Source organism: Passer montanus, unplaced genomic scaffold, assembly GCF_014805655.1.
Source record: "Passer montanus isolate IOZ18808 unplaced genomic scaffold, ASM1480565v1 scaffold66, whole genome shotgun sequence".
Classification (NCBI taxonomy): domain Eukaryota; kingdom Metazoa; phylum Chordata; class Aves; order Passeriformes; family Passeridae; genus Passer; species Passer montanus.
The window spans coordinates 3,142,691-3,254,582 of record NW_024371704.1 but is presented as its reverse complement, the minus strand read 5'-3'; the positions used below and the strand labels follow the sequence as shown (position 1 = coordinate 3,254,582).

At 43.6% G+C, this 111,892-nt stretch overlaps 4 protein-coding genes across 17 annotated transcripts; 2 read left to right on the top strand and 2 right to left on the bottom strand.

Annotated features, from left to right (window-relative positions):
• The first annotated feature begins 3,797 nt into the window (after positions 1-3,797).
• Positions 3,798-15,470, top strand: ITGB2 (integrin subunit beta 2). The gene is made up of 16 exons (XM_039728802.1): positions 3,798-3,913; positions 8,396-8,462; positions 8,762-8,850; positions 9,152-9,335; positions 9,529-9,699; positions 9,902-10,143; positions 10,478-10,633; positions 10,839-10,934; positions 11,074-11,163; positions 11,341-11,481; positions 11,734-11,918; positions 12,671-12,915; positions 13,151-13,370; positions 13,527-13,741; positions 13,861-14,027; positions 14,316-15,470. Exons 2-16 carry the CDS (start codon positions 8,399-8,401, stop codon positions 14,376-14,378), a joined length of 2,328 nt encoding a protein of 775 aa, XP_039584736.1. The 5' UTR covers positions 3,798-3,913; positions 8,396-8,398; the 3' UTR covers positions 14,379-15,470.
• Positions 15,471-16,227: 757 nt separating this feature from the next.
• On the bottom strand, positions 16,228-25,860 carry KMO (kynurenine 3-monooxygenase). Its single transcript, XM_039728817.1, has 15 exons — positions 25,709-25,860; positions 24,558-24,627; positions 23,378-23,475; positions 22,502-22,591; positions 22,303-22,351; positions 21,646-21,733; positions 20,653-20,818; positions 20,076-20,147; positions 18,819-18,940; positions 18,194-18,341; positions 17,733-17,790; positions 17,547-17,629; positions 16,751-16,852; positions 16,605-16,664; positions 16,228-16,439 (listed from the first exon to the last, which is right to left on the bottom strand). Exons 1-15 carry the CDS (start codon positions 25,760-25,762, stop codon positions 16,272-16,274), a joined length of 1,428 nt encoding a protein of 475 aa, XP_039584751.1. The 5' UTR covers positions 25,763-25,860; the 3' UTR covers positions 16,228-16,271.
• Positions 25,861-26,530: 670 nt separating this feature from the next.
• Positions 26,531-35,159, bottom strand: CUNH21orf58 (chromosome unknown C21orf58 homolog). 2 transcript variants are annotated; one of them, XM_039728559.1, is made up of 8 exons: positions 35,111-35,159; positions 34,808-34,873; positions 34,123-34,180; positions 33,131-33,198; positions 32,423-32,566; positions 31,499-31,613; positions 28,443-28,603; positions 26,531-27,368 (listed from the first exon to the last, which is right to left on the bottom strand). In XM_039728559.1, exons 2-8 carry the CDS (start codon positions 34,865-34,867, stop codon positions 27,276-27,278), a joined length of 699 nt encoding a protein of 232 aa, XP_039584493.1. In that variant the 5' UTR covers positions 34,868-34,873; positions 35,111-35,159; the 3' UTR covers positions 26,531-27,275. The 2 variants fall into 2 exon arrangements, with proteins under 2 accessions (XP_039584493.1, XP_039584494.1); XM_039728560.1 differs by lacking the exon at positions 35,111-35,159 and having other exon boundaries at positions 34,123-34,247; positions 34,808-35,064.
• Positions 35,160-38,509: 3,350 nt separating this feature from the next.
• PCNT (pericentrin) lies at positions 38,510-110,513 on the top strand. 13 transcript variants are annotated; one of them, XM_039728547.1, is made up of 55 exons: positions 38,510-38,622; positions 43,549-43,746; positions 45,254-45,304; positions 46,256-46,432; positions 47,168-47,311; positions 49,610-49,774; positions 50,065-52,518; positions 52,604-52,696; positions 52,908-53,084; positions 54,057-54,312; positions 56,112-56,170; positions 56,347-56,521; positions 57,104-57,240; positions 57,776-57,887; positions 58,799-58,831; positions 60,450-60,714; positions 60,954-61,041; positions 61,586-61,802; positions 62,654-62,892; positions 63,762-64,228; positions 65,410-65,986; positions 66,625-66,858; positions 67,822-67,986; positions 69,624-69,758; positions 70,341-70,492; positions 71,765-71,979; positions 72,423-72,649; positions 74,022-74,184; positions 74,647-74,790; positions 75,134-75,172; positions 78,878-79,107; positions 79,542-79,661; positions 80,198-80,218; positions 82,306-82,533; positions 85,555-85,725; positions 86,879-87,031; positions 87,423-87,593; positions 87,855-88,826; positions 90,785-91,315; positions 92,013-92,109; positions 92,493-92,647; positions 95,435-95,632; positions 95,970-96,143; positions 96,741-96,936; positions 97,982-98,195; positions 98,675-98,825; positions 100,603-101,319; positions 101,966-102,246; positions 102,509-102,605; positions 104,760-104,924; positions 105,689-105,924; positions 107,263-107,342; positions 108,040-108,202; positions 108,712-108,839; positions 110,129-110,513. In XM_039728547.1, exons 1-55 carry the CDS (start codon positions 38,569-38,571, stop codon positions 110,170-110,172), a joined length of 13,305 nt encoding a protein of 4,434 aa, XP_039584481.1. In that variant the 5' UTR covers positions 38,510-38,568; the 3' UTR covers positions 110,173-110,513. The 13 variants fall into 13 exon arrangements, with proteins under 13 accessions (XP_039584481.1, XP_039584489.1, XP_039584484.1 ...); XM_039728555.1 differs by having other exon boundaries at positions 46,253-46,432; positions 49,688-49,774; XM_039728550.1 differs by having other exon boundaries at positions 46,253-46,432; positions 50,065-52,494.
• Positions 110,514-111,892: the final 1,379 nt, after the last annotated feature.

The following is a 111,892-nucleotide window of genomic DNA, read 5'->3' as shown; positions in this document are numbered from 1 at the left end:
GAACCGCCTCTGCGGCGGCCCGGGCCGGCCCGCCCCGCTGCTCGCTCTGGGGCGGAATGGTGGCGGGTGCTGTGGCGGCCTCTGTGAGGGCCGCCTCTGTGAGGGCGGCCTGCGGATAATCGCCCTCTGGTCAATCGCCCTCTTGTCAATTTTCCTCTTGTCCATTTTCCTCTGGTTAATTGCAGCCTGCCCGCGGTGGTTCCCGTGAGCAGCCTGAGGGTGTTCAGCGTGCCCGGGTTAAGCCCAGACGCCCTGCAACAAGGTTTTGTACCCCTCTGTAAGAGCTGAGAGCTCTTGGTAGTGTTGGAAATGATGCAACTAAATGAATTTTATTTAGTTGGTCAGTTGCTTGTAAGCAGCGCCCACTTTTTAAGTTTCTTCATGTTCTTAATGTTACTTCGATAATTAAAGCACCGAAAACTTTAGTTGGTTAACCCTGACAAGCATCAATAAGCGGAGCCAAAGTGAGTTCAAGATTGGACATCTGGGATCTTAAATTTATGGCCATTCAAGGGCATTAGTAACCAGAAGATAGCAGAGGAGATGGAAGCCTGGAAAGTTGAAGACTCTCTGTGCAAGAAACAGATGATAAAGAGGACTAAAAGTTGTGGACCAAATAAGCATGAAGGGCAAGAAACCACTAAGCAATATAGGATAGAATATTAATTAATGAAGACAATTATGTAATTTACAGTAATTTCTATAATATTTTATCTATAACATTTATATATATATATATCTGTATATGTATGTAATGTATAAATAAGTGAAAAAAGTTTTGTACAGGCGTCAGTATGAAACGTTTTAGCCACACACACACCTCCTCCTGGTGAGGAATAAGCCTTACTCACCAACACTGAAACAACAGTTTCAGAGCGAGTCTTATTTATCTTATTTATCTCAACTATTTTGGAGGTTTCTTGGTAACAGTAGCACCAGCCAGCGACCAGGCTCCCACAGTAGGACAAAAAATGACTCTCAAACTTCCTGCCACAAAATACTTACACAGTTAAAACAGAAGAAAATACCCAGCAAGCCCCTAGGGAGGGCCAGCACCTGCCAGACTGCAGTCACGGGCCCAGGTGAGCACCACAACAAAGCAACCCAAGCCTCCTCTGCATGTTTCCACACACAGGAGGGGGTGACATGCAAAGCTGCTTCTTCCTGCTCCAAGATGAATAAAAAGCTCCAAGCCTGGAGCCTCAGTGTGTTTGATCTTAACAAGCCCTGACAAGTGCTCCCTGGTTAATGCATTTTCGTTTTCCACATCCTCTGCCCTCCCCATTTCCCCCGGGCTGTGTATCCCAGGGCCTGCTGTTGGGCCACAGAAGGGCACAGCTCTAAGTGCACTCCTTGTAGGGATCAGGGAAATGCAGGGAGAGGTTCCTAGGAAGGTACTTGGAGAGATCATAGAACCATGGAGTATGCTGAGCTGGAAGGAACACATCAGCATCATTGAGTCCAACTCCTGGCCTTGCACAGGACACCCCAAGAACCTCACCCTGTGACCCAGAGCAGTGTTCAAACACTCCTGGAGCTCTGGCAGCCTGGGGGCTGTGACCATTCCCTGGGGAGCCTGTCCAGTGCCCGACCACCCTCTGGGAGAAGAACCTTGGGAGATCCAACCTAAATCTCCCCTGACCTCTGTCATTTCCTCAAGTCCTGTCACTGGTCACGAGAGTGAAGAGATCAGTGTCTGGCCCTCTGCTTCCCCTTGAGAGGATGCTGAAGACATGGAATCACATAATGGTTTTGGGTTGAAAGGAACCTTAAAGATCATCTTGTCCCACTCCCCTGCCTCTAGATCAGGTTGTTCCAAGTCTAGTCCAGCCTGACGTGGAGCACTTCCAGAGATGGCACATCCACAAGATTTACTGTTCATCAGGGATAGAAACATTTAATGTCCATGGGGAATAGAAAATAACAACAGGAAAACTTCCCTTACCCTGCTGTAGGGTGGGTGAGCGTCATTTAGGAGCAAAGGCCCAAAATGGCAACTCTGATCTTCAAAATCCATAACTTTGGATAAAAAGCACTCTGGCAGTGCCCAGGTGGATGCCCAGCTCCCCACCCCAGCTGCTCAAGTGCATCCTGCATAAACCATGACAGTCCTGCAGTTAGTGGTGGGGGGAAACACAATCCATGCTAGTAAAAATAAAAAGATGAACCAATAAAAATAAACGCAGTTAAAATAGGAAAGGGAATGTTTAGCAGCTTAAAATGCTTACAAATCAGGCTGGGGAGCATATGTGCTGTGACCAAGCATATCCCCAAAGGTTGCCCATGCCCTTTACCTGCAGCACTGAAGGCCAAAGCTGCAGCAGAGCCTGAGGAGCAGCTGGAAGGGACTGGGATATGCCAGCAAGCTTCAGCGTTGGCTGCAAGGATCCATGGTACACCCTGTGAGCTCCCACTGTTCCATCTCGAGGGCTCACAGCTCTCCCACCCCCTTCCTGCCACCTTGAGTGAGTTGAAGTGGTTGGACAAACCCCATGAAACAACTGAGGAGAAAAGACCCACACATTAAAGGCCTCATGCAACACAAAAGGAAAATTACGGCAGCTCATCTCATGCAACCACACTTCCTTCCCCCAGATCTGCAACCCCCATCGCTGGCAGGAAGCTCCACCAGCTTTCCCAGCTTCATCTAGCACAGCTCACCCACTCCAGGCCTGGGGAGTGCTCTGCAGCATCCAGCTGTGGCCATCCAGGCTGGGTGACATCCCAGCTCCAGCTGGCTCACTCTCAGGGTCCATCCCCACCATATCCTGCGTCAGATGCTCCCATGCTGCTGTCCCACTGCCAGGACTGCTGTGATGCTTTCCTGCTGCACCTGGCTGTGATGAAACCAAGCCAGGACCATGATGGCTTCTTTAATAAAAGCACCAATCCACAGAGCATCCATCCGGGCTTGGAAATTTTCTGCTGGCACTGCAATCTCTCTTCTTGCTGCAAAAATAAACCCATAACTGCAACACAGCAGCAGGCAAACAGCATCAGGGTCTTATAATGCCTCAGGCTGCCCTGACCATGGCAGAGAATTGGAACAACATGGTCTGTAATGTCCTTTCCAACACAAACTCTTCTGGGATTCCACGATAATGCAAAACAGTGACTCAACATCAGCTTGCTTGGAAGAAGAACCTACAAAGCAATTAATAAAGATTTACATTAATTAGTTTTTTAAAACCCTACAATCTTTTTCTTTTTTTCCTGCATTGCCCTGTAGAGGTTAAAAGACAATTACCAGGAGCTGGCTCCTCTGCTCAGGGAAATGCTGCTGCTGGGAGGAGTTATTGAAGCCAGCACAAAAACTCTGACAGTCTGCTTAAAAAAAATCCCCCACACAGCCCTGAGCTTTGCCAGAGGACGGTGCCTGCATCCTCTTGTCATGTACGGAGGCCTGGCTACACAAACATTTCAGAGCCCATCCCACAGTCTCAGAGGAGCTCCCCATCTTCTCCACACCCTGCCAAAAGCTCCCACATGAACTTGCTGCCCCACTCCCACCTTTGTTTGCCCGCTGAGGTCAGCGCTGGTCCCCAGCAGGGCTGTGAAAGGTGAAAAGTTCTCATAAAGCGTGAGGTTTTGGGTGGGTCCCTTTCTACGTGCAGTGAGAGGGCTGCAAGCCCCTGGGTATCCCAGGGAGACCAGTTCCAGTCTCACAGGGCTGGATGCTGTGGGTTTGGCCAGGTTGAGTGGGGCTGGCTGCGGTTTTTTGGGAAACACCCTCTCACAGGCACCACTCTTGACTTCCTCTTCCCCTGCAACTGCAAGACAGAAATAGGAAGGAAAGATTGGCGTACGTCACAGAGCTCCTGATGCCCAGCTGCTCTTCCCAGCCAAACCTGAGAAGCTGAGACCATCCTCATCCCAGCCCAAGTACGGAACAGAGACGAGGGCTGGAGGCCAGGCGAGTACAACATCTCAATTTTTATGCTTCCGTTCCTCCTTTCTTAGGGGGACGCAGGCAGGCAACAAAGGGGTTTTGTAGTTCTGGTGTTTCAATGGCATAGTTTTATTATTCCTGATCTAACCTTTGGCCACTTGAGTTCAGAGAGCTTGGCATGGCATCCCTGCCTCAGGCGGGCCAGTCTGTGCAGCCTTTGCAAAGGCAGCTCGCCTGGTCTGTAACAATTTTGCCTTTGGAGGTAGCACTGAGCCTGGAAATGCAGGTGGTTGTGGTGGGGAGGATGCCAGACCTCCAAAACTCCCTTTCCTCAGCAGCCTGTGGGCTCGGAAAGCAGAGCAGAGAGGGTGCAGTGTGCTCTCCCCACGGCCTGACACAAGGCACTGGGCAGGGTGGCACGGGCTGGGTGCTCACCTGCAGCACCAGGGCTGGGGGCTGTCACCTTCCTGTCACCCTCTGTCTTCCTAAGGGGATCTCCACCACAGCCAGCTGCTGGTTGCAGTGGGAAAGAGGCAAGTGGCATGGAGCGTAGCATGAGGATGGCAGGGATGGCTGCCTGGAGGGCTCAGCACAGTGTCACCGCCTGGAATGCTTGTGCACTGACCTTCCCAGCTGTCTCTGCACCCCTGTGAGCCTGGGCAAGTAGCTGGGACAGGGAGTGAGACCCTCGCTCTTCTCCTCCATCTCTCTGTGTGCTGCACACATCAAATACTCTGCAGGAATGTGAGCAGGTCCTTCCCACACCTCCGTGGCTCCTGGATGCAGATGGAATGCGGGGCACACGCCAGGTGTCAGGGAAAGCAGCCTGGTCCCTGTTTGTGATGCTTTTCCCAATGTCACAGCTACAATTCCCAGCCTCCTGGCAGGTGAGAAGCAAAGAGGTGAACACATGAGGTGACATCATGTCCTGTGGCCAGCACGGCGCTGCAACGGGACGGCTGCAAAGTTGTGGGAAATCTCTAAATGGTTCATTTTGCTATCCTAGCTGTCGCAGCTGCTACATCCTGCTTCACAGTGGTTTTGCGCTTTTTTGGTGCTGTTCCGAGTGATCTCAGCAGGTTGGAGGGTGTGGTGTCCCCAGGGCAGGGCAGCCAGAGGGCACCCCCTTCCCACCCAAGCAGGACTCTGGCCCTGGCAGACCCAGCAGCACAAATCCCCTCCTTCCCTTCCTCCGAGGGACCTTGGTGCTCAGAGCCAGGAGATGCCACAGACTAGGCAGGGATTTGGTGCACGTGGGAGAGAGCTCACCCCACAGATCTGTCCTCTGCAGGCACTGGAGGCTGCTGGATGCAAATGTATATAAAATATATTAGTATTTCCTATAACAGGATAGGGAAATAGATATAGATATAGATATCAATATATGTATGCATATATATACTTTTTATTTCATTATATTTATTCTTTATCTATTAAAAATAAGTTTATATATTTTTATATTTTCCCTGTAACTTACCTATACAAAATATATATAAAAGAACATATACACACACACTGAGTGTGACATTCTGCATGGACTGGGAAAGACCTGTCTGTGACCACATGGGTGGGATCTATGTGCATCACACAACTGAGTGTCAGAAAAATCAGCCCCAAGTCAAGTGACATCTGCTCTCCCATCCTCACCATACCCCACTCTGCTCATTTCCCTTCTGTGCTTGGGGTGTGGAGCTGCCCAGATTGCAGGGGTGGGAAGGAGCAGCTCTGCTGGGTGCAATGCTTGGCATTTCTGTCACAGCACAATGGTGACCCGGCACCAGGGGTGCTTGGTAGAGTGCAGGAAGCACCCATGGGCTCTGGCACTAGTGGAACTTCCCTATTGCAGGTGGATGGTGCAAACACCACAGGAATCCCCACAGAACACTGGGCATAAGTGCATATCCTCCCTTTTCGTGGGAAAACAGATGCTTAGCCAAGCCCTGATGGGAACTTGTGGCTAACAGACTTCAAGACTCGTCTCTGCTGCTGAACACTTGTTTTATTTATGGCAACAAGATCACTGCTGGCATCAACACTTCCCCTTCAGCCTTATTTATAACTCCCAGCTTGTTCCTCCATGCAGCACAGCAGCCAGCTCCATCCCAACACAGCAGCCCCCAGCACATCCTGAGTGCCAGAGTGCCCCAGCTCTGCACCCTGCCCACAGGCAGAACTGCAAGGACAGCACCCAGCATTTAACTTATGCACCTTCCCTGAGGCCAGCTTCACATCTTCTGCCACGCAGACCCCTGGGGTCATCTTGCCCCAAGGCGGATGTTCCACTGGTGGAATATCCTGGTGGCTTCTGCAAAAGGCTCTTGCTGAAGAAAAGGCTTGATCCCGAGCCACCCAAGGCATGTGGTGAGAAGATCAGAGCACAGGGCCAAGCAGGACCCTGGTCCTGAGGTGCAGCTTTCTCCCCCTGCTGCCACCATGCAGCCCTGGCCAGGAAGCAGAGCCTGGTGGCAATGGTGTCCTGCCCTTAGCTGTGTCGCTCCATCTTGGCACCCTACTCCCCACACAGGATGAAGGTGGTTGTGAAGTTCTGCGGTTCTGCTCCTTCACACCAGGGCAGGAGGATGGGCTATGTGCACCCCTCTGCTTGCCTGAATTTATGGGAAAGAAGGAGAAAAAAACAACTTCACAGGCAGAGCACATGCAGGAGACAAGACCTGGGGTTGGTAGTGACTGCAAGTCTGGGACGAGCTGAAGGGATCATCAAGGGAGTTGGAGGAAATGCTGCTGAGGCCCATGTCAGCACCCTGCTCATGCAGAGTCAGGCTTAAAACCTGCTTTTGCCCTCCTCTGAAGGCTGTAAGGAGGCAGACAAAGGCTGAAGCCCCATTAGTTCTGTTTGAAAGCCCTGCGCTCACCCGCCCACACAGCACAGCGTAATTGCCCTCCATGGCAGAAGAGAAGAACTATTGAACTTCCTGTTGTTGTTCTCTCCCATTATAAGGATGTGCTTCACACTCTTGTGACAAGAGCAAGAAGCCACCGTGGGGGTGAAAAAGGCATCAAAATGCAGCTCACAACATGAACCCTACTTTACAATACTTGATAGCAGCTAGCACTGGGGGTGTGTTGAGACTATTTCTGGAGTTTGGGAGCTTTTTTTAACCCAGTTTTAGGGTTGCTCTATTTTACAAGATGAGCCTGTAAGCAGGAAACTCCAACCTCCAGCAAGAGCAAGGAGCTCACAGAGCTCTATCCCATCACCACTACACACTTTGGCATGGCAGCAGGAATTAAGTGCTTGGAAACACTGAGCAAGTGGAAAAGCAGGAACTCATTGACCATGGGTTTCATCCTCCCTTCACAGTGAGGGAGCTTCTGGTTTGTAGCAGAACTGGAGCTTAATTAAGCACGTTTGGGATGTCAGTCACTCTGTTCTACAGGAAACAAAGGCAGGACCCCCTTTTCTTTCCTGCAAGCTCAGACTCTGCTGGCAGAATCTGTAGGTGACAGGAATGTGTTTGGCCAGCTAAGCACAGGGCATGCATGACACACAGACAGGGACATTGCAGCTGTGACAATAAATTATGCCCTTAAAATCTTACCATGGGGGTCTGTGGTGGTGGAGAGGAGCTTGCAGAGCTCTTTGTCCAGAAGGGCTCTGGCCACCCCTCATAGGATGGTCTTGTGCAGATGTGGCAGGGTGAGCTCCCAGGCCACATCACCCCGAGGGTTTGGCTGGGTGACCTCAGCAGTGCCTCTTGTTGGCTGTGCAGCAGTGTGGTGCTGGATTTGGAGCTCTGCCAGGGGGACTGGATCTAGGGCAGGGTGGGCTTCCAGATGGCCCCAGCCGTAATCAGTGATGGCCACCACCCTTAGAGTCCTGCCACACCTCAAAATCTATAGCACAGCTGGGCACCAAACCTCACTGTGCCAGCATTACCCACTGACCTACCTAGACCTTCTCTCTGCCCTTGGGAGGAGACCAGACATCTTTCAAGGCTGACCAGTGTCATCCTCAGCTGGGGTGGTGTCCTACAGAGCCTGATGAGCTAAGACAGCACACCCTGATGCCTCAGAAGGGGATCTGAGCAGCCCGAATGTATAACCTGCCTCAGTGTCTTTTGACAGTTTCTCTTGTTTTCTCATTTCCAATCATTCTGAGCTGTTTATGTGGTGAGTTCACAGGAAGGGGTGATGGCAGGAGCCAAGGAGTGGTTCTTTTCTTACTCAGGGCAACTATCAGAGCTATTTTGAAACTGATGACCTGGTTTTCAGACACTGTGTCTAATGTTGCTATAATGGGAAACGCCTGTTGTTCCTTTTATTTTCTTATTCCTTTTTCTTCTTCTAACAAATTCCTCTTTTCAACTTCCCCATGTTCCATGTTGCAAGGCCATTATATGGTCAGGGTTTGCTTTGCTGGGGAAAGGTGTGACACATGACAGTGTTAATGAACGTGATCTCAGCACAGGTTGCTCAGAGAAACTGTGGCTGCCCCATCCCTGGGGCATGTCCCAGGTGATCACAAGAATACTTTTTATTCTGCAGAAAATGCCTCGTGACTGCTGCCTCCAGCTGCCAGCAGTGATCTGGGTGCTGCTGCTGGTGACGACAGGTGAGCCCAACCTGCCTTCCTCCCAGCACCTTTCGTGGGCAGTGAAAGAGTGGGGGGATCCAAAATGCTGCCCAACAGCAGCAGGAACACAGCATTCAGAGGTGTGCAAAGGCCACGTCCTTCCACTTCCTGGGATCTGGAGTTAACGTGAGCCTGAAGGACAGCAAAGCAGCTGAGGGCCCTTCCAGAGCCCCCAGCATTGGTTTGAGAGGCAGGGCAGGCTCAGGCCAGCATGGGTGCCTGGTGTTGGTGCACGCCCAGCTGTCCCCCACACCAACTCTGTCTTCTTGCCTTTCCAGCCTTTGCCATGGAGTGCCCCAAGATCAAGGTGGGGACGTGCAAGGACTGCATTCAGTCTGGTCCTGGCTGTGCCTGGTGCAAGAAGCTGGTAGGTCCATGTAGCCTGTCTAGCTGTCACCCCCAGCAGTCAGCTAACAGGCATCAGGATAGTCACCCTCCCTGCCTGGCTCTGCCTGACTTCAGTGTGGGAGGGTTTCATGTCCTGCGTGGAGGATGGGGCCAGGAGGGATCCAACAGCCATGACCTTTCTCCATCAATACCCATCAAAGGTTTTGTTTTCTCCATCAATGCCCTGGAGATGTGGTTTGGGGGCCAGGTAATCTTGAAAGGTGCCTGTTCACCCCCTGCTCCTCTGATTTTTGTTTTCCTGCTGGTGTTGTCATACACAGAATTTCACCAAAGAGGGCGAGCCTGACTCCATCCGCTGTGACACCATTGAGCAGCTGAAGCAGAGGGGGTGCCCAGACAGTGAGATTGAGTTTCCAGGCAATGAGATCAAGAGAACACAGAACAAGCCCTTAAGCAGTGAAACACAGCTGACTCCACAGGAGGTGCAACTGAAGCTGAGGATAGGTATGCTCTCCCTGGTGTTCCCAACTCCCTTCTTCTTGTGGCCTGCCCTTCCACTCATCCCCAGACTCACCTGAGGCACAGCAACTCATTGCAGCCTGCATTTCCACCCCTTTTCTTCCAAGAGAGAGGAGGGGTGGGTGATGGCACAAGCTGGCACAACATGGCAGCTGATCCCGCCGTCCCTGTCCCTCAGGCCAGCCTGCTGAGTTTGAGGTGAAGTTTCGCCGTGCCATGGGGTATCCCATTGATCTCTACTACCTCATGGACCTCTCCTACTCCATGCTGGATGACCTGGAGAACGTGAAGAAGCTGGGAGGGGAGCTGCTCAGGGCTCTGGAGAGCACCACCCCTTCTCGGCGCATTGGTGAGCCTGTTTTCCGCCTGGCACATCTGTTTGCTGCTGGGAAGTGCTGCAAGGCTGGAGGGGGATGTGGGAAGTGTTCAGCAGGTGTCCTCTGCCAGGCTGAAGACTGTGGCAGGGCAAGGGACATGGGCATGTACGCTGGGGACAGCAGATTGTCTATGCCCTGTGCCCTGTCCCTAAAAATGTAGTCTGGCTGCCCTAGGGTTTGGCTCCTTCGTGGACAAGACAGTGCTGCCATTCGTGAACACGCACCCCGAGAAGCTGCAGAACCCCTGCCCCAATAAGGACACGAAGTGCCAGCCTCCCTTCGCCTTCAAGCACATCCTGTCGCTGACGGACAACGCCCAGCAGTTTGAGAGTGAAGTGGGGAAGCAGTTCATCTCAGGGAACCTGGATGCCCCAGAGGGAGGGCTGGATGCCATGATGCAGGCAGCAGTGTGTGGGGTGAGTCCTGCACCTGCCCCGCTGCCAGCAACTGTGCTCAGGCAGGAGGGCTGCTGCCCATGCACACCCTGGAGAGGGCTGCTTTTCCCCCTCTCCAGCTGGGCTCTGGAAGCCCATCCTAAGTTCTGATCTGGCAGCAGGGCAGGTCACTCTGGAGAGTACAAGAGAGCATCTTACCCCAGAGCCGCCTAACCCTGATCTCCCTTTACCCACCTTCCTCATGCCCCCTGCCCCATGCTGTGGCTGGCACAAGACTTTGGAAAGGGCCACACCCAGTGGCACTGTCCTGACAGCCTTGCTCAAGGACAGGGGCCACTCTCTGTGCCGCTTGCAGGACCGGATTGGCTGGCGCAATGTGACCCGCTTGCTGGTGTTTGCTACCGATGACGGCTTCCACTTTGCCGGGGATGGCAAGCTCGCGGGCATCCTCACCCCCAACGATGGCCAGTGCCACTTGGAGGACAACATGTACAAAAGGAGCAATGAGTTTGTAAGTACATGGGGGCTGTTCAGCATCTCCAGCACCCCCCACTTCCCTCCCCTGGGCAGAAAAGATAATGTCATGTAAAACAGCCTGTTGCAGAGACCAAAACATCACCTTAATCACCATAAGATGTGCTGCCACACCAGAAGTGTCTTCTCTTCTGCTGGTGGGGGAGGTTGTGTTGAGTGTGATATCCCTCTTCCCCATCTAGGACTACCCTTCTGTTGGCCAGTTGGTCCAGAAACTTGCCGAAAACAACATTCAGCCCATTTTTGCTGTCACCAGTAGGGTGGTGGATGTTTACAAGGTGAGACTATGTAAGATGGTCCAGGTGCCTCCATCCCCTTCCCAGGAGGACAGACACAGCTGTGTGTGTCTCCTGGTGCTGTCTCCTGCTCTGCTGTCGCGTGGTAGGAAGTGCTCACCTCTTTGCTCTCCACTGTCAGAAACTCAGTGAGATGATCCCAAAGTCAGCAGTGGGGGAGCTGAACGAGGACTCCAGCAACATCATTGAACTCATCCAAGTGGCCTACAATGTAAGTGCTGGAGTTATCACCTCTCCAGTGACATCACCACATTTCCAGAACCACCCCAGGCAGCTGAGATGCTGACCTGTGGTGCTCTCTGGCTCTTCTTCCTGACCTGCAACCCCATACCCTCTTGGTTCGGTCTACTCTTGGACTGATGGCACTTTCTCCACCATTTTTCCAAAGAACCTCTCCTCGCGGATCATCCTGGACCATTCCACCTTGCTGGACACTCTGGATGTCAAATATGACTCCAAATGCAAAAATGACAAGGACTCTGTGAATGAAGCCAGAGGCCAGTGTGACAATGTCAAGATCAATGAAGAGGTATGCTCTCCTGTACCAGGAGCACCCCACAGCTTGCACAGCTTCTGTTGCTCATTCTGTTTAATGGCAGGAACCCTGGTTGCTCTTCCAGGCTTTCTGTTTATATTAATTTAATGCCAAGACTGTCCAAAATGCTATGGGATGCAGGACATCCTCCATTGTTCTGGAGGTGCATATCCTCAGCCTAGGGCCAATACCACACTCTGACAGCTGGACATCTGGCCCTCCCCTGTCCTACTCTGCACTTTCTAGGTCATCTTCAAAGTGAAGGTCACAGCCAAGGTGTGCATTCCAAACTATTCCTTCACCATCCGGCCACTGGGCTTCACAGACACCCTCACTGTCCATGTGGCCAGCAACTGCGACTGCCACTGCAACGACAAGCCTGACCCAACTGCTTGCAATGGGCAAGGCACCATCGAATGTGGGACCTGCAGGTAGGTGCTGTCCACCCAAAACATGATTTCAAATGCTGCCAGAGCTGGGGAATTGCTGGGAGAGGGATGTTGGGCCAAGCCAGGGCTGGGCTCTGTAGCTTTGCGCACATTTTTTTGCTCAGAGAGGTGGATTTGTGCATGCCCCTTGGAACTGTCCCCTGTGTATATGAAGGCAGAGGATACAATGAGCTTGCTCTTCTGTTGGTGGAGGTTATGCTGTTTTCCTAAGGGCCTCAGTCCATCCCATCCAAGGGTCTCAGTCCATCCCATCCATCCATCCATCCATCCATCCATCCATCCATCCATCCATCCATCCATCCATCCCAGTATCAAATCATCCACCAATCTACCCACTGAGCAGACACAGATTTCTGTAGAAATCTCTCAAAATCCCATTTCTTGGTTGCAGCTCACACAGGTCTTTAAGTTTAATTATTGCTTCATGACCTCTCAGTGACAAGGAGAGGAAAAGACTGGGTTTCCTCAGGAAATACTCACATCTTTTTGGCAAGGGCTGGGAAATTATAAATATAACAATAATTTCTGGGCATTTATTTGGTGGTGTGAATATGACTGCTGGAAAAGCAGCATTTCTGAGGTTTGCTCCCTGCTCCAGCACGGAGTTCGCACCAACATGCTGTCACTGTTTTTTGGTGAGGCTGTCCCAGATTTGCTCCGCTTTTGCAGAGGTCTGGGCCCTGTGCACGCCGCATGGCCACTGACCCAGGCTTGCTCCTCTCCCCTGGCTGCAGCTGCAATTCAAGGTACACAGGGAAGAACTGCGAGTGCGACACCAAAGGAAAGAGCAGCAAGGAGCTGGAGCGCAGCTGCCGGCGGGACAACAGCTCGGTGCTCTGCTCGGGGCAGGGGGACTGCGTGTGCGGGCAGTGCGTGTGCCACACCAGTGACGTGCCTGGCAAGTACATCTACGGCACCTACTGCCAGTGTGACAACATGAACTGCGAGTTCTTCAACGGCTCCCTCTGCGGCGGCCCAGGTGATGCACCCGGGACAGCTTCTCCACTGCTTAGAAGAATTAAATGCCCTGGGAGATGTGGATTTTTTGTGCCACAACCCCAGTAGGAGGGTTTTATGGGGAGTTTGGGGTTTCTGGGTCCCACCACACCAGCCTGTAGGACCTCCTTGAGGACAGTGTGGGTGATGCTCCCCAAGCATGGGCAGAGGGAGGGTGGCCTGGCTGTCTGCAGGACCTGAAGGATCTTCCTCTGCAGCACGCGGGCAATGCGACTGCGGGGCGTGCAAGTGCCTGCCTGGATATGAGGGCAGCGCCTGCCAGTGCCAGCAATCCACAGAGAGCTGCCTCAACACCCGCAGGCACGTGTGCAGCCTCCGTGGGACCTGCCACTGCAACCGCTGCCAGTGCACGGGAGGGTACCAGCCCCCCTTCTGCCAGGAATGCCCAGGCTGCCCTTCTCCCTGTGGCAGATACATGTGAGTGATGGGCACAGAGAGGGCAGCGGGGACCCCCAGTATCCCAGGGATGCACAGGAAGGTCTTGCCTGTGCTTGGGCAGAGCCCAAAATGCCCAAATCCAGGTGGGAGGGTTTCTGCCCCTGCAGATATGAGCTGTGGCTGCTTGTTTTGCAGCTCCTGTGTGGAGTGCAAGTTCTTCAGCAGCGGCCCCTTTGAGAAGAACTGCTCCCAGGCCTGCGCCAACATCCACCTGGCCACAAACTCAACAGAGTTGAGCACAAATGATAGGAAATGCAGGGAAAAGGATTCCCAGAACTGCTGGATGTCCTTCCGTATGGTCCAGGAGGATGGCGAGGAGATATATACTATCATCGTTGATCCTGATAGAGGTATCCATCCCCGCTCCTCCTGCCCTGCCACAGGCAGGCTGCCAGCCTTGCCACAGCAGCCTCACTGCTTCACCAGGGGCGACACCCCAACACCGTCTGTCTGTCTGTCTGTCCCACAGAGTGCCCACAGCCTCCCAACGTCCCACTGATCGTGGGCAGCACCATCGCTGGCGTGTTCCTCATTGGCGTTCTGGTCCTGGTCATCTGGCGGCTCTTGATGGAGCTGATTGACCGTCGGGAATACCGCCGGTTTGAGAAGGAGAAGACCAAAGCCAAGTGGAATGATGTAAGGGAGCCAGTGGGGCATTCTGGGGTGCTCAGATCCACTGGGGAGGGGACTGTAGGAGGGAGCATCCTTTCCAGAGGCAGCCGTGTAGACCTGAGCCCTCCCCACTGCTCATTTTTCAGCCCAGCTGGATTTTGCCATTTAGGGGCCTAAATATCCTATGATAAATATCCTACAGCCTAAATATCCTTCTTCCAGTGCTCTCTGCGCTGTTGGCATTGGGATGGGTGGGAAGGATAATGATCTGCTGGAAAGCCCAACACAAGCCTCTCTCTTCTCTCCCTCCAGGCTGATAATCCCCTCTTCAAGAGTGCCACCACCACTGTCATCAACCCCAGGTTTAATGAATGAGGCAGTACCTGGCAGCACTGGGATACACTGTTAAATAAGGAAATGCCAAGCTAAGGAAAGGTCAAACTAAGGAAATCTTAAACTAAGGCTCCCACCCCTTCTTCTTTATCCTCATGGTTTCATTCCTTCTTCCAAGAGGCCCCCATCATGTCAGGTGCTGGCTGAGGGACTGCACCCATGCCAGTCTCCTGGCCTACTACTTGATGACTGTATTAGTGGAGCTGGTAGAGGGGAACACCATTGGAACATGCAGTGGCTCCTGTCCCATCTCCTGATGCTAACTTTGCTTTCTGGCAGCAGTCTTGGACACTGAGCCCCAAAGCCAGCTGAGAGCGCAGAGCGCTTCCAGCTTTGGTTTAGAACTGGAATTTCAAAGCTGCCATCTCTCTTCTGCTGCAGCAGGATCTGCCTCCAGGCTACCCCATGCCTTCCCCTGATGCACTGGTCCCCACCACTGCGTAATGTTTTCCAGAGAACTCACTGCTGAGTAGGACATAAAGGGTGCAAGCAGCTGTTCTAGAGGCTGCAATGATATGATTGGCCCTAAGGACTAGTGGGCACCTGTACTTTGTGATGAAGAGCAGCTGGAGAAAATGCACTGGATCTTTTTCCCAAATCACTAACTGCCCCCTGACATCACTCAAATCTACCTCAGGCAAGGTTCTGCCTGGGCTTCTGCGTGCTTGGCGTACCTTCTTTAGCCTTGAAGTCCTCTGCACAGTAAGGAGCCACTGTTTGATCTATGAAACTTGATCTCTGATCTATGAGCACCTGGAAAATGAAGGTAGGAGGTCAGCCATACTTCTTCCACCCCCCTGGGGCATGATCTACTCCCTGCTTTGCCAGCATGTCAGACATACCAGGAGCCAGCTCTGCAAAACACCTGGCAGTACCCAGAGCATCTCCAGCTCAGCGCTTATCCCAACCACACATAGCAGCCAGTTGCTCTTACATTGTGGATGATTCCTGTGAAATGGTGGTACAATTCCTTATTTGTTTTAAGTTTGGGACTGATTTGCATAGTGTTGTAATTGTGTTGCGTCTTTATTTGCTCTGTGAAAAAGTTCAGTGTGAATAAAGATTAATATATAAGGTAAATACATCTGTCCTGCTAAGAATTAGGTGCAACGGCAGCAGCTAAAGCATTCATTGGAGAAACTACAATCGCTGTGTTTTCCACAGGTACAGTGCCTGGGAAAGACCCCAGCTAGAGAAGCAGACTGTTTTCTACACTATTTGCCATCTATGCCCTGAATGATGCTCCCTTGCAAGCCAAAACTGACTCACTGAATAGTGCAGAGCAGTCCCTGCCCATGTGCTGGCAGCTGTACATAAACCACCTCAAATGAGACTGGCAGTGCCACATCACATCAGGGGTCAGTTTGGGCCATTTTATTGTTCTTAAGCAGTGACTGTGAGGGTCTAGGGCAAGGCAAGAAGACTGAAAGTGTGTCTGATAATCCTCCTAGTACTAGCTATTTTTGGCTTCAGAACCCTCAAAATGTTCTCTTGTTTTTGCTAAGAGCAGCAGTTTGCAGGCTGGGACACATTGGTCAGGTCACAGAATCACGAGATCATTAAGGCTGGGAAAAAACTCTAAGATGATTGACCATCTAATCACTAACCCAGCACTGCCAGGTCCAACACTAAACCATAATCTGTAAGTGCCACATCTACACACCAGGCTGCCAAGGTTACACACCTGAGTCCCTGGAGGGGCTTTCTGGGCACTGTGCCTGATGGGCTCCTCTCAGCTGGGAAAGGGAGAAAGGCCAAACTGCTTTCAAGGGGCTGCAGGAGCTGCCAAACCACATCCCAAGAGAAACAAAATCACCCAGCTGAGCCAACAGTCCGTGCCTTCGTTTTTATTACAGCAACGAGCTCCTCATACATTTAATCCACTCGTGTGCCAAGGGGAAGAGTTCCAATATTCTTCAGATAATGGGGCCAGCCCCACAGGTCTTCCAAGCAGAAGTTCAGGTTCCGTGCCAGGCGCTTTATCAGCAGGTAGGTGCCCCCCAGTCCTGCTGCCCCCACAACAAAGAGCCCTCGATTAATTACCTGCAAGTGCAAAGAGAAACCCCAACATGGTCAGAGGCTACCCTGCAGCACCAAGCAAAGTCATCACACCTGGCAACATCCCACCACCAAAGCTGGGCAGCGCTGGTGAGCAGGATGCTCCCAAGGCTCATGGCATGGGGAGGATGGGCACCACCCCTGACCAACCTTTGTCTGCCATTTCCAGCGTTGAAGGGCCTCATGGTAGCGAATTCTGGTGAAGGTCACCTGGGAGGGGGTTGCAGGAGAGTGTCACCACCCCCAAAGGCAGGCAGGAGGAGCTCACAGAAGCGGGGAGTGACACGCTGGCTTACCATGGTGTACAGTGGGACAATGGTGGAGGGCATGAGGGCGTGAAGAAAGTTGTCTACGCGCTTGCGGAAGATGAACCACGTTGAATTGACGTGCTCACGCATCTGCAACAGAGCAACACTCATCCCTGTGCTCTGGATTCTGTCAGAGCTCCCCTGTGCTTTGCCAGCTCCCCCACTGTCCTGGAGGTGATGCAGGGATCAGTGCCTCCTCAGCCCCAGTGACATTCCCAAGGAGCTCTGAGGCTAAACCTGCCAGGGTGAGAGCCCAGCCAGAGGCCCTGCCTGCTGCACGCATCCTGGGAGCTCTGCTGTGTGCATGGCCCCTGGGACCACGGGTCTGTGTGGGGCTCACCCACCTCTACATAATTGTACATGGCTAAATCCGAGATGGCGTGGTCATCTGGCACCCTCAGCCTGGAGAACTCAGGGAGGCAGGCAGCTGGGAGAGGAAAGAAACATTCACAGGCAGCAGGATATCCAGCTGCTCTCAGGTGAAGAGGGATGTTCCTCTGCTCCTTCACGTCCCCAGCCACCTCACTTACCAAGGTCATTGTGGAACTGGTCCATTAATTCGTCAAAGACCAGACAATCTTCAAAGCCCTGGGAGGAATATTAGGGGGTTAATAGGCATAAGGGACCCATACATTCAGGAGAAGTGTTCTCATGGATGCTTGGCTAGTGGAGCTCTTTGGTCCCACTGACCACAGCTTCAGAGCAGGATCCTGCTGCACGCATCCTGGGAGCTCTGCTGTGTGCATGGCCCCTGGGACCACGGGTCTGTGTGGGGCTCACCCACCTCTACATAATTGTACATGGCTAAATCCGAGATGGCGTGGTCATCTGGCACCCTCAGCCTGGAGAACTCAGGGAGGCAGGCAGCTGGGAGAGGAAAGAAACATTCACAGGCAGCAGGATATCCAGCTGCTCTCAGGTGAAGAGGGATGTTCCTCTGCTCCTTCACGTCCCCAGCCACCTCACTTACCAAGGTCATTGTGGAACTGGTCCATTAATTCGTCAAAGACCAGACAATCTTCAAAGCCCTGGGAGGAATATTAGGGGGTTAATAGGCATAAGGGACCCATACATTCAGGAAAAGTGCTCTCATGGATACTTGGCTAGTGTAGCTCTTTGGTCCCACAGCTTCAGAGCAGGAGTCTTACTCCAGGCCCCTCTGACAGGGGTCTTGAGAGAAATAGAGGGGATTGCCTTTCCCAGCTGCCTGGACCCCCTCCCATATAGTCCTCTGCTCCATGGGAAGGTGGCATCACCACCCTGTCCCCTGTCCTTCCCAGGAGGACATCCTGACGGGAGCTCAACCCCTGCCAATGCAGAGGACATGAGGCTGTGGGACAGGCCAGCCCATGAGCCCTGTGGAGTTAAACACTAAAACCAGGCATTTGTGGGTTAAAGGAGCCCCACCAAGGGGGACAGCTATGAACTTACTGCATTCATGCCCTGTCCGTAGAAGGGCACAACAGCATGAGCAGCATCTCCCATCAGCACGCACCGCGAGGAGAGGTTGTAGGAAGAGCACTTCACAGAAATCATGGCCTGGGCTGGCAGCAAAAAGTAATCGTGCTTCAGCTCTTGCCTTCAGGTGAAACAACAGATTTTGTTGGGTGGGACCACAAGAGAGAAGAGCTCAAGCCACAGCCAAGCTGAGGAAGCCAGGCCACAGACACTGTCAGCTCTGGTATGCAATCCCCCAACTTGTGCACTAGGCTGTTTGTGCTGGGAAAATGTGGAAATCAACTTCCCCCCTGTGGACCAGACGTTTTGCCTGCAGCTTTTAAGTTCTGCACACAACTTAATTAATATTAAATCAATAACTTGATTATTGACATCTTGGTGCTCTTACTGTGAGCAGTGGTAGATGTTGGTCAATGTAGGAAGAACATACCAGAGAATATCTGAGCTTCTCAGTTAATATGAAGTCCTGGGATAATTCATTTTAAGAGGAAAGCAAACTGCCTAGCACAGCTGAGACTGTTGATGTCGTCCAAGAAAAAGCCCATCCCATAACAGATACCTGTGTTGATGAGTGAAAAGGGGAGATGGGAACACTTACTCTCCGATGAGGGGAATGGCATCTGGGAAGTAGGTCTGGAAAAACCCCAGCACTTGCTCGCCTGTTGTGAGCTTCTCAAACTCCTCAAAGGGCATGAAGAGCGTGCAGGTGAAGGACTTGTCCTGCCAGCCAGGAAGGAGGGTCAATAAGAAACCCAGAGAGTGGAGAGAACACGTAGCACCCGAAACAGCAGCTCAGTGCCCAGCCTGCCACCTGGCAATCACAGTGACCCACTGGCACAGCAAGGGACAAATGTCTGGCCACCCCCTTTCTCACGGTGAGCAGGCACAGGGGAGGCAGAAGCAGTGTGTGACTGGGCCTGGCACAGTGTCCTGGTGCTCCTGGTGTGTAGTTTACAGCATCCAGCTGCAGAGTGCTGGTTTGTGGGCTCTGCTTGGGCTCAGGTGTGTGGGCAGAGAGAGGTGCCACAGGTACCTGCTCAGCACTGCGAGGTAGGGCTGGCTCTGAGCACCCTGTCCTGCACGCCCTTAGGCTGTGGTCAGCCTGGCACAGGCTGGGTGTCCCTCCTGGCTCTTCTCTGGACATGTGCCAGGGTGACCAAGAAGGCCAATGGCACCTGGCTTGTATGGAAAACTGTGGCCAGCAGGAGCAGGGAAGTGATTCTTGCTCTGTACTCAGCACTGGGGAGGCCACACCTCGAGTGCTGTGTCCAGTTCTGGGCCCCTCAGTTTAGGAAGGACATTGGAGTGCCGTAGCATGTCCAGAGAAGGACAACAGAGCTGGTGAAGGATCTGGAGCACAAATCCTATGAGGAGCAGCTGAGGGAGCTGAGGGTACTTAGCCTGGAGAAAAGGAGGCTCAGTGGAGACCTCATCACTCTCTACAACACCCAGACAGGGGGATGTTACCTTGTCCCAGGTAACAAGGGACAAGATGAGAGGACACAGTGTTAAACTGCACAAGGGGATGTTTAGACTGGGCATTAGGAAGAATTTCTTCACAGAACGGGTGATCAGACATTGGAATGGGCTACCCAATGGATGGGAGCTGATGGAGTCACCATCCCTGCAGGTTTTTAAGGAAAGACTGGATGTGGCACTCAGTGCCATGGTCTGGCTGACGACATGGTATTGTGTCATGGTTGGACTCTATGATCTCAGAGGTCTTTTCCAATCTAATTGATCCTGTATTTTGGTTATCCAGTGACTCCTGACCCTCCCAATCCCTGCCACCACAGCCGTTCATCCCCACCAGCCCCATCCTGTGCCCCAGGAGAACATGGCACTGGGTTGTCACCATGTTGGGCAGTGCAATCATCATGAAGGTGTTCCTCGGCCAGATGTGGAGGTAGTTTGGTTCCATGGCAAACTGAAAGAGAAAGAAAATTGCCTTGTATCCTTGACCTGCCCTGCTCAGCTTCCCCAGCCCAGGCTCTGGCTCCCCTATACACCAGCACAACAGTTCCCATGGGAAGACACAAAAACTACAGGGCCCCTTTCTGGTCCCTGATGCTTCAGGGAGACACGGAGCAAGGGAAAGAGGAAAGGGTGAGAAATAGGACAAAAATCTGATGCTTTGCAATTGCTGGTGTCCTCACAGACATGCTCCCATACCTCCAGGACCTCTCAGAGCCAGAGTTAATCCCACCACTCCAGGACAGGCTCTCTAGGATTTTTGCATGCAGGTACCAACATTGGCCCCACGTTTGGAAGAGGAAGAGATCCATGCCTTATCTTAGGAAAGGTTTAATCCCCTGCCTGAACCCCAGGTGAGAAATCAATTCTCCAAAGCTGTTGCAGCAGAGCCACAGTGAGAAGGGGTGGGATATCCAGCCCGTGAAGGTTGTAGCAGCCCTTGGGACAGGCACACTCACATCTCCATCCTTGGGAGGGATGGTCAGCTCCATGTAGCCATGAGGAATGTACTCGTGGCTGTAGTTGAAGCGTGTTTGCCTCATGAACTGCTTCCTGACTGTTGAGAAGGCTCCGTCACACCCCACGATGAGATCGTAGGTCACTTCCAAGGTCTGCTGGTCAGATCTGAAAGCAGGACAGTACCTTGGATCAATCTGCTCTCTAAGGCCCCTTCCCACCCTAACCATTCCAAGATTCCATGGTTAATCCTCCTGTAAATCCAGGCCAGCTCAGCACCACTGTGGCCAGAGGATCTGCCTTTTGCAAAATGTGATAATAATAATAATCTTCTAGGGTGGGGGATGATCAGCTCACTGCCTGGGAAGCACGGCATTAGGATGAATAATTATCCTGTAGTTTATCAAAAGCACAACTCTGCCAGGTCTACTCAGCAATGCAGCAGGCACTTTTGGGATAACACTGCTGTTTTGCAGAGCCTGCAGCACTCACCAGGAGGATGGGGGGCAGGACCAGAGCTTGTGTGAAAGACTGTGGAACAAGGTCATGGAACCTCAGAATGGTTTGGGTTTGAAGGGACTCTAAAGCTCAGCCCATTTCACCCCCTGCATGGGCAGAGACACAACACCAGGGTGCTCAGAGCTTCATCCAGCCTGGCCTGGCACACTCCCAGGGATGGGGCATCAGCAGTTATCCACCCTCCCTGGTGAGCAATCTGTCCCTGAACCCAGTGCCATGCATACTGGTAGTTTATCCCCTGCACAGGTCAGGAAGTGTGTGCCTGCTGCCAGCCTGGGGGCTTGGGGAGTTGCTTAAACCATTCTCAGTCTCCCCATGAGCACTGCCTTGATGCCTCTCCTTTCCAAAGCTGGAACAAGGTTTTGCCTGCACAATAGTTTCAAAACTGAGATTGCTCAATTGTTTGAGGTTTTGTGAATGATTAAGCAGAAACTAACTGACCACAGTGCTTGATCTCATGCTTGTCCAGGGATTACCTTTTTATGGATAATGTCCCCAGCTCTGCATTGCACCCGAGGAGCTTGTGTCCAAAGAACAGCTTAGTGTTGGAGTACTTCTCAGCAGCTGTGAAAAAAAAAAAAAGACAACTAAATGTAGAGCGGTCTACTGTGACTGCAAAAAAAATTTCCAAGAGATCCCTAAATTATAGGGATTTTTGCCACTACAGCAAATAATTTGCTGTGTTGCATGAGGGCCAGCAGACAGGGCACACTGGGACTGGTCAGCTATGGTATAAACTACTTGAAAAATGCAAGGAATTCTGCAGGGATTTTTTTATTCTCCAGAGTGACATGAGTCATTGGCTGCTTTCCACCATCACTCCACTGAAGCTCAGGATAGGATGAGGTGGCTGCAGTCAGCAGGGAATTTGCATTAATTTGGTCTGATTTGCCATAGAGCTCCGATTTCTATTTGTCTCTGTACAATCAGGGGTTATGGAAAATGCCACAAACCATGACAAGGCTGAGCAGGTGTCTCCTGCTTCGGAGGTTTTCCTCTGCTCTTCCAGGTTTGCACTTTGTGAGATCTGGCTAAGGGAGCTCGGGGCTCAAAGTCTTCTAGTCACGGGGCAAACCCTAAATCCCCAGCTAAAAGTGTGTTGGAAGAATTTGCAAACAGAAGTGACAACCTACCTGTCAGCAGCTCTTTGTTTAAGTTTGCTCTGTCCACAGAGAGAATGTACTGCAAGGCAAACAAACAGAAAGCTTTGCTGAAGGACACACAGACAGGAAACACCCCCCCTTCCCTCATTCTCCCACATCCATGAGCCCCACACTATCCAGGACACAGAGACACAAAGACCTCTTGTGCTCTGCAAAGCACCTCCAGTACCTGGTCCTTCTTCCCATAAGGGATGGAGTATTTTTTCCCCGAAGGTGTGTGTATCCTCCTTGCCCGCATGGGAATGCCCTTGGCCACAATCTGAAAGAGAAGGGAACACAACCAACACTTCTGGCCAAAACTGTGGGTTTTTAGTACGAGTTACCAAGCATCATCCCCTCCCCCAAGCACTGCACTCGAGGGAGAATGGGGGGGCTCTTTCCTCACACATTTCCAAATCTCCAGGGAGAACTTGAACAGGGCTGTCATGTCAATTTACTACAGTTTACTGAGATTACTTACAAGCTCATGCTCATAGAAATCAGAGGGAAATTGTTTTTGGATAGAAGGGACGTGAAAAATCCCAGAGTGCTGGACAGGGCAGGGGATGAAAGCCAAATTACACCCTGGGACTGGGATTTGTGTTGTCAAAGTCTGGGCTCCTCTGCAGGGATCCAGGGAGCAGGAGATCCCACCACTGCCAGCAGCTGGATGTTAAATGGTAGCCAGTGCCCTGCAGAAGAATGCTGGGCTCCCAGCCAGGCGTGCTGGGCAGACAGCAGTGTGGATGGATTTCAGGGGTCAGCCCAAAGATCAAGGTTTTCTGGGAAAATACAAACCCGGACGTGTCAGTGGGGAAAACAGCTGCCTTTATTGCATCCTGCTGTATTGCATCAGCTCTTTTGGGAGTCCAGCTACTCCTGCCCTGCTTGCCCTCTGCTCCAGGAGGCAGGGGAGGTAAACACTGGAAGGTGCTTGGTGTCCCAGGGAAGGAACAGACCCAGCTGCCTGGCGGAGTGCAGCGAAGCAGGGGACAGCCAGACTGCAGGCAAGCAGTGGAAGAGGTCTGGCTGGGACAAGAAAGGGCACAGAGGTGTGCCAGGGTACCTGCTCCTCCATGCCCACAGCTCGCAGGGCTTGGCGTCCCCGGTGAGACAGGGCCAGGTTGATGCTCCTGCCACGGGCGAAGCTGGCCACTCGGATATCTGCATGGGAGAGCAGCGGGCCATGGAGGCAATCACAGCTCAGCCTGGTGAGGGGAACACCTCCCAGCCCCCTGCAGAACAGCCTGGACCCTCCGTGCCTCCTCTAGCCTGGGAGAAGCAGCTGCAGCCAAGCCAGGAAAGGGAGTGCTGGATTCTGACAGCACCCCACGTGCCAGAGGGTGCAGTAACAGAAAGAGCCATTTCCCCTCTAAATGGGAATGAGCAGTGAATGCCTGCCAGGCTCTGCTGAGGCCCACAGAGTGATGCTTTTTGGGACATTGGCAGGTCACCTCCTTCATGGCTGATCAGATGGAAGTGTCTGGGCATTGGCCTGTTCCTCCTCCAAGCTACCTCATTTAAACTCCCTGGGTTGTCTGGCCAGTGCATGGGGCACAGCCTCCTCATCCCAACACGTGCACCAGTGTAGGCAATGGGCCAAAACCAGCAGGATCCATCCAACTCAGAAGGCAGGTAAGAGCAATCAGAGGCTTTTTGAAGCTGTGGAACTTGTGGCAGTGTTGAGCTGTGCAGCAGAACTGCCTGTTCTGATGTCTATCAGGGCAGGAAGAGTCACCACAGAGTGCCAGCCATGGCTCCTCCCTCCCTTCACTGCACACTTGAGCCCTTTCCATGGTACCATTCCCACCTGCCACTGGGCTTGCCACCTCTGCCCAGGTCTTTTTTGTCTGCCAGCTGACAGATACTGAAGATGAACAATTTATCTGCCTTTGAGCTAGTGTCTTGGCTCTAAATCTTAATTTCTCTTTTGTTGGCACCTTGTGGACCTGGAAGCTCCATCTCTTCTTCTGACCCAGCACTGTACTATAATGATTTCTGCAGAGACCAGGCTTCAGAGGTGGGGATTTGAATCAGTGTTTAAGCCAAGAACATAAAAAGAGCATCATTTTAGCAGCTAAAGAGTGGGTTCCCTCCACACGAGATGAACTTCAAATAAATGCTCCTTCCCACCACAGGAGCTAAAGGTGAGAGAGAAAAGAATATCCCCAAACTGCCACCCTCAGCTTTCATTATTTTCTTACAGTTTCAGTGAGCTCACACAGTAATGATCAGGCTGCCCTTACCTTCTCTGGCTTCGTAAACGTCAACATGGAAACCTCGTCTAGCAAAGAAACAGGCATTTAATGCACCCACCTGCAAGACAAAGATCAGGAAGGGTGGATGTAGCACCTCAGAGGTCACTGCTGAGATGCATCAAAGGAAAGAAGTGATCAGGGGATGCAGCTCAGCATGAACAGAGAGGTGCTTTGACCAAGAACCTCAGAAGATTTTTTACTGAAGAGCAGTCCTGTGTGTTTGCAGAGTCTCCAAGACAAAAGCCACCCATCAAAACTCTTTTTATGAAGTCCTACCAAGCTCAGGCTTGTTTACACACAGCAACTGAATGCAGCAGAGCTCATCTCTTCAGCCAGAGACAGCAGGAGCTGGTGTAGGCAAGCTCCAGCTCTGCTCTGGCCTGTGTTTACCTTCCTCACTAGTATTCAGGGCATAGCAGCATTCCCTTGGGAACACAGTGAGGGAGAACACTACAAATGTGTCCTGTTTGTAATTTAAATAACTTTTAAAAATTTAATTTCCATTATAGATTGTTGTCAGAACTACAGACTCTTCTGTCATCACTCTTTTCCAAGGAGATAATGTCCAAAAAGTCAAGAGAGAGATGTAGGTGAATCAGAGACTCATGGAAGGGTTTGGGTTGGAAAGGATGCTAAAGAGCATCTTGTTACAAACCCCTGCCATGGGCAGGGACACCTTCCACTAGACCAGGTTACTCAGAGCCCCGTCCTGCCTGGCCTTTAGTGTCACACCTCTCTGCAGTGGATGAAAAATGAAAGCCATCCCCAAACAAAAGCGGGCAGAGGAAGGCATTTCCTCTCAGCCTGACTTTTACTGGTTCCAGTTCGTGCAAAGCATTTCACATTAGAGCTTTGCTTACAGCCAAAATCAGCCAAGAGACAGGGGAACCTGGCAGCCCAAACAAGGATTGGTGTTTAGTGTGCCTGGGCACCACTGCTCACCCACCCCCCAAACCCCTTCACCCAAGAAACGAGCAGGAGCCTCCCACAGCAGGAGCTCAATCACCCCCTTCGCAGCACCCCGTCATCTGACAGAGGAATGGCTTTAGCAAAAACATTCACCCCCACATTCAAGCAGTGTTTTTACAGCCCCAGCTCCCCAGCAAACAATCAAGCAGCAGCTAAATGGCATTTCCTACCAGACCACCACCAACAATAGCAACTCTTTTCCCTCGCAGGTCGCAGGGGTCCATGCTGGGTCAGCCCCTGGGTCTCAGATCCCTGCTCTGTCTCTGATCCCTCTGCTTCTCTGCCCTTGCCAGTGGGGAGGGGAAGGGCAGGAATGTGGGTGGCTGACTCATGCCTGGGTTCTTCTCCCCCGAGCCACATTAAAGTTTAACTCCCAGCCCAGAGACCGTCAGGGAGTCAGCCAGGCTGAGCCTGAGGTGTTGAGGTGGCAGCGTGGTGTTATTCAGCCAGGCTCCTCTGGAAATTGTAGAGCAATCCTGCAGTCTCCAAGGAATGCACACGGAGCAGGAGGAGAACTTGCACTGGCCAGGCTTTTGCCGATGCTTCACTGGGATGCAGCTGCAGAGGCAGTGGTGGGACAGTGTGGAGTGACTTCTGGAACCTCTCCTGAGGGTGAGTTGTGAGCTACACTACTTACCAGGAGCATCATCCCATCTTTGAGGATATCCTGCATCCAAGGAAGCTGTGTGTGTGTGTGGTGGAGGGTTTTGGGATGTGATGCTTAGGAGAGGGTCCATTTCCAGGACTTGGACAAGGCTGTGAGGAGACATCTCTGCAGGCATTATTTCACATGCCCATCCTTGGGAGGAAATGCTCTGCTGAGCCAACACTGCCCACAGTAAGCATTGAAAAGAGAGGAGCCAATGAGAGCCAACACATAATAATCAAACAGCAGACAGTGAAACTGCAGATATTTGTATCACCAAGCACAATTTATTGCTAAACCTGCCAGGCCCCAGCAGATCTGGCTCAGAGAATCATTAAGGTAGAAAAAGCCCTCTAAGGACATCGAGTCCCAGCTGCTAACCCAGCACTGCCAAGCACACCACTAAGCTGTGACCCTAAATGCCACATAAACACCTACAGGGATGGGACAGGACTCAAGTGCTTCCCTGGGCAGCCTCTTCCAATGTCTGACAATGTTTTCAGTCAAGAGTTTCTTCCTAATATTCAATCCAATGGCACAACCTGAGGCCATTTCCTCTCTCAGGTAGTTGTAGAAAGTGAGAAGTTGCAGGGAGCAATAAGAATCTCAAAGACAACAGAGCAGAGAGGGCAAAGGGCAAGGTAGGTTTTACACAGTAAATAAATTATTCATTAATTGGTTTTGGAACACAGCACACAATTAGTTTCCAGCAGTGATAGTTACTATGTTTTCTTCATTCCAAACAAAATTTAGGTCCCTGGGTTTTCTTAATCAGACTCACAGACTGCATGAGGCAAACCCAGTGTACAAATGTTCTCCACTCTAAAAACAGAAGGTTTTATATATAAACAGAAGGGAATATATTGAGAAACAGCTATAAAATCATCGTTCATCTTTCTATGTCAAGCAAAACCAGGCTGCTGAGAGCATGAAAAAGTGTTGCCTGATAAAAACTCTGAGGGAGCCTTTTAAGAAGTCGTAAATAAAACTTAAAAGGACAGGATAACATGGGCATGGATGAAAGCTTGTCCTCTGGGGAAAAGTAAAGGAGGGGAAAGTGACTGATTTATGGTGCTGAAGAAAAAGACATGTCAATGGCTGAGGAAGAGCAGCAGGATTTTATTGGTTTTAGAAAGGCTATGGTCCACTTGCAGAGGGTCCTGTACTGTCAGTATGTGGGCCACCTGCAACAAGAAAAACAGGGTTATTGTGTTTAGTGACAGCCTGTAGTGCTGCAACTGCAAAAAGAAGAGTTTGGTCTCACACCTTGTGGTGGGAGGCAGCTGAAGAAGAGGAAGAACAAAGTTTGAAGGCCATGACAAGACCTACTGATTTCTGCAGTGAATTGCACTGATCCTGACAGGAGCCAGGAGTTCTTTACTGGTTCAGATTACAAACCCGTGTCAAGGGGAAATAGGTAGAAATGTTCATCCCTTGTAATCCCATTAGGAAAATAATCTGTTCAGGAATTCAAATCCTCTGCTAAGGAGAGCTGTACAGATACCCCTGCCAGCAGGTCACCCGTGCCCAAGGCTGCAGCTGCCTCCCTCCTGTTCTCCTGGTCACTAAGGCTCTGAAAGAGCCATGGACAGAAATAAAAGTGTGTCCCCATGTCACTCCTGCTTCCATGCTCTAGCAAGGGGCATTTCTTCACCATCCTTGGCATGTAAGAACTCCCTAGCACCTAGGAAGGCAAGCAGGGCAAGCTCAGAGGAAGGCACAGAGCAAGTGAGCCCCTGGAGGAGCTGGCTGTGTCCTCTGCACGGAGCTGAAGGGCTCTATGGATTTGGGAGCATCCTGGGGAGAAGTTCAGCCATTTCTGCTGAACTTCTTGAGAAGTTCAAGCCAGTTCTGCACTTGAAACCCACCCCCTCCAGCTGCAAGCACAAGCTTATGGCAAAGGCTCAGCATTATTTCTGATACTCCCCTCTCTTTGTACCATTTTTCTTAGCTGGTGGTTTGGGTTTTTATTTTCCCAGGAATTTCTGATTAGCAAATGTCCCAGCAGTGCTTTAAGAACATAAACCCTGCTGGGAACCTTATCCTGAGTGTAAAGCACTTCCCCATCCCCTCCCCACCCCTGATTTATTTGGCAGGTGGCTGCTGGGTTCACAGGGAGACCCAAAAGGCAGGGTGGGGGACCAGTGTGATCCTCACCCTTTTCAGATGCCCACATTTACCCCACAATCTGCCCTGCCACCCCATCGGGGCAGGGAGAAAGGGCTGCAAGGGCACGTCACAGCTGCCTGCTCACTTACATAGGCTGGGCAGGGCTGCTGCTCCAGGGCTGCTCCGTGGGCAGGAAGCTCCTGGGGGGCACTGGGAGCACCCCCGTGGGAGGGTAATGGTGGTGGTGGTGCACCACGGGTGCCTTGGGCCTCTCTGCCTTCACGGCCAGGGGAGCAGCGAGCTGCAGGCCCTTGGTGGAGACAGACAAAGGGTGGCTGCAGAAACCTGTGCCCCCCACGGGAAGTAAGGGGTCCGGGTTCCACTCAGCCACCCCCTGGGAAAGGAAGACTTTTGGAGAAGAGCCTGCAGGTTCCAGTACAGAAGGTCCTAGGTGTTACCATCTTGCTGCAAAGGTTTCATACCTTCTTGGAGATTTCTCAGGGGCAGCTCCTCACAGCACTGACTCCTTCTCCTCAGCACAACCAACAGACTCCATCTCACATCTCAACCAACCAACCTGCTCTTTTATAATACCCCTCTTAATTGGATCCAGCTGTGGCCTATTAAGGGCAGGCTCGTTCTTAATGCTTGATAATTAGCACAGCTGTAACTCTTTAGGGGTGAGATTACTGTCACCACTATCTCTAGTCTCCTGCCTTCTGTCTATCCACACCTAGGAGTGCTCTGGCTCTCCCAGCTCTCTGTGTGTTGTGTTTTGCCCAGGCCTGGTGCCCTCCCAGGGAGATGATGATGGTAAAGGCCTTTTCCAACCTTTTCCATTCTAAGAGTCAGCGGACTCTCACTGAAGGTGGCACTGCAGTATAAATGTGAGGAAAGCTCTCCCAGGAAAGCAGTGATCTGGGCTGAAGCAATGCCAGGCTCTCAGAGCAGCCCTCCAGGCTGGCTGGTGTTACCTGCTGCGCGTGCTGGAGCGGGGCAGAGCCGGCTCCCCCAGGCTGGGTGAGCAGGGCTGGTGGCAGAGCCTTCAGCATCATGTTCTGCATCATGATCTGGTGCATCTGAGCGTTCTGCATCAGCATCATCTCCACCATATCTGGGAAGGGAAGAAAAGGAGAAGAGTTTTATCCAAAACTGACAGGCAGCAGAGGCGTCGTGGTAAGGAGTGTCCTCCAGCACACAGAGTGGTCACTGCAACAAAGGCAAGGCAGCTGAAAGGGGGCACATTGTCCTGCCTTGTAAGATATGTGTGTATTCTATTTACCATCTGTTAGGAGCAGGGCAGTTATCTTCTGTTCATTGGGCAGTTTTCTTTATCTCTCCCACAACCAATTGTCCCTCCAGAGAGATACCTTCTATTAAAGGGCCAATGAGTGTCACTGCATGGCTGATAAAAATTACATCATCCCATTGTAAGATGCTCCACCCAGAAAGAAGAGCCAAACATTGCTACCTAAATATAATCTGAGACTTAAAACAACAGAGACACCCTTTCCCCACTAAATTCCCAAAAGAACAACTATCTTCTCCACTAGATTCCCAGAAAAAGACCAAACCCATCTACACCACCTCCAGACCTTCGAAATAAAACCTACACCCTTCTACAAAATCACTGCTTCAACAAAACCACATCTGTCACTCCAAGAAAACTAGAGCCACTGTTTAATCAAAACTGCTGCCAACACCCTAACCAACAGAGTGTCAAGTCGTATTCTAACTCTGTCAGTAGTTTATTTTCTAAGTTTTTCGTACTATTGCATTTGTATTTTTTGAAATTTTACTCATAAAAAACTGGTATTCCTATTTCCATATCTTTACATGAAAACCCCTTAATTAAAAAATTATAATAATTCAGAGAGAAAGAGTTTATATTTTGCATTTCAAGGAAGGCCTTCCTTGACAGACACCTGTCCTTTCAAACCAAGACACACGTGAAGAATATTGGCATTACTTCCCCAGACAGTGCAAAGTTAATGCCTGTGAATGGGGTTGTTCTCCCCAGCTTTCCTGTTTCTCCTCCCTCCTACAAGAAAGCTGCTGCTGAGTATTTTGTGTTGCCCTGCCAGCCCACAGCCCTGCCTGTGCTGAATGGCAGGGTGGAGAAGAGCTGAGCTGCAGCTTTCCCTCGCTCCAGCAAGGACAGGCTCCTGGCTGTGCTCTCCATTGCTTCAGCCCCAGATCACTGCTTTCCTGGGAGAGCTTTCCTCACATTTATGTGATATTGCAGTGCCACCTTCAGTGAGAGTCCGCTGACTCTTAGAATGGAAAAGGTTGGAAAAGACCTTTAACATCATAACCTCAGTCTGTCATTTCAGGCACATCAAATCTCCTTACATGATCTCTGGGATCCAAAGGACTTGTGCAGTGTAACAAATTCACTTGGGGAGAAGCGAAGAGGGAGAGGGGAGAAAAAAAGAAGGGAAAAAATAATGAAGGCAACCCTCATTTTCCTTTTTACTGATCATACAAAAAGTAGTTTACATGTAGCAGCTTCAGAGAAGTCATGAGTGGATTGGGACTATTTTGGTTATGGAAATAAAGTCTGATTCAAAAATCCAGACACTTAGATGAAGTATGAGCTGAGAAATATTGCAGTTCCATGACTGAGGATTCCTGGGTGGGATGAACCTTTGGCTGAAGGCTGAGCCAGGGAAATTGTCCCAGGTTTTAGTTCATGTATTATTTCCCAGTAGCACCCACCTATGTTTAGAAACAAACTCTTTTATTGGAATTGCACTATATTTAGAACAACACTTTCAGATGTTCTGTCTTGTTTCTTGTACAAACAAAAGCCTGAGGAGATTGAACAGCAGGTTAGGAAGGAGCAAAAGAATAAAACCAGAATTTAGAGGTCTGTTTGCCAGTTCTGGAATCATCCATGTGCATGACTTTGTTAATATTACTCAGTGCCACGAGTTGGGCTGTTTTGCTTTCCCAATCTTCCCTTGAGTTTGTAGTTCCTTTTTCTTTAGTTTTAGTGATAAGAGTTTCACAACAGAATGCCTTTCACAACTGGTACCCATCCCATTTATGAAGCACAACTCCCAGAGCTCCACCAGCTCATTAAACAGCGTGTCACTAACGAGCTTGGACACCGTCCCATGTCCCCTTCCAGTTGCCACAACACCTGCCCTGCCCTCTCCAGGCCTGGTGGCAGGAGCTGGCTGCCCCGTGGAGGGGTTGTTACCTTCCTTAATGCTCCCAGAGCGGGGGGCAGCCAAGGGCTGGGCTGGGGGAATCTGTGTGATCACAGGCGAGGGCTGAGGCAGCTGCTGGATGATGGTGGCAGGCTGAGCTGGCACCTGGAACAGGAAGGAAAAATGGAGAAGGCAGGGTTGGTTTTGGCCAGCTCCCCCAGCTGTGGGAACAGCTGTATCTGCCTAGGCTTCAGGAAAACTCTGGGATTCTCGTGGAGAAGCTGTTGAGGCTGTGGACTGCCTGAGCAGACAGTGAGGTGCATTAGAAAGTGGCTGAATGGCCAGGCTGGAGTGTGAGCAGCCCTGCCATTCTATGGTTGTGTTCAAGGATCCAGGATGAGGGAAGAGATGAGAATCTTGACTCCATGTTTCAGAAGGCTGGTTTATTATATTATGATATTATATTATATTAAAATGCTATACTAAAACTATACTAAAAAAGTAGAGAGAAAGGATCCATCAGAAGGTTAAAAAGAAAAACAAAAGAATAATAACAAAAGCTCGTGACTCTCAGAGAGTCTGAGCCAGCTAACTGTGATTGGTCATTAATTAAAAACAACCAACATAGACCAATCACAAATATACCTGTTGCATTCCACAACAGCAAACAGTTGTTATTTCTTCCCTGAGATTCCTCAACTTCTCAGGAGAAAATCCCATCAAAAGGATTTTCATAAAATATGTCATGGTGGCAGCACTCCTTTTGCCATTTTGCTCCAAGAGTAAACCATTCCCGTTGTTAATTTTGGGCCTTATTTACAAGATGATTTCCCCTTAGGTTTTGCTGCAGGCAGCAAGGATCCCATAAAAGAGCAAGAGGCATATCTTCTCTTTTTGTGGGATGAACAAAAATGAATGATTGTCAGCTCAGACTGGCACAGTGCTGCTGGTGTTTTCTGGGAGACAATCCTTACTGTCTGCTGGATAATCCTTGGTGGCTCCACTGGGGAAGCTGGAAAAGGGATCTGGTAGATTTGTGGGAGGGCAGCTCTGTGGTCATGGCAGTGTCCCCCGTCTGGTGCAGGTGGCTGTGAAAGCTCTTCCAGAAGGTGCTGTTCCTGCAAAGTCAAGTATTTTCTTAAAGAAAACCTGGTCACAGCAAGGCAGACAGTGTGGTTATGCTCCCTGGACTAATTTGGATTAGCCCCTGGGAACCTGCAGCAAGGGCACTGCCAGTATATTCCTTCCCACAGATCTTGAAGCATAAGCAAAAAGGATTGGGGAAAACAAAATGTGCAGAACAAGCTGGCAAAAGTCTGGGAAAACATTTCAATAATAGTTGGTATCCTCCACAAACTAGGAATAAATAACAATTACTACTGTCTCTGCTTTGGCATCGCTAGAAATCCCTTCTTTGCATTTTGGCACAGAAAGTTTATGATACAGCAGCTCGGGAGAAGCAGAACCATCCCACCTTAGTGCCTGAAGCAGGTGCAAGCTCCCTCAGCTGCAGTGAGAGAAGCCAGGCTGCTCTCCAGGCTCTTTCCCTGATTAGCTGGCCCAGCCTTTATATTCCAAAGCGGCAGAGCACTAAATCCTGCCCAGCCCCAGAATGAAGGGACAGGAAAACACTGAACCCACACCAGCAGTGTCTGCTCCTCCTGGCCAGAGAGGGCTCTTACCCTGAGCTCCTGCAGCAGATCTTTCCTTTGCCTCAGGGCACTTTGGAGCATGTCCTGAGGTCTGTTCCCTGGAAGAGGAAGAGTCTCCATTATCTCCTCAAAGGATCACAAAGACAGAGCTACTACAGCACCTGTGTTATGATGTGAATGTGGAAAATGTGTTATTGGACAGCTTGATGTTGCATATGGGTAAAAACTTATAAAATAAGGCCTTGTTACCTTTGTAAAATCATGGCTCATGCCTGCTACTTTGGCCAAGAAGTTTGTTTGTAGTAACAGCTCCATCAAACTCTGGTTTGAGTGTCAACTTTTCTGTTTCCCTTTTGTTCTGAATTAACCTCCTTTTCAGTTCATCCCACACATGGTTGATTTTGAAATGAAGAAAAGCAAGAATGTTTTCATGCACTTTGGAGCCATGCCTGGCGTCTGCTCTGGAAAGCACCATTTTGTATTTTGAAACTGCAAGTTGTTATAGGGGATTTTTTAAAATGCTTGGCCACAGCATTAGAAGATTCCAACTATCTGTGCACCAGATCAATGAATAAGAGCCCACAGTACAGTCTAGAAAGATCACTGAGGTTCTATGAGGTTCTACTGGTGGCCTTGGATCCTTAAATAATATAAACAGTGCATGTGCTGTGCAAAGAATTGAAGTGTTCCTCCTGCCTTCTCAGGATCACCAAAGCCAAGCAAACAGCAGGGTGTACTCCTAGGTGCAAGAGCCAGGACAAACTGGATCAGCACAGTTTGCTGCAGCTGAGAGGCTGCAGAGGATGCCTGGGCAGGAATCCATCTTGTGTTAGTGCTCAGCTGGTTGTTCACTTCCCTTGGTCAGGAAAAAAAAAATACAGCTGAAGAAATTCAAAAGACAAAAGCAGTTCACTCACAGATGAAGGGAGGAGAGGGGATCATCTCCTGAGGAACTCATGCCTGAGAACATAAGCAAGCCCTTTCCAAAATATGACTAAAATTAGGACAAAAGCTTCTCTTACTTGCAGCTGGGAGAGACAATCCCATCTTCTCTAAGTTCTCCTGTTCATTTTCTAGTCTCTGTTGGCAGAACCATAACCAGAACTGGTTATAAGTCAGGCAGAAAAGCTCATAAAGATTTCCAAGCCTATGGCAGGTGTTTGGGATAGAGGAAACAGAGAAGTATGAAATGTCTCATTACAAATGTAGTTACAGTAAAGAATAGTGATGCTTCCAACTGTGCAAGCTATTCCAGACCTTAAAATTGATAGCATGGTGAGTCAGGAGACATAATTTATTTTGCAGGGCAGAGAGCTGCATCATATGAAGAACTTGATAATGTTGAGTTTGGACTCTTGATTCAGCAAAGGTCTGGCCAGGCAGCACATCTTATGTGAAGGCAGACATGAAATTACATTAAAACAATCTGAGATTCTCTTTACCCAAGATTTACTCCTAAACCTTGTCTGTTCCAGCTCAGACTGGCTTTTAGCTAACTGGTGACATCTGCCATAAAATGAAAGTCAATTTAATTTACTGCAGGTCCAGGTAAACTTGTAGAATGTTATTTAAGAAAGTGACAGCAAGTAGTAGCACTCCTCAGTGTATCTCAGTAGAGTTATACTGTTTTAAAATACAGTGTTAATGCTTCAACATGCAAGAGCAAAAAGCAGAGCAGAGGTGACCACTGCAGAATGATTCCCTTACCTTTTCTAGGAGTTTGAGTTTCAGTCGTGTCAGGTGATCCACCACTGAAGAATCTGCCATTATCTCCTGGAAGAGCAGGCAGGCAAAAGCAGGTTAAAAAGCTAAACAGAGGCAGATAGGTTTCCAGGGCTCATTTTTTCCACAATCTTCACAGAATAATTCCATTATTAAAAAACAATAATGCAAGATGAGCAGGAATTGAGAGAAGCAGATAAAAGCTTCAGTTTCACTCCCAGCTCAGAATGAGCACAGGCACTCCCAAGCTCACAGACACAGCTTTTCCTGCCATTTCTCTCAACATACTTTTGTGCTTCAGGTTGTGATGCTCACAGGAAGGCAACTGAGACCGAATATTTATTTGTCTGTTCCTAATGGTTGCTATCCTTCCCCTGGCAGCATCACAAAGCCCGGCCACTGTGTTGTTAGAGACTTTTAATTAGCTCAGAGGTTTGTGCCTGGTTGCTAAGTTTATAGTGTCAATAGGTAACAGAAACAATTTCATCTCCAGGCACAGAAGCTTGTGTACCTTTGGCAAAGCAAATGCCTGGCACATTAGTGGGCAAGAAAAAAAAACAAATAAAAGCCAATGGTTTTCTTCAAAACAAGCCCAGTGCCAGCAGTCAGATTATGATCTTGCTGAGTGGCACCTGTTTATTCCACTAGGAGGGGTCTGCACACTTTTAACATAGCCTTTTACATGATTTATTACCTCACAGTGACTAAAAAAATGAAGGAGCATAGCTGGAATCCACCCTGGGTAAGTTCAAGAGTCAGGAGGCTATGTTGTAACATCCTTTTGGTTGCCGTCTCCCAAGAAACCTGCAGAAAATGTCTCCTTTTCCCAGCAAAGCCCTACCAGCATCAAAACAGGGCCACATTTATCAGCGGCATCCATGAAATGAACACCAAGGCAGGAGAAAAAAAGCCAAGTGGCAGACACTCCTTCTCAGTATGAGATTTTAAGCCCAGGAGAGACAAGTTAAAACCAAGTCAGAATCCTCTGCTCCCAGGAGAGAGAAGTTAGAACCCCTCAACAGCAAAACTGCAGCAGAGCCACTGCTGGCAGCTGGAGCAGCTCAGGGATGCTCCTGAGAGAGCAGCACAGACCCCACAGCCCATCCCTAAAAACACCCAGGCTGGAAGGCACTGCAGAACCTGGGGAAACCAAGGTGCAGGGATCCCTAAAGAGCTGTGCTGGGTCAGAGCTGGGCTCCAGCTCCCTCTGGGGTGAGCAGCAGGAGGAGAAAATCCTCTCACCTGCCAGCAGCTCTCCTGGGAAACAACTCTGAGTCCATTTCTGTACCTGAAAACCCCAGCAAAAAAATGTTTTTGACATCTTTGAGCCCTTTGTGTGAGCAGCTGCAGCAGCCTCTGACAAGGAGTTTCTTGTGCCTGTAAAGTGAAGAAGTGAGGTTTGCTCCTGTGCTGGGAAAGAAACCCACCCCTTTTTGATTGCTGGTGAATATTCAGCTGATTATTTTACCATCAACTGGTTTAGTTCAGGGCCCCTAAAAGCTGAATTTCGAGAGCCTTCATTGCAGTATGAATAGAGAGATTTTGACAAAAAGAACCAGGTGTAAGTGTTGCATTAAAAGTACAGCACCACTGTGAATTCACTAAAGAGGAAACAAAGAGAATTTTTTTTTCTTGATGTGACAAGTATCCCAGAGGAAATCCAGGGATTTTTTTTTTTTTTTTTAAATCCAGGGATTTTTTTTTTCAAAGGCACTTTTCAGCAAACCTGCTAAAGGATCTCTCTTTTCCCACACTTAAGGATGCCTTGGTCACAGTGTGATCCTTACTCTTGGGACATCTTACAACCTGCTAAATACTGGGGTGCCAGGAATGTGTTTTCCAGACACAAAATCTGGCTGGAAGGGATCTGTAGCTGCACTGAATCCCAAGCAAGAGATCACACTTGAGGATGAAAATTCAAAAGAGCAAAATCAGAAAAAAATGTAATGCCACAAAGGAATAGCAGGTGTGTTGCATGCACCTCACAGGACATCATTATTCTGCTCTATTTAGCAGGGCTGAAGTCAGAGTTTGGGCACTGTGCTTATTTTTAGACATGGTGGTTCAAGAGGGAAAGAAAGTCCAGGGGAAAAAAAAATGAAAAGGGTGCATTTACAAAATGTAGGTTTTAAGGAAGACTTGAAAGGACTGGCTTTGTTTAATTAGTAAGTAAGTGGTGAAAAGAGGACAGGCCAGCAGTTTTTAAATAAATGAGAGGATACAATCAAAGAACGGGGTGGAGTGGGGGGTTTGTCTGGAAAAACATTTCACTTAATGAGGAAGAGAAAATCTGATAAAAATTCTTCAAGAAATGAAAGAAATGAGAGAAATCTTCATTAGCCACTAAGGGAAATGATGGAGCAGCTATCAAAACAAAAAAGACTTTCACGCAAGTTGTTTAGGAGTAATTAAAACCCCAAATGTGTTGAACACTGCAGGACTCCTCAGATGTAAGAATGGATTAGAAAACCTGGTGAGGTCCATACCAGTATTGCATTTCTTTGATGTCTTTTATTGATTTTGATATTTTATACCCTTAATTTTAATTTCTATGAGTTATAAAAGACAATTTTAAAATATATTATGGTAATGACCAGGATGATTAGAGGGGTGGAGGAGCTCTGCTGTGAGGAAAGGCTGAGAGAATTGGGACTGAAAAAGAGGAACTTTGGGGTGACCCAAGTGTGGCCTTCCTGGGTCTGAAGGGAGCCCACAAGAAAGGTGGAGAGAGACAATTTACAGGGGCCTGGAGTGGCAGGACAAGGGGAAATGACTTCCCACTGACACAGAGTAGGTTTAGATGGGATATTAGGGAAAAATCATTCTCTGTGGAGCCCTGGAACAGGTTGTCCAGGGAAGTAGTGGCTGCCTGATCCTTGGAGGTGTTCACTAAGACATTTCATCGTTCAGACTTTGTCTTTTGGTATTGCCCTCGAGGCAGATGGGCTTTTTAATGTTTGCCAATCCAGCACGCTGCTCTGAGTAACACATTTGACTAAAGCCTGTATTTTTATAATTCAGTGACTTCTAAATACAAAGAAGCCACCAGTTTTGTAGCTTCAATCAGCAGAGCAAAAGGGAATTGAAGGTGGGACATCTGGGATCTTAAATTTATGGCTCTTCAAGGACGTTGGAGTAACCAGAAGACTCCAGAGGAGACAGAAGCCTGGAAAGTTGGAGACAACTCCATGTGTAACAAAATGACGTTTGAGGGATTAAAAAATGGCGACCAAATTAGCATGAAGAGCGATAAGTCAATAAACAATACAGGACAGAATACTGATAACTAAAGCAACTTAGGACCAGTGAGCATTAATTTATTTCTTGGCTAAAAATTTACAAATAAACAAAAAGGCGGGAAAGCAGCCACCAACCCTCCTCGCACCCTATTGGCTGCCGCTAGCCCCGCCTCCATTGTCCTCCTCCCAGTACTCGTTTCCCATTGGCTGCCTCCCGCGGTGGGCGGGGACGGCGGCCCTTTTGAAAAGGCGCGGGACGCTCCCATTGGTGGCTGCCGCGGAGGGGGCGTGGCCGGCCTTTCGCGCCGGCCCGCCCGGGCTATCCCAGCAGCCACTTAGCGCGAGTGGGCGGAGCCCGGCTGAGGAAAGCCGTCGCCATTGGCCGGCGGCCGCGGCGCGTCAGGAGCCGCGGCCAATGGGCGCGGAGCTCCGCCCCGCGCGGCGCGGCTNCGCTGCCGCCGCCGGCGCCGTGAGGGCGCGGGGGGCACGGAGCCGCCCGGCCGCCGCATGGAGGCGCCGGAGGAGGCGCGGAGGCGCAAGCTGGAGGCGGGCAGGGCCAAGGTGAGGGGAAGCGGTCCCGGTTAGGCGCGGGCTGCGCCCGCCGCGGTGCCGGAGCGCTGCCAGGCCCTGCCTGCTTCGCCTCAGCCCGGCCCGGGTCGCTCCCCTCTGTGGCGGAGCTGGGTGCGGGGTGTCCCCGGAGCCCGGTGAGGTTCCGCAGGAAAAGTGCCCAGCGGTGGTTGTGCCCGCTGCACAGGCATGGAAACATTGCCCGGGGTGAGCACGGAGCTGTGCGTGTGCCGCCCGGCAGGCTCTGCCCTCCTCGGCTTCTGGGTTATATCCTCCCAGCTGTCCCGTTTGAGCCCAGCACTCAGTGTGTGTGGGAATGCTGCCCCAGGGATGGAGGATCCCGAAGAACAGGTGGTGGTTTGTGGCTCGCCTGGGTGTGCGCAGGGAGAGCAGAGCTGGGCTGGGTTTGGTGGTTTCCAAGCAAACACTTCATAAGCTCTGAACCCTCCTGTGTCTTCACTTGGTGTAGTTTAGAGACTTGTGTGGAGCTCGCGGGATGAGGCTAATTCATAAAGATAACATCCTCTGAGTAATTATTACCTGCAGCCATGTGTTTAACGCCGGTTGTGTGCTAACCCCGTTAGCTAAATGCTTCTGCTTTGTTTTGGTAACGATGTTCAAAGAGCTCGTTGGAAATGCTTGGTTACTTTCCTGCTAATTCAGCATTTCTGCTGGGTTTTGGGCTGGTTTTGTCATATTTCTCTTCTGGCTGTCCCTGCTAAATTAAGCCTTTAGTTCTCACCATTCCAGTAGGACTGGAGGGGGCTATAGCTGGACAGGCTCTGGGGAAGTTTGGACCATCAGATCTTTCCAGATCCTGCCCTTCCTGCAGGGAACCAGCCTGGCTAGTGGGGTCAGAGGTGCCTTGGAGCTGTCCTGTGTGTCTGCTGTGTTTCTGTTTCAGCTGCTTCCCACCAGTGCTGTGCACAGGAAAATCCAAGAGAGCTTTTGTGGACGGGAGCAGGGTTGTAGCTGGAGCTGTGCTGCAGCCTGCTGATGGGCAGTGCAGCTCCTCCATGCCTGGCCTCCATCAGTCTCCCTGATGCTGCCATGGATTCCTGCTCAGCAGTTTGCCATCTGCCTGCCTTGCCAGCCTTGTGATGTGCTGTGAGAACACAATCCTCTGCTGGAGAAGAGCTGCTCAAGAGAGAGCTCTGAGAGCAGCAGTTCTTCAGGTTGAAGGGTTACCTTAGTGAGGCACAACCTGTGTTAACATTTCTCTTAACATACATTAACTCCAGGTGCAGGACCTGTTCATGATTAGAAAAATGTGACAGACTTAGCCTGAGTAAGTTCTTAGTTCCTACCTGTTGGAAAACTTGTTTGCCATTAAAAGATAAAAAGCAGGGACTTGCCTTATGTTTCAAGTTATACCTGCAGAACCAGGGTTGCATTTACTCTTATTTATACTGTGTGCTATATCTTCCTCTTCCTATTAAAAAAACTAAACATCATTAGCAGCCTCATCAATGTGGCTGCTGCACAGAATGCTGAGAGGAGAGTTTTAGAGAGGCAGAGATGGATGTAGTGCTTCCTCTGCTGATGAAAATGTCACAGAGATCTATTCCCTGACTGGCAGATTGTGGGCACCAGACAGCTTCCAAAAAACACCCAGGTGACATTTCCTCCTTTTTATTCTTCTGCTTTTCTTTTTTTTTTTTCTACTTTTCTCTGTGCTCCCCTCCTCATGGATACAGCAGTTTTGAAAGGGAGGAAGACCCATGAGCAAGTGCAGCTTCTCCTTGCTGTGGTGCAGCTGGGAGCAGCTTAAGGTGCTCCCACCTCTGGTGTGACACAGGAGAGTGTTCAGTGTCCATCAGAGGAGTTTTCTGGACCATCTCCAGAGGAGCTGCTGGCAGCAGGGGACAGGAGGGAGGCTGGCTTGTGTGTGAGAGCCTCTGCTGTAGCAGCCCGTGCACTGATGTCACTGCAGTGTGATGCTGCTTCACTCTGGAGGTGTGAGCTCTTGGGGGCGGTTTGCCTCACCCCCACCCTCCAAGGAATTAATTTCCCTCCAGGAAATGAATTATTTCATCTTTGGCATCCTCAGATCTTAGTCTGCTAAGCAATGACTTGGCAAAGAAATATGATCTAAATGTTGTCCTTTTCAGAGCAGTACTTGTGTTATACTTTTTCATATAGGAATTTAAAATTCCATTCCTGAGGTGCATTTATCACCATAATAATAATCACCTAATAATAATGCCAACTGTTGTATTTATTGGGGACTGTAATTGGCAGCTAAGTACTGACTGTATCAGGTACCTCAGATTCCTGTTTCTAACAAAAGCAATGCTGATAGCCAGGGTAGTAGTTGAGAAACAGAACAAGCCTAATTATTCAGTGCTGCTTTTTTTCTCCTTGTTTGTTTCTACTCACATTAATTAGTCTGCATGTTGACCAGCTGTGCCTCCAGTTACAGAGCTCTCTGTGCCCTGCCTCAGGTGTGGGAAGTTTTGCTCTGCCTCTCCTTTACAGTTAGGACCTGAAAAATGAGTTGAGGTTTTCCAGGAAGTTTTCTCACCTCATCATTTTGAGGAAGGTCTAGAAAATATTTCTTGGTTTTGTCTAAGATTGCTTGTTGCTTATGTTTGCTGTATCCAAGAGCTGGACTAATGTTTATTTGGACAACCTGTTTCTGTTTGGTGCTGATGTGGCTTTTCTGCTCTGTTTGGTTTTCTCTGGGTGTTGGTTTTGGTACTAATTTCTGAAGCACATAAAGTAATACATGAACTTTGAACCCACTGGTCCTGGTGCAATGAAGTTGCAGTGCTTTGGTACCTGTAGAGAGGTGTTCTTGTGTTACAGCAGCTGCGTGGGATGCTGTGGAGGACAGTGCTCTCAGGGTTCCTGTGGCAATGCTACATCTTGGCTAAAAGTCAGGCTTTCACCTTTGCATTGCTTCTAGAAAGAAAAAGGAGCGCTAAATCATTCAAAACAGGCGTGGTGGCATCTCACTGTGATGAGGCAGAGGCACTTGTGTCTTGCTTTCTTCACATTCACACTCACTGCTTCGTGTTGGATGGCTGGCTGTGAATTTGAGATTCTCTTAATACAACTTTATACTTTATGTAACTGATGAAAGGTTTTGGAAACCTGATATTGCTCTAAATAGAACTTTTCCCATAAATCCGGAGCATGTTTGAATCCAGCTACTCCACCAACTCCAGTAGTTCCATAAAATTTTGGTGTGGTTAGATATTTTTGCATGGCCTGTATTATGATTTTATATGTTCAGTGCATGTGAATGGGACAAAATAAGTTTTGTTTTCTTTGACCTGTGCATTTAAAAATGTATAGTGTTTAGGTGTTCAGTCATGCCAGGTCTTGGTATTTTAATGTGGGATTCTTGGTCTCCCTTGGTGAATCAGTAACTGTTCTCTGCAATGCCCACTCTCTCTGTCTTTCATCTTTTCTGCTTGTTTTACTCCTGTTTTCCCTTTTTCCCTGCTTCAGCAGTTTCCTCTACTCTCCATTTTTCTGCAGGTTTCCTCCTGCCCCGTTTCCCCACGTTATCAGGTTAATTAGTGCTGTGGCTATTTTTGACACACATTGCCATCAGTGAGTGCTGGAGCTGACACCTGGTTTCAGAGGATAGCACTTGTGTCTCACTGCAGCTTTGTGGTCTGCTCATTCTGCTTGTTGTGAAAGGCACAGGTCTGGCAACCTTCATTTCATCTGCATTTCAGTATTAGTAACTGTAGAAATTACAGAAGGTAATCTTAAAAATTAAGTTTTTTGTGCATAAGAATTTGATCAGCTGGTAAGAAATTGATGTTTTTCTAAAAGCAAATGTACCTTTTAAACAGGCTGCTGGGTGTGGCAGATGTGGAACTGTGCACCTGTTGAGTAGCTAAGCTGTCAGGCAGAAGTTCCTGAGCTTTTCACAAACTGAATGAGAAGAATGGGACAAGATTTTTCTGCAAGGTGGCTGTTTGGCAGGAAAACCAAGCTGCCAAGCAGTGGATTTTCACATGTATTGCAGGTAGAACTTGGCAGTGGTGTTTACATCCAGTCATCAGTTAACTATCTGTTTTGTCTCATCACAAGGATATAACACTGCACTTGATAACCTGTGGTTTTAACCTTGAAGTCTTTTTCCTTATCAGAAGGATGTCTGGATTTCTGCTGTGTGGGAGAGGTTACTTGGAAATGCTGCCTAAACACAATACTAGAGTTGAAAATAACAATAATCCTTTTTAAGCTGTTTAGGGTGTTAGGGAGAGTTGGGTAATAAATTGTCAGTGACATTCTTTACAAGTCTCTGGGGCTTTGTAGAGCTGTGATAGCCTGATAAAGTAGAGCATCTGATTCTTCAACAGAAGAAATTAAAATGACCTGGCTTAATTGATTTTCTATTTATGTACTGGAGGCTGCTTTCTGGCGAAGAAGTTTTGCTGTGTTCTCTTAAGGGGGTGGCAGGGAAGGAGCATTAAAATTGACGGAAGTGAATCCTCATCTCAAAGCTTACGCTGGCTAAGACCTGTTTAGATGTATTTGTAGGGGCGTGCTGGTGCTGCCACCATGACAAGGGGGTTCTTGTTTTTGCTGCTCTTGCAGGAAGACTGCTCAATTGTTATTTTTTCCTAATGCTTCTAGTATATTGGCAACTCGTTCCTTTACTAATTTGCCTTGCTGCAATTCTGGATTATTGTTGGCACGCAAAGTTTCACTGAGTAAAACTTTGGTTCTTGTGTGGAAATGAGCCTTTAGTGCTGGTGTGAGCTTTGCTGCTTGATGGCACAGTTGTCCAGTATGTTGTGAATGTGTGGCAAGCAGACAGATCAAGCAGTTTTTCTGCAGATGTATATGTTTTATCAAGACAGGAGCTCTGTCACCCATGACTGTGTTAATCTTGTGGTCCTGCTACTTTTTCCTTGCTTACCTCTCCCTGTACCTCTTGCAATCTTTCCTGAACAGTTTGCTTACTTCAGACAGCGAAAAGCAAAGGGCGACGTCGCGCAGCCGCAGAAAAAGGCGGCGAAGAGGAAGGGCTCGGCTGTCCACACGCATGACCTCCCGAAGGAAGAGCACCCAGTAGCAGCCACAGGGGCTGGGAAGGGCCTGGAGGCTCAGGCTGAAGACACCATCCTGCCAGAGGCAGCAGCAGAAGCACAGGTAAATGTTAGTCTTTCTTCCCTTGGCTCCACTCCATCTGCAGGTAACGAGTGTTGCAGGTGGGTGTTTGGCTGAATTGAATGTTAGGTGCCCCTGGGAGGTGAGTGAACTGCTTTATTGTCACATGGAATAATTCATTCTCTAACAAAGTCATCTCATTTACTAAGACATCTCCACAGTATGGCCTGGGCACCTGTTATTGCCAGGTAGCTGTTAGCCTCCTAAATTCAAGTCTTTCACTGCCATGGACTTCTCTTTGGACTTCTCTACGGTTATGTGGCTGTGAGTTCATGAAATGGCAAATCTGCAGTGGGAGATCAACAGATTAAAAACTGGACCTTATAATTCACAGCATTAATTTGGTTTTGTATCACTTGGCTGGCTCAAATATGTTTAAATGTTTTCTGAAAAACTATAATTTATTCCAGCAAGCTCTCAATAGCCATTGTAAAGCCAGCGTAGATGTTATTTCCACAGATTTGTTTGAGGTCTGACTCTGCTTGTGTCTGATGTATTTTGGTATTTATGCTCTAATGCCTCTCTAAAGGTAGTCACATTCTCTGTGGAAAGAATTTTGGGGAGCTGGTGCCTTCTGCACCCAAAGCATCTCTCCAGATGTTGATGTGTTTTCACAACATACCACAATAGCATCACACTAATGTGTTTGCAAACCTGCAGTGATGGGGGATAAAATTTACATGTGTTATCCTGCTTTCTGTTGTGAGGGTATCCCTGATGCTTTCAGAATATCTTCAACAAAATGTTAGTGTTGCAAAGGCTTTTATGAAGCTACACACTGAGGAAAAACAAAGTTTTGTCACTCAGCTACAGCAGTGTCCTTGCTACATTCATGTGAGCTTAAATTTAAAAAACAAACAAAAATCACTTACTGCTGCTAAGCAACTTTTTTCAAAATAGCTGGTTTGTAAAGCAGCTGGAATTCTAGGTTACCTGGAGAGGGTGCCTCTAGGGAGACAGTAATCATGGGGAACTACTTCAAGCAGACTCAAAATGCAGGGAGAGCTATGGATTGCCTTTTCCAAATAGTGCAATAGTCATCTTGGTCTTGTGAATTTAGAGAGGGAAATCTCTTTCAAGATATCAAGCTATGATAAATGTGTGTGTCAGAAAAAGGTCTTACTTTTTTGGTTGCCTGAATGGTTTTAGCATGTTTGTTAAATAATCTCCTGTCAGTTTACTGATTTTTAGTGGTAGAATAAAGATTGCTCAAGTGTTTGCCAGCTACAACAGCAGAGGATCAAGCATTGAATCAGTGTTGAGGATTAGCCCTAAGTTTAAGTGGCCATTATAATTCTTTTGTTTGTTTGTTTTTGCAGTTTAGTTCATTTCACCATGAAAGACCAGCTGGATTTAGCATAAAGTCAGTTTCTCACAACACAGACCTTTCTGGCTCATGTTTAAGATGCTTCCAAAATCATTCTGTTTTTCCTTGTTTTTATTTAAAATAGCTATGATTTAGTGTTTGTTTTGTTTGTTTATTTACCAGGGCAGCACTGATTTGTCTAGCTGGGAGCCACTGGATGATCATGCAACTGAAGTAAGTGTGAGAAGGTGTATCTATAGTAAAAGATGCTGGGTAGAGCTGAAAAAAGACTGATAATTGGTTGCAAAAATGATTAATTGAACATTGTTATCAAATGTGATGAAACTGATGAGATTTCACTATTTTATGGTATAAAACAGGCGTTTCTCTGTATGTACATCTACTGGCTGTGAAAATTGGTTGCTGAGAAAATTGGGTTTTATAAAATCATTGACTTTGCTCAGGGAAATGTGAATGTTTATAATGTTTCCAATTGATACACGGCTTCTGAGATTTCACTATTTTATGGTATAAAACAGGCGTTTCTCTGTATGTACATCTACTGGCTGTGAAAATTGGTTGCTGAGAAAATTGGGTTTTGTAAACTCATAGACTTTGCCCAGAGAAATTTGGAAGTTTTAATGCTTCAAATTAATTTTTCATTGTTTTATACAATACAATCAAAAAGTATTCAAAATAAAATCCAAGAGACTGTATCCTCTATGATGATGGTAACAATGTTGCTCCTAAGAAACCGCAGAATTTTAATTGAAGAGTTTTACATTGTTGTTTCTTCATTTGGGTGGACTGTTCTCCAGTCAGATGGATGTAAAGGCTTTGTTTAAAGTGGTAATACTCTGCTTCCTTCCTCACAACTGGAGGTATTTAAACCCCAATACATGCCAAAATGGCATGTTGCCACCATTTGGTGCTACAGAATCACAACACTTTTACTTTACTTTTGTGCTTTAAACTATAATGAAAATATATTATCCATGATCATTTTTAATTTGAAGTTTTTAAACCTTAAGGATTTTATGTATGTAATGTTTCTATTAGGTACAAAGTCCCAGCATTGGGTTACTTGATCTTGGGACTTAACCTTGAAGCTGAGTTTGTTTTCAGACGAATCACAAAATGGTATTTTTAGTGAATAAATGCATTTCTGTTTCCTTCATGAAGAAGGATAGGATAAATTCTGCTGCAGAATACAGCGAGGCTGATGCTCAGGTGTGTCAGGAGAGGATAGCTGAGCTGGAGAGCAGGCTGCTGGAAAAACAGGAAGCAGTGGAAAGGCTCACTGCACAGATGGATGAGCTGCAGGACCAACTCACCCAGCACAACGATTCCATGCAGCTTCAGGTATGTTTCACAGAACTGGGTGATGGCATAATAACACCTTATTTTAATCCTAAAAATACTTAGGTCTCAAGACTCAAAAACCTGTTGTGTTTTTTAGTGAGAAGTACTCCACTCCACCTTGCTAACATGTACTGCAAAAAGCAGTGTCCTCTTCGAGAATATTAAAAAAATATTTTGCATTCCCTTTCTCTAGCAGTTCTATGTAAAGGTAAATTATTACCAGGTGCTTTCTAAGACTAGTTATTTTCCCCTTTACATGTTGTTTTTCTCATTCTAGGATTGGGGAAATAAAGATATTTCCTGTTGGTGAGAAATAAATTGACAAGATAAATGTGTTAACATCTCATTAGCTTCGTCTCATGTGATTGAAGGGAATTTCAGGCAGATATGAAAAAATTTAGGGGGTACTAAATATTCATTATATCCTTTTTGAAAATTTGATTGCTTTTTACATCAATGACAGCTACAAATTTAGAAGTAAAAATATAATTTCATTCCTGGTGTCCCATAATTTGTTTTTAAAATCACTTTTGATTTGGTTTGTCACCTCTGAGATCAGTTTAAGACTCCTCTTCCTTCATGCCTGCCATCATTTTTGGACACAGATTTCTTTGGTGCAAGTTGGTTAAAACTGAAATGTAACTAAGGACTCTGGCTTTGCTTCAAGAAAACCTGCCTGGTTCCAAATATGTTAAGAATATCTTAATGTTAAAAGTGCACTTCTGACCCTTGTAGGAAACAACAGTTCAGGAGCAGAATGAAATCATCATGAAGTTAACAACCTGCCTTCAACAGGCCAAGAAAGACCGGGATGAGCTGCAGGAGGAGGCTTCACGTGTGGCTGGTCAGATCCACGACTTACAGCTCCAGTTACATCAGGTGTGCCTCTCCTCCAGTTTGCATGTCCTTACAGAGACTGCAGGAACAACTTCAGGCTGTGAATGTAAAAACATTGAGCTGATCATGTAGCTCCTCATAGTTCAGTTTGCAGCACAGCAGTGAAAATGATTTCAGGGCAGGGCAGGGTTTTTTTCCTGGTTGCTGTGGAGAAGTCCTGGAAATATCCTCAGATTTTCCACTTGCTTGCATAATGTTTTGAAGGTCATTGCACCACTATGTTCATCACTTAAGCCCTTGTTAGGGAATTTTACACAATGTGTTTGGTGGTGTTATGGGCTGAGTGAAAGCATTAGACAAGCCCTGCCTTAGGTTCAGATTTTTGGCAGCAGCTTGAATTCAGGTGAGGCACACCTAAACCTCTCTGGCTCATGAGCTCTTAAGAATTTCAGATCAGGTCTATCATAAATTGAGTTATTTACTGAATAGGCAGAAGATTAACAGACAAATGGCCTTAAACAGGTTAAAACAACTACTAGAAGATTACATAAAACAGTGCACAACATAAAGGTACCTATATTATAACCAGCAAAGAAATAGTATAGGTTAGGAGTCAATGTAACTTGCACAGAACTGATGAGGGGGTACACAGATTGCTTTCACTCAACCCCTGAGAGAGTGACCACAAAGTGACATCCCAGCTTTGGGGAAGGGCCCCACACATTTCTACAGAGCGTGCAGAAGACTTCTGCCTTGTGAAAATTTGGTGTTGCTTTTACAGTTTGTGAAGTTAAGTGTCTGTCAGGAATTCTGTCAAGCTTTTCTTCCTTCAATCTCTCTCCCAAGGCAAGATGTTTGTCAGCTGGGAATGCCACCTCCATGGTGCCAGAAATATCTCCCTACCAGGCAGATGTCTGGCCTGAGCTATTTCACCAATTAGCAAATTCTTGAGAGGGGGGAGTTGCCCTGAGCTATTGCACCAGCTGATAGGCAGAACAGATAAGCCCTTCTGTGGTGGGGGAATGTCCTGCCACAAGTGGTCTGTGGCCTGTGCACAACTGTTGCTATATCGTTTGGGCTTGCATGTGATCATGTGTCCTTTGCCAGAGAAATCTGTGAGTTTCTGCTTGGGCAACTGGAACATCTCAGCTGTTGGACAGAAACTTGCTGTGCTGAGGTCATGTGACTTGGCTCAAAGAAAGAAATTTAAAATTACACAGTTCAGGCAGCCTCCTTGACACACAGGAACCTGCTTCACAACAGGTTAATCATGGATCTAATCCCTGGATAATGACATATACTGCAGCCTTTCTCTGCTTTAAAATGTATTTTTAAATGTGCTTTATTCTTTCATGGTGATACTCAGTGTTCCAGTGGCTGTTCTCTCTGAACCTATGTGTTTGTTGTCCTTGGCGCTTTGTAGTACATGCCAGAGAGAAATGTTTCTGTATAGTAACTGTTCCAGCTTTGCAGGATATGGGATTACAAATCTTAAAGTCTGGATAGGAAGGGAAAAGGGTTAAAATTTTTTAAAAATGAAATCTGAGACTTTTTAGTCCAGGAATTATCTTAAAGGGAATTGCTTATACCCTAAAAAAATGACTGCTAAATGAAATTTTGTAAAATAACAAAAAATACTGCTTTCTATCTACAGTTTTGGTTGCAACAGCAAAATGTGGTAAAAGTGAAGGCTACTCAACAGGTGTTTGGGATTTGCACCATAAGCCATTGGCAGACAAGGATCAAGCCTCAATAGCATTTCAGGCATGTTCTAAATAAGTCTAGTGAGTTGATGCACATTGTGGAAGGATGTCAGCTTTGATACCAGATGAAAGCACTAATACTGTCTTACATATTCTTCCTTGGTTTTAGCAACATACGAGAAAAATATATTAAAACATATTTTATGTTACCCCAATAGGAGAAAAGTTTTCCTTTTGTTTGAAGGGATGTGGAGAGGAAAAAACCAACCTTTAGTAATGAGCTGTAAATCCTTTGCAGAGAAGACTGGTTTTGTTCGCTGTCCTCTTAATGGTATGTCCAGTCCATTGGGAGTTTTCTTCATATTGGAGGAATTCAGTGTGATTTATTTTGTTAGATTTATAGGTTCATGTTAGAAAAGTCACCACAGGGATGAATTATCTAACATTTGCATCTTTTCAGTAAGTAATAGTATCTAAAACATGACAAGTGTTGTCTGCCTTTTTAGGATGATTTTTATTCCTTGAGAATGAAAGATTTTGGGTAAATTTGTGAATACACTTGCTTACAGTGAATCTTGTGTACGAGTTGTTTGGATACAAACTTTCTCCTGACTGTGAGTGCCTTTTATGTGTCCAGGTTACTGAGCTACTGAGGAGTAAAAGTCTCAGGAAAGATGAAGGATTAGAAGCTCAGCAGCAAATGTCCTTGTTTCAGGATCGTCTCAGAGAGCAAAATGCACACTTGGAGATTCTGCGTGGGAAAGCACACGACCTGGAAGTTCAGCTGGAGTCTTCTCAAAAGGTAAAAACAGCTTTTTTAAAAAATTATTTCAAATTTGGTGGTAACTTGAATTTGCTGTAGTGACATATTCTTGAAAAATTCTTTTTATATAGAAATAAATTCATTGGAGTTGTGATGACTAACATACATTAATGAAACTGCTTAATGTCTGGTTTCCTTTAAGAGTGTAACTAGTACTGCCATAAATAGATACCTTAAACTTAAATGTTATTTCTGAATGCAAATTAAAAACTTGAGGCTTAAGGAAAAGAAACCATGGTATATTTTATATGTAATGTTTTCTTTTTAAGAATACCAAAGATAAAGAAAATCTGCTTGCCCAAATGGAAGAGGATATGAAAGATACAATGCAAAAGCTACACAAAAGCATAGATGAAAAAGAACAGTTTATTAAAAGTCTTCAAGATCTCCTGACATCAGAAAGATCTGGCTTGTCTGTACTACAGCACACACTTTCCCTCCGGGACTCAGAAATAACAGAATTAAAAAAAGAAATTGCTTTATCCAAAGTGAAAGAACAGCAACATATTGAAGAACTGAAAGTCAGTCATGAGAAGGATATTTGCAGACAGTTGGATAACTTGAGGAATGAGCTGGAGAAGTGCCACAGAAGAGAGATTGCAGAAGCCAAGCAGATCTATGAAAAGGAAATTATTTTAAAATATAAAAATGAACTTGAACAGTTAAAGAAGGAACTCTGTGCTTTGAATTCCGAAGAAAACATTCAGAATTTGAATGGCATAATAATTGACTTAAATGTAAAGCTTCGAGAATCTGAAATTAGTAAAGAAAATTTGAGGAAGAAACTTGAAAACCAACGGGAAGACTTTCAGAGGGAAAAATCTGATATAGAGACTAAATACAAGGATGTAATTGATGGCCTTAAGTATCAACTTTCTTATGCAGAAGAGCAAGTGAAGGAAGCCCAGCAATACAAAAAAGAAAAACAGGCCTTGAATGAAGAGATTCAGAAGCTGAATTCCTACATCCAGGAATTAAACGAAAAGCAACTTTATGAGGCTAAAAACCATATAGATGTAATGCAAAAGCATGATGGAGAGATGGTCTCCAATAAAAAGTTACTGGAATTCAGGGAGAACCAGATTTTATCAGGGCAGTGTCAGCTGCAGGGAGTGGATCTTGAGGAGATGTGGGACAGAGCATGCCAGTCAGAGGACAGCAGTGAGCCAGTGCATCAGCTAGAAGTGGAGTTCCAGTATGACTCCTCAAGGGATCAGCTAGAAGAAACAAGGAATTTAGAGATCATGAAGGATAATGGAAGTGGGGAAGAGGAGAACCTGTCTGAAGAACCCTTGTCAGAGCTTGGGCTTTTCAGTGGTGATGAAGGTATATTGGCTAAATACCTCATTGCCACAGAAACTCCAGAAGAGTCCTATGGCTCCTGCTCTTTGGAGAGCCATGCCATTGAAGAGGGCAGATGCAATATGCAGGGGTTAGACAGCAGTGTGCTCCTAGAACAACCCAGCAGAGATTTTATATCTTCTCCATTAAACTCTAGCCTCGAGGAGGGGACATGTCTTAGTGGCTTGGCTCAAGACCTTTCTGAAGAGGCAAAGGTGAGAGCAGAGGCCTTTATTTCATATGTGTCAGATGGCTCCCTGCAGCAAAACAAAACTGGGGACCACGGTGACATAGAGGATGATGAGATGATGGGTTTGGCAGAGAGACATCTGAAGCCAGCTGAGCTGCTCCATCAGGAGTCAGTCTTGGAAATGCCTTATCAGGACTCCCAAGGAGCTGTTGGAAATTGGGAGAAAGCCATGTCTGAGCTCTCTCATAGGCATGCAAAACTGGAGGAAGAAGATGAAGCACAGATCTATTGTGAAAAAGAACTTGTTCAGAAAATGGAGAAGGAAAAAGAACTTGAAAATAAACACATGCTTCTACTAAAGCAGCAGGGTGAGGATGGAGGGCAGCCATCTCTAACACAAGTACCAAACCTCTCTACCTGGCTAGAAATGGTGAAAGACCTCCAGGAGGAAAGAGACAAGTTGATGATGCAGCAGTTAGTGAGAGATGCTCAGGAGCAGAAACCAGCCTCTGATTCCGTGACAAGCGAAGGGCAGGCTCTTTTTGGCCATCAGCTGACAGCTTTGCAAAGTCAAAGGGATGGGATGCAAAGCCAGCTTAATGCTCAGAAGGCTAAAAACCAGAGAACAGCAGAGCTGTTGAGTCAGAAAACCATATCTGAAGAGACATTGCTAAAAGAACTGGAGTTGCTCAAAGCTGAAATCAGTAAGAAAGAGCAAAATTTAGTACTTTTGTTGAAGGAAAAAACAGCCTTAAGAGAGAGACTATCAAATGTGGAGGAGGATCTGTTGAAAGCAGAAAAAGCACTAGCAGAGAATGCTAGCATCATTGAGGACCTTGAGAAAAACATCCATGAGCTTAATGCTGAAATTCAAAACATCAAAGAAATACAGGAGTGTGAAAGACTGGACTACGAGGACAGGTTAAACCTCAGCAACCAAGAAATTAATAAACTAATTGCTGAAATAAAGGAAAAGACTACCAAATACAGTGAGGAAAAAAACCAGTTGACTGAAGAAATTGCCCAATTGAAAAAGGCTCATTTGGAGCTTGAGGCTCACTTGCAGGAGTCCTGTCAGGCTGCCCAGGAGGCTCAGTCCAAGATGGAGAAGCATTACAAAGAAGAAATGGAGAAGATGGAGACTCAGCACCTTGCTGAATTAACTGAAGTGAGTTTGGCACACGAGAAAGAGGTAGGAAACCCTGATAACTGCAGGAGTCGTGGGATTTTGGAATTCATAAGGTAACCATTGCAAATGTTTGTATGCCTGTTTTCAGATAAAAGAGTTAAATGCTGAAATAAAAGACAAAGTGGAAGAACAACAGAAGTTGGAAGAAAAAAGAAAGGAAGAGATTGCTGTAATAAAAAAGGTACATTCTGTAATTTGGTTCATTCTGGACAAATAAGGTGATTTTGCATTGTCATGTGAGCAGTGTAAACATTTCAGAGATACTAAATTCTATTGGTTTTTTCCATGATGTTTTTGGTTTGGGGTCAGGAGGAGTGGAGGATTCTTGTTCCATAATTAGGGCTAAACAAGCATATTTTGAAGAAAGCTTTTCATCAGAGTTTTCTCTGCAGGTCCATGAACGGGAGCACGAGCGGGAAATCTCTGAGCTGGCTGCTAAGCACTCAGAGGAAATGGAGAAGCTCCGTGCTGAGCTAAAGGAGGAACAGAGGCACCTTTTAGATGAACTCCAGCAGCAAATGGCAGCCACACACCGAGCAGAGCAGGAGCAAGCCCAGCTCCAATCCCAGGTAAAAACAGGAAATCACAGTGATTAACATAGTTCTTAGCTGACTTGATGATCTCCAGCATAGACAGAAATCAAGGAGCCTTCTCCTTAATTTTTGTGGGTATTACACCTGCTCTTTCACATGGTGCTGCAACCAAAGGAAAAGGAATGTTCTCTTGGTGGATAGTAGTAGATCTATTTTAGAGGAGTTCTCCAGAATCCTCACTTTATATTATATTTTATATATTTTTAATATGTATTTTAACATTAATTATATTTTGACATTCATTCTGAAGAAAACTTTAAATTGATGATTTTAAGGGGGAAAAAACAGCTTTGTAATTTTTTGTCTTCACAAGTTTAACCAGTAAATTTTATAAAGTATATAAACCCCTCCCACCTTTTAATAATTCACTATTAATAATTAGGAATGCTTTCTTGTTAAGCTGAAGTGTGAAAACCTGGCTGTTACTTCTTTATAATTCCTGGGTTTTTGAACATTTCTGCTAAATGTGAAGTGGAAATGGAAAGAATATCTAGTGTTAGGTCTAATTACAACCTGTTGGGACAGTGGTTAATTCACTTAAGAATTGAGAAGTGAATTTTATTTCTGCTTTTCCAGTATCACTTAGAACTTTACTTTGTTAACAAATTATAAACAACAGCAAACACAAGGAATTGTTTCAATAGACAGTGAAGGGCTGGGGAGAGCTTGTGTTCTGCTTTGATGTGAGGAAGTGGAAGATACTGTATATCTTGTAGGAAATTAAGAGGCAGGTAAGGAAAGCCTTTTACATTGCACTGAAAACATTCAAATATCATTATAGCAGCTTATTTTAAGGGTTCCTTTAAGGGTCCTTGCACAAAGAAATTGTCTCCAAGTACAAAAAGGCAAAACTTCGATGTGTTTAACAGTGAAAACTGAAACTGGTCATGAAAAAGCAAGCACATTTCATTAGAGGGGAGGGAGAAACCCTTTTTTACTCCACTGCAGACACTGCACAGCCTTGAACTGGAAGCTTTGCGCCTGACCTTAAACAATATGCACACCTCTCAGCTGGAGCTTACACAGTCCAACTTGAGGAAGGAGAAGGAGACTGCCCTGGTGGAGCTGCGGGAGATGCTCAATGACAAGCGTGCTCAGGAGGTGGCCATTCTGCAAAGCCGCCACCAGCTGGAGTGGGAGAGGATCAAAGAACAGTGCCTGAAGGAAAAAGAAGACCTTAAGTCCAAGTATCAGCAAGAGCTAGGTATTGAAACTGGGGAATAAATATTCTTTTCCTGCTCAGGTTCCTGTCTTGTAGATCTGGGCTGTAAATAACAGCTGGTGTTACCTCTAATATGGGCAGGACTGCCATGTGCAAGAGTGCCTGTTTTATATATGAAAATGAAGCTGTGCAGACCTAAGTTTAGTTGTTCTTCATCTGTAAATTAGTGCTAAACTTACCTACTTTCTGTCAGGAGGCTTTAGACCACGTTCTCATAAAGAACTTGATCAGTGCGAAGAGTAGAGCTCTTATCCCTTATGTTTTGTGGGTTTTTCTTGCCCTAAGTGAGCACTCTGTTATCTTTCTGAGAAGGTATATGAATGTTTCCTGGCTTACCCCCTCAGTGCTAGGAAGGAGTTGGCAAAGAGCTGAAAGGCTCAGTGAGAACCTGTAGCTGGGTGTCCTTTGAGCTGCACTTCATGTAGGACTGTATTTTGGCATAAGCAAGAAGGCAATTGCACCTCACAGTACTGAAGGCCTGCTGATGATGCTCTTGGCATTGTTTGGGAAGTTTCCCTCTTTGAGGTCAGACCATTTTTGACCTGTATGGCAGAGCTTGATGAATTTCTGGAGAAAGGTGAATCTTGCAGCATTTCACTGAAGAAGTTGACAGAATCACAGGCTGGTCGGGGTGGAAGGGCTCTCTGGAGATCATCAAAGCCCTGCTAGAGCAGCTTCACCCAGAGCAATTTGCACAGGATTGTGTCCAGGCATGTTTTGAATATCTGCAGATTAAAAGGCTCCACAGCTTCTCTGGGCAGCCTGTTACAGGCTGTGTCACCCTCACAGTAAAGAAGTTTTCCTTGTATTCAGATGGATCCATGGGGAACACTGCTAGTTGCAGGCCACCAGCTAGACTGCACTGTTCATCACACCTTTCTGAGCTCTGAAATAAGGTTTAGAAATCATTCCTTTAGTTGTCCTTCCCTAAGAGAAAGAAGGCATTCATTTAAGGGTGTCTCTTTTTGACCTAAAAGTAGGAAGCCATTTTTCCACCAGTAGTGCAGTAAACTGACAGCAGAGTGGGATTTGGGAGCCAGGAGGAGGTCGAGATGCAGTTCTTAATGTCAGTGCTGTTAAATTGTGTTTTACCAAGGTAACTTAATACCAGTTTAATCTCTACATTTTGCTTTCCCATGGAGAGACTTGAAATAGTGGTTGCATATTATAAACTATTAAATATTATAAATTAGCCTAGGCAGCATGGCTGATAGGCTTTTTCAGGGTTATTGCAAATCAAAAAAGGGGTTGAACAAGAAGCTGGAATTAATCAGGGGGGGAACTGGAAAGGAAGAATCTGTTGGTGTCAGTGATAACTGAGCAGATAGTGGCATCTGTCTTGCATTCCTAGACATTTGTAGAAGAAATTTGAAGTTTCCTACCTGTTACTGCTGCATGCTACTCCTGTCTTTCTGGAGATTCTGTGCTCGTAGTGGTGTGCAGTGAAATGTTAAAATGACATCAATATTCATTTGTGTCTTTAGGGTTATTCTTCTTTTTAGTATCATGTTCTCTTTAGACTTAAGCAGGCTTTGCTAGTTAAATTGAACTTTACTTTGAGTTGTCTTTGCAGCTGTAAATTCTAGAATGTTTTTTTTCTAAAGTGAACTAGTGGGATATAACATAACAGCAGGTGTGGCTAGAACCCAGCATCTTACTCTGCTCTATGCCTGCACATTTAACTCATGAGTTTGATGTTGAAAATTGTAATCTCATCCATACTTTTACTTACATTTAATACTATTTTATGTAAATTTATTAATAAGTATTTTATTTCACAGTTGACCAGAGAAAGAAAATAGAATTGGAAATGGAAGAGGCACATGTCCAGGCATTAGAGGTACAAATTCTGTTCTTTATACAAGAAAAAAAGAAAGGTCCTTTCAGAAAACAAGAGCTGGTATAAGTACCAGATCTGCTACACATTTATTGTAAAGGACAAATAAATGGAGAAAAAAAATTCATTAATTTACTAAATGTGTTTGCTTTAATATAATGCATGTTTTACTCTCTCAGACCCTCAAAAGAGACTGGGAATTAGAGTCTGATAGACGTTTACAAAACGTGTGTGAGGAGCTGTGTGAAAAGCATCAGACTGAGATGATTGCACTGCAGAAATCTCTGGAAATGGATTTGGAAAAAGTCAGAGCAGAGCTGGGGCTTCTTTCTGTTGAGAATGTACAATCTAAAAGTAAGTGTCATGCTGTTTTATTGAACAGAGACATAGCTAAGTGATTTTACAATATGTATAAAAGCAAATACAAGCTGTAGTTATGTAGCCTTATTTAAAAACTGGGTTGATGGCGTGAGACTGTCTAGACAAGGTTGTAAATGAAAAGTGGTTTAAAACCTGGCTAGCATTGTTGCATTTCAACTTCCACAGAGTATGAGATGCAAGGTGAATATTAAAAGGAAATGCTGTTCTGCTCCCATCTGAAAATCTGTTTTGACAGTTGCTGAGTTAATCAAAACTGTGGTTAATATTAATAGAAGCTTTTTCTAACAAAAAATTGCATTTGGATTGTGGACAGTTAAGGGTTAATGGAACAAATTATTGTCTCTTGGCTAACTAACAGTGTGGGATGCAGAGAACAACTAAGCAGTGCATGGAAGTGTTTGACTTGCAAATACTTTACTGTTCAAGCATTTCTGTGATTCCTGAAAGCTAGTGCTTAAGCTAGAGACAATACATTTCTAGTTTTGTTGCACAGAAGTTGTATAGGTTATTCATTAACTGGGATGAAGGAGTAACAGAACTAATTTTGAATTTTAGTGAAATGTATAGAATTGGAGAAGCAACACCAGATAGCCATCACAAAATTACAAGAGCAGCTGCAGGCTGAACATTACCAAATCCTGGAAGACATAAAGATGAAAAGCCAAGAAAAAGAACAGGATCTTCAGAAGGAGGTAAATTACATTTCTTTAGTAGTTTAGAGTAGTTGGTTTCTCTTTATGTAACTAGACCATATAAATATGATTTGGGTGACCTGTTTGTATTTAGGGATGTTACTTAAAAAGCAAAATGCATCATGAAGCAGGTAAATACTCTGGGAGTTTCCATAGGAGTTCAAAACCTTTGGGATGCAGTTGCTTTTGTGCCATTCAGTGCTCTCTCTTCATCCATATTTATATTTCTAATTTTCTGGTTCTCAGTTTTTTTTTTAAATCTGGCTAATGCCTTACTTTTTTTGCCAGTGAATACACTTACAGCATCAGGAACAAATTCTTGCCTCTCGGGGAAGTGGGTGTAAGAGTCAAGAGATGCTGCTACTCAGTATCTCTGATACTGTCAGGAGCTGAGAGTGGTGTTGTCACTGTTTCCACCTCCTTCTGACAGAAGTGTCTCTTGCGTGTAAAATAAGCCCTGAGAACAAAATTGTTTAGCAAGTTGTGGTGGGGTGTTTTTTTTTGGTTTTAACTTTTTTTTTTTTTTTTTTTGTAGCTGGACCAGCTTCAGGTCAAGCATGAGCAACTCAAGGTTGAGTCACAAGAAGAAATCAGGCAGCTTTGGTCTCAGCTTGACAGTACCCGAGCAAATCGACAGGAGCTGAGTGGTATGTTCATAACTGACACATTTTATTTTTTGCCTCTCCTTCATACAGAAGGGCACATCATTGACACGAAATGCTTTTAGCTGTTTTACCAGAAACACACAGGAAGGCCACAGTGTCAGTGGGTTGTAGCCCAGTGATGTGTCTCTAGGCTGAGGTGAGTTAGGGTCAGATGACAGGTTCTGCAGTGTCAAAAAGCATGGTGTGACTGTGGGGAAAAGCTTACTCCTGTGGTTTTGCTTTCCTTCCCACTCCATTCCTGCACACTATAAAAATATTTAGTGAAAACGAAAGGTTTTTTGTTGAAATGTCAAATTAAGTATCATGTAATTAAAAACTGGAGAAAATGCTGATCAGTGCAATAACATGCTCCTATTTGTATTTCTGTTTCAAGACCCAGGTATATTAAATAAAACAGCCAGTTTTGCAGTGTGGTGGTTGGAGATGACTTACACTTTTAAAATAAAATATAACACGTCTTAGATATGTGTGCACATGTATAACACATTAAAGAACTTCTGGGGAAAAGTAAAACCTAGAGACCATGACCCTGCCAGTGTTCTTGTGTTGGGACTCTTAAAATGAGATTCTTGAGTTCTGCTGGGGTAGTTAGAAACATACTTCAAATACTCTTTCACATTTTCTGAATAATATAACTCCAGGTAGCATTTGAATTGTATTTGGACTTTGTTTGGTCATACATTAAGTAATTTTTTTTTCTGTTAGGCAGACTTTACCTTGACTATTTCATCTTTTTGTTTTGGTAATACAGAATTATGGTACATAGCACTTCATTGTATTTGCTGGAATTCTTCTCTGTACCCCTAATCTTTAATAATTCACGTTTTTCTGTGTTTCTAACCACTCACAATCCCATTCTTTGGACACTTTCTGTTTCTTCATCTTTCATGAAGGTGGTGAGACGAGAATGCAGGCCCATGGTCCAGGTGAGGATCTCTTTTGGTGTGTGAGATCTTAAAGGTGTTTAGTTTTACTCTGCTGCTCTTCATTTGAGTGCTGATTTGACCATGCGTTTGGGTTGATGGTAGGGTTCAAATCATGACAGCTGCATGATGGCATTGCTGCTGTGGTGTGAGAATGACATGCTAGTTCAAAACAATGAAACATTTTTGGGTTAATTTTGTGCTAGTAGACTTTGGTGGTAGGCAAAACCCACCCACGTAGGTAGATTGGACTTCCCCTGCCTACCTCACTGATGGTGTTACTTCTTGTCACTTGATTCCTCTGGTCTCTGTGCCTGGCAGCTTCTCCCTTTGGAAGCAGGCTTGAACCATGGACTTATTTCACAGAATCATGGAGTGGTTTGGGTTGGAAGGGACCTTAAAGATCATCTCATTCCAACCCCAGCCATGGGCAGGGACACCTTCCACTATCCAAGCCCCATCCAACCTGGCCTTGAACACCTATTTCTTCTCTTACTCGTTCTGTTTGCATTTGCATTGTGAGCATTTTTTCATGCCACGAGTGCATTTTCTGGTTTGCTACACAAAACCACATTGTGACAATGAGTTGTGTTGCTCCTGGATGGCATCCTCTGTTTCCATCAACTTTTCTTAAGTTTCTCTTGCGTAACATAAGCAACTGCTTTTCTCCAGGCAAGTTGTTTCTTTTTCAGATACTTCTCCAAGTTCCTTCTTCTTGAAATGTAATTCCCTCTTCAGTTGGTTCTTTTGGAATTTAACTAACTTGAATTATTTGGAAAGTTGAGCTATTGGGAAAGCTTATCTCTCTTGAGATTTTTTTTTTCCTACCTTTTAACTTTCCTAAATGTTACTGCTGCTTTAATACAGAAGGTGGGGAAGAAAGCTCCCAGAGGGCTAATGAGAAGGTTGCAGTGCTGGTCGTTGTTCTCACTCTCTGGAAGGAGGGGAACTTGCTGAACCAGCTTTGGTAGCTGCTTTTTACTGCATTCCTGTTTTATTGATTGATTCTTTTAATCCAGCCACTTCAGCCTCTGAGCACACAATGGGTGGCAAGCTATCATTAAGTATAATTTTATTTTCTTCCCTGTGACTTTTGGTTTTCTGCACAGTTTATGCACAATTAGGTTTTGTTTGGATAGTTTTGCCTGGAGCAGATTAAATCTTGAATAATTTATTGCTTTTGGGTGCTACAGCAGCAAGGAGGTGTGAAGATTAAGCAACAGTGCAGGACTCTTCTTGTTACCAGCCTAGTCCAGAACTGCAAGAAAACGAGGAGAGCTAGCAGTGGGCTGGTGATTCTGATTCTTGGTATGAGAGTGGTTTCTCTGAATGCAGTGTAACTGAGAATGTCTTCTGAAGAAGGAATTTTTGACTATCAGAAGTTCATTTTTCCTATCTCATTGCTATTTCCAGTAAATGGTTCTTACCTCAGCCTGTGATCTCTGCCTTTTGTGTTTCCCATTGAGAAGGGAGTGGCTTGTGGTGTTTTTAGTGGAAGTGTTAATGGGACAATGCCATTCCTAAACCATTGACACTTGGCAACTAAATCTGATCTTCACAGAACGGCTTAGCCTAAGGAGATGTCTTCTTAGTGCTTGTGTTGGTTTTGCCTCTGTTCCAGAGCTAAAAGAGCAGCTCCTGGCTCGAGCATCACAGGTAAAAGAAATAGAATGTTTAAAGCAGGAGTTTGAACAGCAGCGTCAGCAGAGGAACAGGGAGCACCAAGCTGAATTGGAACAACTGAGACTTGATTTTGAAAACAAGTTAATTGCTGCTGAAGAAAACTACAAAAAAGAATTGACTTTGTTGCATCAGAGACCACAAGAGCTGACAGACTATTCACTGCCAGTGTTGGAAATGAGTCAAGATCAAGCAGGGGACATCAGGTGATTTGTTCTTTTTCTTTTCATTTTGTGACAGCATGCTTCCATTTTATTTTTCTTTAGCATAAAAGATGATGTTAGCATCTAAACCAGTTGGGGTTGAGCATTGGGTCATGGCCCAGTCCTGAGCAGTTGTTGTAGTTGCTCTTTGCCTACTTTCAGAACTACACCATTAGTCATCAAGTATATTTAACCTGATTCATGACATATCACAGGCTTAAACATTAAAACCCTTTTCTTAGGTCTTCTGTCACACTTTTTGAAGAGACTGCTAAAAAAGAGAGAAGTGTTGCACTTGATCAGCTAAACCAACAACTTGAACAACAACAGGTAGGATTTTTGATATGTTAAAAGTTCTACTGTTCTTTACATGACCTGTATGAAAATTGATATCTGATTCCTAGCTCTTGCAAAGAGAAAAATTAATTGTGGGTGTTTAGTAGGGATTATTTTTGACAAGAATGTTGTGAATTGCCAATTTTAAATAGCTCTCAGCCTTAGAGAGGCTGTAGAGTAGAACAGCTGAAACAATGCTCTGTAATTTTATGTGCTGTTTGGGTTATCCTGTGCTGGGTAAGGAACTTATCAGTTCTTCTTCACCAGTGCAGAATTTGTGGTGTTTCTCCTTTTTATCAAGCTGTTCGTAATTGTTCCTGTCCTTGTTTTCTTCAAGCCAAGATGCTAGTTGGCCCCTCTTACATTTAGGCTTCTATTTTCATGCACCTTGCTGTAACTGAAGATCTCAACATTTTTGCTCAACTTGTTTCAAGTTGACTAAGAGTTTGGAAAGGAAATTTTCCTTTGTCTCATTGAAAGATTCTCACCATGGTTTCTTAGAAGCTAAAGCTCTCTTCCTGACCCTTTCTTTCTGCAGGAAGAACTTGCCTGTTTGCAGCTACAACTTACAGAACAACACAAGCATGAACTGGATTCCTTGAGATCCTCCCTTGCACTTCAGTATAAAGAGGACCTGATGAAAATGAAGATGGATCTGTCAGACAAATATGCAACAGAAATTGAGGCCTTGAAAAGAAAGCATGGTTTAGAACTTGAGCAGCTCCATGCCCAACTTTCAGAAGAACAGTCTAAAGGTAGGATGGCCTGACAGACTGGGAAGGGAAACAATAAGCTGCTTGTGTGGCTTATATTTTTCTTTAAACAGGCCTATCTGAGGAAGTTTTCAGCTGATTAGTTTACCCTAAACTATGGGGAGCATTTAACAGATGTTAATCCCTTTCACTGAGCACTTATGGGCACATTGAGCTGCACCTCTGAAGATGTGGTGACCTGAAGTTGTTTATTCTGTAGTAAAAACTACTAGAACTGTGGAGCAGTTCCTGCAAGGAGTTGATCAGGTTTCCATTTTTGATGACTAGAAGGGCACAGTCATACAAACATTTGGGCCAACAATAGATAACCTAGTTAGCTAATTTAACACACATGGGTATAACTGTACTCCACTGTATGGTGGCTAAAAGGATTAGTAGAGCTTTTTTAATTTGCACTTCTATTTCTTATCTTCAATTATTTATTTTTAATACTAGAGAGGATATCAAAACTGCTTAAATTAGAATGTTTAGAGATTGCTTTGTGTAAATATGATGTGCAGAAGAAGAGATAAAACTTCCCTAAATTTGCCATTACATTGCCCAGAAAGAAAGTCTGCTCCTCTGGCTGTTGCAGATAAGGAGGGAGGTCCTACCACAGGTTTTATGATTATTCTTGTGTTAATACTCATAAATTCCCAAGGTGGTGATAAAATGGAACAGACTATAAAATCATCCAGCTGAGGGGTTCTCCTTGTCCTGTATTTAGCTTGGCTACTGATAAATTGCACAGCCAAAAACATTCAGCTTTATTTCTATGCATCAATAGGAGCTGTTAAAATAAATTCCAGAATGTCATTTTATTGTGTGGCTTGGATTTTTTTTTTTCTTTCCAGAAATCACCAAACTTTGTCCCCAGAGTGTTCAAGAGGTAGCATGTCAGGTTGAGGTGGAGGTGGCCGAGCGAGGGTCTGTGCTGGAGGAAGAGCACAAAGCCAAGCTTGCCCTCTCCAACTCTGAGAAACAGCATATTGCAGAGCTCTCAGAGGAAATAAGGCATTTAAAGGAAGAGCTTGTAAAACAAAAGGATTTTTCTGAGCAAAATGAAAAGCATCTGAAAGAAGAAATGGAAAAGGTAATTTGCGCTACAGAACTGTTTGGTGTAGAGTTGGGTCAACTCCAGCCTGGTGGGAAGGCCGAGGGAGAGGCAGTACTTGAATTTAAGTCCCTGGTCTAGGGGTAGCAGCTAAAGCTTTAAATGGAGTTGTTGGATAGGCACAAATGTTGGAATACACTTCTCTTTTGGTGTAACTCTTGTACCTCAAAGTTCTTAGATGTGAGACAATTATACATGGTATTGTCGCTCTTACATGTGAAATCAGCTGTTCCATCTGAGGATAAACTTGGAATAAATGCTAATTCATTGCTTAAATTGTTGCATATTTGAATGCTTATGAGAATTAGATAGGTGAAGCTCTCATCTATCAAGCCCTCCTTTCCACCCTTTTTAAAGAGCCATGGATATGTGTATCCTTTTCCAAGCTTAGAAACTGATGGAGAAAGCCAGAGATAAGTCTTTTTTTGTCATGGAGCAATCATTTGCTGCTTTGGCTTTTGTTTTTGTGCTACATGCTTTTTATGTGGCTTTTAAAAGAAGTTTAAGAGGGATTTTTATTTATGCCTAATATGCACCTAAGATACCCATAGCTGTATAAGTTGAACTCCTGAAAAGTGACCTCAAGAGAAATCAACATAGAATACCATATTCATTTTAGAATTCTGCCTTAATTTTTTTCTTATTTTCATAACCCGCATTAATTCTTAATAGTGCATTGAATTTAATTCATGTCAGTTTATAAATGGTCATTTCACACTTAAGTTTCATTAGGAAGGGTTGCTAATGAATTTAATATTTTGAAGACCTTAAATGCCTGAGTGTGTTCACGCACTTCAACTTTGTTTTGGTGGTTTATTCTTTTTTCTTTTAAATAATTGTCTTCACAGGTAAAATATAAAATTGCTGAGGATCATAAAAAGGAATTAAGAGAAGAAGTCCAGAAAGTAGAGAATATGTACAAAGAAAAAGAGAAGAAATGGCAATGTGAAAGCGAGGCCCAGAGAATCTTAGCAGAAGAGAAGTTATCACAATTGCACATAGAACTGCAAACCAGAGCAGAATCTGAGAAGCAGAACTTACAAAAACAATTTGAACTCCGTGAAGCTGAGATGATTCAACTTCAAGATCACCAAGCTGCCAAAATTCTGGAGCTGGAGAAGCTGGTGAAAGAGCAGCAAAACAACTTGCAGCAGCTGGAGGACAGCCTTGCAGGTGCCCAGGCTGTGCAGAAAGCTCAGCAGCAATACGAAGCTGACCTGGAGGCAGCCAAAGCCCTCATGGCAAAAGAAATGGAAAAGGCCACACTCTGCCTGCAGGAAGAATGTGCACTGAAACTCCTGGAAGCACAAAACAAGTAAGTTTCCCTTAGAAGTTCACTCATTGTTAGAGTTGCTTTGTGTTATTTTAGACTTAATGGGTGATAGTGCAGCATGGTCACTTGATGGCACTGTGTGACTTACACATGTAAAGCAGTGCTGTCTCATGATCTGCTGTAGGTTTTGCTTTGTGTGAAGGCATTTCATCTAGTCTAGCAAATAAAATGTAGTCAGGTTTTGCCTGCCATGAGTACAACACAGCTGGAAATCCTATACCAGCCTTCAAAGTGTAATGGGACATGTAAGTGGAAAAATTCACTAAGGTTTTTTAAACAATTGGAATGAATGTAAACAAGCTTTCCCTGGTGAATGAAGTGTGTGCTAACCATTGAAAGCTGAGGTTGATGGGGCCTCCCTTTGGTATTCTTTAGTTCTGGTTAGATGCCTGGAACTACTGCTTTTCTTCCCCTTCCTACACCTGTTGTTTCGAGTGAATTAAGGGAAGTAAACAAGCACTTGTTGGTATTTGTATGCATTGATTCAACTTTATCCCTTCTTCCCTCCCCAAAAATATGGTCACAGAACAAGACTGGAGAAATAATGACTGTAAGAAAGCTCTGAAAGCAGTAACTTAACTTTTAGATAACTGTGGTTTTTTAGTTATTGGTGTCTGCATACAAAAATACTGTAATTACTGGTTGCAGTAAAGGGCAGTACTTCACATACTAAATCGTCTCCATCAAGCTTTAAGCAGAATTCAGCTGGGTTTGGAGGAGCCCCCAAGTGTCCCACATACACCTCCACAATGGTTTTATGTCTGTTTTTACCAGGTGTTTTTAGAGGTGTTTGTTATGACAGTTCATTTATTTGCAGACAACATATTTGAGATGTAGCAGTGTATACACCACAATATAACTGTCATGGCAGTATTTCTCAAACATGTTGCTCTGTATTTGTAAGTTAATAGGGGTGCCAGTTTCTGTAGTAATAACCAGATACTCCCAAGAGACATTGCAGAAACCTTTAATTATGTGGCTATGAAATCATCATTGTGGCTTGCTTTGAATTTAGTTCTGTGTTTGAAGCATCAAGTAAAACTTGGGGAGGCTATGTGAAGTCTATTTCTTTTCCTTGGATTATTATTTATTAGCTCAACTATTTTAAAAAAAAGGTGACTTTTTTCACAAGATTCTCTTAAATTTTCTTGGAAATAATACAGGTTTATGGAGGAGCACAAAGCAATGACTCAGAAATTCACAACTGAGCAAGAGATTCTTCTCCAAAAGCTGAAAGACAAACACGTGCATGAACTGGAACTCCAAAGTCAGCAGTTAGAGGAGAAGCATAAGCAGCAGATTTTGTCTCTGACAGCTGATTTTCAGGCAAAACACCAAGCTGAAATTGAGACACTTAAATCTACCCTGGAAAGCAAACAGCAGATTCAGCTTGAAAGTTGTGTTGCTGAACTACAGACAAAGCATCAGGCCCAAATCGATGAGCTGGAGGTTAAACACTTATCAAATCTGGATTCCTTGGAGTCTTCCTATCTATCTGAAATTCAGACTATAAGAGATGAACACAGTAGGGCTCTGGAGAAGCTACAGCTGCAGCACAGGGAGCAGCTCCAAGAGCAGGATAAAATCTATCAGGCACAACTGCTTCGTGAGATTGAGATGCTGAAATTGAAACATGCTGAAGAACTTCAGCTTTCCCAGAGTAATTTGAAAATTGAGCTAGCTACTGTCAATATGGAAAAGCTTAGAGCCATGGCTCTTGAAGCAGAAGAAGCTCATAAGGTGAGTCAGAAAGGAAAACTGGCATAGGAGGTGAAATTTCTGATACATTGTGTGGGATCACCTTTTCCTTTGTTCTCAGGAGATATTTTCACAAACTCTTTGTGCCAGCACTGATACATTGTGTGTGGCCATATTATGAGCTGAAACAGGAAACTCCAGCTGAAAATTAAATCCATCTGTTGCTTCCTGCCCCAAATGTTCAGTCTAATGAGTTTTCTGTATCTTTTCTGGAAAAGGAACAAATGAGGTATATCTTTTAATGTGTTTAAGATTGGAGGGTCTCCATTTTGTTGCTCAGACCTTCTCTCCCTGGCAGAGATATTGTGTAATTCTTCAGAAAGTGATTAGACCAGAGTAAATGCCATTCTGGAGGTTAAGCCACATCTCTAGGAATCTAAAGATCCTTCCAAATAAGTAAGAATTTACAAAACTTCTGCTAGATAAGAAAAATAAACCCATTTAAATGTTCTAGAGAGTATGTATATATATATATGTATGCTCATCCTTCATGACACAATATTGTTCCTGTTTATTTTAAAAGCTTTGATGCAGCAGGACATGTTGCTTGACAAATGGGTTGCAAAGATAATTGTACTTCTTTTTTTCCCCTTCTCTTTTTTAAATTACTGCTTACACAGGATGATCTGAACACAGCTCTTCGAAATCAAAGGCAGTTGCTGGAAGAAGAAAAACGTCTGGCTCTGGATTTGTTACGTGAGGAAGTGTTGCAGATGGAGGAGAAGCACAGGAAAGCACTCCAAGAGCTTCAGGATCTTCATGAGGCAGATATTAGGAAACATAAGGAACAGTTCTCCAGGGAGTTGGAAGAAGAACTGGGGAAACTAAAAGCACAGCATGAACGAGAGCAAGAGGTCAGCTTGCTGCTAATACCTAAACCCAAAACGATCCATGTTTTATCATAAAGTAAATTCAGATTTATGGAGCTTGGAAATAGGGCTGTACATCTAGATGGTTTTGGAATGTAATAGTGCTAACAATAACAGGAGACAATCTGTCTTGTGCAGATGCAAGCAGCCACTGGTGTTATATTACACTCATGTAGTGTTTTATTACACTCATGTAGTAGGAAAAGTCCCAAACAAAATGAGCTTGATCCATCTATAACCACAGAACACATTAAGTTAAAATATTACTTACTTTTGCTTTTTCACTTACTAAATTGAACATCTGATCATGTTCCAAATAACTCTTAAATCACTTTTAGAAGAATAGATTGTCTGGGGAGGAAGTTTCATGAGTTTCCTGGGAGGTCCTAATGGTGATTCAGTCTTCAAGCACATCATCCTAAAAACAGGATTTGTATTCTGATGAGTATAGTGACTCTTCTTAGAGAAAACAGTAGGAAAAAGAACCCTAGATGACCAGAAATCTCTCAGACATTTCACTGTTGTATCCCAGGATAACTGCATTAGAGATGTGTAATTTTTGCTTCCATTTGAACAAGGGAAATCATATCTTAACAAAATATGCTTTCCCTGTGTTTCTCTCCCTTTCTTTCCTCTTTATTTTTTAATTGCTTTTAGAGAAGTGTCTGTTGGAAAGAGTAAGTCAGGAATACTCTGTTAGTCTGGCCTGATGGTCTCATGAATACAGGAGATACTTGATACCTAATGCCTGGTTGCTTATCTATTTTTATCAACCTGCTTTTTTTCTGTACTCAGCATGGTGATAGACAGCAGCCCTGTATGACCTTGAGGATTGTGAATGTACTCTTCAGAATTTGGTTTAGCTTGATGGGTTTGGTTTGGCTCTTCATTTTTTCCTTAATTCTAACACTGTGGCTAAAATATTCTGTATTCCTTCCTTGTCTGCAGCTGTATGCTTCTGCATCAGCTTCTGAAGTAAAATCTGTGAGAACAACTCTTCTGGCTCAATTTGAGGAGGTAAAATTGAAGCAGCAGCTTCAGTTCCAGGAGGAGATTGAGCTGTTGAAGTGTCAGTCAGAGTTGCTGCTGGAACAGCAAATTGCACAGCTGAAGGTAGGCTCTGGTGGAAATGCTCTTCTGAATAAGCACTGGGAGTGTGTTTCACTGAAAAAGAGCAATTGATGTAAGATTTTTGTTCTTCAGCCTCTAAAATGGCAGTCTGAGTGAGATCTCTCCCATGCTTCACAATGTTTGAACTAGAAAAACATCACTGGAAATAAAGCAGTGTTCTGTGAGCAATTGTCTTTACCTCAGGGTTGTCTTCAGGTCTGGAACTGGATATGAAATGTCCTTCAGCCAAAACCAAAACAATCAGTGGAGCATGCTCTAAGCAGCATTCCTTGTGTACATGTTCAGTTTGTCACTTGAGACTTTCTTCTCAGTGTCTGCAGACTGTGCCCTTCTGTCATCCCACACCTACTGCACATCCTGTGTCTATGTGGCAAAATATTCAGTATTATCTAAGCTTTTACCAGGTGTGTGCTGGCAGTGAACCCTTTGTCTGTGAGATAATTTGTTGTTACTCTTGTTGTTAATCTCTGCTTTCATGATAAACATCATGATAAGCATTTTTAAGCTGTTCCCTGCCTCTGGCCCTCTGTGTAGTCCTGATCACTGTTTGACCCCTCTCTGGCTGGTGCAGCTGTCTTTTGAAACAGAGGGCACAAGTGTGTCCTGCAAAGCTGCTGCAGGTATATTTGGCACTGCTGTCCCCAGCTGAACCCCAGCCTTCAGCTCACAGAAGCTGGGACAGGACTGAGGGTTATGCAGAAATGATCCCTGCTTTTTTCCCTTATGCTACCTTAATTAGCATTTGCAACACCAGAAACTTCACTTTCTGATGAAGCTTTTCCAGGGCTAATTCTCCTGCTGGTGCAGCTGTCTGTGGATTCAGATGGGTTTTTTGCCTCATGTACTTGCTAACCAGTGTTTTGTCCCAGCAGAGACTGGCTGGATCTCCTTGCAGTGTCAGACTGAGCTGTGTTGTGGGCTGATACAGGTTTTTACAGCAAGCCTTTTCCTTCCCACTCCCCTGTGTTGATTATACAGTTGTCTTCATGCCAGTCTGTTCCCTTGGTTTCTTCCCTCTGCCTCCCTAGCAGATTTGAGGTATTCAGAATTGCTGTCTGTGCTCTGACTTAACTCTCTGAGTGCTTCTGAGAAGAACAAGCAGGCTGCTTTTGTCCACAAATGCCATGTTCTAGGTCAAGAAAAGTCATCCTACCCCTTTGTGTCAGCTCATTTTTACCTTCCTAACTGCTAGAGCATGGGGCAAAGACTGGCTCAGTCCTCTGCAGAGGATCCATCTCAGGTCTTCTGCTCTGAAGTCTTATTTCTTGCCATGGGGAAAAGCTATTTTCCTGACTTGCCAATGTGAAAAATAGGTGTAGTGTATTGGTGTTCACAGATAAAACTGTACCTCATCAGTGCTGAATACAGAGGGACAGTCACTGCCCTGGTTCTGCTGGCCACACTAGTTTTGATTTTGATCACAGTTTCAGCATAATTTTGTTGTTTGGAGGTGTTGATGTGTAAGTTACTGCTTATTATTCTGAGAGGCGAAATGTTTATTTCTAAAGAATACAGAAAAAAATACAGGGGATGTTTGAGGGTTTTTTTGGTGGATGGTGATGGTGTTTGGGCATTTTTTTTCTTCTCTCAGTAAATCCAAGTATATGTGATTTATGCAGGAAGAATTTGAAGCTGAAAAAAAGGCATCACTACACGACAAGGAGCAGATGTTGATTCAGGCACAGGCTGCTCACCAAAAGGAGCAAGAAATGTTGTCAGCCCAGCTGCAGGAAAGAACAGCAATAATTAACCAGGTGTGGAGAAAATACTTTAAACCTAGATTCTAAATGTGCTTTTGGGGTTGTATTTTAGCACAGGGCTCTCTGCCTCAACGTGTATAGAGGGACTGCAGGTATAATTCTTGTGGTATGTTAGACTAGGGGGATGTTAGTTAATTCTTAGTTAACATTATGTTAATGCTAATTCTTAGTTAACATTAAGAATTTCCTGACTGGGAATGCCTTCCTCTTTCCAGCTCTTCTTGTAGGACTTGAGGGTTGAGAATGTTGGCATGGGAGCAGAATGTTTTTCTGTCTTTGCAGTTTTCTCCTAAATAATATTTTGACTTATTGGCTAGTTTACTGATGAGACAGAGTTTCTGACAAAATGGCAGTCATTTGTTTGGCAGCAAAATCTGGAGGTGGGGGTGGGTGTATTCATACAAATATGTATTTTTATTTATGTGTGATTGTATGTTTTAGTCTGGTATAGGTACCATCTGAAAAAATAAATATAAGATAATGAGTAATTTTTCTAGAAACTTGTTTTCAGGTAGAGTTTATAAAGCAATGTCTAGGTGAAATTGTTGACTTTGTGTTGTCACTGTACTCCCACAGCTGGAAAAGAAAGTGGCCTCTTTAAAGCAGGAAATAGGGGAGACCAACTCTGAACTGGAGACACTCCTTCAGTGGCGGGGCATGGAAAACCAAGAAGGAGGAAATTTGGTGGCCTTGCTGAGGTCTGACATGGAGCAGTCCAAGGAAGAAAGGTTTGTTCATCTTTGGTTGCATAATGCTTAGTGCTTTTCTATTTGCTTGTTTTCTCCCTTCTCTTAAAGAAATCAATAACTAAGCAAAATTAAGCCATCTCAAAAATAGTAGTGTTGGAGGATGATATATTGCTTTTATTTGCAGATTATTTTGAGGTTTTTTTAATTATCAATCTATTCTGACGTTAAGAGCAAGTTGGGTTTTTTTCTTGCTCTTCTTCTTTCAGTGTGATGAAGACTTTGGTGTTTTGGGGTGTCTGCTGCCTCTAATCTTGGAAAAATCTAAGAAAATGGTGAGAGGTTCTGTGACCAAGAGGCTTTCAGATGGAGTGGATTGGTTTGACATGTCAAGGGGATTAGAGGAGCTGTCATGTTGAATAAGCTTCTAGAATTCCCTCTCTCATCTTTCAGAAACTGGCTTAGTGTTAATCTTAAAACTAAAATGCGTTCATAAATAGAAATAGAGCTTTTGTTGTCAGGTCTGCCAGAACCCCCTCTAGTTATTTTGATGTCAGTGATGGTGTAGTAGTGGACTCCTTGCTCCTCCTCCTGTAGCAGTGTCTTCCTTGCTGATGCTTCCACCGGTATGGAAGGCTGAGATGCTTGTGACTGTAGCGTGATGACACTGGAGATGACAAAAGTGTTTTGTTGTGATGCCTTGGGTTTTAGCTTTTATATTTTTCATATTATGTGTTGCTTTAGTGTGTAGTTCTGAGCTTCATATTAGGGGATGGTGAGCTCTCTTCACAGAGTAGGGAGGCAAAACAATTCCTTCTCTAGCTGGGGACAAAGGATCCAAATTTTAGGCCCAAGAGCATAAACCATGGTGGACTGAAGAGAGAAAAAGAAGGATGGGACTTCATAACCTAAAGCTGTAATTGGACAATTAACTCCAATATGCAAACAGACCAGACTTATAAAAGTGAGAGACCCCGTGACCTGCTGTGCATTTTGTGACCATTTTGGTTCATCTTGGGTGTAGCCCTGGCTGGGCTCTTGTGCTGCCCAAGGTGGATCCATTGAGGGCTTCTAATAAATCCCTGCTTTATTCTTTAACTCCATCTAGTCTCTGTTCTGGGTCAGCCTTGACAAGGCATCAGCTTTGCCAGCTCTTTAAAAATGACCTGTTTTTTGTGAGTCATCTGAATGATCTTCACTGATAACTGCCAACCATGGCAGATACCCATTTTAGACTGTCAGATTGACAGGTTCAAAGTGTCTTTCAAATCAAGTGTGTGCAATTTTTCAAATGTTAACATGTTTTTGTTCTAGGGAAAAACTGCGTGAATCTTACCAGCACGTTTTGAAACTGCTTATGGAAGTGGTGAAGGCTACAGTAGTTATTGAGGACCTTATCTGTAGCAAGATTGGTCTTTGCCTTGATGACAGTCTGCCTTCTGGAGATTCTAAAGAAGCCCAGAGTATTATGGAAGAAATGGGATTCATGCAGTATTTCAAAGCCAAAGAAAACCATCACCTAGAAAAAGGTGAGTACAAATCAGCAAACCTGGATGTAGTCAATTCATGTTCTTGAAAACTGCCTTTTCATATCCTTTTGTATGGATGAAGATCAGAAAGAGAATATCTCTTTTTGCAATGTTTGTGTCTTTCAAAGCTGGTCTGCACTTAAGATAGTGTCTGCCAGTGTTCTCTCTGTTTAATTCTTTTAATAGTGCAATTACTAAAATGTTGTTAGAAAAGCATGGATAGATCATGGGGCAGGAAAGATGGACTTGATGAATGCAGAGTTCCAGGTCCTGATGCATAGCACAAGATTGCCAAACCTTGTGAAAAGCCCTCATGATTTTTCAACATTGAGTTGTTGATGGGTCCAAGTTCTCATCCTGTACTGCATGTCCAGGACCATGTCACTGCCTGATGTCAGTTTTCTGGGTGACCCATTTTGTCACTTTTCTGTGTTTTCCAATAGCTTCCTTGTTTTCAGTAGAGGAGCTGCTTGATGAAACTCTCACAGAGCACAACCAGCTGTCTCTAGGGACTGATGAGGTGTCTGAGCTGAGCCAATACTTATGTGAAAGTGTTTTTGCAAAGCCAGAATTGGCGTTTGAAAGTGAAGAAGCGATACTGAAAATTTGTCATCGTTTGCGCACTGCAGTGGAGAGACTTCTGGAACTGGTTACAGAGTCAACTAAACAAGTAAAGCTTTTTAATGTGTACAGAGCCAACGTAGTGTGGTGGAAGATGTCCTTGCCCATGTCAGGGGTTTGGAATTAGCTGGTCTTTAAAGGTCCCTTTCAAACCAAACCATTCCATGATTTTGTGTGTAACACTGAAAATGTGAAATCAGTTTTAAGGCTGTGTATTCAACCTTTCAACAGATCCTGTGGGAAGGCAATAGATTGGTCACCTGAAGTAGATTTAAACTAGGGTTTTAAATTCATTTGGTAACTTCAGGAGAAAAGAAGTTTTTTTGAGATCCTGTGGGAAGGCAATAGATTGGTCACCTGAAGTAGATTTAAACTAGGATTTTAAATTAATTTGGAAACTTCCAAATGAATTTAGAGGAGACAAGGAGATTTTTTGAGGGTGTTTTATCACACTTCACATTGATGCCTTTCCAACACTGATAAGCAGGTTCAGGAAAACTCAGTCCAAGGTCAGAATGCTTGGGGAATATGTAGATAGCAGCAAACAAATGTCCTTGTAATTATATGCTGCTTTAATTGTGACAAAAGTTGATGCACTTAGTGCATTCATAAAAGAACTTGAGTATTTCTATACTGGCTTTTGCAGTGTCTAAACTGCACATCTGGGGTTGATTGACAAGCACTGTGTGCATATGAGGATCTAATTTAGTGTGACAATAATTAGTTTGTTGGGTAAGGAAGTCCCTGATTGAAGAGAAGATGGCAAGGGAAAAACATATCTGAAATTAATCTACTCATTGGGTATTTTGTCAAACCCAGAGATACGTGTCTGTGTGAAATGTATATTCACCATCTTCAAAAATCACTCTTAGAATGAGGTGCATAAATTTACTTTTAGTTACTGATGGTGGTTCCACTGAGACATAGCTAACTTGTGGTTAAAGCACTTGCCCAAGCCATGGCAGATCTGGGTTCTAGGTGACCCTCATCAGCTGTGATCCAGCATACTTTGCTCGCTGGGGGTGTTCCTTGGAAACCTGATGATACATGGACTTCACTGTCTATTAGATGTGACTGATTCTCTTGGAGAATTTAAGTGGGTGCTTTGAATTTCAAGTGGCTCAGGAAGTGTCAAGCTAAGCAGTTTAGCCAAGAGGGAGGTATTTCTTTTATGCACAGTGAAGAAACTTATGTTCCTAAGCAGGACTTGTGACAAAAATACTGGTATGCAAGTACAGGGATTCACCAAAGGGTCTAGAGGTTTTGGGCAAAGTCAGCTTAGTACAGAAATGAAACTTCAAATCTTGGACCTTAATGCATAAATGTTATTAAAAATTTTAGGTTTTTGTTGAAATGTCTTTGGTGTTGTTGCCTTGCATGTGCATCTGAGGTCTGATGCTGGGGCAATTATTCCCTTGCAGCTGGAGAAGATGCATGAGAACCATGCCCAGTTTGAGGAGGAGTTCAGCCGCCGCAACCGGGAGACGGCCCAGGTGGTGAGCCAGCACCAGGAGCTGATGGAGTGCCTCAGTGAGGAGAGCGAGGCCAAGAACCAGCTGGCACTGGAGCTTCACAAGGCAGAGGGTAAGAAACAGAGCCTGGCTGAGATTGCAGTGTCATTTACCCACAGCTTTTTCCTCCCAATATCTGTGACATGCTTTCCTGGGTTTCTTGGGCTCTAAATCTAACATTTGATCTTACTTTCTGGAGGTTGTTTCTTGAAACATCAGCCCTTAGTAGAGGATGTGTTGTAAGCTCATCTGAGGCCATCAAAGCTTAATGATGCCCATTTGAACCCTACAGGTTTGGAGACACTTTGTGTTGTGTCAGCCTCATAAAATCTTGATAATCTTAGAATACATAACTAGTACATTTTATTCCTTAAGACACTTCAAAAGCCTAGCTACACTATAAATATAAATCATCTTCTTCCTTTTTGTCACCTTCCATCGTTTGGAAGAAGTTGTTTACTGATGTTTTCAAGGTGCTTTTTCCCAGCAGATGAGCTTGTCTATGGCTTTATTTGCATTCTGTCTTGGCTTCCAGGCATTATTGAAGGCTACGTTGCAGAAAAAGCTGCTTTAGAAGAGGCCTTAAACCTGAAAGAGGAATCTGAGCGTCGTCTTGTTGTGGAGCTGGAGAACATGAGGGAGCGCTTCCAGGAGCTCACCCAGGAGCAGGCAATTCTTGGTGAGTAGAGGGTGCAGAATTTTTAGCACAAAACCAACTTTCCTCCAGCCAGGGCACATTGCAGTGTCCTCCTGTCATGGGTCAGTTTGGCTTGATGACTAATGAACAGCTCAGACTGGTACACAGGTGAGAGGCTCTTCCTGTAAAGGCAGAAAGCTCTCCAGACATGGACCAAGGTCATCAGGTGCTTTGTGGCACAATAAAGATGAAATTCCTAAAGTTTGACACTGTCTGTATTTACATACACTATCTGTATTCCATTCTGTGTTTTGGTGGTCTAGAAGATGAAATGGATTGCAATGCCCTATTCATCTTGTCCATGTGTCTGTGTTTCGATTTCTAGGAACACCTGTTGCTAATGTAGCACAAAAAGAAGGTTCAGGTTTGTAATGACAAGTGTGGAGTTTTTCTTGCTGTGTTGCTGTAACGCTGAGTGAATGAATTGATATTTTGTTTTTTTATTTTAACAATGAGGAATAGTACTTAATAATTAGGCCCAACACGTTACTGGGTTTATAAGTGTCTTGGCCATAAAAAGCTATGACTTCTGTGGTGCAAAATTAGGAATATTCAATTCAATAATGAATATTTGAAGTGAAAAATATGTTTTGCTTCCATCAGGCTTAAAGTGCATTGTGCCATTGTCTTTGTATTTGCCAGCTACATTTTTTTGAGGGGATAGAGTGGGTTGCAAGCTGGCTGTGACCTGCTAGTGATACAAAGTTGGCTGTCAAAATGAGTAAATTAAGTTAAAGGGATGGGAAAAAAAGAAAAGTATTTGAGGTGACATAAAATTGAGCTAAAAAAAGTACAGCAAGAACTGAAGGATATCTAAGGGAGATGAGAGAAATGTAACTGAATGGATTGGTAGGTCAGAAAAAATAAAAGCAGAATGGTAGGGAAGGAGAATGGTAGAGAAGGCTACCAAGTAAAGAAATAAAAGAAGAAACCAGAAATAAGCAGGAAGGATCCTTAGAGTTACACACTAATTTTGGAAGTCAAGTGCTGTAGTCAAATTTATAGATGTCAAATTGAAAGCAATTTTTTTTCCTCCTGAACTGAAGTTTGCATACTAAACTCCTGAATGCCTAACATTTAGATCTGGTAAATTCATAGTTCACATTATTATTTTGTGATCTACTTGAAATATAATTCTCCTATTGTGTTTTAGATTAATTGTATTTATACACATGTATATATTCATAGATTCTTGCATAGTCACTGTTTCTTGTTTCTGGACTTTTTCTTTTCCCTAGAGAGTGTGAGCTGAGTAAACCAAATCACTCAGGTGAATAAAAAGTTATGTAGGTAAATTCCTGTTAGAGTCAAAAAGCTGCACTGAGTTTTCCTACCCATTACTGTATCTTTATTCCTTCTGTCCATTCACATCTCCCTCAATCGCTATTTTTAATTAACCTATTTTTGGTGTCCACCTCACTGTCCTGAAATTTGCTGCTGCCCTCTGTAGAGCCGAGTTGGTTATGGTGTATTTTAGGATTGACATTCTCCCAGGAGCTGCAGCCCAGCTCTTGCCAGCAGCTCCTTAGAACTTGAGCAGTTCCTTTTGCTGCAAGGGCCAAGTGCTGAAATCCATCCCCTTTCCCTCACCCCAGTCATCTGTAGTACTTTTCCTCAGGTTTGGAATTGTTTGTAGTATGTGGAAAACATGATAAATATAAATCATATTGTTTGGAGCTGATTGACATAGGTTTATTCCTTGAAAAGCTGACTTCTCCTGTTTTCCATGTGGAGTACTAATGTGAGTAGAATGGCCTTGCTAATTAAAACTCTTTTGGAATGGAGCTTGGCATTTGCTAATGATCTGGGGAGTGGGAAGGAGTGTGCTGGGGCCTTTCCCAAGGGGAACTGCATGATGTGAAGTAGCATTAATAAAATAGGTTTGTCTCTACAAAGAAACAAATTTGTGAGCTGGTGATCTGTTGGTGTGTTGCTTGAAATTCTGTTTATACACTTGAGGAACATGTGCTTAAAAAAAAAAAAAAGTCAGAAAGATTGAGCTTAGAGGTTACCAAAATTTGACACCTGCTTTCTATGAAATACTGCTGATTCCAGGTAAAATCTGCTTGCCTAATTATTTTTTTCAATTAATTTGCATTTCTGTCTGAGGAGGTGACTGTGACTGTGTCGGTCAGTGTTACCTAATCAGTATTTTGTTCCTCTAAAAAGCACTAGTGTTCCTCTGGAAGCTAAAAAAGAAGCCATCAGCCAAGTTTCTTGGGATGTAGGAGGCAAAATTCTTGTACTTATTTTCCCAAATACCAATTGTTTTTTTTTTCAGGGTCAGTCTAAATCCATGACCCTTCCTTTGGGTGCCCAAATATCTCTAGCAACTGACCTTGCCCTCCTCTCTGCACCATGTGTTAGTAAATACACTAGAGTACTATTTTATTCGCATTATTCCCATCTCCTGCTTGGCAAAAGATCATCTCTGTCATGCACCTATGGCTGGGATTGGATGTCCTAATGGAATTCAGATATTGTTGAGTATTGTGGGTTTTTTCTGTTGCATTACATGGTACATGTAATATATTATATGTATAATACAGCTCCAAGGTGACTGGGAGAGAAATTAGGGCAGAGTTTTCGCTTCATGCATGCTGTCAGAGCCTGAGTTACATCCACAACCAAATGAACTTGTGATTATTTTAAAATAAAATAGAAAGTGGGGAGTGTGGCACAGTGATTGCACTGTGGTTATTATGTAGGCTATAATTAGTGCTTGGAGTGAAATGTAGTTGGAGTGTAACTGTAATCTACAACAGGATTGCTGTGGAGCTCCAGAGCTCACGTAGTCCATGTTTTTGTCCCAAACTTTCTTTCTTTCTCTTTGTCTGGCTTTTTTTTTTCCCAGAGCCAATGAATTCACAGACTCCTCATTGTTTTCCATTATCCTCGCTGTGGTGATGTTTTCCCCAATGTGTACTGTAAATGTTGCATTATTCCAAGCCTGTCACACTTTTCTTTTTATACATGAATATGGAAATTTTCATGATTTTTTGCTTAATATCAAGGGTCTGGAAATGTCATTAAATATCTGTGGATAATGAAGCCCTAGAAGAGATGTTTGTTGTAGGTAGGCTGTGGTAGCAAAGATTTGTAAGAGCGGCTTGTAATGACATTAGGTCAGACATCATATGCATTGTATGGTTCATACTTCAGAAAGGGAATTGTCTCTCCTGGAAATTGGGCTGGATGATTTCTTCAGGTCCTTGTTGCATCACAGACTTACTTTTAATCTGGAAACCAAAAATGTTTGAGGAAAATAATGCTACATTTGAAAAGTAAAATCACAAGCTGTTGCAGGGCCTTGCTTTGATGCAAAATAGACAAGCTTTTTTTCATGCACAGGTTACTAACTATATTCACAATTAAAGTAGCTTTTCTCCAAGAATGTTCACAGTTTTGGTCTCCTAAACAATGTATTCAGTGCATTCAACTGATTGAAAATGCAGTTTGTAGCTGTAAATTAACTCTTGATAACTTAAATAATTTTAGCTATGTGCACTTCCCTTTTTTGGTATTTCTTTTTCTGCATAGGGGAAATATGTGCCATCTTTTTTTTCCCAGGTGTTTTCTTCCCTTTATAACCTCAGAACTGGACTGATTTTCTGTAAGCATGATTTTTCTCTGGGTTTTAATCGCTACTCATGTTCAGAGAAGTACATTTACTTGAATTTTGTTTTTTCATAGCAGCTGCCTTCAGGGTCAGGCTGAGCCTAGTGGCCCCTGGAAAGATGGTCTGGGTGCTGACTCTGCAGTAGAGATGGCAGGAGCCATGGAGAAGCTAGCCCAAGACTGGATATTGGATGGCTAAGAAGGATCTTGGCATGAGAGTTTAGAGGAACTGAGAATTCTGTATTGCATGGCTTGATCAAGGAGAGATTTGGGACAGAAGGGTGGCAAGGATTTAGGGTAGAGCAGTATAAGATGTCTCTTAACAGCTCACCTCGGGAATAAATATTTTTCCTTATTTTGATGCTAAAATACCCAAATTTAATCTCATCCAAAATATTTTACTTTTGTACCCTCCGCTGACAACTTTTATTATTTTTGTGTCCTTACTCAGGTCTACTCAAGGAAGTAGAATTTTTGTCCAAGGAGAAACTTGAGCTTCAGTGTCAGGCAGAAAAGGACCATTCCAACTTGCGCTCTCAGATGAAGGTGTTGGAGGTGGAACTGGAAGAGCAGCTGCAAAGTAACCAAGACCTGGCTACAAAGTTACTGGAGATTACTGAATTAAAACAGCAAATTGAAGTTCTTGAAAAGCAGCTTAAAAACCAGAGGCAGTTCATGGATGTAAGTAAGAGAGAGCATTTCCATGGGTTTGGAGGTGAAGAATTCTCATCCTGGTTTGAGACATGGAAGGTGGTTCCCAAAATGGGCTCTATTTTTAGTTTTGGTTGAAATTAAGCCCTTGGTGTGCTAGTCTCATGAAAGAATAAAAAAGTTAAATTTTCTATTCAGTTTTTGTAGTATTGCAGGGTAATTCTTCCTTTTTATTAAATGATAATTGTGGTTTATATGTATGTTGTAGTCAAAAAAGGTGCTTTTTCTTTTTTTAATTTCCCTATCACTGTAGATATGCTTTGATATGCTAATTAATTATTAATAATTAGTTAATTGTTCTTTAAGAGTTTCTTCACCACAAAAACAAACCCTAACTATTCTTGTACTCAGGATTGTAATGAAATCTTCCAAAATATTTTGATTCTGTCTGGCTGGGTTTACAGGAACAAGCCATAGAAAGGGAACATGAGCGCGATGATTTTCAGCAGGAAATTCAAAAATTGGAAGAACAGTTAAAACTGTCAGCAAAATCACAGACTTCAGGACAATCCAGAGAGCATAGGGTGAGTAAAATCAGACTTGGTGGCAACAGAGTTTGTTTAATTACAAATAATTATCAAAACTGTATGTTCTTGGGGGTCTGGCTCATGGGAGAGCTTTTTTCCTCTGTTACCCAGAGGGCAGATTTTTCCCCAGCTGATTGAACTACATTTAGGCAATGAGGCTGCACTTGTATTATTTGTTATGGAGATGGAGAGAACTGTTGCAGGTGCTTTACAGTAAAGTTTCTGAGTCTGGTTTAAAGGAACCTCTGGGCCTGGTTTAAAGGAACCAAGGAGGACGACACTACAGACACTGCTGTAAAAAGCACCTCCAAGAAATGACTTCTGGGTTCTAAATGTGTTTATTTTTTCCACCTAAACAATTGTAATAGAAATGTCCTTTGTCTGCATGCCTCATCCTGTTTAAGTTTATGAATGAGTCCTTGTTTACACAGTTTTGTTTGTTTGATGCTTGGCTTCAAAGATTAACTTTTGCTTTTTTTCCTTTTTGATTGGTTGTTTGTTTTGTTTTTTTCACATAAATGAACATTATACAGAACTATGAATTGATTCTACAGGTATGGAAAACAGCATGAATGCCTCTTAACTTTTCTTTCCTTTTCCTTTCAATCCCTTCTAGATATGCTTTAGCTTTTCTCCTCTTCTTGGTATGTCAAGGCATGACTTGGAGCTAAGAATACAAGTTTTAGGGTGGCAGAATTCTTGCAGGGAATGAATGACTGCTTTCAATTTAATTTTCTGTGCATAGGTACTTAGCTCTCCTGGCTTATTGCTCAGACGTGTTACAGGCAGTTATTCACTGAAACAGCCTTTTGGTATAAGATGAGAAGTTGAGGTTTGGAGCATGAAACAAAGATACTGGAATGGTGATGATAAAACTGTGCCTTTTGTTGGTGGCCTGGTTCTTATCAAAACTTGTGGTTAATTTCATTTCCATCTGTCTATTTATGTACAGTTATGGAATTGTGTACCTCAGTGTTCGATGTGCACATCCATATTTAAAATATGAATGAATTTCCAGTAAATGAATTTCCCATGCTGGAGAGCATAGCTGAAAAAATGAATGCTGTATCTTTGCAACCTCTCTCAGAAAGGATGAAAACTTACTTGGAGAAACAGACACAAGGATGGTAACTAAGCAAGTGACGTTTGTGGGCAGGGTGAGCTATACAGGCATTCTGTGCCATGAAATGTCAGTATTTGTTCACTTGTTTAATGCAGCTGTAACATCAGTAAGTGCTTAATTCACCCCAAACCAGCTCAAGTGAACTCCTGATTTTTTCATGTAGCACTTAGAGCAAGTTTCCCCCCTCTGGTGATTACTAGGTACAAGGTATGTGTAAGTGGGATTATTTTGTGAAAAGTGCTGACTGGTTCTTGGAGCTGCACTGTGAGAGTGAAGGTTATGTGGAAGTGTTTTCTTAGCTACAGGATTGCAGCACCAGCTTTCTAGCAATGTGGTGTTAAAAACATGCTTTTTATGTCTGAAATGTCAAAGTTTGGGGATTCTGATGCCAAAGCCTTGTAGCATTAGAAAGATTAGACTTCTTGAAGATTTTTCTGTACCCAAAAGCTTTCCTGTAAGACCTGTGTTATGGTTAGCAGTGGTCAGTTGCTGATGAGATGAGAAGGGATTAAGATATACACACAGTCAAGGAAATGTTAGTGCCTGTAAGCAGCTTGAAAATGTAATCTTCATAACTTCTGGTTTTCTTGACCTGTCTCCTACACTCTCCCTGTTGATTATTTGACTCTCTGATTTGCTCAAGTGTGTTTTCTTGCTTTAGTTATATCTGAACAATACTTTGAAGATGTAGAGATCGATGTTAATGCAAAGAATTTTTATTTCATGATGTTGAAGTGGGATTTACATTAATTCAGATACTTTCTGATAAACAAAACATTTATTTTGTAAAATCCCATCTTCCTTGCTCATAGGTATTGACCAAATTACTTTTCCATTCCCACTGCTTTCCTGCCTGAGCTTGCTTTCACTATGCTAAATGACTGTATCACACCCTGAGATAGTGTGTCTGTCACAATAAAGCTCCTAGCCTTGCCTTCACCTTGATTACTGGGATCAATGAATGACTGTTTTCCTGCAGCTAAATTCAGAATTTGTATGCTCTTCATATTTAAATGATTTTTGCAAAGTTAAGTACCTGTCCTATGTTGACTCCTGGGAGTCTTTTTGATGACATATTTATCCTTCAGTTCCTGGTATCTTCCTCTAAACTGGAATTCCTTGGAATACTGGAAGAGGGTTCTGAGGTTACAGGAATAAATACAATGCTATTATTAATAACTCATGTAGTCTTGGTGGGTTTTTAATCTGATAACCAACTAACCCCATCACCAAAACTCTCCTTTGAGAGTATACCTTCATCTAGTACTTTGAGAGTACTGCAGATGTTGAGAGAGTAATCAAACATGTATCTAAGAGCTGCTGCATTTGGAAAACAAGATTTCAGAAAGCTAACTTTTTCTTACTTTCTGTGCATATTTAGTTTTATTTTCACCTGAGATTTTAGCACCGCTTTAATCCGTAGTAAAACCTCCTTCAATGTGAAATTACTCTTGCTTTCAAGTGGCAGGAAGTTTGTTCATATTGCCTGAATATCTGTATACTGTGATTCCTGTGTAGGTAGAATCTTTGCAAGCAGAAATAAAAGAGAAGATGGATGATTACAATAAACTGTTACTAGAAAAGGAGCGAAAACACCAAGAAATTGCAGCTCGTGATAAAGAGATAGAAAATCTTTTAGCACAGATCCAAGAGCTGAAGGTCAGTGGTGCTGAGGTCTCAAAGACTGTACAGAGCTTGGAGCAACAGCTGCAGAAAATGAAGAAAGTGGAAACTGAACTGAAACAGGTAATTTTAAAATCCTTAATTTAAATGGGGTTGGCACTACACGACAGTGGCTTTAAGGGGGCTGTCAGTAGTGTTTGTGAAGCTGTCTGGCACCCAGTGCTGAGTTAAACTGGTATATTAATGGCACATATCACAGCCACAGTTTTAATCTCTGGTTCTGCAAACTCTAAGTCCATTATAAGCACTTACTTACTACTTGTAAGTGGTGTGTACTTAGATATTACTTGTAAGACTTAAATAAGACTCAAAGTCCTACTATGAAGGCTGCTTTTAACAGTTGACATGTTTGCTGCTTCAGAGTTGCTCTTGAGGTTTTCTGGAATCTTCTGAGAAGGTGTTGTTACTGAATATCATACACTGAGTTTTTAATAAATACCTGTGTTTAAAATCAAATTATCTTAATCTGTAGCTCTTCTTGCTCTGGGTCTTAAGCCAAATCTGTTTGCCATAGTCCAAAACTTCTAGCACTTTGTTACTACTCCTGAGTTATTCACAGCCTAGAGTTAAGAATTACATACAATCCTTTAGCAAAAGTTACCAAACATCTGAATAACTTTCCCTACCATCTGAAACTGAATGTTCAGTATCCTCCCAATAATTTTCCTTGGCTGAGTATTCTTGAAAGCTTTGTGGGAATGTTGTTGCCTACAGTCACATAAGAGGAGGTTATAGTAAGGTGGAGTCAGACTAGAAGGTGCATATGAAAGGATGAGAAGATGAGCATATAAACAAGGGAAATTGCAATTAAATGGAAGGGGGAAGTGTTCACACTTCCTTAAAGGAAGCTCAGAGTGGCAGTGATGTCCCTGACTGGGAGATAGGAGAGTGGCCTGAGCAGAGCCAACTTGGTTGTGCTTTGAGTTAGAGAACTCTAAAGACCACTCTGAGTTTAATTTTTGCTGTGGTTTTATCCAAACATACAAAAGCCATGCCCATTTACTTTGTCTGCCTTGGAGGAGATGGAGACTGGAGACTTGCTGTTGGCAAGTTCACTTTTCTCTGGAATCTTGACTTGCTGTTCAGGCTTTCTTTATCCTTGTGAATTCAGAATATTCTTTTGGTTGTGTGCCTGTCCCCATCATTGGTGTTTTGTAAATATCTCAAATAATCCAGACTCACTCTTGAGTTTGGTTGTTCTTTTTTTTTCCCTAGAAGCTAATTCATCCAATCTACACTAAGCGAGGTTGTACTATTCAATTTGCCACCTGAAAGCATTTTGATAGCTTGTCTTGAAGCAACTTTGTGCAGTAAATAAGTTCCAATGGAGCTCTGAGAGCAATTACATGCCATGGCATTTTTCTAAAAGTACATTTGATGTGAATGGTAATTGCAGAGTTTTCTTGTCCCCCAAATTCCAACATATGAAAAATTCATGTATTGCAGGTGATGGAGGAATAAGAAATAGATCTGGGAATAGAATGTCTTGAATATAGAATGTTTGGAGCTGAGTAAAGTCACAGCTGACAGATTGATTTGCCCTGCTGATGAGCATGGAGCAGATCTTTGTTCTGTCCTGCCCCAGTTCCTCTCAGTGGTTCAGGTCGCTGATGTGAAACATTGAAGCTCCTGGATGGGGGTGGGTTGGGAGCATCACTCATCCTTTTGCTTGAGATCTAAAAAGTGGGGCTGATTTAGGGAATCTGCTCTCCTATGGATTTTGGGATTCATGGAAGAAGACACCCTGTTAGACTCCATGTGAATGAGCACCCAGAAAGTTTTACAGTGAAGATGCATTATATAAAACCCTGATTTTTGTCTGGTTTGCCATTTGATTTTTCTGGATTGCTGTAGCAACCTCAGGACATGGCAACTGGAGAATGCCAGGAGGAGCTGAACTCTTGTGTGCAGAGCTGTGCTGCCCCTGCACACTTGCAGCTTTGCAGGGAAGGCAGGGACACTGGAGCTGAGGCAGCCCACTTCTGCAGTAGTCTGGATTGCACATTGCTGCTGAAGGGTTTTGGGCAGTGATCAGTGTCCTTTGGGTCATGTTTTTAGTTGACAAAAAACAAAAAAAAACAAGGTACTGCTCTTGCTTGGGGTTTGGTTTGGTTGTATGTGTGTTCTTTCTGGGTTGCCAGAAGGCTGGTTACATGTGAGGGCAAGAAAAATGTCTGGTTTTCCCTTTTTGATACTGTGATACCACATTAACTTTGCAATTTTTTTTAATTGCTGTTCCTTTCAGTTTACAATCAGAAGATGCTAGCCATGTGCTCGGAGTCTTAGATCTCTTGAAATAGAGAAAAGATGGTTAAATTGATATATTTTTTTTACAAATGACACAATGAGTCTAAAATAACCTGTTAAAGATATGTGCATTAAACTATGGGCAGAGTAAGTGTTGAACAGCAGAGGCAATTACTGCCTTAGGTTTCTTGTCAAGCTTTACTGTATTGAGTACAGATATGTAGGCTTATTCTTTGGACAATTCCCAAGTGAACCTTTCCTCCTTCGACTGACCCAGCTCCTGAGAAGGACTGTGAGAGGAGGAGGATCAAAACCCATTTTTTTATTTTAAATAAAATAAGCCATGGTAGCTTGGCAGATCACAGGTTGGACAAACTTAGTGCTGCTTTATCACATTCTGACTGAACTTGATGTGCTTGTGAGTAGGTTTTGACCTACCCAGAACTCTTCATTTCTTAAACTGTGTCCATCTATCAAATTTAGTTTGGCACATAGATGGTATCATAACAAATTTGGAAATGGCTAGAAGAGCAAGATGTTATGTTCTTAAACGTATAAAGTGTTGTGTAGCTGAGAGTGTAATTTATCACTGAATGCTAAATTTTCTGAAGTTGTTAAACTTGGATTACAAAAAGTAAAGGGGTAAAAATTTAAATGAGCTAATAGCATTCAGTTGTTTTGAATTCCTATTTCTTTGTAGGCCCCTGGGATTATGTCCTTTTCTTCTTGTACTGGGTGTGTCAGGGTCAATGAAATCTTTCAGCAGGATTCTTCTGGTTAAGTAGTTTTATATATTGACAGCAATTAATTCTAACATGAAAAAAAATCATTTTTCAGGATAAAGAGGCATTGCAACAGCAGCAGTACAACAACCTGATCCAGATCTCTGCCCTGCAGTCTAAACTGGATGAGGCAAGGCACCGAGTGCCAGTGGAGGGCAGTTCTGCCCCGGTGCTCAAGGAGCAGCTGCAGGCAGAGCAGGAAGCACTTCAGGCCAAGGAGGGAGAGGTGAGAGCTTTGGGAGAGTTCTACAGACTGAGTTGCTTTGGCCTCAACAAACCAACAAACCTTCCTTTTTCTTGCTTTGTTCTGTGTTCATCTCCTTTCCTGCTGGAAACTGTCTTGTGGTGATTCACATAACTTTGCGACTGATCACTGTCAGTTGTAAGCTGATTTTCCTTTCCTTCCAAAGTTGAAATAGGCAGATAAGTTTTTGTTTGAGAGTGAGAGATAATTATTATATAATTTTATATACATTTATATAATTTTAGATAATTATTATATATTATTACACCATAATGGTGTAATTTAACCTGTTTTGAGAGAATGTGGTGAATTTTTGCGTCAAGCTAAGAAGAAATGCAGAGAAATTGCTCACAATATCTTAAACTCTTATTGGATTTACATGTATAAATGCATACACAACCCCACTGTATGTTTATATTATTACAATACCTGTGATACAGAAACATAGTCCAATTAAGGATGTGTCAAGAAAAAAACAGGAGTGATCCTCTAGTCAATTGTACCATTCTTTCAAGAGCAGAACAAGATAATAAAAATTAATTTCTTTAAAGATGGAATTTCCATTTCTCTTACAAAGTCTGATTTCAGCAGTCATAATTCCCAAAGCCACTAGACCCTGCTACCCATGAAGGCAAGAGATGATGAAAACAGTGGATGGCAACATCACACTGCAGAGAAAAGTGTGGTTGTTGAATCATCTCTTTGTTGTCTGTGTTATTGGGATTGGCACTGCAAGGCTCATTTCTGGCTTCTGGGAGGACAAGGATGGTGTTTGTATCAACTGCTTATCTTTGTTCCACATCAAATGCTAATTTGTCTCATATTGTTACATCCAATGGCATCATTCAAGGTTTGGTAGCTCACAATACAGATGAACAGATCTTTTGTCAGCAGGTAGATTTTTTTTAAAGAAAGCAGAAACCCACCTTTGCAGTATTTTGGTTTTGCAGATGAGGAGCTGGAACACAAGCTTCTCACTCTTTTTATATTTATTTATTTATGTTTTATTAATGCAAGTTGATTAGAGTTGAAATCACTGAATTTGCTGAAGTTACTTCTTGTTATTAAATAATATGATTAATTAAGTTTTATCTTAGAGGACTTAATTGAAACAGCTATGCTTTTTTTTTTTCAGATTGCAAGTTTGCTAGACCAAGTAGAACAATATAAAGATAACTTGAGCAAGAAAGATGAGGAGATATTGCAGCTGAACTTGCAGTTAGAGATACAAAAAAACCTGAGTACTTCCAACATCATCCAGCTTCAGGCAGAGAATGCACACTTGCAGGTAGGTTCCTCTAGCTTTAGTGTAGTGCCTAAAATGTCAGAGACCTGCTTGCTTGAGTGCTGAGGTCTTCATCTCATGATGTTGTAAAGAGATATTTGGGTTGTTTCTCTTGCCATCAGAATGTTGCATTACCTTTGCAAGGCTAATGCTGGGTATCATAGAACCAAAGCCTCCCAGTATTCTGCATTTGTGCTTGTGGCATTATCTTCTACAGTGATTTGATTTAAATCAAAAGCTGAGGTTATTTTCTGGGTTGGGGCAGTCTGACACAGTGGTGTCAACCCAAAGAAGCTGTAGTTGTGTTCCTGAGCTCTTCACCATTATAGTAAGTAAGAGAATGTTTAAACAAAGTCCTCATTTCTAATGAGATTTTTTTGTTTTCTCTGATCAGGAGGATCTAACAAAACTTCATGAGAAGCAAAGCCAGGACCTGGGTATTAGTGATTCTTCAGCTTTGTCATTCCCACAAGCACTGCTTGAAGAAAAGAATCAAGAAATTGATCACTTGAATGAGCAGATGAAGAGACTTCAGCATGAGCTGCAGAATGCTCTGGAGAATAAAGTAAGAGTGCTTACTGTATGCTCATTGCTTGATTTTTGGGGGAAGCAAGGTGTGCAGATTCTTACTGTAAATGAAATCTGTTTGGTAATTCTCTTAGCAAAGTAGAGATTATTTTGAGAAGTTACCAGCTGAAATGTGTGGTTCTTTCTGCTGTTAAATGTGTGATTTAATGCCCATATGGTTCAGAAGAGAAATATCAACTCTGTGTGCAATAATAATTGCCTACATACAGTAAGATTCAGTGCTTTTCCATTTGCTTAGGTTGCAGAAGACCAAAAACCTGAAATTGAAGAGCTCAGATCACTGGTTGAGCACCTTCGCCTTGACCAGGAGAGGCTAAGGAAGGACAAGGATGAAGAGGTGGAGCAACTCCATGGAGTCATTGAGAAGCTTCAAAAAGAGCTGGCACAGTTTGGACCAGTATGTCATGAAGATAGTGACAACCCAGTTTATTTCTATGAAGATGCCTTGGAAAAGTCAGTGGAAAACCTTCAGAAGGAGTTGCAGAAAGGACTGGTAGCCTGTCAAGGTGATGCTGATCCAAACACAAGAAATGCATCGGTACTCTCCAAAGTGAGAGAACTTCAGGAGGAACTGGAGCTTGTCTCAGCTTCTAAAGAAACTCTGCAGCAGCAACTGGAAAAAAAGGAATTGCAGCTCAAAACAGAAGTGGAAATTTTGGAGAAAAAATGCCAACAGTTGAGAGAGTCGTCAGAGCAGTCTGTTGCAGAGCTCACCGCCCTGAGAATCCAGCACCAGGCACTTCAGGAAGAATACAGGGTTTCCCAAACTCTCTTGTCTCAGAGAGAGGCTGAGACAAAGATGACTACATCTCGAGTTCAAGAACTTGAAGATAAGGTGAGAGAAAGGGAAACAAATATTCTAGAGAAAGAGCTGCAAATTAAGACAATGGCAGATCAAAGAGAAGCTGACACAACTGAGCTGCAGTATTTAAGAGAAAAAGCAGCAGAGCTCCAAACAGAGTTGGAAAAGAGAGGTGCAAGTCAGGCACAAGATGTTTACAGTCTTCAGTTGGAAGTTTCTAGACTTGATTTCCAGGTGCAAGCACTGAATCAGAAAGAAGTAGCTTACCTGAGAGAAATCAAGGAACTGCAGGGGAGCACTGCAAAACTGAAAGAGGAAATCAAGGCCCATAGGAAAGAGCTCGAAGCCCTGCGACTGGAAAGAGCTGAAATTCTTTCCCAGTTGGAGTCTTGCAAGCTGGAGGAGCAGGTAGGTCATGAAGAGACTCAATTTCTCAAGCCATTCTGCCAGAGTAAAAGAAAAGATGTAGCCCTTAGAAATGGAATGCAGAAATTACAAGCAAATATTGGCGAGTCATTTGGAGTACTGGCTTCCCCTACTGCTGGACTGGTACATGATTTTATTTTTAATAGTATTATTTGTTGTGGAGATTTTTTTTTAGTAATACATTTCTAGATTAATAGATTAAATATATTTTCCCCATTTTACTCTGTTTTGCTTGCAAGAATAGTTAATAGGTGATATCCCTTCTTTCTTTCCACCTGTGAGTTCTTTCCAGCTTAATTTTTTTCCTCCTGATCTATTGAGGATGGAGGGTGAGAGGATGGGCATCTACAAGCCAAGCAATGAGCCCACCATGAGCTACCAAGACTGTTTGTCATTCTTCATGGCTCTGTTGGAGAACTGCTTGGAAACACTTCATGTCTCCTTTCAAAAATTCTTATTTACTGTGACTCTTTCTTGTAATCATTCTGAATCTTCTCTAGAACCATTTGCTCCAAGTAACCTAAATTCTTATTAAATCACTCAATTTTAGAAAGCAGTAGGACCCCTTTTTTAAGAGAGCTGTAGAAATCTGTCATACACCAAGTTCCTGTCTTTAAAGGCTGACTTACAGAGGTAATAAATGCTAGTTAAGAGGGTTTATATGGAGAGCTCAAGTATACAGGACAGGAAAAATTTTCAGTGTCAGGCTTATGTGGATTTTCAGGGCCCTGCTTGGCAGTGTGTTACAATCATCACCCAAGGTAGATGACTTATTTAAAGAAATGATAGGATAATTGCTATGTATAAAGGTATGTTTATTTTTAAAGCAGAAATGAAGAATGTAGCCATGCAAAACATGTGATCATTCCTGGGGTTTGTGTTTTTATTTGCCTGGAAGTTCACGTTTGGAGCAGTGCCATCAGTGCCTGGGTGACTCTGTACATTCAGGGTCTGCCCCAGAAATCTCTCAGGAAAAGGAAATAGGTGGGGAAAGTGTTCCATGATCCATGCAGACTGATGCACTTGAGAGCATGGGATGTGTCTGTACAAGGCAGCAGACTTCCAGCCCAGTGGCTGCTGGACCATGTTGTTTCTGCAGGCAGGGATTGTCAGATCCCTGTTTAAAAAACAGAATTAATTTAGGATCCAGTCAAGAGAGAATTGGTAGCATTTTGAAGACTATCAGGGAATGCTGGCATGCTGGGGGCAGTTAAATTATTTTAAAAACTGCTTTTCAAGTAGAAACTCAGAATCTGAAAGGTTTAAATTGATTTTTATGTCAGTACATGCATTTCCATGTTTAAGTGGAAGTTTTTAAGTAGGCTGAGGAGGGATAATTATCAGAATTGGAGAATATGTTTAATCAAAGTAAATAAACTACCATGTCTTCAAGCATTCATTACAATAGCCTTTTTTTTCTATGAATCTAGCTCATCCAGGTATTAGGAAAAGTATAATGCAGCATTCTTAAAGGAGCAAAGAACCCCTCCTACATTTATGCTTGGGTTCCAAAGTGGAAACCATGTGAAAATTTGGAAATGTATTAAAATGAAAGCTGGAGGAGCAGCAAAGTCCTGGCAGCTAGCACTGGGCTTAAAATAGGTGATTAAGAGGGATAATTAACACAGAGGATTAAGGTAATGGTGTAAAATGAGAGGGATAAGTTATTCACTGTATCTGACAAACTAACAGGTATGGAGCATGAGACAAAATTTCCATGTTGAAAGGTTTAAGATAAACTAAAATATCTTCTCAAATAGTGCATTAGTTACACTCAGTCACAGAAACAGAGGTTAAGAGTAATTTTATCTTAAAATTGCTTAGATAAAGCGATTGAAGAAAATCAATCAATTCTAAAAGGTCTTTAAGTGCATTTTTCTCAGTTTGTAAAATCACACTCAAATTCCATTAAACAATTAATTTGTGTTATTTCATTACAGGAAAAAGATGAAGTGATGTTTGACTTGACTATTCACAATAAAAATCCAAAAACACAGATTAAGCAATCGCAAGAAAACATCTTGTGCCAGGAGCTGGACATGATCCACAGCTCTGAAGGGGATCAAGATTTGAAAAAGCACTGCCAGCAAATGTTGGAAATTCATCAAACTCCTGATTCACCAAAACACAATTTGAACATAGACAAAGAGACTCCAAAATATTACCAGAATTTAATTGCAAGTATGTCTTCATGGGGCTCGCCTGAGATCATGAGAAAGCAAGATATAAGCATGGAACTTCAGCCAGTGCTTCACCTGACACCCTTCTCAGAAGCTGAGAACACAGATTTTCAGATTATGAACACAAGGTCATCCCTCCAAGGAGAGAATTCCATATCACTGGGATATTCTAACCTGGATGAAAATGGCAGTGGGGATGCAGCAATGGGAGTAGATGGAAAATCTCCAGCTTTCTCTGAAAGTACCTATTCTGTGGATGATGATGATGAAGATATGGAGAAGAAGCTCCTGGTAAGTGATATTTCATGTCTGATTTAGTTCTTGTTAAACAAGACTGCTCAGCCCTGTCCCCCTGGGATTATTGAGTGGCCATGGGCTCCAATTAGTAGAAACCTACACACTGCTGGGAGTAGGTCCAGTGAAGTTCTGGACAAATTATTAGTTCGTCTCTTACTGTGATAAAAACTGGTAAATTTGTGACACTTCATGTGTCAATAATTGAGCTAAACCTAAAACCTTTGCTACCACAGTACTCAGTGTGCTCTAATAGCTCCCCACTTCTTCAACAATCTGTTGTTGAGTGTTAGAAGAGACTCTTTCAAAACTGGATAATAGAGGCTTTTCTTTTTAATGGTAGTATTTTATATATTGTATCCATATATTTATATGTATTGTCTGTATTATCTAACTTCACAGGAAGATAAAGTCTGTACTTAAGAATTTCTCTGTGGCTGTATGTTTGTGTGCCTTGCTTTGATGGGTAATTAAATATAAATACATTTATCTTAAGACTATTAAAAGAGGAAAAAATGGAGATGGAATGGCTTCCAGGGAGCACCAATGCTGCAATTAATCATGGTATTTGCCATGTCTAACACTTGGATCAAGTAGGCATTTGTTAAAATCTGCATTAGTAAAAAAGTTGTCATAAATGCTGAAACCAACAGCTACATTCAGAAAACAAAAGTAACATGAAAAATTTCTCAAGCAGATGAGAGAAGCTGGTAATCTGACTTTGACCCCTTCTGATTTACAAGATGATGAAAGATCAAGAGTATCTGCTATGAGTGATGGATGTGGCAGCAGTAAGTTCAACTTTGTAGATTCCTTTTACCTTTTATTAACTTCAGTATTAAAACATGTTTTTCCTTTTTCTCTGTATGTGTGTATATATACACACACACATATACAGATATGTGTATATAGTGCCTCCTTTAACCTTTTCAGGACAGAGGCAGGGGGTTCAGGTGAGTCCTGACTTAACTACAGCAGTTGCTCTGGTTCTAAAGGCAACTTAATGATTTTTAGCTTGTTGAAGTTAGTTGAGATCTCAACCAACCAACTCAATCTGACCCTGCATTCATACGAGCAGAAGAAATCATCATTGTTTTGCAAGTGGTTGTTCTAGTTTCAAGTTCTTTCCATCTTTATGATACTTTGTGGGGATGGGGGTTGTCTCTTCCTGCAGATACCAGCTCAAATTTGGCAGCTAATCTAAAGCAGGAGCTGCAGCCATCAGATCACCTGGATGCCAATGTCATGGCTTACCTGCGATACCGGGGGATAATTCCAGATATTATGGAATCAATGAAAGAAAAGGAAATACTTTCACCACAGATGAAGGTAATGTATGATTCATATGAGCCTACCATACCAGCAAATTAAAACTGAACAGCAAAAATGAAATGGTAATACAAAATAGCTGCTGCATTTACACTGGAAAGTGTTCTGTAGTGGTTTAAACTGCAAGTTGCTGGTTCTTGTCTTTGCATTTCTTGTGACAACATTACTGACATTTGCTTGTACTTGCTAGAATTGAACTAGTTTTGCTAGGACAGCTCTGGTGCTGTTTCAGAATGTGGGGGTACAAGGACTGCTTATTCTGCTTTCTGGGGTTGCCTTGGAGGCTTCACAGAAGGTTGTTTCAGAAGCAGGCAGAGCTGGCTGTCATCATGCTCCTCTGCCTGTTCTTGTCATCCTGATGTGATGGATGCTGTGGAAGCACCAGTGCAAGGTGTGCAGGGATAGGTCAGAGCCAGTTGAAGCAACATGAGGGATATACAGAAAACTGAGCAGTGAGTGCTCACTCTAGTCAGTAATTAAAGCTGAAGAAGGTATATGCCTAGAACTCTTTGGTTTGCTGAGCAAGCTCTCAGCCATTTCAACAATTCCAGCTACAGAAAGGGAGAAATTCTCATCTGTGAGAGAATACAGTGACTAGGTTACAGTGAGTTCTCAAGTAATAAGAAACTGGAAGAACCCTTCCTAGGAAGTGAATCCTGCCTCCTAAAATGCTTAGCAGGTTCCTTCAGCTTGCCCAGCAAACTGGAGGAAGGTAAGCCTGAATTCAAACTCAGTCAAGCTACCTGGCACAGATAACTCACAAGATGAAGGAGGCTGGGCTTTTATGGCTGCTCAAGTCAGAACAAAGATCCTTCCCCCATCCATCTGCCCTTAAGAGACATGATGCTCTAGGGCTGGAGAAGGAAGAACACATGGAATAACTGCTGTGATCCAGGAAAAGCCAAACATTCAAAGCTGATGAAAAACCATCTGCTGGCATTAGAACCAGTGCTACCAGAAAAGTGCATCAGGTGTTAGTAACTGGAGATTCCTTACTCAGAGGCACTGAAGCACCCTCCTGCCATCCAGATACTTTCTCTAGAGAAGTTTGTTGCTTACCAGCAGCTTGTATTTGTGGTGTCATTGAGGCTACCAAGGGTCTAACAGCACTGGAACAGGACAGTTTGGGACCATGGGTGATATTCTCTGTCCTCCCAGTCAGAGGAAGGGAACCAGGATAGAATCCCTGGCACCTGGTGCAATACTCAAAGTTTTCATTTTTATTATCATGGATTTACCTTTGAGAAGCCAGAAATATTGGGAGCTCGTGGGGTTCACCCAAGTGAGACAAGAGTGTCTCCACCAATAACATGGCCAAACCTGTAAGGAAAGCTTTAAATTGGATGAGGAAGGGACTGGAGGAATGAAGTCCCTCCTATGGTAAGAAAAAGATCAGATTCAAGACTACCAGAGGAACTTGGACATGGGTAAGTCCATGGGACCCAAAGATATGAATCCCAGGGTCCTGAGGAAATTGTGCAGTTGCAATTGCCAAGCCACTCTTCATTGTTTCTGAAAAGTCACAGCAGTCAGATTAAGTCCCCAGTGCCTGGAAAAAAGGCAATCATAGCAGCCTTTTTTAAAAAAGCTTAATAACGAGCACCCTGAAAACTACTGATTGTTCAGCCTCACTGCCCAGTAAGATCATGGAATGGATTGGACATAAGTACAATCTTGTGATGAGACACTGGCACAGAGAGGTGGTGGATCCCTAGGAATCCATCCCACAATCCATTCAAAATGAGATTGGATGGGGTTTTGTGCAACCTGAAATAATAGATGATGTTCCCCATGCCTGTCACAGCAGAGTTGGACTAGATATGGTCTTGAAAGGTCCATTCCAACTGAAAACTGTTCTGTGTCTAAAAAATTCTATGTCAGAGGCTTCATGGAAGAGGTGACTTTTATTTTACTTGAGACAGAATTTTTTTTAAGTTTGTTTTGTGAAGCATCAATTTAGGCTTTACTGTCTGTAAGATCTGCGTGTATATTCCTGTACTAAATGTTTAGTTTGAGCACTTTACTGTGCTTTTGATATTAATGTTTACTGAAGGTTTTCATTGATTATTGAAGTAATCACTATTTTGATTCCAGTGACAGAAAAGCAACTTAAGTTTGTTCAAAAGTAATTTTTTAAATGTGCAAGGAAAGAATATCAAGAGTTAAATAGAAGTACTCTGTGTTGTTTTTAAACTGTTGTAGCAATGAGGAGCAGCTCCACATGGAGGCTGGGATATTTCTGATGAGATGTGTGCAAGAAAAGGATTTAAATCTCCAGTGACCTTCCTTGAAAAGAGGCCAGGAAACATCTGTGCATGATGTAATAGTTTGTGAACAGGGAATTTATTTAAAATACATTATTTGGCCTGACAGTGTCAGAGGAAACAATTTCCACTGTGTAAATTATTAAAACTGGCTATTTTGGGAGTTGATATTTGTACATAATTTGCTAAATTAAGCCAGGTTGTCTAAATACATAATTTAGTTTTCTGGCATCACTGGGGTTTAATAACATAGCTTCAGACTTGATAGAATTTAATTTATTCCCAGGAAAGTCAGCTAAATAGTTCAGAAACAAAGGTGGTAACATAGCTTCAGACTTGATAGAATTTAATTTATTCCCGGGAAAGTACAGCCCTTTGGCATAAATAATAATTCATGCTTAATTGTATTTTAATGTGTTGATACAGGCACCTTATTTTTGTTGTCTAGTGCTATCCCATCCTACTCTTACAGTTCCAGGATGCTGATGCCTGTTTCCTGATATCTTTTTTTTTTTCTTCTCAGGCTGTGCTGAAGATGGTGTATGAGGAGAGCCGCAAAATCTTGGCTTTGTCAGAGCATCCCTTGGCTTTGAGGGAGCTGAAGAACATCCCTCAGACCCAAGTGGCAATGGAGGGCTGGCAGAAGGAGGGATTGTCCCTGCTGGATGCTATCCAGTCACTGAAGGATTACCTCAGCAAGGTGGCAGATAGAGGAGACAAGGTATGGCTACAAAATACCCTTTAAAGCAAGGGAACCTGGTTGTGTGTGTATACATAAATGTATATTGTATATATAATATGTAGACAAGGTATGGCTACAAAATACCCTTTAAAGCAAGGGAACCTGGTTGTGTGTATACATAAATGTGTATACATAAATGTATATTGTATACATAATATAAGGCATGTCTGTGTGTTTATATATGTTTAAGGACTAAGGGACAGTACTCTTTAAACACTTCTAAAAGTGCTTAAATTAACAGATATGTTCTTATGGTATGAAAGATTCTGGGTTAGAGGTTGAGAGAGATGCCATTTAAAAATATATATTTTAACAGGAAGCATCAGGTGTTGCTGCTGACTGGAGAGGAGAGCTTCTGCAAGCAGTACAGAGTGTGTTCGAGAAGGAGAGAAATGTCTTACAAATTGACTTGAAGTCTCACTTCTCCAATCCTACGTCTGGTGACACAAGCTCATTAGAGGAAAAGCTGGAGTATATAATGAAAAAACAAGTATGAAAAGATCTTAGTGTGCTGCTCATAAATCATTCTTTATTCTCTTGTAATTTTTTTCAGTTTTACTGCTTCTGTTGTTAAATCTTGTGTATTATTATATTATCTTGTGTGCTTTATTATATGTCTTGTATAATGCAGATGGAATCAGTAGCTTTTACAGTTTCTGTTGTGATAGCATTTTTCTTGAACTTTGTTCATGGTATTACAAAGCCTGTTGGTTATTCTAGCTGGCATCAAGAAAGACTGTGACAGTGAATAGGAAATATGAGTTCTTCCCTCCTTACCATTTGTCTAGAACTTCACAGACCTCTCTTGCAAAGCATATACATTGAACTAACTCTGAATCTGGGGGCTTTTTGCCAACAATCTTTAGTTTCTAGGCTGTAGTAATTGTTCTGTGTGAACTCAGCAAGGCAAGTGAAGTGGGGTTTTTCTTTTTTACATAATGTAATGTTTTGCATTAATGTGAAGTGTGAACTTAGTCATTTGAGTGCTTCAGTACAAAACTTGCACTGCCAGAGTTTCCTTAGTACTTATCCTTGCAGAAGACATGGAAATAGCCCTGTGGTTTGAATAGGCCTTGGTTTGTTTCAGGAGGAGCAGAGGCAGATGGTTGTGGAGCACCTCTTCTCCTCAGACCGGAATAGCCTGCTCTCAGAAATCCAGGACCTCCGAGCTCAGCTCCGCATGACACATCTGCAGAACCAGGAGAAGCTGCAGCAGCTGCAGGAAACCCTCACCAAGGCTGAAGATCATGGGAACAAGCAGGAACACCAGCTCCGGAGGAAAGGTAATGCTTGTTGGCTTTGTCAGCTCTTTCTGTCTTCTACATCAGTTCCTTTTTGCCTCAAAGGTAAAAGGAAAAAAAAAAGTGTCTTGCAAAGAAGCAGATGCTGTGTAATTCCTCAGCTTTACTGAATGCACTCAGAACTGCTCTCATCATAGACAACCTTTCTCATATCAGTAGTTAAGACAAATCTGTGAGAAGCTGTGAAATAACCCAAAGCAATGGAACTGAAGTAGTGTATACATGGAGAAAACTCAGCAAGGATAGTGAAACCCTGTTTGTTTGCAGAGAATTGTTTATCTGTATTGTTTGCTAGTAGAGAATCACAGAATCACTTAGGTTGGACAAGACCTTTTAACACTGTGGAGTCCCACCACAAACATTGCCAAGGCCACTGCTAAACCATGTTCCTGACTAAATAAGCAAGCCTTGGTTTTCACAGCAGGTTCCCTTTATGTAATAAAGAAACAAGTGCAAGTGACCTTGGTCAAAGATAAATATCTCTCTCAAAGCAAACACTGCTTTTTCCTTATTTTTGTTTTCCCATCGCTGTCATTCAGGATTCAGCCATTTAATAGCACATGCACTAGTCCAATAGATGAAGGTTTTCTGGACATCCAGAAGAAAATGATTGCTAATTTTATTTACATAATGCTGTAGACATAGGTGCATTAATTATTTTTAAGTACTTATCAAACAGGGACCTCCAAATTTAGGGAGAGTTGTTTGTCTTAACTCGCTGGCCTGAAGAGAGCTGGCAAAACAGGTTCTATATAGTGATTCCTGTCCTAAAATGTTTATGTAAGTGGATAGGTTTCTTTAATGAGTTTTAAAATCCATCCGTGATATTACAGAATATCACAATGATAGAATCATTGGGTTTGTGCATCCTTCTTTTGATTCCTCTTATTTGAAAAGAGATTAATTCTTCAGACAAAAACACTTCAATACAGCTGATTTGTTTTCCTAATTTGGATTAGTGTAAGTGATGTCATATTGTCAAGGTCTCTGTAATATAAATAACTGTTACAGTGTTTTCTTATCCTAGTTGAGTTATTGGAATATAAGCTTCAGCAGGAGAAATCTATTGTGAGTGACTTGCACAACACCCTCTCTGAGGAGCAGAAGAGATCCTCTGAAACATGTGATCTCCTTAATCAGGAAAAAGCATCCCTGAAATCAGAGCTTTCTGAAAGCAAGCAAGAGAATGAAAGGTTGCAGAAGTCCCTGGAAGAGCTTCAGAGGGAAATAAATCATTTACGGTGAGAAGTAGATTTATTCATGTACTTGATTTATCAGCAGGTCTGAAAGGGCTTTGTACTAATTGGATCCATAAAGCACTTGGAAACGTAGGGAGGAAAACTAGGGTCTCTCAATTTTAAGGGTTATGTTTTCTTTACTAAATTCTGTCATCTTGAGTATGTTCCTTTCCCACTCCCTTCTTAGTGTATGCCAATATTTTGCTTTCCTCTCACAGGACAACAGCTTTGCTCTGCCAGAATAAATAAGCTATCTTTTAATTGTTACTAAGTCAAGCAATTCTAGCTTGGCCTGCAGGGAGGCAAATGCTTTCAGATGCTGACTAACTTGAAAACTGACTCTCTTTAGAAAGAATAGAGGCCACCTTAAAGAAACAAATCAATAGAAAGAACTCAGAGAAACCAACCCAAAATGTCTTAATTGTGATGCTGGTGAAGGATGTTCTGTTCTGAACATAGAAATGTCGTTTTGAACTTTGCAGTGTTGAATTGGAAAAGAAAGAAAAGGATTTGGCAGCTGCACTTGAAGACTTGCAGGCTGAGCAGCTGAAGGGATCTGAGCTTCGAGGTTGGTTTGAAGAACAGCAGCGTCAGCAGAGGAAAGCAGAGGATGAAAAGACAAAGGCCATGGAGGTAACGCCCAGCTCCCCTGGGGCATGACGTTAACTAGCAAGTTATTTGTGCAGTCTTCTTCACCTCCTCTATTCTTTGTTGAGGAACTGTTAAAACCCCCAAACCTTTTCTGAATGTGCACAGTGTCTTTTCTCACTGAGTTAAAGCTTTCGTTGCATTTACTTTCATTAATTGCACGTGCAGAAATAAACCAAAGTTGAATGCTGTGTTGGGGTTCTTTGTTCCACATCTTAATGTTTTTTCCTTTCCTACTTTCCCCTGTTGTGTACTGCCCCTTGCTGAGTAGGGACAGCCAGATCCTACAGTTGTGTAACTGCACCCTTAATTCCAGAGCAAACTTACCATGAGGGTGTGAGATGTATGATCTCTGAGATTATAAAGAAAACCACCCAATGATAAATAGGTTTGGCAGAGAGTGAGTGTAGCCTTTTCAATATAATATGTATTTTTGGAGGTTAACCAAAGTCATCCTGTTCCCTTCTAAATTGAGCAGAAAACAAGTAAACAGCTTTCTCTCCAAGACTGTAATAGCAATGACTCAGTTCTTGTAAAAGGCCTACAGTAAATGCAAAAGGAGCAAGATGTAACATAAACCATTTCTTAAACCCCAAAACTAAACTCTCTCAAAGAACTCCAAACAATCCTTAAATTCCCTAAGTGAGGAAACACACTTCTGACTATTTCCTTGTAGTCTGGCTTCTCCTGTCATCTTCCTAGTAATTGTTTAAGTTTGTGAATGATTTTTGTTGGGATGTTTGTTACTGCTGCATGGGTAGGAAATGCTGCTACCATCTTTCTCCTTTTCAGAAACCTGCTCATGCAAGGAGGACAGAGTAGCCAAGGCCAGGAGAAAAGTGCTTTGCCCCAGGACAGATCAGTCCGGCATTCACAAATCTTTATTGAAGCCCCATTATGGAAAGCTTCTGCCTTCTAGCTCTGACCTGGCTTTCTAGCAGATAACAAATGGTGCTAGTTATGTGGAGGGCAGGGTAGACCTCCCTCCTAGGACAGCAGTGCCAGTTCTGGCTGTCTGCAGTGCCCTACGCTGCCCCTTCAGTCCCTGCCTTTCCTTCTGAAGAAAGACTGGCCCCCACAATGGACCTAGGGATGAATTTGAAATGGAAAGAGTAGATTTAGACTAGATACAAGGAAGAAATTCTTTCCTGTGAGAGTGGTGGCACCCAGATTACCCAGAGCAGCTATGGCTGGTCCATCCCTGGAAGTGTTCAGGCCAGGGCTTGGAGTCACTTGGGATAGTGGAAGGTGTCCCTGTCCATGGCAGGGGGTGGGAATGAGATGAGCTTTAACATCCTTTCCAACCCAGACCGTTCTGTGAGTATTTTTTTTCAGTCTCTACTCTGTGTTTTGAAGAGATGGGCTGCCAAGTCCTGAAGCTTTACATCTACTCTTACTGCTTAGATTTTTCTTTTTAAAACAACAGGGTTATTGCTGTTGCACATGTTACTTATTAATGGGATTGAGTGATGTAAAAAGTTGTGATTTCCTAATGAGGATCTTACTAACTGAAGAAGAAATAATGTACTGGCAGATACCTTAGCATGATAATTTTTTATTTTGTTGCTTGGTGCTATATTGCTAAAGAGCATTTTTGTGTCACTTATAATTTTAAATTAAACTTTTTAATACCTGAACTACTCCAGTTAAGTCTTGCATATCTTCTTGGATAAAATAGGAGGTTGAAAATTGCTAAATGCCAGCCAGTCCCACAAATGAGTGTTTGTGCTGGAATATTAATTGTTCCCCCCGTTGTGCCCAGGAGCTGCAGGCTGCCCTGGATGTGCAGTCGGTGCAGAACTGCCAGCTGGCCGTGTCCTTGGAGCACGAGAGGACGGTGACAGACAACCTCCGCAAGGAGCTGCAGATCGAGCACTCCCGCTGCGAAGCCTTGCTGGCCCAGGAGCACAGCAAACTGAGGGAGCTGCAGAAAAACCTGGAGGCTGAGAAAAAACGCTCCTCAGAGCTCCTGGATTCCCTGAATCATGAGCGTGTTCTGACAGAGCAGTTGAGCCTGAGAGTGAAGGAAGGGGCTTCCTGTCAGCACAGGGAGTCGCTGCTGGAACAAGCCTTTGTCAGAGAGCTCCAAGCCCAGCTGGAAGAGGAGAGGACCCGAACCATGGAGCTTGCTGCTGTTATTGAGAAAATGCACCAGAAGGCCATCCTGTCCAAAAGGCAGCTGGAGGCTGAGGTACAGATGTGCTGTGAGGAAACCCAGAAGGAGAGGGAGGTCAGTGACAAACTGCGAGCCACCCTGGAGTCTCTTCAGGCACAAAAGCAAGAGGTGATACGTTCCTTGGAGGCCCAGAGGGAGAGAGAGGTCAAGCTGAAAGTTGACTGGGAACAACTGCAGTCACTCTTCAAGCTGCTCAAAGAGCAAGATAAGAACAGGAAAGAGGAGAGGGAGAGAGAGAAGAAGCAGCAGCAACAGGCAGAGATACAGAAACAGAAGGACTGGCAGAGAGATCAGGAGAGACTGGTGAGAATGCTCTGCCTTACACTGACATAGCCACACACTGGGATTTAACCCTCTGGATGGTATTCTTTGGAATGTTTCCTTCTGTTAAAGCAGTCTAAAAAATGCATTGAATGAGCTCTTGTCCTGCTTTTGTGAAATGTAGCTGTTTTCAAGGGATTATGTCTGTGTTTATTGTTGACGGAAGTTGATCTTTAAATCTTTAAAGTTGATCTTTAAATTTTTGCCTGTGCTGGTTGTTCACAGGTGGGGATAAATATGGGACAAATACAGCATGGAACCGAACTAACATCTTTAAATCTTTAAAGTTGATCTTTAAATTTTGTGGGGATAAATATGGGACAAATGCAGCATGGAACCGAACTAAATTTCATGTCATTGCCCTTATTTTTTGAGCTAGGGTCCCAGTCATGCCTTGAGAAAACTATTGGTTTCACCCTGGGTTTCTCCTTGGATGGAGACAATGCCCACTCCAGTGTCATTAATTGGCTTCCTGGTGGCCCTGGGAAACAGTGCTCTAAGCCTTCCCCAAAAGTGGTCTGGCAGTTCAGGAACACCCAGGTGGATATGCTGATTAGGTGTGGTGACACTTACATAAGTATGGGTATATATAAGATGCAATTAACTACTACTAATTTTGTTCAAACAGCAAAACTTGGAACGGCAACACCAAAGGGATGAACAAAGAATTAAAGAACTGCAGGAAATACTGGCAGTATTAAGAGAAAGAGAAAGAAATCCTCCAACTCCAAACTGTCAGGAGGAACTCTTGCATGCCTCAAGCAAAGATGGAAGTCCCACACATCCTGTGACAAAAGAAACTGAAAAACCTCACTTGCAACAGCAGCAACAGCAGCTGGAGAAGATAAGGCAGCAGTTGCTCTTTGTGGTTGTGCACCTGAATGAGTTCATATATAAAACTCTGGATAAGTGAGTTCATAAAATAGCACTTGGCTTTCCATCCTGCTTCTTAACTTGTGTGTGTCATGGCTGAGAGCCCTTAGCTCTTTTAATTCTTAAAAACGAACAGAATTTGCTAATTTCTGTTCATATTTGTAGTAATTTGTGGGGTAAATATTGCATAAGTAAAGCCTCAGAACCTTAAAGGTCAAGTAGTGGGAAGAAGCAATTAAATGTGTGTTAACATTCTTACAAATCAGCCTGATACTGAAAAAGTATTTCTGCTTAACAGAACGGTTAATGACTGGTCTGCATCAAATGATGAAGCTGTAGCCTCTTTACTACAGACATTAAGGGAACTAAAATCAGATTTGACTCCTACATCTCAGGTAAGGAAAATAATAACATATTTTAATGTCCCACTCTGTTTTGTCATATTGCAGAGTCTGCTTCTGAGAGCATTTTTTTCCTAAATACGTACTGTGTCCAAGGATCACAAGCTTTGGGATGTGTTGCTAGAGCTTCTTTATGCATCCAGAAAGAGTTGTTTTTTTTTTTTCACCAAAATGCCAAGTACTTTTTTTTTAAAAAGCACCACAGTGGTTTGTAATCTTTGGAGGGCTGTTCTGACCCAAGTTTGCAGTATTGCAAATACTTTACACAAACCCAGGGATTACCCAAGACCAAGCTCAGGTCTGTTAATACAAAATACATAAATGCATGACTTTTAGATTCCATCTGATTCCCCAGATAACTGCAGTTTTATGTCTTTATCTTGCAACAGACAGAGATCTATGACTGTCTGATAAGTGAAAAGTTTTTTGTCTCTTCTGTTCACAAGTCTGATGTGTGACAAGCTGCCTTGGCATGTTGCAGCTCTCCCTATGTCTACCTGCTTACAAAATACAGTTAATATTTTCCTTCTGTCACCTGTGCAGCCACACAGGTGGTTGTGGCCAAATGGATCATCTCCAGCCTTGAGGAAGGGGATGCAGCCTCTTCTCCAAGTTCATGGGGTTATTTTAGTTAAGCCTTCCTCTCACAAACCTTTAGAGCTGTCAGCTGTAGACAAAAGTCTTGTTGAAGTCTTGTTGAAGCAGAGTTCCCTCCTTCAGAGATTGACCACACAAAAATAAAGGCACTCAAGTTTTCCTGACTTTTTTTTTTAACAAACAAAGTGTTCAGTAGAGCACTTTAAAGTCACATGCCTTTCTAGAGGTTAGGAGCAAAAACTCCACCTCAAAATAGCTTTTCTTCTGTGGGCAATCCCTCCTCTCTGCCCTCTTTTCAGGCTTTGGCTTTTTTTCCAGAATCACCTTTTCCTTCAGAGATTGACCACACAAAAATAAAGGCACTCAAGTTTCCCGACCTTTTTTTTTTTTAACAGACAAAGTGTTCAGTAGAGCACTTTAAAGTCACATGCCTTTCTAGAGATTAGGAGCAAAAACTCCACCTCAATAGCTTTTCTTCTGTGGGCACAAACAATCCCTCCTCTCTGCCTTCTTTTCAGGCTTTGGCTTTTTTTCCAGAATCACCTTTTCCTTCAGTCTCCTCCCTGAATTTCTCCTTCCTTTAAGGTACTGAACCACATGCTCAGGAGACCAAAGAAATTTTCTGCTGTTCCCTGCCTTGAGTTGCAGTAAATCGGGGAGTATTGGACAGGGAATCTGGCAAAATGTCAGCATGGAAAATCTGTGCCAAATGGAGCTGTGTGGTCAATCAGCTGCCAAATGGTGCAGCAGAAGTCAAGGACATAGATGAGTCATGCAGAGCTCCTTCAGATACTACAGACTGTACTGAAATAAGTTGCTAGGAGAAACTGGGGTCAGTTGTTTGTACTGGCTTCTCTAATGTACAGATTTTATTTCAAGGGATGAAACATCAGCTACCTTAAAAAAATCTTCTATTTCTTTTGTGATCTACTGCATCATGCGATGACCAGTAAATTTGTAGTTGATGCAGAGAGGTTTGTGAAGGCAGAACTTCCATGAAGAGTTGGAGCTGGAGCCCTGGGTCTCATTCCTTATCACAAAACTCAGTTTCACAGAATCACAGCATGGTTTGGGCTGAAAGGGACCTTAAAGCCCATCTTGTTCCACCCCCTGCCATGGGCTGGGAACCTTCCACTAGACCAGATTGCTCCAAGCCCTGTCCAGCCTGACCCTAGACATTTCCAGGGATGAGCCAGCCACAGCTTCTCTGGGCGTCAGACTCTCAGAATTGAATGTGATTTTTCAGAATTTTTCACAACTTGTTTTTGTTGTATGTGCAGCTTGTTTTTGCATTTACAGAGACATCTTCACTATTTCTGTGCTGCCTGTGGATGTAGAAGAAAGCCAGGTGAAAGTCAGAAGGGCTTTTAATGCTTTTCAGTTTCCCATTGTGCTGTTCAACACCTGAATACTGTTGCTGGTTTTCAGGCTCATTGTTACCATGTTTTAATTTGTCATAAAGTTGGGTTATTCCTTGGTTTGAGATGTTTGATTGTGAAAACAAATGTGCAAAACCCATTGTGGCTCACGTTCTTTAGGTTTCTGTTTTAGGTGAGATTTACAGGTGATGCTGGCCCTGTTCAAGACCTGGAAAGAGAGGCTTGGCAACGAGAGAGGAACACGCTGCAGAACATGCTGAAACAGGCAGAATCCCAGCTGGCCAAAGCCAATGCTGAAATTGAAAACAAACCAGTGGCAGAAACTTCCAATCCTAAGGTAAAATCATGGGGGTAGCCAGCAAAGGGGGTCTCTGGAGCTTGGACAGCCAGCAGAGGCACAGCCAGGAGGTACCATTTGAAACTGATCTGCTGGGGAAAAAAGGCATCTGTCAGATTATGGCATTTATCTTTCACTTACTGCTGTAATCTTCAGTTGCTATTTTAAAAGGTTGATTGTTCTAGACAAACAGCTTGATATATTATTTTAAATTAGAAGCTTTCCCCATATGTACCTCATCAGAGAAGTTCCTTTGGAACTTTCTCAGTGTTAGACAGGAACTTGCATCAAAACTAATCTGAATCTTTGCAATTTGGAATTTCTTTCCACTCTTAAATGAGAGGGAGACTTGGATTTCTTGTCTAAGCATGAAAACAGAAAACATTCCTTATTTTTAATCCCTGCTGACTAATCTTAAATACTTTTTATTTTTCTGACACTTTGATTTTAATCAAATCTGATAGGCATCTCTCCCACCATGCATTCTGGCTTACTTTTTTTTTTTTAAGCAGATGTACTTTTTTATTAAAGAGTTAAACTGTTTTAGAGTTTTGAGTATGACAATTTTGCTTGAAAACTTTCAGGAGATTTAAAGAGGACTGACACTCCAAATCTGGGTGGGTTTTAGCAGTGTACAGAATTGTTTTGGCTGCCCTCCTGTCCTCAGGACATTTGACCTGAAGACACCTTGTTTGTGGCTGGCTTTTTGCAACAGTAACAGTGAAAAAAATGAACTTTTAAAAATTTTTTTTTTCTTTCTGCAGTTGCAGAGATTATATCGAAAGTACATTCGAGCAGAGAGCTTTAGAAAGGCTCTAGTTTATCAGAAGAAATACCTCTTGCTGCTGCTTGGTGGGTTTCAGGACTGTGAGCAAGCAACTCTGTCTCTGATTGCCCGCATGGGAATCTATCCTTCTGCAGACCTGCAGCTCTCTGCAGCACACTCCCGGCCCTTCACCAAGTTCAGGTGTGCAGTCAGAGCCATCATTGCCATCTCAAGGTAATGCAGAACACTCCCTCATAGGTCTCTCATAGGTGATGTTTTCTTGGAAGCTTAAAAAATTGATAGTTCCTGTGGCTTATCCTACATTAATACTAAGCAGAAGTGATCTCCAGGACTGGTTTGATCTGTACTCCAGCTGAGTTTGATACACTCCCGGCCCTTCACCAAGTTCAGGTGTGCAGTCAGAGCCATCATTGCCATCTCAAGGTAATGCAGAACACTCCCTCATAGGTCTCTCATAGGTGATGTTTTCTTGGAAGCTTAAAAAATTGATAGTTCCTGTGGCTTATCCTACATTAATACTAAGCAGAAGTGATCTCCAGGACTGGTTCAAGCATGACTTGTTAGCTGAGTTTGAGCTGTACTAAAAATTAGTAAAAAACATCTTTAAGATGAAAGAGGGTAGATTTAGATGGGATATTGGGAAGAAATTGTTCCCTGTGAGGGTGGGGAGGCCCTGGCACAGGTTGCCCAGAGAAGCTGTGGCTGCCCCATCCCTGGAAGTGTTCAAGGGCAGATTGGACAGGGCTTGGAGCAGCCTGGGATGGTGGAAGGTGTCCCAGCTCATGGCAGGGGATGGAACAAGGTGGGCTTCCTTAGGATCCCTTCCAGCCCAAACCATTCCATAATTCCATGAAAAAGCTACTTGAGTGATACCCAGCTGCAATATATTTGGGAACCAGTGCACAGCATTACAAACTGGAGTCCTTTGGGGCTGGCCCTGATCTCCTTGGTCTCACTGGACAGTCTGTCTTGTATCAGAATGGGATCTGTCAGGAATGGTTCTCTGGAATCCAGTAGTGTGTGTTTCACTGGGTGTGACTTTATCATGCTGTGTCACTGTCAAATGGATTTTGCTAGCTGTACATGGGACAACATGCCATCTCCCAATGGCTGTAAGCCCATTCAGTTAAAAAAAAAGCAATTTTAAATGTAATAGCTGGTTATTTCTGAGCAATTTCATTGTCTAGTTAAAATTTTCACTAGCAAGTTTCTATCAGGAGCTGACACAGAGTCTTTGACATGAATACCATTATAACAGCAAAGGCTGCAGCACCTGCAAATTTGTGCAGTAACCTCCAAACTCCTTGTCTCAGGTAGGAAGAGCTCTCTGAAGATCAGGAGCAGAGCCAAAACAAGCAAGTTTTCAGCAGTTCAAAGATCATTGCAGGGTAAAATGGGCTAAGCCAGCATTCCAAAGACTGAACTTGAACAGTTCTCCTGTCATTCCCACAACAATCATTGCTTATGTTGCTTAATACCAACAAATAATATTAAAATTTAATTTATTTCTGCTTATTTTTAATGCTTGTCCAAATTTGTTTTCTTACCAAGGTTAAAGTTTTTGGTGAAGAAGTGGAACAAAGTTGGCAGGAAGAGCACACAGGGTGAAAGCATTTCTCACAGTATAGCAGGTAACACACTTATGTGTTTGGATAAGTGCATTGCTTTCTTTGTAATTTCTCTTCAGTGATGCGTTCCGTTTAAAAACAAAACCCAAGTGGGAAAATGTGTTTGTTTTGCCACTGTCCATCTGTAGAGTAGATGGATAGATGGTCTGATGCAGGTCAGTAAGGACTTGAGTTACTTGAGGAACATTTGAATGTTCCTTTGAGTTACTGGTTGAGTGCCTTTGTTACAATTCCAACAAACATCTTAATGCAGCACCCAGTATTGGGGAACTGTTTGCCTTGATGTAAAATTCCATTGTGACTTTTCAATGCTAAACAAAATTCAGATTAAGTAGTGTATTTTTCATTACCTGGTACTATGTAATTTTCAGTTTCTAAGTTGCTGGAGATACTTACTTTAAAAGAAAGCACAACCTTTGTACATAAACCCACTGTTGTATGATTCCTAAGAATTTTGAATCCTCAAATGCTGAGCTTTCTACCTCAATACAAAATAGCATCACAATTCTGTTAAATACAGTTAAAAAAAAATCCCACAAACAAAAAAAGCAGTTAGCTGTAGAAAGTGTATTTACCTGCATTTAAAACCAAACTTAAGCATACTCTGCTGTCATTTTCATGGGTTTGTAGGATGTGTTTATGACAGCCTGTTCTCAGTGGTTCCTAGTGCATATTTTTTAACCCTTGCTATTTACCACAGCCTTTGGTGCTAGAACAGAAGTCCTGAGAGAGCAGCAGCCCGCAGCTGGCCCTGTCAGCTCTCCCCCTACCCAGGACAGGGACACAGGGCTGTGCCACAGAACCAGCTGTGCTGCAAGACTCACAAGCCTCTCCCCACGATCCTCCTCCCGCTCACACAACAGGTCAGTCTGCAAAGATGGGAGGTGCTTCAGATCATTGTAGGGGTTTTTAACTTTGCTCAGTGGTTTGTCACAAACAGCCAGGTAGTCTTCTGGTTTGCATGGAATTCAGTAAAGTGTTTTGGAGAGTTTGAGACCTGCAAGAACTTCCAAAAGACTTAATTGTACCCCAGCCTATTCCTCTGTCATGGCATGTGTTTGTTTCTGACAGCCCTGCTAAGAAAAGTCACCTGTATTATATGCAGCAGGGTATTAATAACAGCAGCCCTGACTGGTGCTCAGTGTGACTGGATTAGTGGTGGCTCAGGTCTGATGTAGATCCAGGGTAGGCTAAATGATGCCTCTTGCTGCTCCTGTTTTCAGGAACAGCTATACAAATGGAAAGAGTGGCGACGGTTCCAGTTTTCTTTGCCCAGAATTCCTGACTAAATGAATGTAACTTCTGGATATATTTGAGAGTATAGCATGAGAAGGAGGAAATTATTTGTAGGTTGTGTTTTTTTTTTTTTAAGATTGCACCTGTCCCCAAGTTCAGCTCCAGACAAGTCCCTTGTGGCACCCCAGGATCCTGAGCAGTCACTCACAGAATACATCCATCGCTTGGAGGCCATCCAGCAAAGGCTGCGAGGGGTGCAGCCAGGTAAGAGCCACCTTCTCACCCTCACAGCTCCTGCAGGTCTGGGCTGCTTTTCACAAGGTTCTTTGTACACATTGACAATAAAGAGCATCATTTTAAAGAATAATTATCATTATTGAGGAGTAACAACCTAAGTCTCCAAAAGGAAACCTTTCCAAGTCGTATCTAAAACTCCTCCAAGTGTGGCATTTCTCTAAATTCATAGTGAAAGAGATAAGGTGGAATAATTTCATGTGATTTCTGCCCCCGTTCCTTTTCCCAAATCTAAACAAGGAAGTGTTGTAATTCAAATGAAGCTGTGTATAGAGTTAATTTGCTTTAAAATCAAACATAGCTGTTGTAATAGCTGAGCAGGGCTTTCTCTGCAGCACAAACTGTAATGCTTCCCTTAATTATCACTTCCTTATGTTCATAACAGATTTTTAAAAAAATTTGGAAGCTGATAAATACAGCCATCTACTTCTAAGATTTATCAAAGAGCACACAAAGGATTGTAGTGGCACTTAGCTTTGCTATTTAAACCAGTTCCACCTAATTTCTAGACCAGATTTACTTAGTTTAATTAGTCTAATTACCTCCTCTTGTTACATGTTTTGTATAGCACAGAAACACCTTGTCCTGAGGAGGAACTTGCAACCTGTCATAATATCATCCTGAAATCCTGAAGAGTTTGGGAACATTGTTCTCAACAGGACTTTACCTAGAAACTTTATTACCTTGACTTTGTAGGTTTGTTTGGGGATTTTTTTCCCAAATGCTGCAGCTGCATGGCTGATTCAGATAGTTAAACAGATTTTAGACTTGAAGCCTATCAGCCTTTATGGAAGTAACACATTTTGCTTCATTCCAAGTGTGGAATAAGCACTCCACAGCTGGGACACCATAAACACTGCTGTGATTTCTGTCATTTCCCTATTACCAGGATGATAATGTCCAGGCATTACAGAACAATGCTGCAATCTTTAGAGCAGTGCTGTCAGCCAAGTGATTTCCCAGTTCCTAATGAACTAAAGAATCAGCACAGGAGGGGCAGAATTGAGCTGTCACTGGGGTAAAGCAGCCTGTGATGGAGCACGGGTCCCAGGGTATGGAGGTTTGTTTTGGCAGATGTTTAGGCTTTCAAATCCTGTTTGGGATTGCTCCTAGGTGGCTCGTGAAAATTGGAATTGCTTTCAGTATAGCTCATATGAAGTGCTTTGAGGAAATAACACACTGCTAATTGTACACTGTTGCTTCATATTACAAGCAGTTTTCTAATGTTGATCTGTTTTGTTTGTTTTTTTTTAATTTAGGACAAGTGCTAGGTTCACCTCATCAGAGAAACCTAAAAAAGTGATGGGAACGGTTACAAAATCTGTCCTGCAAGTTCCTGCTTCCTCTGAGTCGGTCCTCACTCAACAGATGCACTTGCAATCTGCCATGCAACTGAATAAAGGGCAGTGCTTTTAAAGCAGATTTTTATATGACTCTTTTTATTATATTTTAGTACTTTAAGAGGGACTTACTTTTCACTAAGAACAATGTTTTACATTCTCATGTGAAATTAAGTCAACAGCTGAAGTGTGCCTGCATCGCTGTATTGTAAGCTGGAAAAAGTCTCCGTGGTGTTTATTTTTCTATAGTGTATAGGTGGATTCCTTGTAAAAAAAGTTATTAAAATGGAATTTTATTAGTGAATTCTTACATTGTGTGGTTGTTTCTTTCAGTCATACCTATTTATTTCTTTTGCTGTTTCTAAAATTGTTTAGGTTTTAATATTTCTATAGGATCATTCCAATTAAAGGAATGGCTCAAATACTCTCAAAAATATCAAAGTTGCCTGTAGCTTTCTGCAAATTTAGGGTTTACTCTTCTGGTTTCTCAGAACATAAATCCTCCCTCAGTCGGTCCTATTTATTCTGGACACTTTTAGCTTCATTTTTCTAGTCAAAAGGCCCATAATTTTGTTGAACTCTTTTGTATCAAACAAAACCTGTGAACTCTATCTACATCTAATGTAAGTGATCCTGCCTCTGTCTGGTATCTTGTGCTGTAGCTGCCTCCAGGAGATCAGTTCCAAATGTGTATGAACTTGCTGGTCAGGGAAGAACCAAGAGGTGCTCTGGTGGTACACCCATTTCCAGTCACAATGTCTCACTGCAAAATGAGAGAGATCCAAGTATCATGATGAATAAGACTTTTCTGTGATATTTCTATTTTTCTTTAGAAAAGGCATAGGAAGAATTAGAATACCAGGATATTTTAAACCTCTGGACATGTGAAATCTCTACTTTTGAAGCAGTTGTAGTTTTTAATTTTGGAGCATGAGAGAAATCTCTTCTGGAGGCAGATTGTTCTGCTGCAGCCTATTAAAAGATTTTTCTCTACTGGGTATTGAGAATTATATAATGGCATTCATTTGAGATTGTTTTATTTCTTATTTAACTGCTTTTGTCTTGGTAATCTCATATTTATCTGTCAGGTAGATCACCATTTGGCTCTCTGGAAGAAAAAGTGGTAGAGATGGATCTTGGCACATGTACAGATTTATTACCCCCTGACAGCTATAGGAGAACCCTTGCACTGATGGGATGTAAATTTAAGAGAGCTGTGAACAAACAATACTTGATTTGGTGTAAAACCTTGGCAAAAGTAACTTAACTTGTCCAGAGTTCCAAACCAATTTGAACTAAGTTCAAGCTGGCTCAGTGACTGCATCATATTTCTTTCAAAAATCATATTCTAAGAGTCCTAACCAAGAAATCTGCAGAGAAGATGAGGCCTTGAGAGGCTGCCTAGAACAGAGTTAAAGGAATAAAGCAGGTATTTATTAAAAGGCGTTCAAAGGATACACCTTGGGCACTACAAGAGCCTGGCCATGGCTACACCCAATATGGGTGACAGGTCACACATTTTCATACTTTTATAAGTTTTGGTCCATTTACATGTTGGGGTTAATTGTCCAATTACAGCTTCAGGTTACGAACTCCCATCCTCCCAGATTGCTCTCCTCAGTTTGCTGTTATTTACACTTTTTGGGCCTGAAGCTGCAATGGTGTCCTTGGTTCTCAAGCTGC

Coding starts and splice junctions, on each gene's coding strand:
- ITGB2 (XM_039728802.1), top strand. CDS start 8,399: ATGCCTCGTGACTGCTGCCTCCAGCTGCCAGCAGTGATCTGGGTGCTG. Junction 9,700..9,901: donor CACCCCTTCTCGGCGCATTG/GTGAGCCTGTTT, acceptor TGGCTGCCCTAG/GGTTTGGCTCCTTCGTGGAC. Junction 11,482..11,733: donor ATGTCAAGATCAATGAAGAG/GTATGCTCTCCT, acceptor TGCACTTTCTAG/GTCATCTTCAAAGTGAAGGT.
- KMO (XM_039728817.1), bottom strand. CDS start 25,762: ATGGACCCCTGCGACCTGCGAGGGAAAAGAGTTGCTATTGTTGGTGGT. Junction 18,941..20,075: donor TGATTGCACTGCCCAACATG/GTGACAACCCAG, acceptor CCTGGCTGGCAG/GACAAGTCCTTCACCTGCAC. Junction 16,665..16,750: donor TTGTCCCACTGTACACCATG/GTAAGCCAGCGT, acceptor ACCCCCTCCCAG/GTGACCTTCACCAGAATTCG.
- PCNT (XM_039728545.1), top strand. CDS start 38,569: ATGGAGGCGCCGGAGGAGGCGCGGAGGCGCAAGCTGGAGGCGGGCAGG. Junction 49,775..50,064: donor AGCTGGAGTCTTCTCAAAAG/GTAAAAACAGCT, acceptor TTTCTTTTTAAG/AATACCAAAGATAAAGAAAA. Junction 105,925..107,262: donor GCCATCATTGCCATCTCAAG/GTAATGCAGAAC, acceptor TTTCTTACCAAG/GTTAAAGTTTTTGGTGAAGA.
- CUNH21orf58 (XM_039728559.1), bottom strand. CDS start 34,867: ATGGCAGATTCTTCAGTGGTGGATCACCTGACACGACTGAAACTCAAA. Junction 34,181..34,807: donor AACTCAAACTCCTAGAAAAG/GTAAGGGAATCA, acceptor TTCTGCCAACAG/AGACTAGAAAATGAACAGGA. Junction 28,604..31,498: donor CTCTGGGAGCATTAAGGAAG/GTAACAACCCCT, acceptor GTCTCCACCAAG/GGCCTGCAGCTCGCTGCTCC.